At 49.4% G+C, this 142,160-nt stretch overlaps 2 protein-coding genes across 2 annotated transcripts; one reads left to right on the forward strand and one right to left on the reverse strand.

The window, feature by feature from the left end:
- Positions 1-33,248: 33,248 nt before the first annotated feature.
- Positions 33,249-105,981, forward strand: Hk1 (hexokinase 1). Its single transcript, XM_026394647.2, has 18 exons — positions 33,249-33,401; positions 52,489-52,651; positions 64,655-64,803; positions 70,622-70,741; positions 75,164-75,259; positions 75,803-75,902; positions 76,000-76,183; positions 80,782-80,937; positions 83,542-83,775; positions 86,711-87,015; positions 88,353-88,501; positions 88,825-88,944; positions 90,757-90,852; positions 91,514-91,613; positions 100,140-100,323; positions 102,288-102,443; positions 103,239-103,472; positions 105,040-105,981. The coding sequence occupies exons 1-18, from the start codon at positions 33,339-33,341 to the stop codon at positions 105,179-105,181; spliced, it is 2,751 nt and encodes a 916-aa protein (XP_026250432.1). The 5' UTR covers positions 33,249-33,338; the 3' UTR covers positions 105,182-105,981.
- A 1,376-nt stretch (positions 105,982-107,357) lies between these two features.
- On the reverse strand, positions 107,358-119,347 carry Tacr2 (tachykinin receptor 2). Its single transcript, XM_026394662.2, has 5 exons — positions 118,956-119,347; positions 114,650-114,844; positions 110,557-110,710; positions 109,427-109,623; positions 107,358-107,571 (listed from the first exon to the last, which is right to left on the reverse strand). Exons 1-5 carry the CDS (start codon positions 119,345-119,347, stop codon positions 107,358-107,360), a joined length of 1,152 nt encoding a protein of 383 aa, XP_026250447.1.
- Positions 119,348-142,160: the final 22,813 nt, after the last annotated feature.

Raw genomic sequence — 142,160 nt, forward strand, 5'->3', positions numbered from 1 at the left:
GGACTTGGGTCTCCTTCCCACAGTCCCCAGAGCCTACCCCCATGGCTAGCATTGAATAGCTCCTGGCCAGTTCCCTGAATGAATGAATGAATGAATGAATGAATGAATGAATGAATGCTCCAGCAAGCACATGGGTGAATTATTGCTTTCCTTTGACTCTCCCTATTCTTCTGCCTCACCTGAGGGGGTTCGAGCCCTATGCACAGTATAAATGATGACTCAGTGGGCACCAAGCTCTGTCCTAGGCACCAAGGACCCAAAGAAACATGACACCTCTCCTTCCCTGTAAGAACTCACAGGCAGCAAGGAAAGAAGGATGTGTAACTACCTATAACACAATATGGTAAACAGGACCAGGGTGAAGGCACAGTTCCTGACCAGGCCTACATCCTTCAGATCAGGCTCTCACAGCTGAGTGTGTGAGCATCGTGGACTTCCTTTGGTAGTAGCATGAAAGCTATAGATTCTTTTCCAGAATGTTTTTTTGTTTTTTTGTTTTTTTTTGTGGTACTGGGGTTGATCCCAGGGTGCTCTATCGCTAAGCTACATATCCAGCACTTTTTATTTTTTTATTTTCAGACAGGGCCTCATAATTTGCCCAGGCTAGCCTTGAACTTGTGATCCTCCTGCCTCAGCCTCCCAAGCTGCTGGCATCACAGACATGTGCCATGGCCTTGGCTTCTCAGAGTGTTTTTAAATGCATAAAATGCATAGAATTGGGCTGGGGTTGTGGCTCAGTGGTAGAGTGCTCACCTAGCATGCGTCAGGCACTGGGTTTGATCCTCAGCACCACATAAAAATAAAATAAAGATACTGTGTCCACCTAAAACTAAAAAATAAATATTAAAAAAATGCATAGAATTACAAAGGAAATCAACGGTATTGAATTGTATAGTTTAGAAAGTGGAGCTAGGCATGGTGGTGCATGCCTGTGATCCCATAGGCCTGAGAGGCTGGGGCAAGAGGATTAAGAGTTCAAAGACAGCCTCAGCAACTTAGCAAGATCCTATCTCTTTGGTTTTTTAAAATAAAAAATTTTAAAAAACCAAAGAGCTGAGGATGTGGCTCAGTGGTTAAGTGCTCCTGGTACAAAAAAAAAAAAGTGGTGATATAGTTATATATGTGCTTCTTTATTAATGCATTATGTATCAAGATCCAACAAAACCTAATAACAATTATAATTTTGAAGTCTTGGTGAGTGTAAACAGTATTTTGAGACATTTGCAACAACAGTAATGAAACTATTTGTACTTTCTACTGGAAACAAAGTCACAAGTGCTGCTAATATTGATGTGGCTCTGTTTTTCCAGAAGTATTTAGAATTGCATCTTTGCTTTGTCTACACTAGTCTATAATGTTGAATGGATTTTCCCTTTATCTCTTGTAGCATTCTATGTTTTTTCAACCTGAGACCCTTTGTTTTCACTAATTGCAGAAAATGTATGAGGTTTTGCTTTTTTAAAAAAATATATATTTATTTTTTAGTTGTAGTTGGACACAATACCTTTATTTCACTTATTTATTTTTATGTGGTGCTGAGGATCAAATCCAGGGTCTGGCATGTGCAAGGCAAGTGCTCTACCACTGAGCTACCACCCCCGCCCCCGGTTTTGCTTTTCTTCAAATATTTTCAATTTTTAAATTTCTTCTCTTTCTGGCACCTCAATTTTCCAAATGTTGGCATTTCTACTTCTGTTTTCCATAGTGTTTAACTTATCAAAAGATATTATTTCTTTTTCACAGCTGCTTTCTCAGAGATTTCCTCAATTTGATCTTCCAATTCAACAGTTCATTCTTTAGCTGTGTCTATTCTGACAGGTATCTATCTGACATGTCTTTGGCTATTTTCTAAAGAGTGTCTTTCAAAGAACAAAAGTTTTTAATTTTAATGAAGTTGATTTATGATTTTTTTCTTTATGACTATGCTTTTTGTGTCTTATCTAAAAAAATTAAATATGAAACAATGACAACAAAACTCTAAAACCTTTGTCTAATTTTTCATTATCTTATTTTTTATCTACCTATACTATGTGTTTTATATGTAATATTTCTAGTTCTTTTTTCTTCTTTTTGTGGGTTTTCTTTTTTCCTTTTTTATTCTAATATGTTATAGATGACAGCAGAATACAGTACAATTCATATCACACACATAGAGCACTATTTTTCATATCTCTGGTGGTACACAAAGTATATCCACACCATTCATGTCTTCATACATGTACTTAGGATAACGATGTCCAGGGTTTTCTTTTTTGCTTATTTGTTTTTTGGAGACAGGATCTCACTCTGCTGCCCAGGCTGACTTTGGATTCACAGGTTCTCGTGGTCATCTTTTCTCAGCCTCCTTAGTATCTTGAACTGCAGACTCTTGCCACTGCGCCTGACTCTTCTCATTCTCTTTCTGATTTCACATCTTTTTCATGTGTTTGTTTTCTTCCTTATTTCATTATATATGTCTATCTACCTATTTTACATTCTTGGTCTCTCTATTAGATTTCTGATTTAGACAGTGTAGGTTGCCCAGTTGATTGACATTTTCTTTCAGGTAGTTCTTCCTAGGAGTTTTGCCTGTGAACTTATACTCATGCAAGGATCACCCTGTGCTCTGTGTTGGAATGTGGCCTGGGTCAGGGCCACCCCAGCCTGAGTTCAGTGAGAGCTCGGGGAGGCAGAATTTTCGGGCAAAAGTCCAGGGCACCCCATATCCTCCCTCAGGGAAACATTCCTGTCAGCCTGAAGCACCTCTTAGGCAGTGTTTTACCAACTGGTCTTTAACCTCTTAGGAATAAGCAGTGCTCAAAGGAGACACCTCACCTGGTGAGATCTGGAAAGGGGACATCTCACCAGGGGGAGACCTCCCAGTCCAGACAGGGGGGGTCAGTGCCGGAGACTAGTCAAGCTTCACCTGCTCCCCGGCTCATCACCCACACACAACTCAGCCCTGCTTCTCCTCCATGGATACCTTGCTGAGTTCTCAGGTTTCCCTGTCACTAGTGAGGGATCAGGAAACAGCCAGGAAAGAATTGTCGTGGGAGCAGCGGAAGCTGAATTGATCAACTTTTTGTGGTGCTGGGGATGGAACCCAGGGCCTCCCACATGCTAAGCACAGCTCTCCAACTGAGCCACCCCCCACCCCAGCCCAGAAGCAGAATTTAAACTGCTCTTCTAGAGCTGTACCCGCCTCCCCCAATTCTATCCCAACACTTAAAAAGCAAAGCAGAGCAAAACAAAAACGTCTTCTCTAACTCATTAATTCCAACCACAAAGACAGTCATTTCATGAGGTGCAGTTGATACAAGGGGTATGTTGTTTTTGTTGTTAGTGGTAATAAAAATGAGCTTTTACTCTCTATGTGACTTTTTTGTTTTGTTTTGTTTTGGTTTAACAATAATTTTTTTGTTGTTGTTAAGAAAACAGCATGGGTGACTCCTATGATTTAAGTCCTCTTTAGCATTTTTATAGCTCCTGATAAGCCTAAATCAAACTCTATCTACCAGGTTCTCAAGGGCTGATAAAATTGATGTGTTTTAGAGTGATCTACAGAGGGATGAAGGATGGGGCTGGATACAAAATTAAATCTGCTGGTGGGATTAAGGCTGAGGAGGCAGAGAAAACGAGGTTCCTAGGAAAACTGACAGGTTAGCCAGTGTCCCCCGGCAGACCCATCATCTGGGGGCCATTCTGCGCCCAACACTCACTGCTGGCCGGGCAGCCTCTGGCTTGCTCTCCTGGGGTTTTTGTGTGTTTGACCTGTTGGTCTACGAGGCTTTGGGAGCCCAGGCCCCACTCTGTCCCGGGCCTGGTTGAAGAAGACAGCGCTTCAGGTCAAATCAGAAACCCATCTCCCCTCCCAGAGAGCTGGGGCCTGTGGCTGGACCCTGGCCCAGATTCTGGCCTGTGTCTGGTCTGCGTGTGAGGAGGGGAGCGCTTTGGGGTGAAGGTGGAGTGCCCGGGTTGGACGCTAGGCTCTGGACTGCTGGACAGCGCCTGGGCTTCTGTACAAAAGACAATTGAAGTGCAGCTCAGTTCCTGTGATAACCCTGTCCCCGCCCTCCGCTTCCCGGGGCTGGAAGCCTGTGGGAGCACATAGCTGGCATTTTTGCTGGAGATTAGGAAGTCTTTGGCTACCTCTGCGAAGAAGCTTGAATTCAATGGACTGTTGTGGTAGGATGGAGTCTTTTTTTCTTTTTTTTTAAGGGGAAAAAAAAAAAAAAAGAAACTCGAGATTTGGCTCAGGTTGTTCCAAGGCAATGGTACGATGAGCTCTCTCCAGTGTGGGGCAAGAAGCCACTTTGAGGGTGAGAAGCCACTTCATGTGGTCACATCGTTTGGAGAATAGAGAGGCTGCGATCCCAGGAGCCTCGGAGGAGTGAATGTTCACCGCGATGCGCCAAAGACCATCTTCAAGCAAGAAGGGTCAGAGCCCCATTGCATAGTAAGTTTCGTTATGTTTCTTTTTCTTTCTTTCTTTTTTTCTCTTTTGAACCCTGGGGCGCTTTACCCCTGAGCCACATCCCCAGCCCTTTTTTTAAAATATTTTATTAGAGACACGGTCTTGCTGAGTTGCTCAGGGCCTCGCTAAGTGGCTGAGGCTGGCTTTGAACTTGCCATCCTCCTGCCTCAGCCTCCTGAGTTGTTGGGATTACAGGGGTGCACCACCACGACTGGCTCACAGTGAGTTTATTTTGAATTTTTTATTGATCCCATATCACCACTTAAGGAGTGAGGTCATTTATAGATGGTGGTGCCCTAAGAGACTTCAGAGGCCTGGGAGGATGATCTGGTTGGTGGTGGGATGACCAGGCTGAGGGGCAGGGCCCTGTGCTGTGTGTCTTCCTGATCTTTAGGTGGCCTCTCTCTGACATGGGCTAGTTATCTCTCTGCCTTCTTCCTTGTGTTATGAAGGGTGTTGGGATAGCAGGCAAGTCCAACTTTGAAAGAGAACTTAAGCTGTTCTTTTGGACTCTGCCTGTTTTACTTCCTCTGAGTCGTGTCTTTATTTATTTGTAGTTTTTAGTGATACATGGACGCATATCTTTATTTCGTGTATTCATTTTTATGTGGTGCTGAGGATCGAACCCAGTGCCTCATATGTGCGAGGGCAAACGCCCCGCCACTGAGCCACAACCCCAGCCCTAGAGTCGTGTCTTTTATTAGCGTGTTCTTGGGAACAGAAAGTGTCCAGGGCTGACTTTGGTTTCTCGATTTGGAAAACAAATTGGCTAGTGATCAGGTAGACTAAAGAGGTGGGACGGGTGTGGGTGGGGTTTGCCGTATGTGCTGAACAGTCAGCCGAATGGACACAGGAACATACAATTGTTTGGATGTGATGAGGAACCTCAAGATGAAGCAAGAAACATGTTCCCCCAGAAACGAAGTAGGTCTAGAGCTGTGAAGTAGTTAATGCTTATGAAAAGAAATGATCGCTTAAGTATGTGGTCCCCAAATTTCTACCTAGCCAGCCAAGTCATGAATGCAAAACTTAAGACGAACCACGCGGGAGAGGGGCCAGTGATCTGGACAACACTGGAGAGTTGGGTCGTTTGTCCTTCCCCACCAATCTGCAAGGCCAACCCCTGTCAGTTGGCCCAGCAAAGGGCATGTGAACACCAAGTGTCCATCACTTTTGTTGTGTGTGTGTGTGTGTGCGTGGGTGGGGGCAGGTGCCAGGGTTTGAACTCAGGGGCCCTCAGCCACTGAGCCCCATGCCCAGCCCTTTTATTGTATTTTATTTAGAGACAGAGTCTCACTGAGTTGCTGAGCACCTCGCCATTGCTGAGCCTGGCTTTGAACTCGCCATCCTCCTGCCTCAGCCTCCCAAAACACTGGGCTTACAGGCATGCACTCCATTCTTGTTTTAATTAACATCCGGGTTCTTCTTCTAAGCTTTGATGGGCTGGTGACGTGCCTTCATGAAAATCCACCGGGAAGCATGGTGTCATTCTTCTGTAGCCATGAGAAGGACAAGAGGGTTCTGCGAGAACCCAGAGAACTAAGGCTGAGGCCGGGAGGGCTGAGGGAGGCAGATTTCAGCTCCGATTTCGGAAAAGGCTGCTTTGAAGGGGGAGGGACCACCTGTCTGGATCTTGTCTGAGTTCAGTCTGGGCTATGGCCTGAATGTTTATGCTCTTGCCTCTCAGATTCATATATATTGAAACTTGATTCCAGTGTGACTTTTAGAGGTGGGAGCCTTTGGGAGAGGATGACGTCAGGGTCATTACCAAGTGCCCTGGCCTCTCTCCAGGAGGCCCACATAACAGCCAAGGCCTGTGCCCTTGTTTCCAGAGGCTGCATGAGTAGAAGAGATCCCAGAGAGCTTGCTTGGCCTTCCATTATGTGAGGACGCAGCGGAAATTGCCATGTATGAGATACGTGTGCTCAGTGGGGCGCTGAGTGATTCCAGCAACTCAGGAGGCTGAGGCAGGAGGATCCCAAGTTCAAGGCCAGCCTCAGCAATTTATCAAGATCCTAAGCAACTTAATGAGACCCTGTCTCAAAATGAAAGATAAAAAGGGCTGAGAGTGTGGCTAAGTGGTTAGGTTCCCCTGGGTTCAATCCCCCATACAAAAAAAACTGAAAGGGTTGGGGGTGTCGCTCAGGGGTAAAGCACTTGCCTAGCATCACAGGAGGGGGTGGGGGGGAGAGGACTCACAAGACAGCAATTGTGCCTGTGACCTTAGGATTCCCAGCCTCCACCACTGTGAGCAATAAGTTTATGTTGTTTATAAATCATTCCCCATCGATGGTCATTTGTTATAGCAGCCCAAAGGGATTAAGATCGTGAGGGTGGGACTGAAATGGCACCTGCTGGTGTAAAAAGTCCCCTCTGAAATTAAAAGTCCCAAATTGTTTTTTTCCAACTTCTGGTTATTTTCTGCATCTCGGTGGAAGATGAAAAACTGCTCCCAAAGCACAGTAAGGGTTGAAAAACATAAATTGTGACCTTCTCTCCGACTGGCACAGCCTAGCTAAACCTACACATGACTATTTCCTGGCTTCTGTTTCTATAGGTTGCAATCACTTCTATAGGATCAGCTGCTTCTCCCCAGTTTTAGACAAAGTGCATTAAATCCAGTTTTCTGTTTTTCTGGGTGGTATTGGGGGTGAAGCCAGGGCCTCACTTATGCTAGGCAAGTGCTCCACCCCTGAGCTACTCCCTGCTCTTTGTTGGTTTTCTTACGTGGGCAGGTTCCCTGGCTTGTCTGGCAGTAACAATTAGGTTCTTTTTGGTTTTCAAATAATAAAACCGGGTATGGTGGCACATGCCTGTGATCCCAGTGACTTGGGAGACTAAGGCAGAAAGGTTTCAAGTTTGAAGCCAGCCTACCAACTAAGCAACACCCAGTCTCAAAATAAAATAATAAAAAGGCCTGGGGTGTGGCTCAGTGGTAAAGCCCCTCTTGATTCAATCCCCAGTGATGATGATGATGATGATGATAATAATAATAATAATAATAATTACTTCCTGGAGCCCAGTCCCTGGGCAGTTAATCTCTGAATTGTTAAAATCCTTGAACTTTATCCCCTACCCCCCCCATCAAACAACTTATTCTGCTTCTCTTTACAACTACTGACCTGTATTAGATCTTCCAGAATCTCATTCATAAATTCCTCTCTCATGCAGTGAACATAGTGAAAGAGAACAGGATCTATGGTACTTTGAATGAGCAAACCCACGTGTCTGTAGGCGTCTAGAAGGTGGCTTCTTAAAACAGCCTGTCTCCAAAGTTTTCAGTTGACTAGGCCAGAGGCGAGGCATTTCCAACAAGTTCCCAGCTGTCACTGTTGCTGTTGGAGTGGGGACCACACCGTGGGCACCGGTGTCCTAGAGGACAGAGACCACTCTCCCCTAACTTCTAAACCTAGAGGGGGCAGATTAGTAAGTACCAGCACACATTTTCTCCTCCTCTTCCTCTTCTTTGTCCTCTTCATAAATTTTATCGGGGCTCCCTTGGTCCTGCCTCAGAGGCCGCCAAAGAATACTCTGACCCAGACCAATATGTTCCCGTCCCAAAGCCACTTCCTCCAGGAAGCCTTCCAGGGTTAGATTTTTGTGGTTCCCTATTCTCCATGACAGCTATCACAGCTCAAAGTTTGCCCCGGTTTCATGGTGTGTCTGAATTAGTACCTCCCACCTCCAGAGACTGTAAGCTCCAGGAGCACAGGATTGAAGAAAAGTAGGGAAGAGATGGGGTGGCTGAGTCGGGGAGGGTGGTGAGTCACCCCCAGGATTGACACCATAAAAGAGGGTGAAAGGAACAGGAAGCTTTCTGTCCCGGAAGAACAAAGGAAGGGGAGGGAGGAAGAAGGATGTGGGTGGCCTGGGACATTCACTGGAACTTGTGGCTTGTCCTGGTCTGCCCCAGCTCTATCTTAGAGCTTTCCTTCTCTAATTTGTCCACCAACCTGGGCATTTCCTTACAGACTCTGTTTTATTTATTTTGGTACTGGGGAGTGAATCCAGGGGCATTTGACCACTGAGCCACCTCCCCAGCCCTATTTTGTATTTTATTAGAGACAGGGTCTCACTGAGTTGCTGAGGCTGGATTGGGACTGGCCTCCGCCTCCTGAGCCGCGGGGATCCCAGGCGTGGGCCACCATGCTCTACAGATCTTAAAACCTGGGCTGGTTTTATTACTCTGAGCTGCTTAGCAGCTCAAAATCTCAGCTGTAGCATCCAGAAAATAGTCAAGGTTCCAGGGCTGCAGAGACATGAGTTCAAACCCAGTGGGCACAGGAACGGATTTCCTTCTTCAAGCTTCCTTCTGTTCCCAGTCCCCAAAGTGATCTCGGCTTCCCAGCACAGTGCCCGGAGCTCGCGAAGGCTCCCTGCACCAGAGCTGCTACTGTTGTCACCCATCTATCTTCAGGTCATTGTCCTCACCACTGTCACCATTCCCTCCCCCTCTACCCAGGGTTTCTGTGAGGTTCCAGTGGGACTCAGAACTTGATAACCAGAAAGCCCTGTCTGAATGTCAAGGGCACCCAAGTGTCCTGGCCCCTGCCCACGAGGCCCACATAACAGCCAAGGCCTGTGCCCTTGTTTCCACAGGACGCCGGTACAGGCCCTGCCCCTTCCGGTCCTTTGGTAACTCTAGATTTTATGACAAATGCATCTTTTGTCTCTTTCTGTTCTCAGGACTCCAACTAAGCGTCTAAAGAACTGTCACCCAGAGCATTGTTCCCAAGGGAGACCAGAGCCTGCACACCCCCACGCACCCCGGGCCAAGAATCCCGGTCGGGTTACAAGGACAGCCTATGTGGTCCTTTGGGAAAAACGGGAGTGAGCCCAAGTGAGGAGCCGGCCGAGGCGACTCAAGTTAACCCAAGGCAAGTGGCTGGGGCCTGGGCGAGGGCTGAACACCATGGTGGTCTCACTCCCACTGCAGGCCACCTGTTCTGGCCTTTGGCATTAAGTAGTTTCCTGTCCCATGTAAAATAAGATGAAGAAAGAGATGCTCAGGCCTCAGGCTCTGAAAGGGTAGATCCTGGCATTCAAAACCATGGAGAGCTGGGTGTGGTGGCACGTCTGCAATCCCAGTGACTAGAGAGGCCGGAGCAGGAGGATCGCAAGTTTGAGGCCAGCTTGGGCAACAGGTGAGACTCTGTCTCAAAATAAAATTTAAACAATTAAAAATGGGCCAGGGATGGAGCTCCGTGGTGGAGTGCTTGCTGAGAGTGCCTGATTCACTGGGTGCCATCCTCAGTACCACCAAAAAAACAAAATAAAAATCCATGTATTTTACTCCTGAGGCCCAGAGGGGGAAGCACTTTCCCAGAGTTAACACACACAGGAATTTGAAATGGACCTGAACTTGCTACAGTTAACTGGACTAATGCCCTTTTTTGGGGGAGGGCCGGGGACTAGGGCTTGGCTGAGCCACGTCCCTAGCCCCAGCCCTTTTTCTTTTGAGACAGGGTCTCACCGAGTTGTTTAGGGTCTTGCTGAGTTGCTGAGGCTGGCCTGGAGCTCGAAATCCTCCTGCCTCGGCCCCCTGAATCCCTGGGATTACAGGCGTGCGCCTGTAATTTTTTAGTTGTAGATGGACACGATACCTTTATTTTATTTTATTTGTGTTTATGTGGTGCTGAGAATCGAACCCAGGGCCTCACACATGCTAGGCCAGTGCTCTACCACTGAGCCCCCAGCCCCAGTCCCTATACCAATGCCCTTTTTAATATGGTTTTTTAAAGGCAGGTGCTGCGCTGGGTTTCATCACAGCTTGTTTGGTTGTGAAAGCCTGTCTTCCCTGAGTGCCCATCTGTCCTTCTCTATTGACCTCGGTATCTGAATAGATGCTCTGTTATTGAGGGACATTGTGGGACAGTTTTTTAAAACGTGGGAGTCGGAACCAGCCTGATTTCAACTCTGAGGCTTGCTACTTACCACCTGTACGGCCTAGGAAGTCGCTTGACCTCTTTGAGCCTTAGCTTCCACATTTCTAAAATGGGGATAATGGTGCTTAGGAGGGGACTTGTGCCTGAGGAACTTTAGGGCATGCCTGACAGGAAGCACTCTAGGAATGCAATCTGAAATTACCTCCTGGTGGGTCCTTAAGGCCAAGGGAGCATGTTCACTGAATGGTCTGTGGCCATCATTGGAAATGAACAAGAAATTCAGCTGTTAAAAGGCTAACGAATGGTAGATTTCTCTGTTATTAAAATGCTGACATATGCCAGCCCAAGAGCAGGCCTGTAATCCCAATGGCTGAGGCAGGAAGATTTCAAGTTCCAGGCCAGTCTCAGCAATTGAGTGAGGCCCTAAGCAACTTAGTGAGATCCTGTCTCAAAATAAAATATTAAAAAAAATGGCTGGGGATGTGGCTCAGTGGTTAAGCATCCATGGATACAATTCTTGGTACAAAAAAAAAAAGCTGAAATATCAGGATCTGTAAATTCAAGCAAATGACCCAAGAAATGAAGCATCTGAACTGCATAATAACAACACCTCTGCCAGGATGTTTTGGAAGGGTGGCACTTGGTTTGGGCGACACCTGGTTTACACAGATGTTTTAGGTCCAGGGAGAAAGAGTGAGGAGCATGGTTCTAGAGAGAACCTTGCCAGCCCCAGAGAGAGGACGGAGGAGGTCCCAGGGCAATCGGAGCCATGGGAAATGCCTGCTCCCAGCAAGAGGCGGGGTGTGTGCAGAATGGAACATGGGGTACCTACCACTCACAGGGGAAATGCTCCCCTGCCCTTCAACAGGATCTCTAGACCAAGTGCATTGAGTGACCTCCCAAAAAAGTGCCTCGGGTATGTCCCCAAGGTTCCTTCCCTCCTGTCTCCTGGGTAACAGCAGGTCAGAAGCAGAGGAAAAAGAAAGGGGACACTTCTTCTCTGTCATCCCACAGGCCCACAGGGCTTTTAGGACATCAGTACCAATGAGAAAAGGGTAATTCGATTCTCTGTAAAGTGCTTAGAGTTTGAACAGGCTGGGGAATCTCAGAAAGGAAGGTAAGAGTGTGTGCCGAATCCTTGGAAATCGTGGAAATCGTAAGCCTATCTCGCGTAGTTAGGAGAACGTCTTTTCATAAAAACAGAGTTAAATCGTAAGTGGCAAAGCACGCTGGGTATATATGCTCTGCTTTGGACTGGGCCAGCTACTGGGATTTGATTGGCACTGCTGATGGTGCTGGAGGGGCCTCCATCAGAGCTCTGTAGAGGAAGCTGATCTAGAACTAGGGACAGAACCAGGCTTCAGCCTTCCAATTCGTTTGGTCTTGCATGCCATCAGGAAAAGATTTTTGCAGGCACATTTCCCAATTCATGTATTTTAGCTATTTCCAGATTATATCCATTTATGATTGCACTTGGAGGATATGTCTGGGACAGGCAAATCCACAGACACTGAATACAGATGAGTGGTTACACAGGTCAGGGGAGGATTGCTCTAGGGGTGCCTGCTTGAGAGGTAGAAGTGATGAACGTTTTCTAGAATTAGATAGCTATAATGGTTGTTCACCTCTGAGTATACTAATAACGACTGAAGTATACACTTTATATACATTCAGTAATAAATTGAAATAAAGTGCCCTGTGGTTCTACCTATAACATTTTTTTTTTTTTTTTTTTTTTTTTAGTGCTAGGGATTGAACCTAGGGCACTCTATCACTGAGCTACATCCTCAGACCTATGTATTTGTGTGTGTTTATTTATTTATTTATTTATTTAGGTACTGGAGATTGAACCTTTCACCTTGAGCTACAGCTGTAGATTGTTCATTTATTTGTTTTTAAAATTTTGAGCTATGGTCTCACTATGTTCCTGAGGCTGACCTTGAACTTGCAATCTTCCTGCCTCAGCCTTTGAAATTGCTGGAATTACAGATCTGCACCACTGTGCTGGGCTCTATCTATCTATCTATCTATCTATCTATCTATCTATTCTGAGGCAAGGTCTTGTCAAGTTGCTGAGGCTGGAGTTGAATTTTTTATCTTCCTGCCTCAGACTCCCAAGTGGCTGGGATTACAGGTGTGGGGCACAGTGCCAGACAGCTTCTTCTTTGGGGCTGTTATCAACATGTAGTTATCCAGAGAAAAATACAAAGAAGGACATAGGCTAAATTTTTAGTAGATCTTATTTCTATAGGAGTAAATGTGATTTTAATTTTTAAATTACTTGTCTATGTTTTCTTCTTCTTCTTTTTAAATGATAACTATGCATTCCTTTTGCAGTTATAAACAAGATTTGATCCTAAATTTCTCCCTGCCCTGTTGGTTTAAATGAGACAGACCGTGTGGGGGGTGAGACCTACGAAGCTGACCCTTCTGAAATTTTGGCCTCTTGAAGATGCCTCTGCTTGTTTCTATTTCTATTGGGTTTCCTCCCCAGGAAGCAGAGGAGGCTGTGATTGTGATGAAAGGACTCCAGAGAGTTTCTTTTTTTTTTTTTTTTTTTGCTTTAAGTATTTATTTTTATAGTTGTAGTCAGACACAATCCCTTTGTTTCATTTGTTTATTTCTATGTGTTGCTGAGAATCAAACCCAGGGTCCCACGTGTGCTAAAGGAGCCCTCTACCGCTGAGCTCCACTCCCAGCCCAGAGAGTTTCTTCTAGAGTACTATCTCCCTAGAAACATTGTGACATTTTACCTGGGTTTATGGATGCTTCTAGAAACAGGGACCCGTACTCTGTCTCTGGTCCTCAGTATCAGAGTTTTTAGTTTCTCAGTTGGTGAGGACAAGGCTTCGGAGACCCTGACCTGCTCCTTGAACTTGACCTTCCTCCAGGCCTTGGAGACCCTGCTACTGAGAACAGGACAGGAAAGGACCTGGCACAGCGGCTGTGTCCCCACCATGGGCCAGAACTGCCAGCGAGGACAGGTAAGCTCCCCCAGCTCTTCTCTGGCTCCCCAGAGGGTCACGGGTCATAACCTGCTCTGCACCCTCTCTGGTGGGGCCTTGTGTTGGGGTCCATCTCAGAGGAGGGAAAACCCCCGGGACCAAGTGCACAGCAGGAAAGCTTGTGGGGCAGGCGGGAGCCTCTCAGACCCAGCCCCTAGCTCTCAGTGCAGGTTCAAGGCCCACCTGGGCCACGAGGTTCCTGACCACGGGCAGCCCACGTAGCCCTCCTGGTAACGGCTTCTTAGACAGTTATGCTCCTCGAGAACGTTCGCTGAAAATGGGAGCCCGGCTTTCCCTGTCTTCAGAGGACCTCCCTGGCAGAATTTCCCATTGCTGCGTAAGAGCGGAAGTCCATGGTGAGGTCTTTGAGAGAGGTTTGCTTCTCCCCTGAAGGTTGAAGTTTGTCCTATTGTCACCAGCCTCAACATGGTGACAGGACAAACTGTTCCTCTGAGTAGCTGGCTCATTCTCAATTGATCTGTACTGCAGATGGGCCCCATGGAGCAAGGACTATACACTTTTCCTTCCCCAGGTTAGGAAGTCTGAAGTGTGATATAAGCCCCAGGAAGAGCACAGGACTGGTATATTTTTTCTTTCTTTCTTTCTTTTTTTTTTTTTTTTTGGTACTGAAGATTGAACCCCAGGGTCCTTTTTATCACTGAGCCACATTCCCAACCCTTTTAATTTTTTATTTTGAGACATGGTCTCCCTAAGTTGCTGAGGCTGGCCTCAGACTTGCAGTTCTCCTGCCCCAGCCTCCCCAGTTGCTGGGGAGGTGTGAGCTAGTTGGCACTTATTGAGAACCCTCTCAGAACCACCCCTGAGTTTGGTGAAGACTACCCTGGTCAGCCCTTGTGGGGAAAATTTGATTTTCATTAGCCTCAGAAAATAGACAGACAAACTCAAGAAGCTGCTTTGGACCTGAGGTGAGGGGGTTAGGAACAGAGGACAGTTCCCTTCAGTCTTGCAGAATGATTTAAAATGCCCCCTTGAGTGGGGCTCTAGGGTACATGCCCATAATCCCAGCAATTTAGGAGACTGAGGCAGGAGGATGGCAAGCTTAAGGCCAGCCTGAGCAATTTAGTAAGACCTGTCTCAAAATTTAAAATTTAAAAGGCTGGAGCTGTAGTTCAGCCGTAGAGGGCCAGCCTGGGCTATAGAGTGGATACTGTTTCAAAAAATAAAGGATAAATAGCCGGACATGAGCAGTGACACACATCTGTCATCCCGGTGGCTCAGGAGGCTGAGGAAGAAGGATCGTGAGTTCAAAGCCAGCCTCAGCCACTTAGCAAGGGCCTATGCAACTTAGTGAGACCCTGTCTCTAAATAAAATATAAAAAAGGGCTGGGGATGTGGCTCAGTGGTTAAGCACCCCTGGGTTCAATCCAGGTACCACACACGCACATAGATAATAATAATAATAAAAATCTAATCAATTAGTTAATTTTAAAAATGCCCGTCTTTGTCACCTCTGAGAAAGGCTTTGTAAAGTCCAGCCCAAATTCTCCCCGGCTTTAGAGAATTGAATTTCTTGCTGTTTCTCAGGCCCAGGTGGAAGCTCTCGATCTCATTTTATTCTCACTCATGGAAACTAAGGCACCAGCTTTTTTTTTTTTTTTCTTAGTTGTAGTTGTCAGTACCTTTATTTTATTTTTATGTGGTGCTGAGGATCAACCCAGGGCCTCCAATGTGCTCTACCACCAAGCCCCAGCCCCAGCCCAGCACCTGCTCAGCTTACAAGCGGGTGTGGAGGTCACTAAATACACAAATCTAAAGACTCCCCTTGGCCATTGGACCTCTGAAGAAAGAAGTTTTGCCCTCTCAGGGAAAGGAGGCGTGTTTCCAAACCACCATGATTGTTTGGGATGTCACTGCCACCTCTCAGGACCCCCACGGTCCCCTTCCTGTGCCCCTGCCTGGCTTTGCCAGTCGCAGGCAGAAGGCCACTGAGAGTTTAAAGCAGGCGGCCAGCCTTGGAGAGGTGGCACAAAGCAGCCAGTGTCCCAGGCGCCATGTGGCAGTCAGCAGGCTTGGGCACTGGTCCGGAGTCGAGTGTCTATCTGTGGGCCTGGGCAGGTCCAAAGAGGAACGTGGGCTTCTGGGATCTCAGATACGAGGTGGAAATCCAGGCATTGGAAATCGGTTTGATCCCTCAAAGTAGCCCAGGGCAGGCTGGGGTCCTGGTTGCCCCATGCCCCTGCTTTGGTGATCTTGACTGGAGCTGTGCCATTTGTCAAGTGTACAGCTGGCCTCTGTATTCATGGGCTCCATATTCATGGATTCGACCAAGGGTGGATTGAAAATATTCAGAAAAAAGTTTTCATCTTTACTGACGACGTAAGGATGCCATTCTTTCCTGAATTAATACAGTCTAACAACTATTTACAGAGCATCACATTGTGTTAGGTATTGTAAAATCCAAAGTCTGTGGGAGGATGTGCATGTCATAAGCAAATACTATGCCATTTTGTATGAGACTTGAGTGTCTGTGAATTTTGGTATTGTGGGGGAGTCTTAAATCAATCCCCAAGGGGTTCCAAGGACAGCTATGCCCTGTGTGGATCACTTCACTCTATATGGTCTCTGAATGGTCACAAAGGCCCTATGAAGTAGTATCATTCCCACTTAATAGATGAGGAAACTGAGGCTTAGAGAGGTTAAATTACTTGCCTGGGGTTGTGCAACCTGGTTAGTTACAGATCTAGGACAAAAACTCATGTATCTCTGATCCCAAGACCATGTTCTTCCTACTTCCACAGTAGTCATGGTTGAAGGTGAGACATGTTATTCTACCCTATTTTCCCAAGCACAGATGTGTTTGGGTTGTTCCGAGCTGAGCAATGTTGTGCTCTGTGTATTAAATTCTCCCTCTTAGTCTAAAGACAGGTGAAAAATTTCGTGGTCCATTCAGTTTTTCTTCTAAGCGTCTTTGACTATGGCAAGCCCCAGGGCCTTGGTGCGTGTTAGACAGCTGCTCTACCACTGAGCTCCATCCTCAGCCCTTTTTTATTTTTATTTATTTTGAGACAGGGTCTCTCTAAATTGCCCAGGCTGGCCTCGAACTTGCGATCCTCCTGCCTCAGCCTCCCAAGTACCTGGGATTACAGGTGTGTGCCCTAGCGCCCAGCTCAATTTTCATAATTGCTTTTATCCCTCTGATTTTTCTTCCCTGATGCTGCAGAGACAACTGCAGGGATGCATGGAGAGCGTCAGCGGAGTTCTGCAAGATCTCCAAGTTAAGAGCAGAAGCCCTTGAAGCCCCTCATCAGGACTAATATACTTGAATTTGGGCTATATCTGTTCCAGCTTGGAGCTCCCCAGAAAGTCTGTCTCTTAGCTGTCCAGGGATTGGTTGGGACCAAGACCCACATTCCCTTTGCTGGTTGGGGTGAAAGACTTGGGCCGGGCTCAAGCACATCAACTGGTCTCCCCTTCCCTAGACAAGGTTGATTTGGCTTCCGCTGCCTTCAAAGCAGGCATGCTGGCCACATGTTTGTTCCCAAACACTCCTTGCTGGAGATGTGACATGATTCTATCACTGAGCTTTTTTTTTTTTTTTTTTTTTTTTTTTTAATATATTTATTTTAGTTGTTAATGGAACTTTATTTTATTTGTTTATTTTTATGTGGTGCTGGGAATCTAACCCAGTGCCTCACACGTGCTAGGCAAGCGCTCTGCCACTAAGCCACACTCCCAACCTCCATCACTGAGCTTTTTCATTTATCTTTTGGACCCCTCCCTGCCTGGCAGGTTCCTCACGTGGGGGTGTTGATCATCTCTGTGCTCCTCAGAGTCATCTTTGGTACAATGGCAAATGACAGCTTGATCCCCAGCCTCAGCCAGCTGTTCCAGCATGTCCTTTAGGCAGGAGCGCTGGGACCACCTGTCCCTGAGGTTACAGCCTCAGTTCACCTCAGTTGTTAGGTCTAGGCTTCCTTTTCCATGAATTATTCCAGCAACCAGTGAGTCCAGCTCTATATAAACCCACTTGCATTTGAATTTGGGGGATATGGCAGGAGGAAGCTCTCTCTAACCTGTGTCTGCGCTATCGTTTCTGCTTTCGACTCTGAAATCGCCCTTTGTATCAGTTAGCTTTGCTGTGTAAAAAATCACCCTACTACGCAGTGGCTTAAAGGTGCAACACTTTACCCCCAATCCTGAGTTGGCAATTTGGACTGATCTCAGTGGGGATGGCTCTTTTCTGCCCCACTTACTGTCAGCTGGGCTCATGTTGCGTCAGCTTGAGGTCTGTGGCTTCTTTGACATGCTTGGTAATTGACTGATGATGGGCAGATGTGATGAAGCAATGTGGGTCACGGGCCACACACCCTGCAGCAGCCTAGCTGGGCCTCTTTCATGGGGTTGTTGTAAGAGTCCCAAGAATCGCAAGACGGAACAAGCCTCAAAGCACACGAGAATTTTTCAAGCCTTGGCTTGTACCATGTTATTGTCCTGGTGGCCAAAGCAAGTCATTTGGCCAATCCCAGAGTCATCCCAGAGGTTGGGTACAGGAAGGAGACTATTGTGGCATATATATATATATATATATATATATATATATATATATATATATTTTTTTTTTTTTTTTTTTTTTTTTTTTTTTTTGGCAGGGGAGATATTGGGTGTTGAACGCACAGGAACTTTACTACTGAGCCACCTCACCAGTCCTTTTTTTATTTTGGGACAGGGTCTTGCTAAGTTGCCCATGTGAGCCTTGAACTTGCAATCTTCTGCCTCAACCTCCTGAATTGCTGGGATTACAGGTGTGTGCCACCGCACCTGGCTATTGTGGCCATTTTCTACAATGGTTTCTACTGTAGTTCACTGTACCATCTCTAGGCCTTCAGTTACCATCACGAAGAAATTCATGTGGGCTCTTCTCTGGATCCCAGCAGCTTCCACAATTTTGTGAGGCAAGAGAAGTTATGAAGGGGCAGGATGCTGACCCATGTTTCCCCAGATCCCAGCAAGAACTGGTCACTGCTTAACTTCATGCTTATTTGGGAGCATTGTATCCTGCCATCTTGGGGACAGGGTAGGGGCCAATGGTTGGGCAGGAATCAGCCCCCTGTATGCCCATCTCCAGGCCTAGCTAGCAGAAGCTGTACCTGTCTGCACATCTGTCTCCCCTAGTCGACTGGGTGTGGGCTCCCTAAGGGCTGAACCAGTTATTTTTCATCTTTGAATCTCCAGTGCCTAGTGCAGTGCCCGATACATTTGTAAGCACCTGATAAATGCTTGTGTGAATTAAGGCATTAATTAGACATTGCTGAGCTCTGTTGCATTTCATCCAGACAATCATTGATCATGTTAGAATTTGTGTAGACGCTCCAAGGCTGCTGTGATTGTTTTTCTGTCTCGGTGGTGTGCGTGGCTAGTTAGGAGCACAGAATGCAAGTCCCTCAGATGTCTTTGTAACACTCATCCTGTTCTCTCTCTCTTTAAGGCTGTAGCAGTTGAAATGCAAATACGGCCCCCACTTACTGAAGTTAAGGTAAGAAGTCTAAAGGTTCTTTTCATTTCCCTCTGGAATGTTCTCTGTAAAAGATAGATAACAGCATGACAATTGACTTTGGGAATTCTGATAATGGTTGTAGGCCCACTACCCGGACCTGCAGTGGATCCCCCTGAGTGAGGAGTAGCTCTTACCTCCAACTCCACCCCTCCTGGTCACCACCTCCACAGTGCAGGTGCTTTCCCAGGTGGCCTTTGTAACAAGAGCCCTTTCTTAGCTCTTTGTTGGAATCGAAATGCTGAATACAGGGCCCTCCTACCCCAGAGCTGCTGGCCTAGTGATTGTTGGGCAGATTGTGGGGACAATGAAGAAAGGCTTCTCCCCTCTTTGTTTTTCCTTGTGGAGAAGCAGGCAGGCCAGGAACGTGGCACTCATCCCCTCTCTGGGTCAACAAGGACAAGTTCCAGTTCTTTCCTTGACCCAGGCTGACATATCCCACGTGGTAAAAATCAGAGTTTCCCATGCCTCCCTCCCATTCCCCAAGCAGACACCTTACGATGTCTTTAAAATGTCATGCAGCAGCAGCCAGGGTTGGTGGCGCGTGCCTGTGATAGATTCCAGCTCCTTGGAAGGCTGGGGCAGGAGGATCACAAGTTCAAGGCCAGCCTGGGAAATGTAGCAGGACCCCGTCTCAAAACGAAAAATAAAAAGGGCTGGGGATGTAGCTCGGTAGTAGAGCACCCTGTGTCAGATCAGGCGGGGCAGGCAGCGACCAAAAGAGGCAGATTTAAAAGGGCTGCTGAACAGGCTTTATTGAGATATCACTCCCCGGGAACTCGATCAGACCCACAGAGGGGACAGGAGAAGGGTCTGAGGAGAAACCGCGTGGAAGCTCGACCGGACTGGACTTTTATGGGGCTTACAGCAGGAAGGGAAGGGCTTGGGACAGGAAAAGGTGTTCTTAGAGTCCCTTGCCCCCTTGGAGTTGGTCAGGGGAGTTGGCTGAACTCCAGGATTGGCCAGGGGGTCCTGCTGATTGACAGGCGTTTCCGCCGGCACCTGATTGATGTTCTTTTCCGACTGGGGGGGGGGGCTGCTTTGTTCTAAGTTGCCACTAAGTCGCCACCAAGTCGCCATCGACCTAACATAACACCCTGAGTTCAATCTCCTGTTCCATGGAAAATAAAAAAATGAAAATGAAAATAAAATTGCATGTAGTGGAGTGTATCTGAGGTGGCTCCTTCCTGTGAAGGTGATGACGCAGGAGAAAACTGCAGTAACTCTCACTTTCCCCTGCATCTGGGTCCATCACCAGGGTTCCTAGGTGAGGCCCAAGGCTGGGTCTGGATTGGTCACCGCCTCATGCCACCCACTGAGCCACTATACTGTTCTTTTGAAATGAACATGAATCCTCTAAGGATTCATGGCTGAGAAGTGAAGCTCAACATGAAAAGAAAAAATGATTATAACACAGAGCCAGGTGAAGGAGCAATCGAACCTCCTTGGGAGGCAGGGAAGGCTGGATGGAGGTGGTGAGATTTACAGAGGGTCTGAAAACAGGAGGAGACATTGGCCAGGCCAGGAAGGGCAGTCCAAGCAGAGAGCTGCAAATCAGAAGTGGAGCCTGGGCAGGATGGCTGGACATGGGAGGGGCCGAGGCAGTTGGGTGGGGGCATTGGTTGACCAGTTAAGGAACTCTTTTTTGGGGGCCTAACAGATCTTCTAGAATGAGGAATCATGTGGTTAATAAAGGTTTGCGGTTCAGCTGAGTCAAGGGGCATGCTCTGGAGGGGCCAGTGGGACCAGAGTAGGAGGTGTACCAGAGGATCCGTTTAGGAGAGGCAGGAAGTTTGACCATCCACTGTTGCCAACATTAATTTAATTTACTTCATTTATTTATTTTGGTTTTGGGGATTGGACCCGGGGCACTCTACTATGGCACGGCATCTTCAGTCCTTTTTATTTTTTTGTGACAGTCTTATTTTTTTTTTTGCTGGGGATCAAACTGAGAGGCTCACCAGGCTAAGTACCCACCATACCACTGAGCTACACCCCCAGACCCCATGTTCTTGAACTGCATGTAAATGTAATGGGTCCTTTATGCTTTATAGTATACGCTCTTATACCCAGTTTTAATCTTTTTATGTTGCTATACTTATCCATAGTTCCATTCCTCCATGATATTGTATATAGAAAAACCCCAACATATCAAAAAAGAGAAACCCTCCTAAACTAATAAACAAGTTCAGCCAAGTTGCAAGATATGGGATCAATATTTAAAAATAATTATATTTCTATACACTTGAAGTGAACGGGCCAACAATGAAATTAAGAAAACGATTCAATTTACAAACAGCATAAAAAAAACACACAAAAAAACTACAAAACTAAAACCACTTAGGAATAAACAAAAGAAGTGAAAAAATTTCACTCTGAAAAACTACAAAATATTATTGAAAGAAAATAAAGAGACATCCCATATTCATGGATTGGAAAACTTACTATTCTTACTGCGGCGATACTCTCCAAACTGATCAACAGATTTGATTCAGTCCCTGTCAAGAGCCCATCTGCTTCTTTGCTCCTGAAATTCCTATATAATTGGAAGGGAGTCAAACTATCCAGAATACTCTTGAATGGAAACAAAGTTAGAGAACCCACATTTCCTAATTTTAAAATGTGTGAAACTAATCAAGACGGTGTGGTACTGGCTTAAGAATAGACACGGATCAATGGATTAGAACTGAGACTCTAAAAATAAATCTTTCATTTATGTTTCAAAAGTTTTTTTTTTTTTTGTACCAGGGATTGAATCCAGGGGTGCTTAACCCCTGAGCCACATCTCTCGTCCTCGTTTATTTTTTATTTTGAGAAAGGGTTTAACTGATCTGCTTAGGGCCTTGCTAATTTGCTGAGGCTGGCTTTGATTTTGCAATCCTCCTGCCTCAGCCTCCTGAGCCTCTGGGATTACAGGCATGCACCACAGTACCCAGCTTCAAAAGATTTTTTTTTTTTAAATAAGCATGTGAAAATGTTTCAATGGGACCAAGTAGAGTCTTCATCAATGATCCTGGGAAGATTGAGTAGCCACACGTAAAAGACTGAAGCTGACTCCCTACTGAATCCTAGATGAAGAGCTAAAATTATGAAATTCTTCAAGAAAAATGTAGGTGTTGACCTTTGTGACCTTGAATTTGGCTGTGGTTTCTTAATCTCTTATTAACTATTGAGGGTGGAACCCGGGCCCCTTCCAAATTCACAATGTTGAAGTCTTAGCCCCTTGTACTTGAGAATGTAATGGCATTTGGACAGAAGTTCTTAACAGAGGAAATTAAGTTAAAATGAGGTCTTCAGGTGAACCCTAGTCCAATTTGACTGGTTTCCTCATCAGAAGAGGAGATTTGGGGACTCCTGGCTCTCTTCCCCTTCTCTTCAAAAAAGTCTGTTGCTGTTGATTTTGCAGTAAACCTGCTGCTGCTTGCTTGCTTAAAAAAAAAAAAAAAAGGAAATTTGAACAGAGAGACCTCATCTATATAGGTACCTGCAGAGAAAAGACCATGGGAAGAAGGCAGCCATTAATAGCCAAGAAGATAGGTGTCAGAATCTGCCCACACTTTGATCGTGGACTTCTAGCATCTAGAACTGTGATTCAGTACATCTCTGTTATTTAAGCCACCCAGTCTGTTGGATTTTGTTATAGAAGCCCTAGAAAATTAATACAACACCACAAGAACACAAAGAGTGAACACAGCCAAATGTCCATCTGTCCAATACGAATGGATAAGTAAATAGTGTTATGTCAACACAATGGAATATTATTTGGCATTAAAAAAGAGTGAAGTTCCAATACATATTACTATCTGAATAAACCTTAAAAATATCATGCTAAGTAAAAGAAGTCAGTTACAAAAGATCACATATCATATGAGTCTTTCTATTTCTATGAAATATCCAGAATAGGCAAATCTATAGAGACAGAAAGTGAGTTAGGGTTGGCCTAGGTCTAGGGAGTATAAGAGTTTGGGAGGTGATAGTTAACATGTACATTTTGGAGATGAAAATGTTCTAAAATTGATGGTTGTGGTAATATCACAACTCTATGTCTGCATAAAAAATTGAATTGTACACTTTAAATGAGTGAATTAGCCGTGTGGTGGTTCATACCTATAGTCCTGGCTACTCCGGAGGCCAAGGCAGGAAAATGCTTGAGTCCGAGAGTTTAAGAACAGTCTGGACAACATAATGATTCCCTTAAAAAAAAAAGTAAATTATGTGATATGTGAATTACATCTCAATAAAAATATTACAGTTCCCCAAAGCATTCCTTTTTTATAGCTGAGAACTATTTCATTGTATGGATATACCCCAGTTTGCATATCTACCAACCTGTTCATGGCCATTTAGATCATATCTAGTTCTGAACTATTACTAATAAAGCTGCTATGAACATGTGCACAAATCTTTGAATTAATAAATTGTGGTACATCTGTACAATATAATATTACTTACCAAAAAAAAAAAAATGAACTTCAGCTATGACATGGATGAATCCTAAAAAAGATCTCATTATTTCGGGTAAATAGATAAGTGGAATCGCTGGATATGTAGTAAGATGTGCATTTTTAACCTTATTAGAAACAGCCAGTCTCAAACTTGTTATATTGTTTTATACTCCTGTCTCTCTCACTTGTTTTCATGTTTATATTTTAGCTGTTTTATAACATATATATTAATAAAATAGTATGCCCTGATAGTTACAAATAAATATTCTTCTTATTATTTTTATTATTATTATTTTGGTACCAGGGATTGAACCCAGGGGTACTTAACCACTGAGCCACCTCCCCAGTCCTTTTTATTTTTTATTTTGACACAGGGTCTAAGTTGCTGAAGTTGGCTTTGAACTTGCGATCCCCCTGCCTAGCCTCCTGAGCTGCTGGGGATAAATATGCGTATCATTGAGTGGTACGATTTCAATATTTGACGTATGATTAAAACATTTCACTGACAAGATTCCTAAAAATAAGTTCCATAGCTGGGCTAAGGGAGAACGATTGATTTCCTAGGGCTGCCATAACAAATGAGCACAAACCTGGTGGCTGGAAACAACGGAAATTTCTTGTTGCACAGTCTGGAGGCCAGAAGTTCAAGATCAAGGTGGCAGCAGGGCTGGGCTCCCTCTGCAGGCTCTAGGGGAAAATCCTTTTTTTCCTTTTCTGCTTCTGATGGTTCCAGTAGTTCCTGGCTGGGGCTGCTGAGCTCATTTTTTTTTCCGCATATCTTCTTTTTCTCCCCGTGTCTTTTGTCTACCTTTTATCAGTACACTTATCATTGGTTTTAGGACCCAGCCTGGTGATCCAAAATTACCATGCGTGCGTGCGTGTATGTGTGTGTGTATGTATGTGTGTGTGTTTGTGTGTGTGTGTGTCCCCGTGAGTGCTAACAGGTGCTCTCCCCCAGGGCCACACCCCCAGGCTGACTTTGCTAGGTAGAACCAACAGGATTCAGTAACAGATTAGACGTGGACTTTGAGAGGAAGGAGCTGGGGGACGATGCTCAGGTATCCAGTCTGGGTGCCTGGCACATAGTGCTGCCTGGACGCTCAGGTTTTTTGTGGCATCCTTCCTCATTTTATTCTAGTTTCTACTCAAATGTCACATCCTCAGAGAGGCCCTCCCTGTCGATTCTGTCTGAATGATACCTTTACCCTGTATTCGTTCCACTTGTATATCAGCTAGGATAGATCTGGCTGGCAGAAACAGAAAACCCCAAAAGAGCAAGTGAAGAAACACATGGGAAGTTATTTTTCTCTTGAATTTCAGAAATCTGGAGGTTTGGGGGTTTCCTGGGACACCATGGTGACAGGGGCGCAGGATCCTTCTTCTTTATCTCGTTGCTTTATGCGGTGTGGCTGCCTTTCCCAAGGTTATGTCGTAATCTCATGGGGTTGCTGGCTCTGGGGCCCCTGGGTTTGTACTTCGGCTGGGAGGAAGGAGGAATGACGAGAGGGAGGCTGCACTGTAGCTGGGTCTGAAGGCAGGCTTCCAGAAGATACCATGAGGCACACTCACTTTCATCTTTGGCCAGAACTTGGCTACGCGCCCATATCTAGCTGCAGGGGAGGCTGGAAATGTGGTCCTCATTCTGGGAAACTTATTCTGAATTCAGCTAAAAATAGGTGCATTTTTTAGTTAGGTTAAAGTGGAAATGGACATTATGGGACCTAACTGTATCGGCTACACCCTGCTTTGGTCTTCCTCCCGGTGTCTGGCCTAATGTATATTTAATTAGTGATCTGCTCACCGCCTCTCTCCCCACCAGAGTGTGGGCTAGCCCTCTCTGCTCTTCACGCCCACCATTCCAGGCGCTAGGGAAGCGCAGGGCAGGGGCTTCACAAGCTCTCTTCCTGTCGGGGAGAAGAGAGTTGGGGTTCAGAGACATTTGGAAATTGGGTCAAGAATTTGGGAGAGGGATGGAGGTGGAAGAGCTCTTGGTTCTTTGGGAAGGACACATTGAGAAGACAGTGGCAGAGCAGGGACACTCAGCCACCTCAGCAGAATCAGTTGAAGCCAGTTGTCTCCTCCCAACTCTGCCTAGAGGGGCAATGGCTTCCGGAGCCCATGTGTAGCCCCCCGCCATGCAGATCTGCCTCCCTGCTTGGTTTGAGAATGCCCTTTACAAGAGAGCTGCAGATCCAGGATCCACTGGCCAGCCTTTACAAATCTAGCTAAACCGTGACCCTGTCCCCTAGGTGACAGGCTCTCCATGCTGGTCCCCGGACCCATCTATGACTGAGGTTTCACCAAGCCTCAGTAAAATGAGAAAAATAAGGACAATATTGTGTAATAAATACTTCACCTTGTTGGAAAGCAGCGTGGTCTGGAGCCAGATTGCCTTGGCTCCAATTGCAGATATTCTACTTAGTAGCCGTGTGACCTTGGGGAAGTCATTTAACCTCCCTGGCTCTCATTTGTCAAATCTGACACTGCTAGTGTCTACCTCATTGGGTTGTTTTAAGGCTTGAGGTCATTGGCTCTTCTGTTACTGTAATGAAATACCTGAAAAAAACATCTTTTAAAAAAGATTTTTGTTCTTTTTAGATATATATATGTGAATAGAGTATATTCTGATATATGCATACGTGGAATATAACTTCCCATTCTTAAGGTTGTATGTGATGTGGAGTTACACTGATCATGTATTCACATGTAACATAGGAAAGTTATGTCTGATTCATTCTACTGTCTTCCATTCCCATCCCCCTCCCTTCCCTCATTCCTCTTTGTCTAATGCAATGAACTTCTATTCTACCCACTTACTATATGTTAGTATTTGCATATCAGAGAGAACATTTGGCCTTTGTTTTTTGGGGATTGGCTTACTTCACTTGGTCCTTCACTATTTACTGGCAAATACCATAATTTCATTCTTCTTTATGGCTGAGTAATATTCCATTTTGCATATGTACCACATTTTCTTTATCCATGAGAAAAACATTTTAAAGGAGGAAAGATTTATTTTGGCTCATGGTTTCAGGGGTTTCAGGCCTTAGTCACTCTACCTTTGTCAAAGCAGAACAACAGAGTGGGGATCATGTCGGGCGGGGGCAGAGTTGCTCACTCATGGTAACCAAGAAGCAGAAAGTGAGGGTGGATGAGGAGAGCATGCTTGGGACAAGATACACCCTTCCAGGACACAACCCCAGTGACCTACACCTTACAGTTTCCACCACCTCCCAAGAGTCCATTCACCCACGAACCCAGTGGCTTAATCCATCAATGAGATCAGAGCCTTCCTGATCCAGTCACTTCCCACAAGCTCCGAAAACTGTTCCAAACACTGCTGCATTGGGGACCAAGCTTTCAACACAGGAGCCTGTGGGGGACATTTCATATACAAACCATAACAAGGCTTGAACAAATTACTATAAGTGAAGAATTTATTGAACCTAGAGCCATGCACATGCTAAGCACATGCTCTACCACTGAGCTGCACTTCCAACCCCAAAGAAGAACTTAGAACAACACCTGGTATGTAGTACAGCCTACCCAAGTACTAGCCGTTATCATAACACCCAAAGTATTTAATTTTAAAAGCAATCATTTTTACTCCTCTGAGTTATAACGTCTTTTCCTCTTAAGAAAATTATGGAGGGTAGGATATGGAAATGATAACTTTAAAAAGAGTCCTTCCCTGGCGCAGTGGTGCACTCCTGTAATCCCAGCAGCTCTGGAGGCTGAGGCAGGAGGATGGTGAGTTCAAAGCCAGCCTCAGCAAAAGCGAGGTGCTAGGCAACTCAGTGAGACCCTATCTCTAAATAAAATACAAAATAGGGCTGGGGATGTGGCTCAGTAGCTGAGTACCCCTGAGTTCAATTCTCAGTCTCCCCAGCCCCCCGCCAAAAAAATCCTTTTTTTTTTTTTTTTTATGGTGCTGGGGATTGTGCATGTGAGGCAAGTGCTCTACCAACTGAGCTATATCCTCAGCCCTCCGAAAAACAATCCTTTCTGAGCAAAATAAAACGTCAACTCCTAATTCTTTGGGTGCTGGCCTGTGAACTCCCACGGTCTAGGAACCCTGCTTAGGGACAGGTGAGGATCCGGGGGGTGAGCACTAACCAGTGCTTACTATTTGGGTGCTAATTCCAAGAACAGGAGGCCTTTGTGGGTGTGGAGGTGTTGTGTCCCAGGAGACTCAGGGTGGCCAGCGGGGTGACTGGAGATCGCTCTGGTCCAAGGAGATATGGGCTTTCTTTGGGGCAAGAGCCAGCCTGAGATAAGGAGCAGGTCTGAGCCCAGAAAGGCCTTGGCAGTCTGGTTAACTCTTCCTGTGCCAGGTCCCAGTTCTCTGGGCCTAGAAGGTTTGTCAGGGTCACAGCAGTGGAATGAGGATGAGATGTTTGGAAGGTGATAGAGTGGGACTGGGCCTGCCTCTGAGTTCCCCTGAGGGGCTTTTATCTCTAAAGGGGAGTGGAAGCCTCCTTGGGACAGAAGCTGAGAAAGTTATCTGGGGGTCAGGGCCTGTTTCCAGCCTGGCCAATGGGTCAGGGTGGAGAAAGGGGCAGCAGCTGTGGGTCTTTCTGACACTGGAGAGGGCTGGTGACTGGGGAGAAGAGCCAGAGAGGTGCCTAGGGCCCAAGATCTGGGTGCAAAATTTCAATTTTATGCCCTATTTGCCTCTCTTAATGTGTGTGTGTGTGTGTGTGTGTGTGTGTGTGTGTGTTGTAGATGGACACAATCTTTATTTATTTTTATCTGGTGCTGAGGATCTAATCCAGGGGCTCCTATGTGCAAGGCCGGTGGTCTACCACTGAGCTACAGCCCCAGCCCTCCCCTCTTTCTTAATCGTAACCCCTGCCCTATATACCTGAGGCCTTTCGCCTGGAAGTTCCAGGAGCTGAGCATGGGAATGTCTCACAGGGCCGGCCAGCAGGGTGAATCAGTGAAGCAGGTGGCTCGGGTGTGCTAGCGCCGGCTGCTGCCCTGTCTGAAGCGGGCTGTGGCTCTCAGCTCCAGCTCAATGTTGCTACACAATTGCTGGCCCAGGTCCTGTGTGGCTGGACCTGAGATGCCAGACACCTGGGTTTTAAAGTAAAATCTTCTAATTTTTCCTTGTAGACCCATACGTATAAAGTATAGATGGGCCAAATAAGATAGTGCGGGCCACACTTTTAAACCTGGCGTTTGCCAGTTTCTTAGCCCTTCTACAATGTTGGAGGGCAGACTTTTAGGCGAATGAAAGCAGGAAGGAGGCAGCCTGACAGTGTGATACTGCAACTCAAGCCACTCTGGGGGCTGGTGGCCTGGGCCTCCACGCCCGCCCCCTGTAGAGAGCAGAATAGCTACAAAGCAGATAATCAGAAGTTGAACGAACTTCCACCCACTGTGCTAGGGACCTGCAGAGCCACCAAGACTTGGGGGAGGCATCTTCAGCTTCATCCTAGGGAGGTTGCTAAGAGCAGTACAGGTCAATTCATTTTAGAATCTTCTTTCAGCCGCGCCTGGTGATGCATGCCTGTAATTCCAGTGGCTCTGGAGACTGAGGCAAGGTCAGCCTCAGCAACTCAGCCAGACCCTGTCTCTAAATAAAATACAAAAAAGGACTGGGGATGTGGCTCAGTGGTTAAGTGCCCTGGGTTCAATCCTTAGTGCCTAAAAAAAAGGGGGGGGGTTGGGATTGTGGCTCAGCTGTAGAACTCTCGCCTAGCAGGGGTGGGACTGGGGTTCGATCCTCAGCATCACATAAAAATAAAAGGCATTGTGTTGTGTCCATCTACACCTAAAAAATAAATGTTAAAAAAAGTTTTTAAAAAACTGATCTTAAAAAAAAAAAAAAAAACACCAAAAAACTTCTTCCATATGTTAGTCCCAAAGTCAGGGACTAAGTCACCATTTCTCAATCCTGAATCTCACAAGAAACTTGATAAACTGGTATTTGAATATCATAGCCACCCAGATCAATCCAGTCATTTTCTCTGGCTTTAGTATTTTCTTGGGCATCCACGTTTGGAAAAGGTCTGCAGGTGACTCTAGTGCAGCCAGGCAGAAAACCCCTGATCTAACTCCCAGAAATGCTGGGTCAGGTCCCTGTAGGATGTACTGTACATGATAGTCCTACAGGGCCAGGATTCCAAGATGTGGAGTGGTGTAGGCCCGGGCCTTCATTTTTCTTGTTCTCTCGTCGAGACCTTAAACAAGCTTGCTACCTTCCATACCTCATTGATTGATTAAGTGTGGATAATGATATTTGCCCTTCTAACCTCACCAGGCTGTTATCAGGAGAAATGAGGCAATAAATGCGAAACTGCTCTGTAAACTGTCAACCCTGTGCAAACATTCCTGCTGTTCCAGTGTGCTCCCAGGTGCTGGGGGTCCAACTCTGATCTGCTGGAGGTCATTTCTGGAGTAACATTCCTGGTGCTATGGGCCAGATGGGAAGCAGTAGAGACATTCTTCAAGTGCAGCTTGCAATGTCTTCCAGGCAGGTGTATTTCCTGGGGTAGCAGCTGGGACCATTTGAGCCTTCCCCCAGCTTGTACCAGGGGAACCATAGTAAATGAACTGAGAGTTCATGGGACTTGAGGGAAAGGAGGAGGCCCTCTGGAGGGAGAGGGAACTACAGACTCCCTTTACGTTGAGGTCTTCCTATGGGTCCAGGGAGTGAGAGTGGAAAGTTGGGTTTAAGAGCTGGGTAATGGCAAACAGAAGAGACGTGCATGAGGTGACCACTGGTTTGATAAAGAGGGGACACAGCACTGGAAGTGGTCTGATTGGGGTCGATAAGACCAGCCCCCCAGAAGACAGTCACCCCTATCAGGCAGGCGGTCATGACTCAGTGTTGTTTATCTGGGGCTCAGGCTGCCTGGTGCAGGGGAGGACAGACAGCACTGGCTAGGCAGCAGAACTGGGTTTGAGTCCTGGCTCCAAACGCTACCACAATCTGACACTGGGCAAGATGGCCCACCAGCTGTGTCTCAGGCTACTTGTCTGCAAAGAAGAGCTTTGGTCTCTATTTGGATGGACTCTGAACACAGCCCGAGTGTGCCCTATGGAGGCGGGGAGGCCTGGGAGGCTGAGGTGAGTTAGGGGAGGATTTCTGGGGAAGGTGGGTTAGCTGGACCTTAGGGAGGAGACTCCTCCTCAGGCACAGGTGAGTGGAGAAGGCAGGGTGAGGAGGGAAATATGAGTAGAGGCACAAATGGAATGGGCGCCGTGAGTGCCAAGGACAGTGGGAAGTGGTCTTGCTATATGGCAAAGGGTGAAGGAAGAGATAAGTGGGCAAGAGTGGAGTCAGATTACTGAAGGCCTCAGATGTTTAAATTGGCTCCATCAGGAAGCAGGGGGCCAGGGAGGGCTTGTGGGCAGGGGCATGGTGTCATTAGGCTCCTTTTTAGCAGGATTAATGTGGTCTGGAGCTTGGAATGGCTTGGATGGCGGGAAGCCAGGAATCAGGGAGGACAGCTAGAAGGCTCTTGTCATATTTCTGGCCAGGAAGAGGAGGAATGGGGGTTGGGAGGCAGCTGCGGGTCAGGCCTAGAGATGTATCTTAGGAAATATTTCTAGGCCTTGGGGGCCTGCTGCATGCAGGGGCTGGGGAGCTGTTAGTCACCTTGGGAAGCAGCTTCTTCTCTGAAGGTCAGGGAAGATAAAGCAGAGGCACCTTCCTGTCTTCCCTGGAGGGGAAGATGTTCTGTGAGCAGAACATCTTGCAGGTAGCCTGGCTGTGTGCAGGATCAACTGCTCCCCAACTCTGTCTAAGGGTTGTAAGGGTGCCAGAGAAATGATGCCAGCTGGGCACTGGGTGAGGGTAATACTCTATCACCATCCTTGGCTCATTTCAAGCGGTTGAGTAGTGCCAGCACAGGGCGAGGTAAGGGAGCCAGAGCAATGAGCAAAATATAATCTTCCATCCTCAAAGAGCTCCCAGCCTTGAGAGCTTTGTGCAATTGGCAAGACTCAAATCAAATGGCAGCGCAGAGCCACCATCTTGTTCTCACCTACTCCACATAATTTATGGCCACATTGGTAGTTACGTTGATATGTGCTAGAAAATCCCTGCTCCTGGTGTATAATTATACAGGGACAGAATGAGGCTCAGTGGCACTTACAGTTAATTCGCAGAGGGGAAGTTTCTCTTTGGAAACTAATTCAAATATAAAATGGCTGGGCCCTTAGTCTGGAAAGGGGAGAGACGCCCTGAAGCTTCAACCTCATCAGTTTCCCAGTTCTCTTATAAAACCCACCAGTTATTAAGTATTAGGTGCCTGTATTTGTTTATAGTATTTCCCAACAACCAAGGGCATTAGTAAGCACCTCAATCTTATGGATGAGGAAAGGTCCAGAGAGGTGACTGAGGATGCCTTTCTGCACGGGTCATAAGGCAGGAAGTGGAGTTCACTCTGGATAGAGCCAGTGCTCTCCAGGGCTGTATGTAAGCTCCTCCTTCTCAGTGGGTGATGGCAGCTGTTAGGTCACTGGCTTCCTGAGGAAGGCTGCTCTGGACCTAGGTCATCTTCTTCCTGAAGCAACTGTAACTTTGCTAGACCTGGCCAGGGGATAGGGACTCCCAGCATCCAGGGCTGAGGTAGCCAAATGGACTCTGGCCATTTCAGGGGTACCACATGGTGCAGCTTTAGTCTTAGGAATTGGAGTATTTGGGCAGACAGGGTGCATACAAGGGGGTGGGAGGTGGATAGTAAACCTCAGGAATGAGTGCCATCTTGGAAGACGCATAGACCCAAATTCTAATCCTTCATCTACAACTTCATGGCTGTTAAAGTCCAGCAAGATTGAGGTTTCCTTGAGTCTTAGTTCCCTTACCTGTTGAATTAGGATAATGTTTGAGCTCATCACATGTCATCCTGTAAGACACTCAAGCTTCTAGTGGCCTCTGGCACACAAAAGTACTTCTTCTGAGATTCTTAGGGTTGCTATTATCCTTGTAGCAGCATAAATATCTCTGTTTCTGCCCCTCACCCCAACCCTGTACCCTTCACCTTGAAGCTGAAAGGTTTACTAGGGATCCTCTCAATTCCACCTAACATCCTGGGGAAGTATAAAAAGACAGCACCTGGAAGGGGCTCCTGAACTGTACCCCGACCCCGTGGGCCTGGATGCCTAAGAGCAAGAGGAGGCTGGAAGGATGGGGACAGGCCAGGGCCTGTGGCCCAAGTCCCGCCCAGCCGGAGTGCGCACTCCAGGGAGCCCGTGACTCAGGGGCGGGAGCTTTGGTGCGACTCTCAGGGTTTAGCAATGCAAACCCGCAGCCGGAGAAGTAAGCCGGCCGGGCCCGGGTGGGGCGATGTACTGTCACCGAGGACCAAGATAGGGCGCCACGCTCGGCCTCTTGACACGCGAGAGCGGGCCGGCGCGGGGACCCGGGTGCCAAGACCGCGAGGCCTCCTGGCTCTCGCTTCCGCTTGCTTTCCACGCCCACTTCTATAAGCCCCCTCCGGGTCCCTCCGGATCCGCAGGAATCTTGGGGGCGAGACCTCATTTCTGAGGAAGGGGGACTGCACACTGCCCTCCAGGCTGCCCAGTCCCGCAGCAAGCCTTCCGGGGCCTTTAGTCCCCGCCGGCCGCGCCCCGCGCCTCGCCGCCGGTCCGCCCCGGCACGGCACCGCCACGCGTGACGGTGCGCTCGGGAGAGCTCCTCCCGTCCGGCGCCGGCTCCCTACGTGGGGAACGTGCAGGGTGATGCCCGAGCGGGGGGATTTCGCGGTGCTGCCCGCCCCCTTTCCGGCGCGGGAGGGAGCGGACGCCGCGCCCCCCATCCCGACCGGGACGCCCCCGCCCGGCGCTGCAGAGGCTGGCGGCAGCCAATGGGCGCGGAGGAGGTGGGCCGGCCGGCGGCTGTCACCCTCCCGGAGACGCGAGCGCTGAGACTGGGAGCGCGCCAGCCGACGCCGCGCCCCGGGCCGAGGGGGAGGAGCCGCGGGAGGAGGAGGAGCCGCCGCGCCGCCGCCGGAGGACCACTGCTCACCCCGGCTGCGGAGGACCCACCGGCCGCACGCCTGCCGCCCCGCGCCCCAGACCGCCAGCATGATCGCCGCGCAGCTCCTGGCCTATTACTTCACCGAGCTGAAAGATGACCAAGTCAAAAAGGTGAGCCCCCGCCCGCGCCGCCGCCGGCGCCCTGGCCTCAGCCTTGCATTCCGGCATCCGCTCGCCGCCGCCTCCATCCTCCCGCGCCCGGCCTCCCCCAGGCCAGCAGACGGTTGGACTCCAGAGCGCGGGGGGATGGCCTCGCCCTGGAATTCTCCCCGACATTGTCAGCATCCGTGTGTGTGTGTGTGTGTGTGTGTGTGTGTGTGTGTTGAGAAGAGGGGCGGTGGGCTGAAGACCCTCGAGACTGGGCTGCGTGCTGCAGTGTCCTTGAATCGGGCCGTGGATGTCAGATGGGTCCCCGGGCCCATTCGAAGAGCTGGTTGGGTGGGGACCAGCGGGCCGGTCCGCAGGGCCTGTTTGAAAGGGTCCGGGCGCCGTGGGCGTAGGGAGGCGTGATCTCGCAGAGATGCTGGGGAGGTGAGCGAGCAGCTGGCCGGGGTGCTGGCTGGAGGCCAGGCATCCCATATTTGGGGTTCCCAGAGGAGGGGGTCCGGTGCCTCAGAGAAACTGTCATCAGGCTCCCCTAGCTATAGCAGCTGCTCCTTCATCTGAGGACAGGGTGACCCGCCTGGTTTTCCGGAACCGGGAGGGGTGCGGAGGCCACCGGAAACTTTGCTCATAGGCCTCAGGTCTGGAGCCGCACGTCTGAATGGAATTTTTTATTCCTCTTAAGCTGTAATTTCCAGCCAGCTCACATAAGAGACTGGCCACTTCAATTGGAGGCCTTGACCTGTGTGCGCCTGTGGCCTGTGTTCCTGCACAGGGATGCGTCTCCCTACCCTACGGGGTTGTTGCCTTTAAGTCTGTTGAGTGTAAAATACTGTCTGTCTGCTGGCGAGTCTTAAAGCTATATCATCCCTTTGCCAGCTTCACTATGGGAATTTACAAAAACAGTCCAAATTGTAGTGGAAAACACCCATTTTATCAGTGCCAGTCTGGCACAGGTGGTTACTGCTGGGGTTAGGTGGGACAGACTGGCAAAGTCAACCTGACTTTGAAGTTCAGACAGGCCATACTACCTACAGGTCAGAGGCAGAAGTGACAGACCTTGATTTTCTGCCCTGCAAGCCACAGTCATCCCTGTTCACCAATGACTCTCTCATCTGGCACCCTAGGAAACAGGCCTACTGAGGGCAGAGACCTCATCAAGGTCATTCAACCAGTTAGAGGTAGAGCCAGGGCGGGGCTCCTGCCTCCCTCCTCCCAGATAATTTGATTGGGGTTCCTCCTGGAAGACAGCTGGAGGGGAGGTACTGAGAGACAGGGCCCCTGGAAATACCACTGGGATCCTAGATCTGGTACTGCTGGGTGGGGACCAGGAGTGGGGTAGTTAGCTGATAGGCTTGGAAATCTGCCATGAACCAGGGGTTGTCAAACTGTGGGACTCATGCTCATATCCCTGGAGCACCCTGGAGAGTCCTTCTGGCTTGACCTCAGGGAGCCATGCAAACCGCTGCATTTGACAAGTTTTCTTTAAAGGTGTTGTGCATCACTGATGCTCTTCCCACTGGAGAGGGAGACAGACCTCCCACCATGACAAGTCACTGGGGTGGAGGCTCAAATGACCTTGGAAGCTAAACCTCCAGTCGCCACACCCACCACCACCTGTGTGACTGCTGGCTGCACTGCTTGCCGATGATGGCCTCCAGCAACTGAGTTGGGCTGAGGTTCGGACTGCACTCAGTGGGCTATCTCATCAGACATGCAGTGTCTAGGGAGCCCTCCACTACCACGAGTGGCCTGATTGACTTCTGTCTATGCATATTCTGTCACTCAGGCCCCTGTCAGTGTCTGACTATGTGACTTCTGATTCAACTGTTTCTTCACTAAATTCCTCCTCACTCTAAGATTGTGACCCTGATACCCTTTCCTCCTCTAGCCCCAGAACTTGCTGCAGGAGGATCCTGAGGCCAGAACTTCCACCAGGCAACATTGTTTGCTAAGGAGATTCTTAAAAAACAAGTTGGCTTTCTTGCGGTCTCACCTAGGACTTTTTAAGCTGTTTTTTTTTTTAATGGGGGAACATGTAGGTTCTTGCAGGGCATCAGCTCCACCTGCCTGGTATGTTGTTGTGAACTGCCATGGGTGGGTGTGGTCCCTGGGAAGCTTCTTGAGCCTTCTGAGGATGAGCATAGTGGACACTTGCTCCAGTGACCAATGGGTGTTACCCACTGCCTTATGTGCTGATCTGCCCTCCTGGGGCTCAGGACATATTAGAGACCTGCCATTCCCACCCACCACTCACCAGTGTGAAAGCCTGGCTGGGGGTGCAGAACTCCAAGCCCTCCACTTCTTGTGGGGCTGGGCCACGTGAAGGGGACCCAGTGAGGACTGCTTTCATCTTGTGGGCGGCCATGATGATTCAGCCATCCAGCCTCCAGGGCTCTGGATACAGACCTGGTATTCCTCATTAACCTGCCAGAGCATCTTCTTGCTGTCTGGCCTGGAGATGGGAGAATGGATTGTGCTGGGCGAGGTTTTCAGGTTTTCTCAGAATATACAAGTGATAATGAAAGAGTATCATCTCTCTCCTCATTGCCTGTGAGGCATATTGGTAATTCAGCCTCACAAAACACATCCGAGACCGAAACAGTCGAAGCATCTGTTGAACTGATAGGACTTGCAGCCCTATTTTCCGAGCACATCTGCACAGTATTGGTGAATGGTGCTGTGAAGAGGGTGTCCTAGCATTAGGCTGAATGAAGCATAAAACACATATTTTTCTTTCATTCTTTTAATGCTTTTAGGAGGAAAAGGTGGCTCATGTGTGCTTGTGAACGATTCCATTCATTAGAATGCCAGACATCTGCTCGTTCTGCAGCTAGAGGCCAGGTCCTTTGACCTCTAAGTGACTTTTAACATGCCTCTCATCCCGCCAGCTTCCTCTCCTGGGTGTAGCCAGTAAGGATCTGGAGGAGGGTGAAGGATTGCATAGTGTGCTATTTGTTTAGAAAAGGAAGATGGATCCAGGAAGGTGAGAACTTGGCCTCTAAAGAAAGAACTGACTTCCTTTCCTTCAGGCCTGGCAAATTGGTAATAAATACTAGTGGAGTTTTCTCTGGGTGGGTTCCCCATAGTTCTAAGTAATCTCCATTAGGAGGTGAACAAACAGTTGTGATTTGTCTAGTGGCCAAACCCAGGAGTCCTTGAGTGCTTGGCCCAGGAAGGTGGGATACAGTATGCTTAGCAATTGAAGGGTGACCAATGGTCCATTTCCTTAGAGCCTCAGCATTCAGTTGTAAAGGCAAGCATAAAACAAAACACAAAACTCCTGTTCCTTATTGCTCAAGGGTAAGAGAGGAGAGAGAGTCATAAAATCATGGAAACTCTCATATACCTGTCAATGAGTGTCAGGCAGCCAGTGAAAGGTTCCCGTGGTGAATCTTCATTTCATAATCCCTGTTCCTCCACCTTGGGTCTTCCTAAGGTTCCCCCCCCAAGAGAAGCCCTATCCCTTTCTCTGGTTTGATGATTTGGGAATGTGTGAGGAAATAAACTGGGCGAGCAGGGTGGCTGTGAGGTGCGTCCACGTCTGACCATGCTGCGCGCTGCTCTCCCACGCTCCTGCTGTTCTCTGGGGGAAGCATGGGCAGCTTTTCCCCCAAAATACTGATTGGGCGTGACTGGGACTGTGTGTGTGTCTGCAGTCAGGGATTCCTGCTGATAGAATTAGCCACTGGAGCCAGCTCTGAGCATGCCTGAGGAAGCCCCAGGGGAGATTGGATGCAGAGAGGAGTCAGTGGTGGCTAGACTGCTGGCACCTCCTCATGGATTTGAGACCCCTTAGGATCAGATCTGATCCCAGGAATAATTGCAATTATTGTTTTGAAACATGGTTGAGTCCTTTATTATGTGCAGAGTTCTGTGCTAGCCTGGGGTGACTGCCATAAATGAGGTGAAAGTGGAGCATGAGTAATTATTTGCCATCTTAAGGTGTGTGCAAAGCACAGACTGCTACAGTCTGCTGTGGGAGCAGCTAGTGAGCTGGTGGTCAGACCCAGGGTAGGAAGTCACTAACTTAAGAACTACTTCAAGCCAGGCCTGATGTGTTAGCCTGGGGAGGCATGGACATTGGTTGGGGAAGCAGAACAGGTACCCACTGTCTCCGGCCTAATAAACCACAACAGTGGGATCTTACGATGCCACTTAATGTATGTTGGGTTATCTTGGCCATATCTAACCTTAAAGAAAATCAGGTAAAAATTTTATTGATAGGTTTTTTTTTGTTTGTTTTGTTTTGTTTTGGGGGGTACTGAGGATTTAAAACAGGATCACTTAATCACTGAGCCACATCCCCAGCCCATTTTATATATATATATATATATATATATATATATATATATATATATATATATATATAATGTTATTATTTTTTTAAAAATTTGTTTTTTAGTTATAGTTGGACACAATACCTTTATTTTATATATGTGGTTCTGGGGATCGAACCAGGGCCCTGCACATGCTAGGCGAACGCTCTACCACTGAGCCACAACCCCAGCCCCAATGTTATTATTTTTTTATACCTTTATTTTATTTATTTTATGTGATGCTGAGGATTAAACCCAGTGCCTCACACATGCCAGGCAAGAGCTCTACCACTGAGCTGTAATCCCAGCTCCCCACCCACTTTTATTTTAATTTTGAGACAGGGTCTCATTAAATTACCTAGGGCCTTGCTAAGTTGCTGAGGCTGACTTTGAACTTGTGATCCTCCTGCCTCAGCCACATCCCGGCAATAGATAGATTTTTATTTCTGGAAGTAACATTGACTTCTGGTAAACAACACAAATGCAGATACTATATTTAGAAACTTTGTAAAGTGGCATTAAATGGATGGTAACTAAAATGTGGTTTTATTTTCTCTTTTTATTTTATTTATTTTTTTTTTTGTGGTGCTGGGGATTGAACCCAGAGCCTTGTGCTGAGCTATATCCCCAGCCTTTATTTTCTCTTTTTAATGGTTTGTTATCTCTAAGCATCCTGAAATACTTTTTATGTGTCATGTCAGGTATCGAGTATACATATAAATAAGATTATATTACAAATGTTTGAAGTATACAGATGTACTAGCAGACAGACTGTCAGGGCAGGAGGTGCTATTCCTGCTCTTGGTAGGGCTGCTCCCTCCCCTGGGCGCCCTTGTCACCTGCCTTGAGTGCTACAGGCAGTAGGCAGAGGGCAGAGATTTTATTCCCCACTTAGAAACAGGGAATGGAGGCCCACCCAGAGGAGATAAGCACTTTTCCAAGGTCAAAAGAAAATCAGGATCAGGAATGGGATCCAGAGGGCTCTTCTTGCTCCCTCTGTTTCCTATGGGAGAAAAACTCATCTTGTTGACTTTAATAGTTTGCCTTGGAAACTGAATTTTCATTTTCTTCCTCTAGAAATAAAATAAGTTAATTTTTTATTATGAAATATTTGAGGCACATTAAAATATATATATATATACACACACACATACATATACATATAATATATACATATATATACACGCACTGGGGATGAACCCAGGGGTCCTTAACCACTGAGCCATACCCCCAGCCTTTTTTTTTTTTTTAAACATGCTTTTAGACACAGGGTCTCATTGAGTTGCTTAGGGTCTCACTAAGTTGCTGAGGCTGGCTTTGAACTGTGATCCTCCTGCTTCAGCCTCCTTGAGGTTAATGAGACAAATGTATAACCACTATTCATTTTTTTTTTTTAAGAGAGAGAGAGAGAGAGAGAGAGGATTTTTTTAATATTTATTTTTTAGTTCTCGGCGGACACAACATCTTTGTTGGTATGTGGTGCTGAGGATCGAACCCGGCCGCTCGCATGCCAGGGGAGCGCGCTACCACTTGAGCCACATCCCCAGCCCCCACTATTCATTTTGAGATTTTTTTTTTTTTTTTTTTTGGTACCATGGATTGAACCCAGGGTTGCTTAACCACAGAGCCATATCCCTAGCCTTCTAAATTTAATTTAATTTTAAGACAGGGTCTCACTAAGTTGCTTAGGGCCTCACTTGCTAAGTTGCTTAGGCTGGTCTTGAACTTGTGATCCTCTTGCCTCAACCTCTAGGACTGCTGGGATTACAGGCATGTACCACCATGCCCTGCTCACTTTCAGAATTTGACACAATTATAGTTACATTACACATTATATTACATTATGCCCCTTCCATGCCCACCTCTGATCCCATTCTCTTTTCTTTTTTTTTTTTTTTTTTTAAATATTTATTTTTAGTTCTCGGCGGACACAACATCTTTGTTGGCATGTGGTGCTGAGGATCGAACCCGGGTCGCACGCATGCCAGGCGAGCGCGCTACCGCTTGAGCCACATCCCCAGCCCAAACTTTTCTTTTTTTTTTGGAACTGGGGGTCGAACCCAGGGCTTTTCGAATGCAAGGCAGACGCTTTGCCACTGAGCTACATCCCAGCCCCCATTCTCTTTTCTGTCTAGAGGTGACCTCTGGACTGAGTTTGTTTATCATTTCCATGCTTGTTTTTATACTTTCAATGCATATGCATGTATCTGTGAACAGTATATAGTATTGCTTTATATGGGCTTCACCTTTTTCTTTTTGGTTATTGATTTTTTAAATTTTTTTTTATTTTAATTTGTTATATGACAGCAGAATGCATTATAATTCATATTACACATATAGAGCACAATATTTCATATCTCTGGTTGTATAAAAAGTATATTCACACCAATTCATGTCTTCATACATGTATTTAGGGTAATGATATCCATCTCATTCCACCATCTTTTTTACCCCACACCCCCTCCCTTCCCCTCCTTTGCCCTATCTAGAGTTCATCTAATCCTCCGATGTTCCCTCTCCCAACTCCACTATGAATCAGCCTCCTTATAGCAAAGAAAACATTTAGCATTTGTTTTTTTGGGATTGGCTAACTTCATTTAGCATTATCTTCTCCAACTCCATCCATTTATCTGTAATGCCATAATTTTATTCCTTTTATTGCTGAGTAATATTCCATTGTGTATATATACCACATTTTCTTTATCCATTATTCTTTCTGAAGGGAGTCTAGGTTGGTTCCATGTTTAGCTATTGTGAATTTGTGCTGCTATAAACATTCATTGGCTGTGTCCCTGTAGTGTGCTGTTTTTAAGTTCTTTGGGTATAGTCCGAGGAGTGGGATACCTGGGTGAAATGGTTGGGCTTAACCTTTTTAAATGATGCTATCCTGAATGTGTTCAAGCATTTTTTTTTTTTTTTTGTACCTAGTATTGAACCCAGGAGCATTAACCACTAAACCACATCCCCAGCCCTTTTTTGTATTTTATTTTGAGGCAGGATCTCGCTGAGTTGCTTAGGTCCTTGCTAAATTGCTAAGACTGCCCTTGAACTCATGATCCTCCTGCTTCAGCCTCCTAAGCTGCTGGGATCATAGGCGTGTGCCACCACTTCTGGCTGCATCTTGTATTGCTTAGTGTCATGTAAAAGTATTACAATTGGTGATATACTGTATGTCTCCTTTTCCCAACTTACTTTCAATCTCTATTTTTGAGACTTTTTCATGTTCCATCCTCATTAACTCTTATTAATTTAAACTGCTGTGTGCTCTTACATTGTGTACATACTCCACAGTTAATTTATGCATTCTTCTTCTTCTTTTTCTTTCTTTTTTTTTTTTTTTTGGTGGTGTTAGGGATTGAACCCAGGGCCTTGTGCATGTGAGGCAGGCACTCTACCAACTGAGCTATGTATCTTGTCCTTATGCACTCTTCTTCTTCTTCTTCTTTTTTTTTTTTTTTTTTTTTTTTTAGAGAGAGAGAGAATTTTAATATTTATTTCTTAGTTTTTGGTGGACACAACATCTTTGTTGGTATGTGGCGCTGAGGATTGAACCCAGGCTGCACGCATGCCAGGCGAGCGCGCTACCGCTTGAGCCACATCCCCAGCCCCTGCATTCTTCTTTTGATGGGAACTTGGGTTTCTAATTTTTCAGAATAACTTTATCTCTGAACTTTCTTTGAAACGACTCCTTTGGCACTGGCGCACATTTCTCTAGGCTCTAAGCTGCATGCTGTAAGCTGCATGTCTACCTTGGACCGGAGTTACTAGGTCCTGGGGTATGTGCACCTTGCCATCTGTAAGACTTTGCCAAATTGTCATCCTTGGTGGCCATACCTTATCACGCTGCCATCAGAGGTGTTTGTAGGTTGCCACTGTGCATGCCAACCTTTTGTAAGGTCAAATCTTCACAGATTTGTAAGTTTTCAAGTCTGTTTCCTTCCTTAGTAATTTCCATTCACATCGCAGGCATTGGAGCTCAGTTTAAAATTAGCCCATTTCCTAATTCACCTTATCAAACGGCTCTTGTTGCAGAGTTTTTCAGAGTGAAGTTGACAGCTCTCATTGTGAGCCTTGTGCTTGACTGCTGGCTGCAGCTGAACCATTTGTACAGTTTTGGCTGGGGGTAGCTGCCAAGGAGGGCTGGGAACAGCTTTCTGTAGCCCCTTGCATTCTAGGGTGGGGCCTTTAGACTTTTCTGGAATTAAATGCACTCATACACTTTTGCTTCTGCGCTCTCTGTCTTCCTGGGTGGATCGATCCTAGGCAGAGAGGGCTTATCTGTCCCTTAAATGTGCCCAGCTCTGTTCAGAGAAAACCTAAGCCAACAGCCTTTCTCAGGCTATCTTCCGTAAAAGGAGAGGGTGGCTGCACCCCCCACCCCCTCCCTGTGGCCGAGAAAACTGAAACGTGAAGTCTGCACTTTGCAAACAGAAGCTGAGCTGTCCTTGTGCAGACAGAAAACACCCTCGAAGATTCACCTGGAATCCATGCCCATTCCCATTTGGAGCTCCAGGTGCCGAGACCTGCCGGGGATCTAACAGGCAGTGGGGATTGCATGCCTACTATGTGCCTTTCCTTTTTCTTATTGGGGCTCTTGTTTAATCATTAGTAATAATGAGTAATAATCGAGGCCAACCTGTAAGATCTGTCATATTTACTGCCATGTATCCTGCTAAAGGCATTATGAGCATTAGCTTGTCTAATCCCTACAGGGTATTGAACTCAGGGTCACTTAACCACTGAGCCACATCCGCAGCCCAGTTTTGTGTTGTATTAGAGACAGTGTTTCACTGAGTTGCTAAGCACCTCACCATTGCTGAAGCTGGCTTTGAATTCATGATCCTCCTGATTCAGCCTCCTGAGCTGCTGGGATTATAGGCGTGTGCCTCTACTCTCGGCTCCGCAGTACTTTTTCATACTTTATTTTAGGGCCTCGGTAAGTTGCTGAGGCTGGCTTTGAACTTGCGATCCTGCCTCAGCTTCCTGAGCTGCTAGGATGACAGGCACGTGCAACTGGCTTCTACTTTATTTTCAATGGGTCTGTAAGTCACATGAAACGAAATTTCCCATCTTAAAGTGTGCGGTCAAGTGGTTTCTAACACATTTGCAAGTTTGTGCAACCGTCTAGTTCCATAATGTTTTCATCACCCCCCCAAAAACGAATTCTGTACCCATTAGTAGTCTTCCCCATTCCTCCCTCCCCCAGCTCCTGGCATCCACTGATCTGCTTTCTTTTTTTGTGCGTTGCCTCTTCTGGACGTTTTGTATAAATGGAATCGTACAAAATGTGGCCTTTCGTGTCTGGTTCCTTTCCCTGGGCCCACAGTGTTCAAGGTACAGCCACCTGTGTGTGTGTCGGTGCCTCAGTACTCCACCGTGGCCACATGGCACATTTCATTTGTCCTGTCATGGTCCATTGATGGACGTGTGGATTGTTTCGTCCCTCAGCTTTCCAAGTCCTGCTACGGTGAACATTTGTGTGTGTGTTTTTCATGTGGACGTGCGTCCCTGTCTCCTGAGTAGATGTGTGGGAGTGGAATTCCCAGAGAGTCCTGCATTTAACCCTCATGACGAAAGCATCATCTCCATTTAGAACTGAGGAAACCCAGGCCCCCAAGGGGTGGCGTGCCCTGTTGTTGATCACAGTTCACAGTGACAGCGACCAGAGTGCTCCTGCCACCCCCCCCCCCATTCAGAAACCCGCATTCTTTCCATCATGTTACACTCAACTCTTGCAGTTTAGGGAGATATCCAAAGGGGGAAAGACTGGGTGGGGACAGGCAGAGCTGGCTCAAGGTCATGCAGGAGCCCTGCTCCTTCCCAGCACCAGCTCAGTCCCTCCGCCCTGTGGCTATGTGGGTGGTCCTCTCCACTTGGGAAGGTGGGATATTTTAGGTCATTTACAGTGAAATGGAAGGGATTTGCTGTTTTTCAGATTTCTTCTTGTGCCCTTTTCCTTTGTCCCCTTTCTCTTATCCTTGCTTACATTTGAAAGAGGACCCCCAGAGAGGACAATGCTTAACCCAACCCCCACTGTCAGCCTCACTGGCCATGCTGTAAATAATTAGTGGCCTCACCCATTGGTTGACACGTGGGGCCTGCCTTGGCTGGAGACCTCATCTCTCTGATGGATCCTGGTGCCTTCCAGGACCCTGTCTGAGTGGGTATGGTAAGTGGAGGAGACCCAGGCCACTGCTGTGACGGACACCACGTCACCTTTGCTCAGGTCTGTTCCATTTACAAAATGCTTGATTTAGTAAGATGTTTGATCTGGTGGAATCCTTCCAGTGACCTTGGATGTAGGTATTTTTTTTTCCTGCCTCTTACACAGGGGACAGGTGAGGCTTAGAAAGTGGTGTTGACGTGATCTCGGTGGTCAGACCGCAGTGGGCCTCCTTGATACCAGTGGGCAGCTGTCACTGTGCATGGAGAGCTAGAACTATGGTCCAGGGCTTCAGAGTCTCAAAGCCATTGATGGGATTTATGGCACGATACCCCAAAATAGGACCCGCTGGCATTCAGAAAGACAGCAGAAGCCAGAAAGTCACTACCACCTTGCCCCGTCCTTGTCCCCCCGACGCAGGTCATAAAACCCAGGAAGGATTTTCTTTTTTCTGACTTTCCCCTGAAGTCTTAAGACACAGCTATTTTTAAGATCTGGAGGAAAGGGGCCCCTCCCCCCACCTCTGAAGAAACAGGGACACCAGACAGAATGTGAACAGGCCGTGTTGCTAATCACCCCCAGTTTATTACCAACGGATGAGACCCCCTTTGAGCAGTTATATTCCTCCACAGTGGTCCTTTTATCTTCACCAAACCTGGCATAAAAACTGCACCGGTTCACCTGTTTCTTGGGGTCTTCCTGTCCTTATTAAGGATCCTATGTTACATAAAACTTTATTGTGTGCTTTTCTCTTGTTAGTCTGTCTTTTGTTCTAATGACCTCAGCCATGAGCTAACATGGGAAGGAGAGATGTCTCTTTCCCCCTGCACCATATTCTGCATTACAGTGACTTCGCAGGAGAAACCGTCACCCAAGGCCACCACAGTGGAGATGTATCTGAAATGCCAGAACCGTGCTGGCCAGCGCAGTGGCCACCTGCCCCATGTGGCTGTTGATCATTTGAAATGTGCCAAGTCCGATTTGACATGCACTGTTGAGTGTGAAATTCACGCAGGTTTTCCAGAACTCAGTGTGACCAAAAGAATATATAATAGCCATTGATGATTTTTAAGTATTGATTGCATGTTGAATCGTATTTTGGCTGCTAGGAAATTAAAAATTACCCTATGTGCTTCATTTATATTCTGTTGGACAGGACTCTGCTAGACAGTGAATTTGATATAGACACTCTCAATTTTTTATTCTATTTATTTATTTTTGCAGTTCTGGGGATCGAACTCAGCCTCGTTTGTGCTGGGCAAGTGCTCTACTACCAAGCTACTTCGCTAGCCCAGCACCCTGCATTTACAGCAGTGGGTTCCTAAGGGTCTTTGGTCCTTAGTTTCCTCATCTGTAAGGAGGCTGGAATCCATGATCTTAAAAGGACCCCTCCAGCTTGAGGAGGTGTTGTTAGGTGGTCATCAAACTCTGTGGGCCTCTGTTTCCTTATCTGTCAAATGGGATAATGATTACTACATGGTTATCTACCCACTTATCCAATTAGAGAATGGACATGGAAGTGCTTAGAAAGTGTACAGAGCTGTGCCGGGTGTTGCTGTCACTCACTCAGAACATACCTGAAGGCACCTTGAGCAGCCAGGTGGGGGATGGCAGCTCTCTGGATAACCAGAGCCCTGAGCCTGGGCAAGGGTCCTGGGTGCCATTGTGCCTCTGCTTCTGTGTGTGAGAGCTCACAGGCCCTCTGCATGTCCATGCTCCCTGGTCGAATGGGCAGATCAGATGCCACCCTGGAAGCATGTTGCCTGCATTCTGAGGAACCCAAAGTGCTCTGGAGCTGGTGTGTCCGCCACATGTGAAGGCAGGAGGAAATACCCATGTTTGACACTTGCCCAGGGTCATGGAGGCAGTGCAGCTGAACGAGGCCCACGGGCTTTGAACTTGGGCCTGGTCCACCCCCACTGCTGTAGTACCTGGGACCCTCAGCGCGAGGGTCTGGTTTTCTCATCGTGAAGGTAGGCCTGTCCGCACATCTAATGTCCTTCTCCTTTTGCTGGGAGGGCCTGGGATATTGGAATTGTGAATCTGGAGGCTGGCCTCCTCCCAAGCTTGTACACGGGAGGCTGAGAATGAAGCCTGCGGTTCCTGCCCTGCCACATTCCAGGGCTGCTGCTTCCCCCTTGACGCATGGCAGCCTCCAGTATTTTTAGCTGGTTCAATGTGACAGCTTTGTTCTCCTCCTGAGCTGGGGCATGGCCACTCTCACCTGCCTGGAAGCTCATATTAATGGGTGCCAAGGTCACCTGGAGGACCTTGGGGCTGACCTCGGGGCCTTATTGGCAAGAGGAGTCTGAGAAATAAGGCAAGGAACACGGTCGGCTTAGGCCTGTGCTGCCCAGTGGCTCTGTACTCGGGACAGTTCTGCTTAACTGTGAAGGCTGAGGTTCCTCTTATGTAAAACGAGGTCACTCATGGCCAGCTTAGAAGCTGTGCAGGTTTGCACCAGGGCAGGGGGACATGCCCAGTGTGGGCCTGGCCACATTCTCATTCCTAGAGCCACAGTGTCCTCACTGGGAATGGGGATCTTGCGTTTCCCCCAAGGGTTTGTGTGTGAACAGTTGCATGAACAGGCCGGAGTTGGGGGGCTAGTCCACAATCTTTGAAAGGGAACAGTCGAGCTGCACGGGCAGTATGATATAGGTATGCCTCACCTGGGAGAGGAGCCGTGAGAGGAGCCACCTTGGCATGGCAGGTGAGTGCCTAAGGTCTTTTTTTTTTGCTTTGGTGCTGTTTGTCCTGGGTCTGTCACTGAGGCGCCTCTGCAGTGGAATTTATTTCCCCAAGAACGCTTCCTTAGGGGACCTGCAGATAATTCAGCAGCCTCCTACCAGCTCAGATATGGACATGAGAATCCTGATTATCTTTAGGGCCCCTCCTGTCCTTCTGGGCCTCCGCCAGCAAGGGGGATGCTTTGAGGGGAAGGAAGGGGTTCCAGGAAGGCGCCGGACTTGCCGTACCCCAGAGAGGGCCTGGTGTTGGGGGTAAGGGCTGGGCCGTTTGGGGAAGAGGAGTCCTTAGGCCTTATCTGAGCCAGCAAGCCCTCTGAGACCTTCCTGGGCTAGGCGTCCCCGAGGTCTCCCTCCCGCCCAGCAGAGGAGCCACCCAGCTCAGCCAAGGAGCACCACGTGGCACCCTCCTCAGGACTTGGGGGCACTCAAAGGGCTCAGGAGGCGTGGCCCCTGCACCCAACACTCGTGGTTTAGCAGACGCCCGAGCCATGCATGTGTCCCTGCAGCACCCAAGAAAGACACACACCACAGTGTGTCCACTGGGGCCCACCGACTCCTCCATGGTGGGCACCTAAGGCCGAGGGGATGCTGAGGAGAGGAGCGCACGGTGTGGGGCCGGGTGGATTATGGCAGCTGCTCTGCAGAAGGTGAGTGTGGAGGGGCTTTGAGAGGAAGGAAGGTCAGGGAGGCCGTGGGAGGGTGGCTCTGTGAGGAGAGACCCTGAGGGTGAGGAATCAGTGTTGGGGCCCTGGGCGCACACCAACTCCTGGGCGGCACATCAACTCCTGGGAGTTGCTGGTTGCTGCCCAGGATACCGCCCCTGTGGCCATCTTTTCCCTGCTCAGAGACTGGCGACCAAGAGCAAGACAGAAACTAGTGTCCCTGGCTGCCACCACAGCAGTGAGGTGAGCCAGGGTAACTGGAGGAGCCCCGTGCAGGCAGGAAGAAGAGTCCAGAGGCCCCGGGCGACACCATCCACAGTGGAGGGCCTGCGGGTCGGGGCTCAGCTTCCTTTCCAAGGTTGTCTGAAGGGGGACAGGATCAGGCAGGCAGCCTGATCCCAACTGGAGGCTGAACGAGCCCTCCCGTGTGCCTTCTGTGTGGCACCGGAGCCTGGAGCTGTGGCACTAATGCCTCTCACGTGCCTGTGTCTCGCTGCTCCAGGAAGCCCCCAGCCTGCTTCTCCCTGGCTTGGAGGAAGGAGCACAGGATCAGGAATTGGGGACCTTGGTGTCTACCCCAGTTCTCTCACCAACCAGCAGGTCACCTCTGCCAACTGAGCAACCTCTCTGACCTCCTTGGAAGTGACAGTGCCTGCCTTGCTTCTCCAGATAGGACGGGAAGGACCGGTAGGTGGAAGTGCTGTGCAGAGTAGAGGCCTCTCTAGATCAGGTCCCGGACACACCCACAGACCCTGAGAAGACCGAGGTGCTGCCCGGATGGCACAGCTAGAAGCCAAATGCAAGTGTCTGCATTGTCCCATCTCTGTCCTGACAGCCAGGCAGGCGGCGTCTTGAGGAAATCTTAAATGTGACTCTTAGTGCAAGCCTTAGAGGCAGTTGCAGAGGAAGTAGGAAGGTGGAGTTAAGGAGCAGGTGTTTGTGATGTGATTCCAGTTTTGTAAAACAGAATTTAAAAACTCGTGTGTGTATGTGTGAGTGTTTAGCTGGGAAACTGGTCCCGCCACAAAGCTCTTTTGGCAGGGACGTATACCTGGGGGGACTTGGGGGGAAATTCATCCTTCTCTCTTTTATGCATCGATGTGCATTTGAATATTAAAATAAGTATATTACCTTAATTGTTTATTAAAAAAACAAGAAATCAGTGCAAATGTTTCAGAGGAATTTTGCCAGAATCTTCCACTTGCCATGTTTCAGGCACCTAACTATAGTTTTCTCTTCTACAGAAATGGGTCAATAGCATTTGTAATAGATGCATTTTAAAGGCATTTATGTAAAAGACATTGGGGACATATGATTATGTGGCCCAGGGGTGAGTAAGAAAATGGTATCAATGCTTATTTTGCTCTAGGCACATTACTAAGGTCCTCCCCATATCCCTCGTAGGTAGAGTTATTATTATCTCTATCTTAAAAGTGAGGAAGGTAAGACTCAGAGAGGTTGAGTAACTAACTTGTCTCAAATCACACAGCTGATAAGTGGCAGGTCCTGGATTTGAACCCAGCTATTTTTGTCTATCCCTCCCCACCCCCCACCCCTCTCACCATTCTTTCCAACACGAGGGAAAGAGTGGAAATGCTCAAGGAGAAGCCCCAGAGAGGGGTTACAAGACCTGGAATCTGGACCCTGCTGCTACTTAAAAACCATGTGACTGTGCATGACTCATGGATTTCAGTTTCCTCTCTGAAATGGCGATAATGCCTTTCTCACCGATCCTAGTGACAGGAGTAAAGGAACTAGCACATTCAGATACCTGCTTCTTGTCTGGCACTTGGCATCTGTGAGCTCTTTTCATCTCTTTCTATGAAGTTCAAACGGGGTAGAGCGTGTGACAGTCTAGAGGGGAGCCACAGGGGCTCTGCGCGTCAGAGTGGTTATGAATGGTAGTAGGACCTGCTCTCGCCTGGCTCAGTCTCCTTGGAGAGGGAAGTGAATCTGATGTTGAAACATCCGCTCTGCCCACGAGCCAACAGCCTGTTTAACCCTTCTCTGGCTCCCCGGCTTCCTTTGCAAGTGAATGTTTTGCTCAGAAAGTTCATGGGAGTCAGGCGTGGTGGCGCACACCTGTAATTCCAGTGGCTCAGGAGGCTGAGGCAGGAGGATGCTGAGTTTAAAGCCAGCTTCAGGGGCTGGGGATATAGCTCAGTTGGTAGAGGGCTTGCCTAGCATGCACCAGGCCCTGGGTTCAATCCCCAGCACCACATAAGAAATATATCTGCACCTGGGGTGGACTCAGCAACACATTATGCACTTAAAAAAAATACAAAATAGAGCTGGGGATAAGACCCCGTGGTTAAACACCCCAACGCTCAATGCCTAGTCCCATAAGTTTATTTGAGAACTTGTGCTGAGCAGCTTCAGTTCTGCCTGTTGCTCTGCCTCCTTGACCCTCACACAACAATGGCCGAGAAGGAGTGAAATTTTCCATGGCCGTGCCCCTTTCCTGGAGGTGACAATGCCTGGTTGCCAGGGGTTACTGGCACGCCTGCCACCACCAGCCAGCTCGCCTGGGCATGTCCAGTCTTGAATTTGTTTCTTGTGCACATTCTCTAGGGACAGGAGCTGGGGCTGGGGTTGGCACCGCAGTGTGTGTGAGTGGAGCCCAGGGCGGCCCGGGGGGTTCTTGGCTGGACGGCTCTGGGCCAGGGACCTGGCAGAGAGAACACAGCCCCTTTGCCGATGCCTCCTCTGCCTGAGAGCCCGGGAGCTGCTGAGAGCTTTAAGGCCTCTTAGTCCACAAGAAATTCTATGTATACATATTTTTTTGTACCTGGGATTGAACCCAGAGGGACTTCACCACTGAGCCACATCCCAGCCCTTTTTGTATTTTACTTAGAGTCAGGATCTCGCTGAGTTGCTTAGGGCCTTGCTAAGTTGCTGAGGCTGACTTTGAACTCGTGATCCTCCTGCCTCAGGGAGCTGCTGGTATTACTGAACTTGGTATGAGCGACATTCTAAGGGGAGGGACAGAATGGTGGAGATGTGAGCGAGTGTGTATGTGGGGGGGTGGGGGGCAGAGGAAAAGAAAACATCTGGAGATCTGTAGAGACAATAGAAATAGGAAAACTGCAAGGGCCGTGGACAAAGCCCCCAAGCCCTTGGCCCCTTCCCACTGGGGTTCTTACAGAGCCCTGGAGCAAATGTGCTGGAGGGATCCCTTGACTCCTCCCTCCCTCCCTCCACCCACCACCCATTCCCATGTGCATGGGGGTGGGTGTTCAGTGTGGAGCTGGTGCTCCCGGGAGTTTTCTGCAGTGTGCCTTGACTTGTACTGATGCTTCTGGGCCATATAACAGGGCACGCATCTGCCGAGTCCTGCACCAGGAGTTGCCTGGCTTGAGGGGCTTGTGATGATGCATGCACCTGAGCAGGTGGGGCTTCCTGCCGCCATGACAGCTGGGGTCCCATTCTGCTTTTTCCCTGGGGCTTCTAGGCCCTCGTAGGGTGGGACTTAGCTGTCTCACAATGTCAGCGTTCCTCTGTGTGCTGAACTGCACCTTGAGTGGGGAGGCAGGTGGCTGTGGAGCTAAGGAGAGCTCTGCCTTTTCTAGAAACTTCTCCCTGTCTGGCTAGAAAACCCCAAATCTCTTCTTAGGTCAACTCTTTGCAGAGTAGGAACGGGACCTCGCTGCCCTAGCTGTGTGCTTTGAACCAATTCCTTAGCGTTTTGAGCCTCGGTTTCTGCATCTATAAAATGGGGCTTAGGAACTTCTGCCTGACAGAGTCATTTTGATGTGAAAGCACTTGACAAATAAACATAATTATACAGTATTGTTCCTGCAGCCAGTGTGTGAGTTCCCCTTCTGGGCCAGGCAGTTGGGGGTGGGGATTACAAAGGGCTGTTCCTGGGGAGCTCACAGGGTGTCAGAGGAGATGGGCGTGGCCACGATCCCACAGTCCTGAGGTAGCCCCAGGAGTGTGGGATAGCGCCCGCAGCCTTGAGTGGCAGTATGTCTTTTTTCAGGGTCTTGCTCCTGCTCAGCCGTTGTCCATCTGGAGACCCCTCCATCTCTCAGGAGCACCATCTTGTCATTGGGTTCTCATTAAAGACGTGCCCGGGCTCGCCCTGCTGGGGATCTAGTCTGAATTTGTTTATACGGCTCTTCAGGCCCTGCCAGATTTAGCTCTTAACAGTTTGACCAGTGACCTCCGTCCATGTCTGCTTGATCCGTGTTGAATAGCAGGCACCCAGTAAGCGCTTCTCTGGGGAGTGCTAGGGAGCCCAGGACCTTGTGCATGCCAAGCAGGCACTCCCCCACCTTGCCACACCCAGCCCCCTCCCATTAAACACTTCCCAAGAGAGTAAGTGGGAAGATACTATGAAGGAAGCACAGCCAGTGACAGCCCAGGGCCCTGAGGTTAAGAGGAGAATGGGGGACCCAGGAAGAGGAGCAGGTTGGGTCAGCCCTGTGGAAGGGTGTAGGGGTGTCTACTTGGAGGTATGGGCCTGTTGGCCCCAGCACATGGGCATGGGGGCTGTCTCCATATATTCTGAGAGTGGGGTTAAGGTCTTTGGCTCTGGACCCGTCACCCCATGTTCTCGGAAGGCCCTAGTCCCTTGGCTACCAGTTTTCTTTCTAGATGTCATGCCCAAGGAAACCCACCAGTACGAGTGTCTCCTGATAATGATAGTCGCTGTGTTCCAAGTGCCTCCGTGTCTCATTTGATCTTACCAAACCCTATGAGTTAGGCTCTATTTATTATCTCAGGTTTTCAGTGGAAGAAACGGAAATTCACACAACTTTTAAGTAAGAGAGTTGGGACTTGAATCCAGGTGGCTGACTCTGAAACCCTTGTTCTTGACCTCTGTGGCACTGCTGTCCTTGAGGAGCCAGCCACCTCTCACAGTGGGAAGAGACTCGACTGTTCCTTATGTGGGAGGAGACTTGCCTCCGTGGTGTCCTGGGGGACTGACGGGCAGTTTCTATGTCATATTCAAGGGCTGGAAAAGACGGTGGAATTGTCTAGTTCATTTTGCGGTGAGGAACTGGGGCCTGGAACGTTTGCAGGCCTGCTCTGGGAGGTACGGTTGATGGCAGCTGAGTGGCCTCGTGTTGTGTGACGTGGAGGAGCTGGATGGTCTCGGGTCCACAGGTTCCTCACCCTGCCCTGTCCTCCAGCGAGGCTGGAGCTGATAGGACCTTCCACAGCCGCAGCCTCACTCTCCTTCCCTCTCTCCTCCCCCAGATTGATAAGTATCTCTATACCATGCGGCTCTCCGATGAAACTCTGATAGATATCATGACACGCTTCAGGAAGGAAATGAAGAATGGCCTCTCCCGGGATTTTAATCCAACTGCCACGGTCAAGATGTTGCCAACCTTTGTAAGGTCCATTCCTGATGGTTCAGGTGAGTCTCTCACCCGGAGAATTGGCTCTGAGGGCTGAAGGTTCTCTGGAACCGTCCTGCCACCTCTATGAGTTCATTCATTCATTCATTCATTCACTCATTCACCTGCCCATCCACTGGTCAACCCAGCCATCGATTGACTGACTGATTGGTTGACCCAGCCATCTGTCTGTCTGTCCTCCTATGTCTACTGAGCATTTACCATGTGCCAGGCACTGGGGTCACCACGTTGGACAAGGCGGACCTTCCCTCGTTGGTCTGTTGGTGTGGTGGCTTGTGATGCTTTGAAAATGTCGTGTTTTGGATTTGGTGGAAAGCTCTGTGGGTGGCTTTTATGTCTCCAGAAAAAACAAAGGTTCGTTTTAGGAGAATCTCTCCATCAGGGCACCAAGCCCACCTCCCTCCCTGTGGAGCCCCAGATAAGGAGCAGTCCTAGTGGCCAGGTGGTTCTCGGACCCAAGGGGGGATTCGAGTTTGCCTTTGAACTCATCCCCTAGATGCTGAATCCAGGCAGCCTCAATGTAGAGAAACGAAGAAGGGATACAGAATTGAAAACCAAAGTTATCCTCTTAGTCTGCGTCCCTGTGGCTCATGCTGCTGAGGGGTGCCCTGAGGATTGTCAGTGCCCCTTCCCAGAGGATGGCATCAGCCCCTCCCTCGGCTCTGGTCTGCTCTGTGGATTGTCTGTCCAGCCAGTTCTCAGTGGTTGGTTTGCAGAGGTGGGTTCTAAGCCTTGGCACTTCAAGAAACCCCGTTGGTGCACTAGGCTGGAGTCCACCTGCTGCATGTCATGGGGAGGGAGGTCACGAGGAAGTCAGGTTCCTCTGGTGAGTGCACACCTGGGAGTGCGTGACCTTCACGCCCCACTCTTGTTCCTGCTCTGGGGGCTTTTGTTTAAAGCAGCTTGTGTGCAGCCTGCAAAACAGATGCGAAAGCGCAGGTGTTGCTGTCAGGGGCTGGAGTGGGGGAGTCCTGCTCTGCTGACAGCTGCCTGTGGAGCTCCCGGGGCAGTGTGGGACATGGGAGGGGTGCATGCCGTTTGCCGTGTGGCTGTGGATGGGCTTTACCTCGTGCACACTCATTGCCATTGATACCTGTGACCTTTCTTTAGCTGTTCAGTAACAGACTCCACCTCTGTCCTTTTGTTTACTTGGAGGTATTGGTTACTAGCAGTTTAGCTTTTTAAGAAATCCTGAGTGGGTTCTGGTCAGCAGTGTGACCTGAGTCTGGTGTGCCCTGGGTGTGTTCTCATGCCTGGGTCTAGGGGAGTTTAGACCCTTCTAGATTAGTTGCATGTTTTCTCAGCCCTGGATGGGAATACAGGAGCCTTCTCAGGACTAATGGATTGGCTGAGAGAAGAGGTGGAGGAGGGGAGCGCTGTGGGCCGCCCCAGGGGAGCTCCTGCTTGGGCTTGGCTTGGGAGATCTCCAAAGGATACCTGATCCCGGCATGCACCTGGTCCTTTGTGAGCAACACATGGAAAGAGGAGGAGCAGGTGCCTTCCCACCAGCTTGGCTCCCAGGGCTCTGAGTCAGTAGGGTGCCTTCTCCCTTATTCTTCCCATCAACCATTTCCAGGGTCGAGGGTCTCCAACTGTGCTAGTAATCTAACCATTTGCCCCCTTTGTTGTCCCTCAAAACAAGGCCCAGAACTAATACTCTTTTGGGAAATATATCTTCTAGTTCCTCCTAAAGCTTCATAGTAGAGCCAGCGTGGTGGTACACACCTGTAACCCCAGTGGCTGAGAAGAAGCTGAAACAGGAGGATCATGAGTTCAAAGCCAGCCTTAGCAACTTAGTATGGCCCTAAGCAACTTGGTGAGACCCTGACTCTAAGCAAAATACAAAAAAGGGGCTTAGGATGTGGCCTAGTGGTTAAGTGCCCCTGAGTTCCGTCTCTGGTACCAACAAAACAAAACAAAACAAAACAAACAGTAGATATAACCTACTAAAGGGCCTGAGAGCCCTGCAGGGCAGAATCCTTTAACTTAACATCTGCTGTCACAGTTCATCTATTTTGAAACACTCATTCTTTTGTTAAGTTTTACTATCTCTGAAATCAGGAATATTTTGTTTAATTATTGCACCTCTAGTTGTTATTGGCAACAGTTTTTCTCTGTTAATGTTACCTCAAATAAAGGTATTACTCACAATCAGTGACTTAAATATGATGAGCGTGTGGTTGTCAGCCCATACTGGGGACACTGTCAGAAGGCTGTGGAATTGGAGCCAGTGGCCTGGGCCCTTCTTTTGAGCCTCTGTCTCCTCCAGTTCTGATGGGTGCTGTTTAGGCCTCTCAGGAGCACCGACTAGTATGGAGAGCAAGAGAAGGGGCAACACCAAAGCTCTGAACCCGAGGGACCAACCCAAGTCCTCTGTGCACAGCAGGATGGGTTCCTGGAGCTGGTACTGAGGACGCCAGCCACTGGACTAGGCCCACACCAGTGACCTCTCCTTAACTTGGTCACATCTGCAAAGCCTCCATTTCCACAGATAGGGACTTGTTAGGACTCCAGCAGGGCTTTTTAGGGGAACAATGCAATTTAAAACAGACCCTATAGCCCTTCTCCTATAGGGTCTGCTCCTGATGTTCATGGATGGGCTCAGTTCATAGGTCCTGGGGCCCACACTCGGCTTGGAATGGTCCCTGTAGCCACCAAGACATTGCTACTAATGCGAAGGTCTCAGATACCTGACCCCAGTGTGATCCCTGCCCCTTGGTGAAGGAAGGGGCATCCCCCACGCTTTGCCCTGACTCAGGGTTCATCCTTCAAGAGCCTAGAGGTCTCCTGGAGTGATCAGAAGGCAGGTCTCTTTACTGGGATGCGGTGTGCTGGTCACTGCTTCCACTGTAGTAATTAGTCAGCAACAGAAATAGTGATAATCCCAAACCTCAGAAGGACAGATAGAGCTCATTGGTGGAAAAATTCTCCAGCCTGTGAGGTGAAGTTGGGATTTCCAAGGCGCAGGAGGAAACCAACCTTTCCCCTCCCACTGACCTTGACCCTGGTGGAGTGGACTCAGTTTTGGAATGTTAGGGATGCCTCAGAAGGATGTGTGAAAACCTCCGATCTATACATTCTGATATGTATCAGCCCATTTAAAATCAACTCTCCCGCTTTGGCCATTATGGACAATCATTTTTTTCTCGGTACACTTTTCCAGCTGTGCCTCATTCATGAAACCTCCCTTGTTATCTCCTCTTATTTATCACTAGGACTGTTGTAGCAAGCTAACTTAGGGTGCATAAAGTTGGGCATTTCTTTGTTTCTCGTTTATGGTTTCCAGCATGTTCTTTACCAAAGGAGAAGCAAGCAGATATTTACTGGAAGTTTTGGGATGTCCCATTATCTTTTTTTTTATATGCAAACTGAATGATTTATATTGTGGTCATAGTTATTTTGGGGCCCTGAATATAAATAGTCCTGTGTTCCAGCCAAAGGAAGAAAAAGACTTCCCTTTTCTTCCTGTGGTGTTAGGTTGTCTCAGTTTTTCTGCCTGGAAAGATGGTTGGCATATCCCAAAAGGTGCCTCCATCTGAAATCTGCACACCTAGTAGTGTTCTGGTGTTCTTTTTTTTTTTTTTTTTTTTTTGGTACTGGGGATTGAACTCAGAGGCATTTACTGTTTAGCCGCATCCCCAGCCCTATTTTGTATTTTATTGGAGACGGGGTCTCACTTAACACCTCACTTTGCTGAGGCTGGCTTTGAATTTGCAGTCCTCCTGTCTCAGCCTCCTGAGCCTCTGGGTTTACAGGCGTGCACCACTGTGCCTGGCTTCTGGTGTTTTTTTAAAAAAAATTTTTTTCGTTATAGATGGACACAATACTTTTATTTTATTTTATTTATTTTTATGTAGTGCTGAGAATCGAACCCAGTGCCTCACACATGAGAGGCAAGTGCCCCAGCTCCAGCCCCAGCCCCTCTGTGGGGTTTTTGTTGAAGGTGTGGAATTCTTGCCAGGGGCCGGATTGCAGGTAGCAGGGAATGCCGCTGGAGCTCCTTGGCAGCGCAGGGCAAAGGTAGGCACATCATGAAGGTAGATTTCTGTTTACCCTGTATTCCAGAGCAGGCCCGCACTCGAGAGACATCTGTCCCTGTGTTTGTTTTTCATTATTTGGTGGTAATAATGGCTATCATTAGAAAGGAGAGAGTTGCCAGGGCCCTTCAGAATGTTCTGTTTAATGAGCCTTCTCTTGAAGAACTGTTGTCCTGGCTCAGTGGGAAGGGGAAATGTGGGGAGAAGCTGCAGACAGGAGGCCCCAGGAGCCAGGAAGGCGTTTTTGAGACCTCAGATTTGAAGTGGAAGTTGGAGGAATGTCCACTGCTATAGAAAGAGGTTGAACTTGTCGTTAAAGGGGAAGAAGTAAATATTACAGAAATATAAAATGTGGATCAGTCTCTGGTGCTGCCACTCGCTGTCTGTCTGATCTTGGGGAAGCCACTTCCCTTCTCTGAGTCTCCATTTCCTCATCTGTAAAATGGGCCTGAGGGTTCCTGCTGTCTCATGACCAAGTGAAAATGCTCTGGAAACCGTTATGCACTGTGAGAATTATAGGGGGTCTCATCATCAATGTGGCTTATAACTGGCTTTGTAAGAATTCTTGGGGGCCTTTCCTGATCAGTGTGGATAGTCAAGAACCCCACTCCTTGGTCCTAGATGTGTGAGCCAGTCCCTGGAGGAAGGGTGCGGGATTTTTAGCAGCTCCCTGGCCTCTCTGTGATGTTATGGGAGAAGCCTGTCTTACCTGCACCAGAGCACCCCGCCTCTGAGCTAGCCACAGGAAGTGGGGTGAGCTTCCAGGCTGCAGTGTTGGTTCCTCTGTAATGGGGTGACTGTCCCCCTTGGCTGTGAATTGGGATCCAACCTGAAATAAAAGGGATGATATGTTCCCTTTGTTATAGAGGGGAGAGTGGGTATTTGGGGAGAACACCTTCTCTGAAAAAGGAATATTGGACTCGGGAGCCTTCTGGTTGTTGCTGAAAGAATTTAAATCAGTTTAGGTAAAAATGGGGAAATTCTAGGTTCCCACAGTGAAGTCTAGTGTCTGTTGGCTTCTGGGTCCGGGAGCTCCGGTGTCTCTCCCTCTGGCAGCCCCTTTCCTTGTATCGACTTTACTCCTGATACCTTCCCCTTACAGTGGCAGAGGTGATCCCTGAAGCCCTAGGCTGATATCTCTCTCTCTTTTTAAATTTTTTAAAATGGACACAATACCTTTAATTAATTAATTAATGTACGTGGTGCTGAGAATCGAATCCAGTGCCTCACACATGCTAGGCGAGAGCTCTGCCACTGAGCCACAGCTGACACCTCTTACACCCTAGCTAGTGATTCTAGCCAGAGAGCTCCCCTAGCACCCCTGATGGCTCCGAATGCCCCTGGGTGACTCTTGATGCCCCTGGTTTACACGCTGGTCCTCTTGCAGAGGCAACAGGTGATCAGCCCCACCCCCAACCCCAGGAAGCGGCTAGATATTCAACCGAGTTTACCAAAAATCTTGTGGACCTTTCCAAGGTCATTCCTTGGGTCCTCTAGGAGGCAGCCGTCCACCTGCGATTGCCTTCTTTTTGTGGGGCTGGGTACTCAGGAAAGGAAGGCTAGAGGTCACATTGCCTTTCCCTCCAAGTCGCTTCTCATCCAACTGAGGAAGATAAGGCAGACACATAAAAAATAATAAGCATCGCGCAGGCCTGGCCATAAACAAGGCATTGAGCCTGTTTGGTTGGAGTTTCCTTATCCATAAAACCCGGGAGGTGAGTTAATATTTGTCCAGTGTTTCCTAAGCTATAAAAATGACTTTCAGAAGAGCTGCAGCCACCCTTCTTTAGCCATCACAGAGCGTGTCTCAACTGGGGACACTGCTCAGGGAGGGGTCAGGAGCTGAGAGACCCCTCCTGACTGCCTTCTGAGGCTGTGTACCCAGGCCCCTCTGAAGCCCGCCTCGCCGCTTGCTAGTGTGTGGAGCATCTGGTTTGTAGCTTTGTCCTGGTATCTTACAGCCACCCTTTCTATTCTGTCCCCAACTCCCTGGGACCCCGCTGACCTGGGCTTGTTTAGAAAGGCTGAGCAGACCATAGACACGTGGGCCAGCCCCGTGTACCCGCCTTGCCTGGGCTCCTCCCTGGTCTCCAGCCAGCTGAGCTCAGTTTTTACTTATTCTGCTGGGAAAACTTTAGGCCTGGGAATCTCTAGAGGTTCCTGGAGGAGAGGCTGAAAACTCTTAGTGCTGTGTCACCCTGGGCACTGATGAGTCAGCAGGGCTTCCCAGCCCCAGCACCTGGACCTTGAGTGACAGGAAGCCTGCTTTGTCTAATTTATCCAAAAATGAGAGCAGGCTGGTGACCGAGGCTTCCCAGGCTATTCTGAAGTTCTGATGGGGCTGGGGACGCAGCTCAGTGGTGGAGCCCTGGCCTAACCTATGCAGGGCCCTGGGTTCCTTTAAAAAAATCGAGGTTATGATGAAAAGCCAGTGTAAAACACGAAACAGAACTCACTTAAATATAACAGTCAATGGTGAATGAGTTAATTAAATAAAAATGTTAAAATGAAAAGGTCCCATAATGCCATCCTGGCAGAGGATTCACTTTGGTGAATTCCCTCAGCCTGAGCGGTTTCTGGTTGTTTACCCGACTGAGCTTTTTCATTATCTTCATTAAAGAGCAAAGCAAAACCAAATGAAAAGCCTCAAGGAACTGTGGCTGTTGAGAAGCCCCAGCAAAGAATCGTAACCATTACTGCTGTGCAGAAATCTCACTCTGGTCCTGTGCTTGGAGATCTTTGTCCTGGCGCTCTGTCGAGGAGGCAGAATTCGTGGTTATGAATTTGGGCTTTATTCACATGCTGACATTGCCACTCACTGGTTGTGTGCTTGGGCAAGTTACCTAATCCCTCCCTGCCTTTCCTTGCTTATCTGTAGAATGGGCATCATTCTCCCATTCATGAGGCTGGGAGGATGAAAATAAAATGATGCATATAAACTATTTAGTGATGGGAGAGAAAGGCCCCCAAAGTGAAAACTGATGGTAAAATAAAGTGTTTTGCATGTGGTGGCGCGACTGTAATCTCAGTGGCTCTAGAGGCTGAGGCAGGAGGATCGGGAGTTCAAAGCCAGCCTCAACAACAACAACAACAAAAAACAAGTCACTAAGCAACTCAGTGACACCCTGTCTGTAAATGAAATACAGAATATGGCTGGGGATGTGGCTTGGTGGTTGAATGTCCCTGAGTTCAATCCCCGGTTTGGGGGGTAACTGAGGATTGAACTCAAGGGCACTCAACCACATCCCCAAATCCCTCCTCACCACGCCGGCAGATGAAGAGTTTTTTTTTTTTTATATATTCTAGTGACTCACCTGCTTGATAGGAGCCACTTTGTACTGAATTCAGATTTTTAATCTGATGGTATTATAAGGTCCATGAGGTTAGGATTCTAATGGGAAACCTAGGAAAAACCTTAAACTGATTTGAATAACTGGGGATTTGGAGTTTACACTGGGGGTGTGGCTCAGTGGTAAAACATCCCTTGGTTCAACCCCCAGTACTGCAAACCAAACCAAACAAACCCTGTCATGTTAAAGCCAGACGGAGGATCACATACTATATGATCCCATTTATACGAGACGTCAGAATAGGGAACTTTATTAGTGCTTGCTGCGGGACGGGGAGTGACTGCTAATGAACACAGGGCTTCTTTTGCAATGATGAAAATTTTCTAAACTTTGTAGTGATGATTGCATACCTTTGTAAATATACTGAAAATCACTACATTTTAAAATGGATGAATTGTTTGATACAGGAATTATATTTGAATAAAGCTGTTTTTAAAAAACCAACTAATAGCATAACTGCTTCTTGCTTCATGAATCACAAGCCAGATGTGCCTTTAATGAGGAACAGGCCACTGATCCCTGTGGTCAGGCAACTAGCAGAATGTCCTGGGGGCTGGGAGTGGTGGTGCATGCCTGTCATCCCAGTGGCTTAACAGGCTGAGGCAGGAGGATCGCAAGTTCAAAGCCAGCCTCAACAATTTAGCGGGCCCTAAACAACTCAGGGAAACCCTGTCTCTAAATAAAATATAAAAAAGGACTGGGGATGGGGCTCAGTAATTAAGTGCCACCAAGTTCAATCCCCAGTGCGAAAGAAAGAAAGAAAGAAAAGCAAGCTGTTCGGTACCAAGGGCAAAGGCTGAGAATTCTTAATTACAGTCCTTCCATGTGTAACTTGAGAGGGAGCCAGTGAAATTAGTGCAGGAGTCCTTCATCCCTTCACACCTTCATTGTTGAGCTTTTACTATGTCAGAGCTCACAGCTTAGGTCAAATACAGAGTATGTCAGCGGGATAAAAGAGAATACTTTTTTTTTTTTTTTTTTTTAACAGAAAGCAACCATTACTTAAAAAAAAAAAAAAGCCCAAAGAACCCTGGATATCCAAAAATAATCTCAAAAATGAACAAAGTTGGAGAACTTTCACTTCCAATTTCAAAATTTACTGCAAACAACAGTAATCAGAAGTGAGGGGCACTGGTAGGGTGCAGACACAGCGATGGATGGGACCAAAATGAGAGTGCGGAGCCCAACTCCGACCTTTACCATCAATCGTTTTTTGGCAAGGGTGCCAAGACCATTCAATGAGGGAAACAACACTTGGCATGGAGACACGAATGTCCACAAACAAAAGAGCCAGGTTGGACCCTAACTCACACTATATACAAAAGATTAACTCAGAATGGATTAAAGGCCTAAATGAAAGCTGAAACTATAACACTCTCAAAAGGAAATACAGGTATGAATTTTTGTGACCTTGGATTTGACCATGGAGTTAGATACAGACCCCAAGAGCATGAACAACAAAAGAAAAAGTAAATAAATTGTACTTTATCAAAATTAAAAACTTAGTGCATTAAGATGCTATCGAGGGGCTGGGGTGGTGGCTCAGTGGTAGAACACTTGTCTAGCATGTGTGAGGTACTGGGTTTAATCCTCAGCACCACATATAAATAAATAAAATAAAGGTCCATTGACAACTAAAAAATATCAAAAAAAAAAAAAAAAAAAAAAAAAAGCTCTCAAGAGCCAGATTTGGTGGCACACACCTGTAATCCTAGTGACTTGGGAGGCTAAGGCAAGAGGATCCTGAGTTCAAAACTAGCCTCAGCAACTTATTGAGGCCCTGAGACCCTGTTCCAAAAAAAGGGATGGGGGGATGGGGATGTGACTCAGTACTCAAGCACCCCTGGGTTCAATTCCTGATACTGGGGGAAAAAAATGCTGTCAAGAAAGTGAGAAAACAATCTACAGAAGGGGAGAGAACATTTTTAGGTCATAACTAGAATATTTAAAGAACTCACAGCTCAAAGTTAAACAGACAATGCAATTGTGAAAACAGGCAAAGGGAAAAATAAATAAATAAAAATGGATAAAGGATCTGAACAGATACATCTTTAAAGATATACCCATGGCCAATAAGCACGTGAAGAGGTGCTTAATATCCTTAGTTCATCTGAGAAATGTAAAACAAACAAACAAACAACAAACAACAAAAGTCACGAGTGTCGCTGAAGATGGAGAGAAATTGGAAATGCCTTACATCACAGATGGGAATGAAAATGCAGCTGCTTTTGAAAACAGTGACCATTTTTCAAAAAGGTAAACATGAGCTGTCATTTGACACAGCAATTCTGCTGTGAATACATGTTCACACAAAACTCACGTACGCCAGTGTTCATAGCAGCTTTATTCATGAGAGGCAAAAGGTGTAAGGTGCCCCGTGTCCTTCGGTGGATGAATGGATAAATAACATGTGCTACATCCAGACGGCGGGGCATTATTTGACCACAAAAGGGAATGAAATACGAATACATACAGCAACAAGATGAGCTTCAAAAACATTTTGCTCTTAGTGAAACCCTGTCTCAAAATTAAAAAAACAACAACAAGAACAACAACAACAAAAAACCATGGAAAAGGCGGGTCTGGGGATGTGGCTCGGTGATTAAGTGCCCCTGGGTTCAATCCCTGGTACCAACAAAACAAAACACCCCCCCCCCCCACACACACACACATCCCTGAGGTCCAGAAAACCAACCAACCAAACATTTTACTAAGGGAAAGACACCAGTCATGAAAGGCCACAGACTCTAAGATTCTGTCCTTGTGAAATGTCCACAGTAGGAAAGCCTGTGGAGACAGAAAGCAGATTGGTGGGAGATGAGGACGTTTGGAAGTGATAAAGGGTACTGAGTTTCTTTTTGAGTTGAAGAAAATGCTCCTAAAACTAATTGTGGTGATGGTTGCACGACTCTGAAACTACTAAAAGCCACTGAATTGCACACTGTAGGTGCGTGAATTATGCGGCCTGGGAATTACATTTTAATAATGCTGTTATATAAAATATGATAATAATGGTCCTTCTCTGGGTAAGTGAGATGCTTCAAAGCAGTCTGGTATTGACTGTCGTGGGACTGAGGCTCTTTTTTGTTTGTGTGTGTGTGTGTGTGTGTGTGTGTGTGTGTGTGGTATTGCTGGGGATCCATCAAACCCAGGGCCTCCTGCATGCTGGGCAATTACTGTACCACTGAGCCACACTCCAGCCCAATTTTTAGAGTTTTGTAGACAAAGAATGACAAATCTATGAAGGGGTGACAGAGCCAGTAGATGTCTGGTCTTGGGGTGGGAGACTTAAAATTTGGGGATGTTACTAAGCAGAGGCATCCAAGCTGGGCACGGTAATACCCGCCTGTAATCCCAGCAACTCCAGAGGCTGTGGCGGGAGGATTGAAAGTTCAAAGCCAGCTTCAGCAACTTAGCGGGGCCCCAGGCAATTTAATAAGACCCTGTCTCTAAATACAATGTAAAAAAAGGGCTTGGGATGTGACTCAGTGGTTAAGCGCCCCTGGGTTCAGTCCCCAATATCAAAAAGAAAAGAAAAAAACCAAGACATACATGTGGGTGGGGGTTGAGGCAGAAGCCAGTGGACAGTGGGTGGCTTCAGTTTGTTTGGTTGGAAACTCTGAGGCCCATCTCTGGTGATGAAGGCTGTTTAGGGGGCTCAGTAGAGGAAGGACATTCACCCCCACCCACACCCTGAAATCTTCACGGCCTGCTTCATGTAGAAGACAGAGATGACCCTTTCCGAAGTGTTAGGTCTGCGTGATTCCCGCCCACGGTGATGCTGACAGGGCCGTTTCCGTGGGGAAGTCAGTGGCAGGCCTGGTGTCAGGTCAGTTGTCCGACCTGGGTATGGGGAGGCCGGAGCGGCTGGAGGCACCTTGAAGACCTGACACCAAGTGGAAGAAGCCAGGCACAAAAAGACAGATAGTGTGTGATTCCCCCTGAGAGGAAACATCTAGAATAAGCAAATTTTAGAGAGAGCAGCAGAGAGATTACCAAAGACAGGGGATGGGGGGCGGCCAAGAGGGAGTTGTCGCCTCATGGTGATAGAGTTTTGGTTCAGCGATGAGAATGGTTTGGAAATAGTGGTCCTTGCTCAATATCAGGAATGTACTTAGGAGCTCCAAACTGTAGACTTGAGAAGGGGTCACATTGTTGCCAGTTTTGTGTACATTTTACCACAAAAGAACCACCCTGTGCAGTGATCCCTCTGACCCACATGGCAGGAATCCGTGGCGCGGGATGGACCTCAGGTGTAGGGTTTTCTCTGCATTGAAATGCTGTGTGAGTCTCACCTGTGGATCGCAGGGCTGTTTTTGACATCAGAGAAGATGTCAGGGAAGAAGGAATGAACCTTGTCCTAAGTCAGTACTTCATTCCTGTGGTCAGTGCTCCAAGCCCTTTCTGGCTCAGGAGCTGGACTGCAGAGGGCTTCTGTCACTCTGTTCTGCTCCGGAAGCAGGTCGGATGGGCTCAGCAGGGTTCCTGCTTCCTCCAGAAAGCACTGTGCATTGGCATTCCGGGGAGGCAGACAGGGCCGGGGCCAAGAAGGGGGCATGATGTGTGGCCTTCTGATGCTCGGATCTGACGAGACCCTTGTTTTCTCCCTCAACAGAAAAAGGAGATTTCATCGCCCTGGATCTTGGTGGGTCTTCCTTTCGAATTCTGCGGGTGCAAGTGAATCATGAGAAAAAACAGAACGTTCACATGGAGTCCGAGGCTTATGACACCCCGGAGAACATCGTGCACGGCAGTGGAAGCCAGGTGGGTCCCCGCGATCTTAGGTCAGCCCCACTGGGCCGGTATCCCCTGGGGCACCTCCAGGTACCAGACTTCCAAGCACGGGTGTCCCGAGCCTCTGACGGGGGTCTCTGGAAGGAATCTGTGGTGGTGTCCGTGGTAAGGACTCTTGGGTGAGGGACGTGGCAGCCAGCATGGGCTGGACTTTGCTGCGAGAAACATCCACTAACTGGGCCAACTGGGGTCGGGGGTGGGTGCTCAGACTTTCACAGGGTAGAGGGTGTCACAGGGAGGCCCTGCAGCTCTGTGGGGTACATGCTCTCATCCTGGGTGGGTTCCCCAGCAGTGTTAGCAAGCCCTGGGCTGGAAACACTCCTTCTTTGAGGTCATTGACCTCCTCCCCTTCTCACCAAATCCAGACCCTGGTAGGCTATGGCAGTGACCATGTTGGGCAGGAATAGAGTTCACAGCGCAGGGGACTGAAGGGTCTCGTTCCTGGTTGAGTAGCATTGTGTACAACCTTGGCATGGCCAAGAAAGAGGCAGGGCTTGCTTTGGAATTCACGGTCCCCTCCTCTGACACTTGTACCTGAGGCCCACTTCCTCCTGGGCCCCGGGCAGGCTGCTTCCTGTGGCTGAGGGCCATTGGCATGTCCAAGAAGGGTCACCACCCTCTCCCCACCCTGCCCCATCTAGTTGCTGTGAGTAATGGGTCCCTGGCTCTCCAGAGCCCCGTGACCAGGGTTCAAGAACTCCCCTCGGGTTTTCAGGCATCTCTGGGTCTGCTGAGCCCGCCCCGCGGGGCGCTCTGCTGCTCCCCCCGGGGTCGACCTGCTCTCTGGGCGGTGCCCCCTCCTGGTCGGGGCTGCGGTGTGTTCACAGGAAGGTCATGACTAGGTTCTCCAGAGAATCCATTGGTTCTGGATGGGCTTGGAGACGAGATACAGGAGCCTTCTCCTCTGGACTCCACTTTATTCCTAAGGACCTGGAACCAGCCACCCAGCCTTTCTTTGTCCAGGAAACAAGGGCTCATCCGGCCTCTAACTTGCTCCCGGGGTTGGGGTTCAGAGCTTTTCAGACCCCATCACAGTGGGCATTGAAGGGGACACTATCACCAGAGCCCCTATGGCCAGCCGCTGACCCCTGCCTGAAGGTTCCCCACAGTCCCTCCTGTCCCGGACCCTTCATGCCGGGGTGCAGGTGGCTGCTTGCCCATTAGCCTCTGCACTGATCCTCTTGCGGGTGGCCTTTGGTTACAGGCACTGGCCTGTCACCCTTTGTTCCCAAGACTCTTGGCTTGAACCACCTAAGCCTGGTGCCCCCACCACTGAGACTGTCACTCTGCAGACATTCCTGTGGGCTTGGACCTGGCCTCTCAGGAGCAGGGTTTGTTCATTCAGGGGTCCCACACATTCACTCTCACTTTTTTGTGTGTGGGGGCACCAGGGATTGAGCTCAGGGTCACTTGGCCACTGAGCCACATCCCCAGCGCTATTTTGTATTTTGTTTAGAGACAGGGTCTCACTGAGTTGCTTGGTGCCTTGCTTTTGCAAAGGCTGGCTTTGAACTCGCAATCCTCCTGCCTCAACCTCCGGAGCCTTGGGGATTACAGGCCTACGGCCCCCACCCCACCCCGGGCTAGTAACTTCCTTCTTTACCATTGTCTCCCTCTTCCAGTCTCTGTCCCCAACTTCCCTCTTAGTTGCAGGATAACTTTGTTTCCTGCCATCTCTATTTCTTCCTTTGCCTCTCTGATGATGGAATAATTTTGTATCATTACAACAGATACTTAATAGTGCTCGTTATATGCAAGTCCCTGATACAAGCACTTGATATGTATTAACTCATTTAATCATCACAATAGCCTCATGAGGCAGGTATTGTTATCATTCCCGTTTTACAGATGGGAAATAGAGGCTTAGCTGTTTATAACTAGCCACTGGGATCTGAACTTGGGTGGTTTGATTTCTAGAAGTTATAGTAGCAGCAACTTGGAGCTCCTAGGCAGGGCTTTGTGTTTTATCTTTGTTTGTTTATTTACTTAAAAAAAAATTTTTTTTTTGATACAAGGGATTGAACTCAGGAACACTCGACCACTGAGCCCCATCCCCAGCCCTATTTTGTATTTTATTTAGAGACAGGGTTTCATTGACTTGCTTAGCGCCTTGCTTTTGCTGAGGCTGGCTTTGAACTTGTAATCCTCCTGCCTCAGCCTCCCGAGCCGCTGGGATTACTTACGAGCATGCACCACCACGCCTGGCTATTTTGAGTGTTTTTAAATTGATTTTTAAATCTTTTATTTGAAATGTTATTAAACTTCCAGAGAAGTTCTCAGACAAGCACAGGGAGCTCCTTTGGACCCTGTTCAACCGGATTCTCCAGTTGTCAGTTTTTCCTATTATCCTTGTCTCCCCCCAAACACAAACACACTGAGTCTAAAAGACTTAGTGTAATTTTAAGCTTTAACAACTTCATAAGCACAAATTCAACATTTTTTTAAGAGAGAGAGTATTTTTTAATATTTATTTTTTAGTTTTCGGCGGACACAACATCTTTGTATGTGGTGCTGAGGATCGAACCCCGGCCGCATGCATGCCAGGAGAGTGCGCTGCCACTTGAGCCACATCCCCAGCCCCAAATTCAACATTCTTAAAACATGACTTAGGGCCCGGTATGGTAGCTGTGATCCTAGAGATTGGGAGGCTGAGGCAGGAGGATTGCAGGTTTGAGGACAGCTTCAACAACTTAGCAAGGCCCTGCCAGGCACTATGGTGCACTCCTGTAATCCCAATGGCTCTGAAGGCTGAGGCAGGAGGATGGTGAGTTCAAAGCCAGCCTCAGCAACGGTGAGGCGCTAAGCAATTCATTGAGACCCTGTCTCTAAATAAAATACAAAATAGGGCTGGGGATGTGGCTCAGTGGTCAAGTGTCCCTGGGTTCAATCCCTGGTACTACTCCACCCCCCGTAAAAGCAAGGCCCTAAGCAATTTAGCAAGACTCTGTCCCAAAATAAAAAAATAAAAAGGGCTGTGGATGTGACTCAGTGGTTAAGTGCCTCTGGGTTCAACCCCCAGTGCACAGTATCAAAAAAAATAAACAAACAGTTTGGGGGAATTTTGGATAATAAATATTAATTTTTTAATTGTAACCAGTTTGCCATCTTCAGTCAGAGAGACTGAGTCTCTGAGTCTCTGTGTGCATTTTGAGAATAATAAGCATTTTGTCAGGAAAGAAAAAGACGGAAGCTTCTTTAGGTGCTAAAATGTCTTGTGCTGAGGGGGGCCTCCCTGCTCCTGGTTGATGGCGGGCTCTGGGCAGCCCTGGGCTGGCTTCCTGCCTCCTTGGGCAAGCTCATGGCCCTGGTTTGTGGAAATTCCACAGAAATGGCCTTTTCTTCTCAGTGGAGCGCTCTGGGGATGGGCTTTGGCTTGGATCCCGGAGCTGGGGACGCACCCGGCCATGTGAGCCCGTTTCAGGGTCTGCGGGCTCGCGGCTCCCGCCCCTTCCCAGGCAGCCCCTGTCCCCTCCTGCTGTCCAGCTTGCAGCAGGGGAGTCCGGAGGCGCGTCTGAGTGCAGATGGCTTGGGGACTGACTTAGTGATGGGTTTATATCAATCTGAAATATAGGTCACCGGAAGCTTAGCCCTGGCTCTCCAGGGAGGGCGGTCATGTGTCCCTTCAGAGATGCTGGCTGCAGCCTGAAAAATAGTGGCTTGGGATGGCGGCTCCTAAATCGTGATGGATCGGGTTCCTCTTACCCTGAGCTTCGGCCACGAGCCGCGCAGACGAGACCAACTGGGTTTAAACGGCTGCCTGCAACACGAAGCTGAGAAAGTGGTGGAAAATCACACAACAGAGGGGTTTTTCAATGGGGGCGCGTGGCTCTGCGACCCCGAGGGTCCTGCTTGCAGGCTGGAAGGCGAGAGAGCGCCAGAACCCACGATGCATTTATTTACAGGGGAATTAACAAAGGATTTTCAACAGAATGTTCTTCACCAGAGAAGGCAGGGGTGGGCTGGCCAAGCCCCCATAGGTAACACCCGGTCCAGAGTCGGGGGGGAAGCAGACTTCTTGGCCAGCGAAGGTGGGGGCCACCTGCCTTGTGCAGCCCAGACGGTCCACAGTGCCAGACCGACACCCCCGTGGCTCAAGGCGGAGAGAGGATGCTCAGTACAGCTCATGGGTGGCCCCCACACCTAGGTCTGACTTTGGAGCTGCGTCAGGCATCTGGGGAACATGGGAATGGCAATAATGACCCCTGGCTCCCTTTCAGGTACACTCCTCCAAAGAAACCCTTCAGGCAGGTGGCCTTGTCTGAGAGCTTGGGCTGGAGCTACTTTGTGTGACTGAGTGGTTTGGCCTTTTCAGTGCTGCCTTCTTCTGAGCACCAAGAGGCCTGGTGGCTGTGATAGTCCCATTTATAAAAAAAGTCTGGTGTCATAACAGTTATGTGAAAAAGACAGGGAGGTTACTAAGACTGGCACACATAGTCACAGGTTGGATTAATAGAAGCATAGCACTAAAGAAATGGGAGGTTCTGTTTCTACTAAGCTTTCCTCTGGTTGGAACACATATAGAAATCTATCTTCAGTTCTGGTTACAAATGAGGGGAGTTATTTGAAGATCCAAAAAGTTTAGAGATGACAAGTCTCTTGTCATTGGCCGTTTGCCTGCAGAAGCTAGAGAATCATTGTCCTGGGCTCTTCCTAGTGGATTCCTCAGGTGTGTATGCACCTAATAATCATAGGTAACGTGCTCTAGAGCAGGCCAGCTTCGATTGCAAGCCAGTAAATAAGTTGTGGCCTACTCACACCGTGCAGTGTTGTGTAGCAATTCATATGAAGAGTCCACAGAGACGCACCCAGCGTGGTTGACTGTCACACGTGTAGAGTGAGAAAACATAGACACCAAGCAGCTCGTTTCCATTTATGTGCAGTAGACGGGGAGCACAACCAGTCAAGGGTGTTAGAAATGAGGGTGGCAGGGGAAGTGACCAGGCAGACATGAGGTTGGTATCTGGGTCTTGTCAATGTTTTTCTCTGTACTGGGGATTAAACCCAGGGGCACTTAACCACTGGGCCACATCTTCAGCCCCCTTTTAAATTTTATTTAGAGACAGCATCTCAATAAGTTGCTTAGGGCCTCACTAGGTTGCTGAGGCTGACTTTGAACTTTCGATCCTCCCATCTCAGCCTCCCAAGCTGCTGGGATCATAGGCGTGCACCACCATGCCCAGCTAATTTTTTTTTTTTTTTAAGTGAAAAGTATTTGTCTGGTGCTCAGGATGAACCCAGGGTCTCCTGCTCGTTAAGCACTGGACGACTCAACTACATGCATCCCCGGCCCTTTGTAGTGGTTCCCGATGTGGGTGCTGGTGGCTGCAGTCTGTGAGAATCCAGTGAAGGCCACACGTAGGGTGGGTGCACTTTTTGTTCTGCATGTCGTCTTGAAGCCTGTCTGTCACGGCAGTGGGCCCAGGCTGTGGAGTTGCCATGCGGTTTCTGGAATTCACAGAGAAATCAGCATGGGAAGGGGCCAGAAGGCCACTCCCGCCAGGTGGTGACAGCAACCCATAGACAGTGTGTTATGGAGGGATAAGCCGATTTTCTCAGCACCCAGATGACATGGGTCAGTGACTGCTGAGAGGCCTGTTCCCTCTGAGAGTTTGAGACACTTCCTAAGAGTTGTGCTAGACATGGGCCACTCTTTCTGAGTGGCTTTTGTGGGGACAGGACCCTCCGGTAGATGTGGTTCTTTCAGTGTGTAAGGGATGGAACCCGTTCCGTTTCTCCCTCAGAATGCTCCGTCCCTCGTCCCTATTGACTGCTCTTTGTGTCCTTCTAGCTTTTCGATCATGTTGCCGAGTGCCTGGGGGACTTCATGGAGAAAAAGAAGATTAAGGACAAGAACTTACCCGTGGGATTCACGTTTTCTTTCCCTTGCCGGCAATCCAAGATAGACGAGGTAAGGCAGATGCCCAGAGTGGGAAAGCTGATGAGCTCCCCCTTTTTTTTTAAAAAAAAATTTATTTATTTATTCATTCTGATTTGTTATACAGGACAGCGGAATGCATTTCAGTTCATAGTACACACACAGAGCACGGTTTTTCATGTCTCTGGTTGTTCACAAATTAGAGTCCCACCATTCGTGTCCTCATACATGTACTTAGGGTGATGATGTCCATCCATTCCACCATCTTTCCTACCCCCATGCCCCCTCCCGTCCCCTCCCTACCCTTTGTCCTATCTAAAGTTTCTTCCCATGCTACCCCCCACCCCATCCCCATTATGGATCAGCATCCTCATATCAGAGAAAACATTTGGCCTTTGGTTTTTTGGGGATTGGCTTACTTCACTTAGCATGATATTCTCCAGCTCCATCCATTTACCTGCAAATGCCATGATTTTATTCTCTTAATGCTGAGTAAAATTCCATTGTGTATATATGCCATAGTTTCTTTATCCATTCATCTATGGAAGGGCATCTAGGTTGGTTCTACAGTTTAGCTATTGTGAATTGTGCTGCTATAAACATTGATGTGACTGTGTCCCTGTAGTATGCTGCTTTTAAGTCCTTGGGTATAGTCCGAGGAGAGGAATAGCTGGGTCAAATGGTGGTTCCATTCCAAGTTTTCCAAGGATTCTCCATACTGCTTTCCATATTGGCTGCACCAATTTGCAGTCCCACCAGCAATATACGAGTGCACCTTTTCCCCCACATCCTGGCCCACACTTATTTTTGTTTGTATTCTTGATAGTTGCCATTCTGACTGGAATGAGATAAAATCTTAGAGTTGTTTTGATTTGCCTTTCTCTGATTGCTAGAGATGTTGAACATTTTTTTCATACATTTGTTGATTGATTGTACATCATCTTCTGAGAAGTGTCTGTTCAGTTCCCTGACCCATTGATTGATTGGGTTATTTGTTTTTTTTGGTGTTAAGATTTTTGAGTTCTTTATGTATCCTAGAGGTTAGTGCTCTATCTGACGTTGCTAACGAGCCCTTTTTCTCTGCTAACGTCCGCCCATGGATCACAGCGCAACCTGTGTATCTGGTACCTTTAGAAACATTTTCAGAAATTAATGTGAGGTCACCATGTAATTTTTTTTTAAATCACTTTAGTTGCTGATGTGTTTTTTGGACACAAATCATGGTATTTATGGCCGCCAGGGAAAGTGAACTATTTATTAAACTTGAGCTAGTGAAAGGAAATACATCAATGGAGAGAGGAGGGAAAGTCCTCGGTCAGAATGGCACAGTGTGGTGGCATTGATCTGGCGGCCCCCTGGTCACTGAGTCTGGGCCTGTCCCTCAGATACTGCTGGGCAGTGGCTCCAGCCCCAGAGAAGCCCTGGGTTCCCCTGTCGGCCTGTCGCACCTGCCTTCCTGTTCGTATCTTATTTATCTGTTCATCAAGGAAGCACTCGGACCCACCGTGTGATGTCTTTTACCTCAGAGAACTGCAAGGATACGAAATAAATAGATACAGCCTTGTGTCTTTCCTGTGTGCAGAAACAGACCCCCCCAGCCCCCCAGCCCCATAAATAAACTCCTAACAATAGGACTTCTTGTCCAGGGCCTAGCAGGCTCTGTTTAAATACGCATCCCACAGCTGACACACATGGTCTTCAAACACCTCTGTGAGTTCAGTGCTTATGAGTCCCATTTTACAGATGAGAAAACTGAGGCTGATAGGACTTAAGAGCCTTCCCAAGGTCCCCCAGGCCAGGAGGTAGCAGAGCCTGTGCTCACCGCTAGTCCACATTGCCGCAGTGCGGTAACCTTTGGGCCTGGGGCACCTTCTGCCATGGCAGGCAGTATCCTGGAGCCCTGAGTCAGCAGGGTGAGCACCCACTTCATGGGAGCCCTGGCTCTTAGGTCTGTGGCATCAGCAGGAAGGCATGTGAGGTCCAGCAGGCCAAGCCCTCAGTTCAGGTGGAGAATGGAGGTCCTTGCAGAGTCACAGGGCCCCTTAGTGGCAGAGCCTGGGCCAGGGATCCAGGCCCCACCTTCTCTCAGTACCTCTGAGATGCCGCTGGGTCCTCTTTCACCCAGTCAGCGCTACCGTGGTCACATCTGGTGTCTGGCACTATTGCCCCTCCAAGCTGTGCAAAGCAATTTGGCCTCCAGAGTGTGTCTCCCAACCTTCCCTGAAGCCTGTGGCTGGGACAGCAGTTGCCCCGTGTCGATGGGAGACACATAGCAAACCTCCAGCAGGTGCCAGAGTCGGCAGGTAGCTGCAGACCACACAGGATGTAGGATTTTTCCTGTACGTATACACTGTAATGAAGTTTAATTTATAAATTAGTCACAGGAAAAGATTAACAACCATAACTAATAACAAAACGGAACCATCTTAACAAAATACTGGAATAAAAGTCATGTGAAGGTACAGTGTCCCTCAAAATGTCAAATGGCACTGTGAAGTCTGACAAGTGATCTGATAACCAGTGTGGCTACTAAGTGACTGTGGGTACTGGCCAGGCCTGGGAGAGAGTGGTCAGCAGACCTGCCTGTTCCCCAGAAGGCACAGGGACTAAAATGCAGCTGGGGTCTGGCTACAAAGCCGACTTCCAGTTAGGCTTGCTTGCTGTGTGACCATCCTCATGGGCACGAGAGCCTTCAGGGTGGACCACATTTGCTTGGAAAGGGCCACTGAGTGGCCAGGCTGCCTTCCAGGGAACACGCAGGTCACAGACACGACAGGAGCCTGCGACCTCTAAGACTGTCCAAATCTAGATCAGCTGCCTTAATTTGATAAGCAAAGTGAGTTCAGAGGAGTAGAGGGAACAGCCCTCAAGAAAATGGGCAGGAGGTTGGAGGTAGAAGCTGGTCTCCTGATCCCACCCCCTTGGTCTTCCACAGCACCAAGTTCTCTGAAGCTTTTGAGGGGTAAAGGTCAGGGGAAGAAAACAGGTCCAGAGGTTTCTGCAGTTCCCAGCTTAGCTATAGTTATAGTTGCTCCCGAGCAAAGAAACACAAACTCACCCGTCGGCTCTCCATCCCTATAGTTATTTTTCTTTTTAGTGTCTTGAATTTTTAAAAAACATCCAAAAGCAGCATGCAGAGCTATTAAAATAATATAAAATTTTGATGCAAAAAGAATTCCTACCCCTTCACATTCCCAAGTGAATAAATCATTGGCTGTCTATTCTCGATGTTTCTCCATTAATATGCAAACAGAAATGGATTCGTAATATATTAATAGTGGAGACCCTGCTTATAAATGGAACCTTAGGTTCCAAAGAGGTGCACGTCACACTAGTCAACACTGTCCTTTCAATATCTAGGACTGGCTCGCATAAGCCAGTCTCTTGGCATTTTGTTTCTCTTTCCCATTTAGCTGTGGCCTTTTTTCCCTGGAGCCACGAAGCCACGTCCTGAATGGAAAGTCAGGGAGGCGACAGGTCCTCCTGGGGTTTCTCTTGCCCTCTCTATATTTGGTGGTACAGGGGATTGAACCCAGGGCCCTGCACATGCTAGGCAGGCGCTCTGCCACTAAGCTACATCTCCAGCCCTTTTTGATTTTGAGAGAGGGTCTCACTAAATTGCTGAGGGTCTCACTAAGTTGCCCAGGCTGGCCTGGAACTTGTGATGGTCCTGCCTTAGTTTCCCAAGTAGCTGGGATTGAAGGCATGCGCCACTAGCCCACAGGGGCACTTAACCACAGAACCACCTCCCCAGTCCTTTTTTTTTTTTTTTGTATTTTATTTAGGGCAGGGTCTCACTGAGTTGCTTAGGGCCTCACTAAGTTGCTGAGGCTGGCTTTGAACTCGCGATCCTCCTGCCTCAGCCTCCTGAATCACTAGTGCCACCACTCCTGGCTCGGCTCTTTCCGGCTTTATTGTTTTTTGTTTGTTTGTTTGTTTTTTGTTTTTTTTCTTGGTAATGGGGATTGAACTCAGGGGCACTTGACCACTGAGCCCCCTCCCCAGCCCTATTTTGTGTTTAGAGACAGGGTCTCACTGAGTTGCTCAGTGCCTTGCTTTTGCTGAGGCTGGCTTTGAACCCGCGATCCTCCTGCCTCAGCCTCCTGAGCCACTGACTACAGGCCACTGTGCCTGGCCTCCTGCTTTCTTTTTAAGTGGGGTCTGGCTACAAAGCCGACTTCCAGTTAGGCTTGCTTGGTGTGTGGCACTGCAGTACCTGCTGGCCACTTGTTTTATTCTGGTGTGAGCTGGAGACTGTGGGCCCGTTTCTTTCCTCCTCTGTGGTTGCCCTGAGAGAACTCCATCCTGGGGGTAAACAGGAGAGGAGCAGAACGGACTCTCACCCAGGTGAGCTCGAGAAGGCCACTGGACCCCTGCTGTCCTTGGAGCAGCCCCCAGCGGCCTGGGGCGTGCCAGGCTCCCGACTCTCTCCCCATGGTCCACTCTCCTTTGCAGGCCATCCTGATCACCTGGACCAAGCGGTTTAAAGCCAGTGGCGTGGAGGGGGCCGATGTCGTCAAGCTGCTGAACAAAGCCATCAAAAAGCGAGGGGTAATTTCTCTCAGGCTGCACAGAGGGGAGGAGGGGAGCCGGGTCCTAAAGCCGACTAGAGCCCTCTCTGGGGGGCCGTGGTGCCTGAACCCGAGCAGGGCCAGGTGAGGGCCCAGGAGTGTTTAGGGCCAGACTCTCAAAGATACCAGGGCTGGGGCCAGGACATCACCTCCCAGGGGAGTGTGGGCTGAGGGAGCCACCGCCTAGCCTGCGGGCTGGAGCAGAGACCGAGGAGCTGACCTTCTCGTAGGCACGGGATCTCCTGCTTCCTGCAGTGGTTTGTGGAGGAACGTGACTCAGTGAGTAAAATCCACTCCCCAAAGGATCCTAAGCCAGATAATTAAGGGGACCGTGCAGTTTCCGTAAGGTAATCACAGTTCTCTAATCCAATTAGTTTGAGTCCTGGCAGCAACATAGCCAGCACCACCCCCCAGAGCTGGGGAGATTCTGAGAACCGTGCGTTCTCGCCAAGCTCTCTGGGGGGGGGGGTGATCCCTGCCCCCATGTGGGTGTGGACACCAACACCCCGCTATCCTTCCCCAGGACTATGACGCGAACATTGTGGCTGTGGTGAACGACACGGTGGGGACCATGATGACCTGTGGCTATGACGACCAGCAGTGTGAAGTCGGCCTGATCATTGGTAACGAGCCCCGGTTGCTCAGCCCAGCTTTTAGCTGATGATTTGAGGCTCCGCCTTCCAGCTCCCCTGTGACTGCAGCTCCCACGTTGTCTCCCAGGCACGGGCACCAACGCTTGCTACATGGAGGAACTGAGGCACATTGATCTGGTGGAAGGAGACGAGGGGAGGATGTGCATCAACACTGAATGGGGAGCCTTTGGGGACGATGGATCACTGGAAGACATCCGGACTGAATTTGACAGAGAGTTAGACCGAGGGTCCCTCAACCCTGGAAAACAGCTGTGAGTTTTTGACATTCTCCTCTAGCTCCCTACATGACCTTAGGGACACTTAACAAAACCCCGGGGGTGGGGTGGAAGATGGAAGGGTGCAAAGCCAGGTGATCCCAGATGCAAAAGCCCATCAGATGTGCATGATTTTTGGCTCCTCATTTGGATAGAGGCGCAGCTGTGGAGTCAGTAGCTTTCAAAGCAGTTCTTAGATATTATTCTCTTTGTTTAGTTACATGATACTTGTGTCCTTGTGAAATATTTTGAAAATTAAAAGCACAGAAGCGTCAGTATAAAGATACGGTTGAACGTCATTCCTACATGCTGCAGTTGCTGGTCTGCTGCTCAGGAGGAGGGGACCTCATCATACGTGGGGCCTCGGTCGAGCAAGGGAGAGGAGGGAGCGTGCATGTGTCAATATTGTCAGCACATATTCACGGAGCACTTTGTGCTGAGCTCTGTGCTAGACTCCAGGGATCCAAAACAGTGCCTTTCCTCCCAGGACTTACCATCCTGATGGGAAGGTGGGTCACATCGAGCCACACAAGTCACGCAGACCTTAGGAGAAACCCGTGTCAAGCACAGGAGGGAGGATCAGAGTCCATACGACATCCAACTTCTAGGCGGGTGGATTTTGGCCTGGCGAGTTCTTGGCATCATTCAGGCTCCAGTGGATGGCGCCTTCTCTGAGCCACTCTTTTCCTGAAGTGCCTGCGTACATTTCTCTGTGATGCAAGCACGCCGCCAGCCCTCTGAGTTGGCCCAGCCTCTGGCAGCCTTGTCCTGGGCTTGGGTTCTGTCAGCCTGCAGAGAGGTGCTCGCAGACCCTGTGCACCTGACGGCCAGACAGAAACAGGGGTTGACTGAAACCCGTCACCTGACAGATCTCCATGCGCCCAGCTGAACAATTGGTCTTTCCACCCGAATTAATGGAATTGCATAATCATGGGTGGCAGCCCTCCCCCCACCGTGGGGGAGGGGGAGTGGAGGAACCAGGTTCTCAGTGAGAGGCTGTCCAGATTCTTAGACCCAGAGATGAGCTTCTGCTTTGCAGGTATCAGCTTGGGGATAAGGGACTCTAGTTCCAAAGCTTTGACAGGCAACAATTTTTGGGGGTTCCCTCCCCCAACCATGAACTTGACTCCTAGTCCTAAAACCTGATCCCAGCTGACATGAAGTTATTGCCAGTGCCTGTGGACGCTTCTCCAAAGAGCCTGGATGTGCCTGATTACAGGGTGCCTTGGGCACCTCTGAGTGGTCTGTGACGTACGGCATCTGTATCCTGATGTAACCCTAACGTCCCCCAGTCTCCACAGTCTCAATCACATGTGACCTCAGGGGCTTCAGATAAGGGCTTATGTGCTGTAGCTTCCATCAGCCACTTACTCAGATGTCTCCCTTCTCAGCAGTGTGGACAGGCAGGTCACTGTGGTTGCTGAGCAGATGTGGTCTAGGCCCTTGTCTGTATCCTTGGCCCAGTGTGGGAACCCTGCCTGGCTTGCCTGTGAACCTGGATTTCGCTGCCATATTGTTTTTTTTTTGGGGGGGGGGATACTGGAGATTGAACCTGGGAGCACTTAACCACTGAGCCACATCTCCACCTCTTTTTTGTATTTCATTTAGAGACAGGGTCTCACTTAGTTGCTGAGGCTGGCTCTCGATCCTCCTGCCTCAGCCTCCTGAGCCACTGGGATGACAGGCGTGCGTGACTGTGCCCGCCTCCCTTCTTTCATCTTCAACCCTCTCCTTCCCTCCAGATTCCTTGGGTTTCTTGTTCTGTTGTCTGTGTTGCCTGGAATCCCCAATCCCATCTCCCTCTGATTCCTATCGTCTCCTTCAGGGTGCGAGGAGAGCCTTTGCCCCACACAGCAGCCGGCGCCTTGGCCACAGCGGCCGACTCGGGCTGGAGAGGGAGCCCTGTGGCCTGGGTGGTGGTGGAATAACTGCACAGGTTCCCGGCCCCACGCCTTCTTTTTCTTCTTGTTCTGCTCCGTAGAATCTCTGCCTGGCCATGGGCCTTTCCCTCCTTTTCCTTCCCCAGGCTGACCGCTGGGGCCAGTTGCTGTGCACGTCCTCGCTTCTGACCCCGACCCCATCTCAGCCCTGCCTGGGCCCACCAGCAGGCATGGTGCTGCTCCTCGATGCTGGGCCCTGGCCATCGGGGTCTGAGTGCTGAGAGGCAGATTTCACGTGGGCAGAAGGGACACATGGCCAGGGAGAGCCGCTGGCTCCATCAGCCTTTGGCTTGTGCAGAAAGGGGCTCTTGGGAGGTGCCATGGTTTGTTCTAAAGACTGAGAAAGGACAGACCTGGCCCTGGCTCCACCTGGAATAGGGTCATCAGTGCTGCATTTGTGAAGGACCATTGGGTGGGACGGGAGCAGATCTTTGTGGGTGTCTCCAGAAGGCAGAGGAAGAAGCGGTGATGGGGTGCCAGGAGCCTGGCATTAGCTCATCCTGAGGGGGAAACTTGTCCTTTTGTCACACTGCCCAGTGGTGGTCGGGCTACCTAGGAAGTGACTGGAGGAAGACAAGCAGAAGCTGGGTGAGGGATGAGGCTAGGTAGCCCTGCCATGGCAGTACTAGCTAACATTGAACGGCACTGTCCATGAGACAGACAGACAGACTGCACAGGGTTAGAGCAGAGCTTCTGGTGTTCCGTTTACCTGGGTTCAACATTTGGGTTTGCCACTGTTAGCTCTGTCCATGGGCTATGTTTATAACCTTTGCCTCTCAGTTTTTGCATCTGTGAAGTGGGTATAATGCCAGTGTCTACTTTGTAGGATGGTCATGAGGATAAAATAAGTTAATATATTTAAAGAGCTGAGAAAAGTACCAGAAACATAGGAAGGTCGTAAGAATTCATTATTGGACACCATAGTATTTGACCTATATTAACCCATATCCTCTGTATAATCTGGTAAGAGGCCCTGTTTCTGTCCCCAGTACAGAAGTGAGGAGACTGAGGTCCAGAGCCATGAGGAGCCCAGTGGAAATGTAGCAGGGCTGAGCCTGGGTAGTGAGGCTCTGCCTGGTCCTTCCAGCTTGGTTCTTCATGGGGGCTGGTTCCCACAGGTGCCTGGGGTGGCAGCTGGGCAGCTAGGACCCAGAAGGATGCTCCTTCCAGGGCCATGGCTGGGCGGTCCTGTCTGGTCCTGCAGGAGCAGGAACAATGGGGACTCTGTCTCTGAAGAGGCTCTGTGCTTGCTGACAAACTGCTGCGGGCTCAGGTCCTCACAGCATCTGGGCTGCCATGCCCGGCTCTGACTGGAACAGATTGTTTTGCTGTGTCACTGTCAGCTCTGGGGATGCCAGCCCCGAGAGGGGAGGCCGCGCTCTCACGGGGGCCTGCCTCTTTGATCCGCCCTCCTCAGGGTTTCCTCCTGGCCCCTGGTCAGTCAGGATCAGGGCTGAATCTGGCTCAGATACAACATGGAGCCCCGGTTCCCTGGGTCTGGCCTGGGCCTGTCTCAGTTGTGTGTTGGCTTCAGTCTGAGGCTCCTCGGGGCCAGGGCTCCCTGCAGCGCTGAGCAGGGGGGAGAGGCTGCTGCAGTAACAGGGCTACACCTCACGCCCCCCCCAGGAGAGGGAGTGGCTCGCTTGATTCAGCTGGAGCAGGACATGGAGCTCACTGGCTTTCCGCCTCTCAGACCCCATCCCTGCAGCTTAGGGTGAGGTCTGTTGGGGCAGTTGGGGGTGACTTTCTCCAAGCGCAGAGGGTACCAAGGAGAGGTGATCAGCAAATGTCCCAGCAGCAGCCCAATGAGGTGAATGCTTCCTTGACACCCCCTTCCCACGGGAGGGCCCCTGATAGAGCCATGGAGGTCAAAGCCCTCTGAAAAGCACAGCAGGCCTGGGTGTGGTGGCACACCGTGATCCCAGTGGCTGGGGTGGAGGGGATGAGGCAGGAGGATTGTGAGTTCAAAGCCAGCCTCAGCAACTTAGTGAGGCCTTAAGCAACTCAGCCAGACCCTGTCTCTAAATAAAAAAAAATATAAAGGGTTGGGGATGTGGCTCAGGGATTAAGCGCCCCTGAGTTCAATGCCTAGTACCAAAAAATTAAAAATAAAAAGCATAGCAGGCCTATAATCTCAGGGATTGTCTCTAGGGAGGCTGAGGCAGGAGGATCACAAGTTTGAGGCCATTTTCAGAAACTTAGTGAGATGCTGTCTCAAAATGAAAAATAGAAAGGTCTGGGCGTGTGGCTCCGTGGCAGCGCACTCCTGCATTCATCCCCAGTGCCTCAAAACAAAGCAACAGAACACGGCTGACAGTTTGTGAGGGATGATCGAAGTCCACCTGCTTGTCTGGAGCCTTCTCATTTGTCATTGCCAATCTACGACTTAGCATTCCCCTGCCTCCACGCTGCCTTCCCCGCCTCCTCCTGCTGGTCTCTTCTCCTTGGCACAGGCATGGGGGTGACTCGCCCCTTCTGGAGTCTCCGTCCTGGTCCCCTCTTTGTTGAATCAGACGAGCGTGGTTTTGCCTCCCAGGGAGACTGGGAGCTTGTGAGTGGTGACACTCCTTTTGTGTCTGTCCCCTTCCTCACATGCTGCCCCAGGGTTGGGTGTGGAGGAAGGACTGACGGTGCCCAGTGTGCTCTCTCCTGCAGGTTTGAGAAGATGGTCAGTGGCATGTACTTGGGGGAGTTGGTCCGACTGATCCTGGTCAAGATGGCCAAGGAGGGCCTCTTGTTTGAAGGGCGGATCACCCCGGAGCTGCTCACCAGGGGCAAGTTTAACACCAGTGACGTGTCTGCCATCGAAAAGTAGGTGCCACGCGGAGGCTTTCTGGGGATAGAGGGGACAGAGAAGGGAGATAGGGCCCTTCCCATCGTGGCCGGTCCATGGTTAAAGAAGCACCTAGTTATCAGCCAATGCTTCCTGGGGGGGTTTTCCCTTCCAGTTAGGAAAGCGACCCCCCCCAACCCGCCTCCCCCTTCTCTCCTCCCCCTCTCACATACATGCAGTCTCAAGGCAAGATTAGAGCTGAGGAAGCTCCTGACTCCTGTGTTGAGTGACAGTTGACCAAGCCCGGGCCTGGGTTCCTGGAGCTCCCTGTAGATATGTCCTGACCTCCTTCAGACTGTGTTCCAGGGGACCCTAGAGACCTCAAGATGATACTTGGATGATTTCAGTAGGTTTGAGAAACGTAGTACATTTATCTTCCTTTTAGAGATTTACAATATTTATTAGCCTGTTAAAAAAAAAAAAAAGAACCTAGTTCCCTTTGGTGAACTCATTCATTTAGTTAGCGTTCCATCCCTGTGACCAAAACATCTGACAAGAACAACTCAGAGGAGGGAAAGTTTATTCGGGGCTCATGGTTTGGGGTCTCGTCCTCAGACAGTCAACTCCAGGGCTCTGGGCCCAAGTGAGGCGGCACGTCCCGGGGAGGGGCCCAGCAGAGGAAAGCCACCCAGCTCGTGGTGGGGTCAGGAAGCAGAGAGAGATGGGGGGAGAGAGACAGAGAGAAGGGGCCTCGGGGAAGGTGCATCCTCCAGGGGCGCCCCCAGTGACCCGCCTTCTGTAGCCACGCCCCACCTCCTGCAGTGACCACCCACTCCATGCAGTCAAACTCAGGTGGACTGATCGGATTGCAGCTCCGTGACGAATCATTTTACCTCTGAATATTCCTGCATTCACAGGAGCTCTGGGGGGACACGTCCTATCTCAGCCATCATACTCATTATTCCCTAAACTGCTTTTGTGCCTCAAATCCCTCCCCACCCCCACACACATTCAGGGAACATTTTGTTAACAGCCAGAAATGTGCCCTGAAACAAGTTTGAGAAACAGTCGTTTAACAGATGAGATTGGGTAGATTGACAAGGGACAACCTCTTCGCTGGCCTTTGGCATCCCCAAAGAAACCCGGAGTCCACTGTCTTCACTCTTAGTCCCCGGCCTTCACTCTGTGAGGGACGTGGGTAGACTTGATCCCGGTGCTCTTGTGGCTGGCTTCCGTGGGCCCCTAGGTTCAGGAGGTGCCATGTGGCTTCCTGGGGCCACTTACATAAAGACGAGGCCAGCGTGCTGCCTTCCTCAGTGCCAGGAGTGCTGGTGCGTCCCCACAGGAAGGAGTCATTTTCCTCGCCCCCTGTGTGGTCCTCAGAACTCCCACACACATCAGCTTCTGTGTGGTTGGAGCAGAAGCAGGTTTTCTGGGCATCAGTAAATCTGTGCCCTGGAATTTGTCCTAGTGTCGTCCTTCTTCAGGAGCCATTGGTGCAGGGGTACATCAGGCAGGGAGCCTTGCTCCTGAGTTTCCAGCCATCTCTCTTTGCAGGTCTCCTGGGCCTGAGAACGGAGGGGACTGGAGGAGGGTCCAGTAGGAGCAGGGCAGCGGCTTGACTCAGTCCTGTGTGAAGTCAGGAAATACCTGCCTTCCTCTTGGTCTGCTTCTGCTCTTGGCTCTTCACTTAGCAAGGATCATAAAATACACTTGACCTAGCCCCAGAAAGCCTGTCTACATTTTAATGAAGGCTTTCTCCACAAAACACCCTATAAGCAGGGATGTTAGATGCTTTCTTTCGAAAAATCAATACAATGTCACTAGTTCCGACTCACCATTGGGCTGGAGTTAAGACTCCAACTGAAAAGCATTTTTAAAAGAAGTTAAAGGCATAAGAATCGAAACAGGAATAAAATTTTCATCATTTACCAGTGATAAATGTCTTTGTGGAGAATTCTCCCCAAAGTCTGTAGGGAAGAGAATAATATCTGGAGATAGTATTAGAAAAGTCCATTATGTTTGTCTATTCACAATAATTAAAGTGTGTCTATATGTTTTTGAAATAAACTTCTCATTTTGGAATAACTTTAGATTTGGGGAAAATCTGCAAAGGTAGCACCAGGGCTCCTTCCTGCACATTCCTCTTCCGTGTCCTCCATGTTAACCTGTTAGGTCACTGTGTCGTTAAAGGGCGGTGTACGTGTGTGTGTAATTTTCAGAGACCAGGTACAATAACAGCAAAACTGTAAAGCCCCCCTGAATGAATCTCACAAAAACTACACAAGACATGCACGTGGGAGATTAAAATTTTGACAGAAAAAACCCCAGGAAGGGTAAGAAGCAGCTCACAAACCCCATGAGCAGCCTTGTCCCCCAGGCCTCCCCTGGTCCTGGGCTTGGGCAGAAGAAGCTGTGGCCCTCCCTGCTCATGCGCTCCCCACCAGAACCCAGCCGAACAGTTGTCCCTGCCACCAGCAGGTGTGTGTTGGGGAGTTGCTTCCTCCCTGGGCTCTTGGAGGTGTTGGACCTCCGGGTCCCACGGTTTGCACACCCGGTGAGTCGGGGTCAGCCTGGAGACCCCGTGCTCTGCGCTGCCTGGCTGGTCCCTCACTCACCAGCTCTGGGCTCCAACCTCACAGGAATAAGGAAGGCCTCCACAATGCCAAAGAGATCCTCACCCGCCTGGGCGTGGAGCCATCTGACGACGACTGTGTCTCGGTCCAGCACGTGTGCACCATCGTGTCCTTCCGCTCTGCCAACCTGGTGGCTGCCACACTGGGTGCCATCTTGAACCGCCTGCGTGATAACAAGGGGACCCCCAGGCTGCGGACCACGGTCGGTGTGGACGGCTCTCTGTACAAGACGCACCCACAGTGAGTCTGCCTTTGCTGTACTTGTCTCTCAGAGTTTTGCAGCCAATGAAAGGGTTTTTTTTTGTTTTTTTGTTTTGTTTTGTTTTGCAGACAAGACATGTCTGATTCTGGGCAAAGAGGCTAAATTTGCCCTTTGGCCCTCGGTGGATTCTCTCTGGTGTTACCTCAAACGCCATTGGTATCTTTCCTTATCTCTAGCTGCAGGGGCGCTGGGCGGAATGTGTCTGTAGCTCATCTGCATTTCATCAGGAGGAACTTCATCCTTCTTGTAGTTTAGGTTGTAGGTACACCTCCCATATTCTTGTTTCAGAAACTCCTGTTAAAATTCCCCAGCTCCTTGGCCATTCCTTTTTTAAGTGAGGGAACTTGTCACTTGAGACCAGAGAGATAGTAAGTAAGTGGTCCCCACTGATACTTGCTGCTTTCTTGTCTGTTGGCTGCCTTGGCCCGTCTCCGCTCCCCGGCCAACCTTAGCTTCCAGAGCCTACTAGGCCACTAAGGACATGACTTGAGCCAGGCGTGGTGGTGCACGCTTATAATCCCAACGACTCGGGAGGCCGAGGCAGAAGGATCTCAAGTTTAAAGCCAGGCCTCAGCAATTTAGCAAGACTCTAAACAATTTAATGAAACTCGGTCTCAAAAAATAATAAATAAATAAATGAATAAAAGGGCTGGGGATATGGCTCAGTGGTTAAGCACCCCTGGGTTCCATCCCTGGTAGCAAAGACAAATTTTAATTATATGTTTGGTAAGTTTTAAGAACGGACTGCCTGTGGCATGGGTTTTGTATGCAGGACCTCAGGTAGTTTCCCACTGTGCATGTATTTCACATAAAGTGATACTGTATCAGATACTGTGCCTTCACACGGTGCTGGTGAGCCTTGGCCCTGAACTCCTGGGCTCCGGTGATTCTCCTGCCTCGGCTTCTTGAGTTCCCGGGATTAGAGGCACACACCAGCGTACCAGCTTTTTCTTTGGAATTTCTTGGCTAATTTTTGGACAAGAGACCAGGCATGGTGGCACTTGCCTGTAATCCCAGCAGCTTGGGAGGCTGAGGCAGGAGGATCACAAGTTCAAAGTCAGCCTCAGCAATTTAGTGAGGCCCTAAGCAACTTAGCGAGACCCTGTCTCAAAATAAAAAATAAAAGGGTTTGGGGATGTGGTTCAATGTTAAGTGCCCCTGGGTTTAATTCCCAGTACCCCCCACCCCATCCCTGAAAAAAATTTTCTGGACAAGAAAGCCTAACGATTTGCAACATCACATTATTTTTACTGTGATAAAAGGTATACAACATCAAATATATCATTTAATCATCTTGAAACATGCGGCATGTTTCATGAGTTCATTCTTTTTTTTTTAAAGAGAGAGAGAGAGAGAGAGAAATTTTTAATATTTTTCAGTTTTCGGTGGACACATCTTTATTTTATTTGTATGTGGTGCTGAGGATCGAACCCAGAGCCCAGCGCATGCCAGGCCAGCGCGCTACCGCTTGAGCCACATCCCCAGCCCATGAATTCATTCTTATTGTGCAACGATCACCATGAGCTATATCTAGAAACGTTTTTCCATCTGCAACTTCACATTTTAAACAATGACTTTAATTCAGTTTTTGCACTGTTTCTCATTTAAGAAGTAATATTTACTCAGGATGGAAATTTGAGATAGTTTAAAAAGTTGCAAAAAGAATAGAAGCCCTTCTTCTTCTCATCCGTTGGAGTCCACATGTTAATATTTTGGGAAACCTTTTTTCCTCTTCCCCTTGACAGCAGCCTCCACACTGCAGAGCACAAGTTCTGTGTCTTATGCCATCCTGTCCTCAAGATCTTTTCCAGCCACTAAGAATGTCCAGGATTTGGGAGTGGGGATGGAGGGAAAGAAAGAACCCATGTGAAAATAAAAAAAAAACAAGAGTAATTATTTATTGAGTCCTTCCTCAGTGCCAGTGATTCATGTAAGCATGTTGATTACCTTATTCAGTTTCCAACAGGACACTGTCACACAGACACTGATCCGCATTTACTCCAAGGTCAAGTTACTAGCTCAAGGTTACTTATGCGAACATGGTAGTGCTCACCCTTGTTTTCAGATCTGACTTTGAAGCACAGTGCTTTGAGTAGCAAGGTGGTCTCCTTGACATGGTGGAGGACAACATCTCTGGACTTTGAATTTTTTGTATTCATTACTTATAAAATAATGAGGATCTTTTTATGGGTAATTGTGGGCAATTTTGTTTTTCTTTTTTTGCACAGATGATTAAACCCAGGATATAGCACGTGTTAGGCAAGTGCTGACCTATAGTCCTGATCCTTTTTATTTTTCATTTTGAGACAGGGTCTGGCCAAGTTGCTGAGGCTGGTCTTCAACTTGTGATCCTCCTGCCTCAGCCTCCCAAGTAGCTGAGATTAGAGATATATACCACCAAACCTGGCTATTTTTCCATTTTCCTTGTCTGCATTTGCTTTTTTTTTCTACAGTGGTTGTGTAGGACTTGTAATGAAAAAAAAAAAAAAACAAGTGTAGAAATGGAACTAGAGTGTGGTGAAAGAAAGGGGTACCAAGCTGGGCACAGTGATGTACCCTGTAATCCCAGAGGCTCAGGAGGCTGAGACAGGAGATTAGCGAGTTCAAAGCCAGCCTCAGCAATTTAACAAGGTACTAAGCAACTCAGTGAGACCCTGTCTCTAAATAAAATACAAAATAGGGCTGTGGATGTGGCTCAGTGGTTAAGCGTCCCTGAGTTCCATCCCTGACCCCACTCCATAAAAAAAGAAAGAAAAAGAAAGGGGTACCAGAGGACTGGGGATAGAGCTCAGTTGGTAGAGTGCTTGCCTCACATGCACAAGACCTTGGGTTCAATCCCCAGCACCGCAAGAGGCCCCTGACCGGTGGCTCAGTCCAGCCATGGCGGCGCGCCCACTCCACTTTCTTCCCCAGGTATTCTCGGCGTTTCCACAAGACCCTGAGGCGCCTGGTGCCCGACTCCGATGTTCGTTTCCTCCTCTCGGAGAGCGGCAGTGGCAAGGGGGCCGCCATGGTGACCGCCGTGGCCTACCGCTTGGCTGAGCAGCACCGGCAGATAGAGGAGACCCTCGCCCACTTTCGCCTCACCAAGGAGATGCTGCTGGAGGTGAAGAGGAGGATGCGGACCGAGATGGAGATGGGGCTGAGGAAGCAGACAAATGACAAGGCTGTGGTCAAGATGCTCCCCTCCTTTGTCCGGAGCACCCCAGATGGGACCGGTGAGGGCCTGTTGGGACTGCCAGGTCCTCCTGCTCATGACAGTGACCCCGTCACTGCAGAGCTGGGAGGGGGTGGATCCTCCAGTGGATGCGTTTGCACTAGTGATGCCGGATCTGGCAGGAGAGGGAAGCTCCTTCTCCATGTTTACCACTGACTTGTCCCGTGTGTGGCTCAGGGCCGCTAAATCCCTCTGGCCCAGCCTCCTGGTCCAGCACTGTCTCTAAAGCCGTGTTAGAATTAGGGAGCTGGTTTCACCGAAGAAGGAAGCTGGGTGGGCCCTGAGTTGTTCTAGGTTGGCTCACAAACATGGCAAAGCGTCAGAAGAATCAACACACAGTGCTGCCTTCTTCAATCCCGGCAGGGTGTGTGTGAGGGAGGCAGGGGCCCTGGGCTTGTCACATCTAGGCAGATGGAAGAACACCATCCTGTGCCCAATGCCACCTCCATGATTCTTGTTGGAGCTGAGCTTTGTGCAGAATCTGAAAGCTTTGGGGTGGATCCTCGGAATAATGCGTGTTAGTGATATGAATATCTTCTGTGTAAGTTACTTATTTGCACTAATGATGCATGATTGGCCAGAGCAGGACACTTAGTGGCATAAACGAGCAAGCATTTATTGTTGCTCACGAGTCTCTGTGTCAGCGGGATGGTTCTGCTTCTCTGGTCCAGGCTTGGCTGATCTCTGCTGGACTCGTTCCTGAGCTGCAGTCAGCTGGACGGTCAGCTGGGAGGGTGACCTGCTGGGGTGCAGGGTGCTTGGCTACATGGGTCACCCTCTAGCAGGCTACTTACTGGGCTTGGGCTCTTCAGTGGCAGCAGCAGGATCCACCTGGAGACAGAAAATGACTTCAAAGCCTCTTGGAGGCTGAGGTCAGGACCTGGCTCAGCAGTGCTTCTGTCATATTCGTTGGACCCACGATCCAAGGGGAGGAGAAACAGACCCCCGTGTTTTGGTGGGAAGGATAGTGGCTACTTCTGCAAGCACTCCACACGTTGACATGAATTATTCATTTTTGTATGAAGTTCCCTAAAATCAGGGCATCGTTGCGAGTCTTTTTAATAGGGTTTGTGAAGTTTGTTTGTTATTGTGACAGGCAGTTTGCTCCTGGGGCCTTTTGTCCTTGCAGTGTGACTCGGTGGCTGTGGGCAGTGATTTAGTACCCACCCCTCCTCAGAGCCCACGCTGTGTACTGGTCGGGTGGTTCCAGCTTCGAGCCCCGCCCCCCCGTGTGCAGCCTGGAGACGCTCCTCTTGCAATTCTGGAGTCTAGGGCTTGCCAGCTGCCCAGAGGCACATAGCAGTTTGTGGCATTCTTTGTGTTCTTTACTCTTAACAGAGCATGGTGACTTCTTGGCCCTGGATCTTGGAGGAACGAATTTCCGTGTCCTGCTGGTGAAAATTCGTAGTGGGAAAAAGAGAACGGTGGAAATGCACAATAAAATCTATGCCATTCCCCTTGAGATCATGCAGGGCACTGGGGAAGAGGTGAGTCAGATCTGCTTTTTCATGTCCGTAGTGTGTGCACGGCACACACAGGCCTGGAGGTACCCGTGGTCTCGTGAGGACCAACACCTGCCAGGGATGCCCCCAGCTGTGCATTTCTTCCCTTGTGGCCCAAAAGCACTGGGTATTTTCAGCCTTGCCTGGTCCACAGTGCTCTGGTGGCTGGTAGATCCTGGAGAAAGGGGCTTACTCTGCATGTGCCTCTGTGCGCATGCGTGTGTGTGCACGTGCCTATGTGCCTCTGTGTGTGTGCTGAAAGTATGAAACCAGAGAGAGCCTGGGCGATCCCTTCTTGTCCCCTACAGCTGTTTGACCACATTGTCTCCTGCATCTCTGACTTCCTGGACTACATGGGGATCAAAGGCCCCCGGATGCCTCTGGGCTTCACCTTCTCATTTCCTTGCAAGCAGACGAGTCTGGATGCGGTGAGTCTCTTCCTTTGGAACAATGATGGCACCTGCACGGCCACAGTGGGCTGGCCCTGGAGGCCTTCTCCAGGCTCGTTGTCACCCCTATGTGTCTGCTTCTGGCTTCCGTGGCCCGGAGAGTATACCCAGGCTTTATTCTACCCACCCCAGAGCATCCTGAGCCCTCCTCTCCTCTGGCATTATCGACAGCAGTCTCCTCTTCTGGGAAGCCTTTGGGGCCTCCAGGCACCAAGAACCTCCTCACCCTCTTCTGTGTTCCCTGGGGTGTCACCTGGATGGTGGCTTAATACATGCTCATTTGTTAGATGAGACGAAACAGGGCCCAGGAGGGGCTGAGGACGGGCTGAGGACTAAGCTCTGAGCACGGAGCCAAGGGTTCCTGTTCCTGTCCTCAGGGAGCTCACTGCACCGAGGGATCTGCCTTTCCGCTTGCATCCAGCACCTGCGCTTGCATCCAGCACCTGTGCAAGGCGGGGCTGGGGTGGCGTGGCTGGGTGCATGCAGGCACAGGGAGTGGTTGCGCCCTCACCCAGGCAGGACTGAGCCTGTTTCTTGGAAGAGTTGTTATTCTCTTTTATCCAAACAAGTCGGGCATTGCAAATGGGGGCGTGGCCAGGGAGGGGGCTTCGGGCCAGGGTTTGAGGCATGATTGGCAGTGCTGGGAGAGCCAGGGAGGGTGACGTAATGCCGTCCTGCACTGTGACTTTGGCGATGGCTCCTCCTAATTTAGAGCTGAGCAGTTTGATCTATGTAAATGTGTGTTGTTGTTTTTGCAGTTTTTAAAGCCTTAATGATTTTTCTCCAAGCAGTTTGCTTCTACTGTCACCTTATATTCCTCATAGTGACTTTGCCTCTGGCTTTTTTCCCCCCAGCAAGTGTGCAACTTCCACCCAATGAAGCTGAGGTTTACTTGAGCTAGTACAGGAGTTATTAAAATTATGCCTTCTTTCAGTTAGGTAGTCAGTAAATTCCTCAGGGGAGCTAGTGGGTCATGCCATGGCAGCACCAGGCTAAGAACCTGTGTAAGAATTGTCCAGTATGGCCATTTCTTTTTTTTTTTTTTCCTTTCTGTGTGATACTGGGGATTGAACCCAGGGCCTGGTGTTCTACACCCCCAACCCCAGTATTGCCATTTTCCTAGGGACTTGGACATAGCCATTAACTCTATGTGCTTCATGGGCTGGGGATGTGGCTCAAGTGGTAGCGCGCTCACCTGGCATGCGTGTGGCCTGGGTTCGATTCTCAGCACCACATACAAACAAAGATGTTGTGTCTGCCAATAACTAAAAAACAAATAAATATTAAAATTCTCAAAAAAAAAAAAAAAACACAAAACTCTATGTGCTTCAGTTTCTCCAGCTGCAAAGAGGGCATTTTTAAAGCTGCCAGCTGCCGAGCACCATGGTGTATGCTCTAATCCAGCAGCTCAGGAGGCTGGGACAGGAGGATCAGGAGTTCAAAGTCAGCCTCGGCAGCTTAGTGAGGCCCTGAGCAATTTAGTGAGACCCTGTCTCTAAATAAAATACAAAAAGGGAGCTGGGGATGTGGCTCAGTGGTTAAGCGCCCCTGAGTTCAATCCCTGGTACCAAAAAAAATTTAAAAAGCAGACAGCTGTGTGTGCAGTAGGTGGGGGTGGGGAGCCTGCAGGGGAAGGGACATTCTCTTGGCTTGGCACTCAGATGCTTGGACATTGTCTGGGTGGGAGTCCTCAGCAGATGTTGACTTGGGAGGGAGGAGGGTGTGAAACTTTGTCTTCTGCCCTGAAGGGTAAATGGCCTAACTCTCCTCCTGGTGCCTCTCACATTTCAGGGAATCCTGATCACCTGGACAAAGGGTTTTAAGGCAACTGACTGTGTGGGTCACAACGTAGCCACTTTACTAAGGGATGCGATAAAAAGGAGAGAGGTAACTATCAAAAGAACGTTTTAAAAACTCTTTTGGGGGGAGGGGGGTGGATATAAAAACTGCTTGCTTATTGTAAACAATTTGAACAATACAGAAGTTTACGATGTGGGTGATATAAGATCCCCATTTCCTCACCCAACTGCTGCATTGAAACCAGGGTTATAAGTTTTGTGTTGTTAAGAGAGTGGTATTTTTTAAAAAATATTTTTTAGTTGTCCATGAACCTTTATTTTATTTATTGACCTGTGGTGCTGAGAATCTGAACCCAGTGCCTCACACAGGCTAGGCAACGCTCTGCCACTGAGCCACACCCGAGCCCAGAGAGGTATTTTTTTAAAGAAAGGTGAAATCATGACTGTCATAAAGAGCTGTCCACAGTGGAGCTTGGCCTGCACTGTCACTAGGACGTGGTGTTCTATTGAACTCAGTGTCCCCGAGTACAAGGCACATTAGGCACAGTCGCCCTGTTGGCCTGACGGATTTAGACAGAGTCATCCATGATCATGTCAGAACTCAGGACGTAGTCACAGGATTGCCCCTGCCTCCTGACGGCACCCATTCTAGAACAAAGCCCTAGCAGTTGACTGGTTACTATGCAGCAGTGAACAAGCAGGATGGGAGCCACCCCTGCCCTAAAGCAGTGTCCCTTTTCTTTTCAAAGGAATTCGACCTGGATGTGGTGGCTATGGTCAACGACACGGTGGGCACCATGATGACGTGTGCTTATGAGGAACCCAGCTGTGAGGTTGGACTTATTGTAGGTGGGTGCTCTGGGAAGCATCAATTCTTGGTCAAGGGAGAACTGGGTTTTTCTTCTCTCTGGCACCTGGACTCAGTAGCTTGGTCCTCGGTTTGGGACAATCTGTCTGTACTGTCCCTTTACCACCTTTAGAGTTCAGTGCTAGACGAAGACCTCAGAGTTCTCTGGAGGGTTATCCCTCCCCAGGACCCCCATGGTGCTGCACATGGATTGTGATAGACCGTTAAGAACGGGGCTTTCCAGAAGAGAGAGTGCAAAGGCCCTGTGGCCTGGGTGGGCAGGGTGGGGTACCTGGCGCTGTCCTGGCTGGCAGGGCAACACTGTTGGGCTGTACGGAGGGGCTCCCAGGAGGTGCAGCAGTGGGAGTCAGACTGGAAAGGAAGCAAAAATCACTTTTTCTCCTGACAATGCTTCCAGCTGGAAAAGGCCAGAGTGGCCTCAGGTGCCATTTTACCCTCAGCAGCCACTGTTAGTGAGGGTCCTTGTCACTAAAGAAGGTTACAGAATGGTTACCTATGGGTTCTGCAGCCTTTTCCCTTGTATTCACACCTGGCAGGGGCCTGGGCCTCAGGAGCTTAGATTTGGGCTGTGAGGAGACCATTTGTCTAGTGGATCTGTTCCTAGTGTGAGAGGGCACTGGGCAGAGGCCCCTCACAGCCAGCATCTGCAGACTCAACTCGGACAGGGAGGAACGTCTCCCTGCCTTGGGTTCCATTTGCAGAATATCTGGAGTGACCCCATCAGGCCACTCTCCTGTGCCAGGAGGACCTTTTGGCTTCTGTTGAAGTTCAAAAAGCAGCCCCAGAAAAGGCAGGCAAGGGCCTGGCTCAGGGGCTTTATCCCTTCTTTCTTGAGCAAAGCTCCCTCCACCCAGCCCTTCCCTTCCTTCTGCCTGGGGACGGGCTCAGGTAGAACATGCAAAGCTAGGGTGACACAGCACATTCTCCTCTTGCAGGCTGGTCCTCACTTCCTACCTGGGAGCCAGGCCTGTCTAGTTCAGGACAGCTTGGCACCAGCCGTTTTCTTTCCTCCATCAATTGATTGCTCAGAACCCCCGTGGGCAAGTACGTCTCCTCCCCTTCCATTTCTTGGGCTTCTCTGCTTTCTGTTTTATATGTTTTAATGAGAAGCTAAGAAAAAGAACAAACAAACATAGGAATCCAGTAACATCAAGAGTCTGCAGATGCCACTCAAGTTTCTTCAGTGGGGATAAAGGTGACCTGGCACTTCTGGTTGGCCGGGGGCATATCTGAGTTCACCTAGGTCCCACCTGGGTCATAGGATCCCTACCACTTAGGAGGGGCTGGTTAGAAATGCAGAGCCCTGGGCCCCACCCCAGGCCTCCCAAGTCAGATCCGCATCCTCACAGGCTCCCAGGTGATTCCAGTGCCTATTGAGATACCTTTGGGAAGGACTCCTGGGTTGGTTGGTTTTTAAATTTTCAGTCCAATGACTGTTACCCAAAGCTTGGTCCTTGTTCCCAATGCCAATCCAACAATGAGGACATGATTTTAAGAAAAAAAAAGGACTCCTGTCCCAAAGGCCGGGAGTCTACCCATCATGGGGAACAGGGTGCCCCAAAGTCTGAATTACTTTGTTCCTGTGGTGGGTGTGTGCTTACGGACAGATAACTGCCTAGGATGTGGAAGAAAGGTAATCTGGTTTTCCCCCGAAATTAGGGAGCAGGAGAGAGAGAAGAAGAGAAAGAAACATGTGCATTGTAAAAATAAGTTGCAGTGTCAGGACAGCAAGGGCTGATTCAGAGCAGGAAGTGGAGCAGTGTTCCATTTCCCCATTGTCCATTTCCATATTCCATTTCTAGGGAAAAAGGGTGATGACATCTCTAAGCTGCCTCTTGGTGAGAGAGGGTAAAGTTGGGGGAAGTGACCCAAATTCTTATCAGTTAGAGCATGGACAATTAAGGGTATTCAGCATCTGGGCAGTCCAGAGGGCCATGGTGGCAGTTGATAGACAACTGGACAAGGCATATGTAGGGCAGAGATGATGCTAAGGCACCGATAAACAAGACAGCAAAGCATTACTTTAACAAATAGCACAAAAGCAATTGGTATTTCAGCCAGTCTCTGAAAACCATGAAGACAGTAACTCGTAATCATATCAGTGGAAAAACAGATCAAATTATCTATGTAGGAAATTCGAAGATTTGTAGGGTCTAGGAGATCAGGCTCAAATTGACCCAGGATAAACCTGGGACTCTAGAGTCCTTTGTGATCATTATTTTTAATGAGTTCAATCTCACACTAAGACCCTTCCCTTATAGTTTTCAGCTTTACTTTTGGCAGGGCTGATACAAATATACATCTCCAGTAGGAGTCAAAGATGTTACTAAGTGTCTTCAGTCTGAGATAATCTCTGGTGGTAATATCTCATCTTATGCACAGAGATTTGACCAGCCCCAATAGGAGTGTGCTTTGGCTGTACTCTCCTGCTAAGTGTTTAAGACCAGGTTGGTTAAAACTGATCTTTTTTCTATCCACTGTTAAGAATCAGCTGAGATTCCTCAGAGATCACTCTTGGGAATGTGTGTGAAGCCTCTTGGCTCCTTTAACTTTTCTCTGCCAGGGATGCCACTTGCCAGGATGAGTCAGGGTCCTGCCGACCACCGGTGGCTTCTCTTGGAAGCCTCAGAGACATTTCCCCCAATGACCCTCCTCTTTGCAGAATGTGCACTGGTTGGCTTCTTTTCTCTAGGGTCCTCTTGATCTCCCTGATGGGCAGATTGAGTGATTCACCAGAGTTGCAGGTCCCATTGTTCTCTGGGTCCTGATTTACCTCAGAGGGCAAGTGCCAAAATATTGGCTGCTTTTTCCTTGGCCCTTTTACTTCCTTGACTTTGGTCTCCAAGTTTTTGGTTTTAAACACCCAGCAGGCTAGTTTCACCAGTCTTAAAGTGGGAGTAACAGGTTATAACTTCAATGTCTATAATTTTATAGTTACCCCTTTGATTTAATTGGAGTTCGTATTAGTACTGGAGGTCAGTATAGTATCCTATCTTGCCTGATGGCTTATTGTCTCAAATACAGGTGGTTCTGTTAGAAGCAATATTTCTGCAAAATACTAACAGGCAACAATTATAAAATTTTCCAAGTAAAATATAAAACAAACACTAATGTAGCTTTGATTTCTGATTAGCCTCTGCAAAAACTCATATTTATCAACTCAATTACATACAAGTTTTACTTTAAAATTTTTTTTTTTTTTTTTTTTTTGGCTACTAGGGATTGAATTCAAGGGCACTCAACCACTGAGCCACATCCCCAACCTTATTTTGTATTTTATTTAGAGACAGGGTTTCAGTCAGTTGCTTAGTACCTCACTAAATTGCTGAAGCTGGCTTTGAATTCACGATCCTCTTGCCTCAGCCTCCTAAGTCAATGGGATTACAAGCGTGCACCACCAGGCTCGGCACAAGTTTTACTTTTTAAAAACTCTTTTTACAAATCTAAACACCTTTAAAATTTTACCCAAACCTTTAATTAAATTTTGTATTACATTCCCTGTTTACTTTGAATTCACAGTAATCTTTACAACAACAAAAATCCATTTTTTGAACACAACTTTAAATAAGCTTAATTCTAGCCTACTTCAGAACCATCCCAAAATGGAGAAGAACGAGAAGCAGAGCCTTAACTCAAGCCAGGCTGGCCCCTTGACAAATCTTGAAAAGTGTTTTCTGAATCTGCTCTTTGCCCCTTTAAAAAATATCTTTCTACAAAGTTCTCATGTGTTATTTCCCAAGTCTATCCGAATCAGTTAACATAACACATTACCGCTGAAACATAAACAGAGGCGGAGAGAGCTCTCAACTTCCCTTTGGGGGAAGAGATGACAGAATGTTTTCATATTCCACATTGTCAACCTTTGAATAAATCCGACTCTCCTTATTACCTTCCAAAAGTACATTTAAATTCCCATCCCAGTGTAACACAAAAATTTTATAAATAATTTATTAACAACAGGTTACCTTTAGCCAGTTATAAAATATTCAATGACACAAATACCAACCAAATTTGTTATTTCTTTATAAATCTGAAGGAGATATTGTACAGACAATTTTAGTTTGGAGAATATCAACTTGGTAAAGTGCTCTCCTAAGCTTTAAATTTAACTAAGTTTAACTTTTAATAAAATTTAGAATCTACAATATATGGGAAAGAAAATAATCACAGGTCTGTGTGGGTTAGCAGTATTAGCAAAAATCAAAGGATAGGCGTAAATCTCTTTATATATTTAGGAAACAGAACTAAGGATCAGAAATTGACTTAGTCAAAGCAAACAGATATAAGACAGCTCTTCAAATGGCAGTGTGTCCCTTCTATGTCAGATACAAAGTATAAAAGAGAACACTTATTGGTTACCTTGCTGTAGACTTACATACACTTCATTTTATAACATAAAATGAAACATTATTCATTTATATGAATATGAATGATATTCATTTCATTACTTAACATGTAGACAAGTCTCATACAAACATAGTTCTCAGATGTATACATATACCTAGTCCCATATACTTAGGGTGTCAACTATATTGTTATAACCTAAAATAACAGTTGTTTATGTAACCAGGTATAACGTAATCATTTAAAAGACTTTAAAACAGGTACAGACCCTAATTCCTTTAAGATTTAGTTTCCCTAAGTAACAACACCTAACAGATACAAGAAATTATCTTGACAGATGAGAGCAGATCAGTATTGCAGACCTTGCTTCTTATCCGTTTGAGATTTACCTTCCGCACTGACTTAGACATTCACAACTTGTTTCTGTTCTTGGGTTTGTCCTGTTTTTCTTTTTGGACTTTAGCATAAGAATATTACTTTACCAGACAAAATACTTTTTTATCCCGAAACATTTCCTTTACCTTTGACTTTTTCATACTAAAAGATATTTCCACACCTCTGACTTTCTTAACGTCTCTTTTTTTAGTTTCAGACCCTTTCTTAAATTCATATTCTGAAACAGTCCTTATTAATGTTATCTGTGACTTAATTCACACAACAGATTTCATCCCAGGAGAGGGTTGGACCATCTGCCCTATACAAAGACTGTGCCTAAATATTATTCCCCCCAGGTGGCATCCAGAGAGTTGGAGCACAGGAGAGTTTTGACTCTGACCTGTGTCCCTTATTAGGATCATAGTGCCGTCAACGTTAAGTGAGTTCCCCAGTCAGTTGTACCCGGAACCTCCTTTTAGGCCCTGTTCTTACGCGAGGCCTATTGATATCAGTGGAGGAGGCCCTTCCCACCCTTTTCTTTAGCCTTCCTTGAAGATCCCTGGGCAAAACACAGTTGGGGTTTTTTTGATGTTGTTTTTTTTTTCTTTTCTTTTCTGCATGCAGTTGTGTACCAGTCTCCCCGGGCATTTAGTTTGATGGGATACAGTTATAGCAAGAATTGCTCTGCCCCAGTGACGGATATCCCCTGGCCAAATGGGGTGTCCTGTCAGATCTGAAAAGGGGAGGCTCCTCCTTGTCCCTAGGTCATAAACAGTGCTGGAACCTACTGCCACATCCTTTGTGGCCAGCAGCCTCCGCCCCCGTGGGCAGAAGGGGCTGGAAGGCAGGGCAGAGGCCAGGCTGTCTGTGGCCCCTCTTCTACAGCCCAGGCAGCTTTCCTGGGATTTTCCCCCCCAGCCCAGGGCTGGTGTCCCCGACCCACATGGAGATGACCTGGGGCTGAGAAACGGTGCAGGGAGTGCCGGAATTGGGTTTAAAGGATTTAAGTCTTCTTAAACCTTTTCTCCTGTGTCCTGCTGTCCTTGCACACCAGAGGAAGTGCTTTCGGGATCCAAATTAGTTCCTGACCGTTCAGGCTCCTTATCGTGCAACTGCATAAATGCCTGTGCACACCGAATCTCTTGCCTATCCTTTACCCACTGACAGACCAACTCCAACTGCAAGATAGTATAATAATCCAGAAAACCATTCAAAGGCCAGATTGTGTTACAGTAAAGCATCTTTCTCTTAGACAGGCTTATACCTATCAGTGACCAATTCAACCAAGATTTCTCTTCTCAGGAGACTGCAGGTAAGATCTGTGCAGTATGGCCCATGTCTTAAAGGGCCAGTAACATACAAAAACATAGAGCCAGACAAAAGAGGATCACCCTAGCCATGGCTGACAGACGGGAACCTTTAAAACAGATAGGCTGGGGCTGGGGATGTGGCTCAAGTGGTAGGGCGCTCGCCTGGCATGCGTGCGGCCCGGGTTTGATCCTCAGCACCACATACCAACAAAGATGTTGTGTCCGCCGTAACTGAAAAATAAATGTTAAAAAATTCTCTCTCTCTCTCTCTCTCTCTCTCTTTAAAAAAATAAAATAAAACAGGCCTGCACATAAAAATTTCTTCCACTTACTTTACCTCTGACAGACCAACTCCATCTGCAAGGTCATAGAGAAATTCAGAAAGCTGTTAAAAAGCTATTCAAACAATTAGATTGTTACAGTAAAATATTATCTTTTTCCTAGGCAGGTTTATACCTATAGGTGGCCCTCTCTTCCACTTACTTTACCTCTGACAGACCAACTCCAATTGCAAGATTGTACAAAAAAGAAACAGACAACCAGAAAGGATTCCCCAAACCATACCTGACACACAGGAACCTTTAAACCAGACATACCAGCCAACATCTTTACCAAGAGACTTCCTGTAGGACCAGCACAGTATTGCCCATGTCTTCAAAGTGGCAGTAACAGATTCAAAGAAAAACACAGACAATTAGAAGGAATTCCCAAAACCAAGGCCAACAAACAGATAAGAAGCTAGAACAGACCAGAAGGGAGTAGATATCCCTAGGTTCTCAAGTCCCGCTTAACCATGACTCCTGTACCAGTGGCACCACAGATGTCCCTACCAAGAGGAAACAGATGTGTGGAATCAAGGATCTGGTGTGTACGCTGGGGGACTGAACAGAGGGCCAAGGGTGCTGCGACTACTTGAGTTCACTTTCCTTTTTCTCAAAGTGGACCAAGATGAAACAACCTGAGAGAAGGCAGGAGTTCTCCAAAGCAAAATGAGCTTTGGCAGCTGCTGGCATAGTCCTTCAGTCCCTTGCTCTAGTCACCAGCTCCTCTGGTTCGACCCGAGCCATATTACCTGTCTCCTCACCCTCCTTGCACTTGGTGCTCAACCAGTTCTCCAGCCGCCTTGCATCCTCAGAATGGACATGGGGTTGCTTGGAGAGCTGGGCCTGCCCAGAAGGCTGGAGTGGGGGCTGCCTTCCCCAGATTTGTTACCGAAAGCTCAGTCCTCATCCCCAGTGCCAATCCAATAACAAGGGCACAGTTTTAAGAAAAAGGAAAGAGAAGATTTATTGCTTTACTAGCAAGGAGAAGCACAGGGGACTCCTGTCCCAGAGGCTGCTGATTCTGCCCATCTGGTTTTTAAAGAGGTGACTCAAAGGCTACATTCCATGGTTCTGTGTCCAGAGCTGTAATTCACTTGTTAGTTAGATCTTCTAGCACCATCTCCAAGTCTGAATTATTTCATTCCTATAGTGGGTGTGTACTCAGGGACAGGGAACTCTGCCTAGGATGGGGAAACAAGGTAATTCTGTTTCCCTTGAGATTAGGGGGCGGGGATTAGGGAGGAGCCCGGAGAGAGGTAGAGAAAGAAAGATGTCCATTTAAAAAATAAGTTGCAGTGACAGAGCAGCAAGGCCTAATTCAAAGCATAAAGTGGACCCTCTGACATGACCATGAGCCTGGGTATGTATCATGGCAATTAAAACTGCTATGAATGTGTCCTCTCAATTTCTTTACTTGGCTCCTTGTGGACTGGCACAGAAAACCATCTGTGGTCCCACCCCAGTTTTGCATGGCCACTCCGAGTAACCCTGCTCTAGGGAGTTGAGGAGTGGAACCCAGAAGCCCCTGAGCCCTGGAAACCGAATGTCCGATGGCATGAGTGCATTTGTGGGAACACTCAGAGCTGTTCCTTCATCTCTGCGTCATCATCAGATTTTTCAGAAAGGTACCAAAAAGTAAAGAACCATTGCGTTAGAAAGTTGGGCTGCCTTCTGAAGTGTGTGGAGAGCTTGAGCAGGCAGAGCCCATCCTGCCAGGAAAGAGGAGTAGACACCTCAGGTGTGGGAGTCAGCCGGCCCCCGGGTGTCACATGTGTACGTAGATGTGTGTATGTATGTGTACACACATTTTTTTCTTCAAGCTACCACCTAAACTTGCACCTTTGGAGATACATTCCTTTGTTGGAAGACCATCTTCTATTCACATAAATATCTCCTTGTCTGTGCAGGTCAACACGTGAGGCTCTCAACTTAAAGTGGGTTAGCAGACGTTTTCTAGGTGGTTTAACTCAGATACTCCATTTGTGTCTTGTATCTTTTCCTGGAAAACATTGGGAAAGCAAAGGTATTGCTGTGTCCATCTCAAAAACGTACCCCTTATCTGTGGACTCCCAGGTTCCAGGCCTCAGGCCAGTCGCGAGACCCTCCACTGGTCTTGGGTGGCATCGCCATTCATTCCCACCCTTGTGTGTTACAGGGACTGGCTGTAATGCCTGCTACATGGAGGAAATGAAGAATGTCGAGATGTTGGAGGGGACTGAAGGGCGAATGTGCATCAACATGGAGTGGGGTGCCTTTGGCGACAACGGGAGTCTGGATGATATTAGAACAGAGTATGACAGATTGGTGGATGAATACTCTCTAAATGCTGGGAAACAAAGGTAACTGCCAGGTGGAGGTGGTCCCTAAGGGCCGGGTGGGGAGGGGCTGGCGATATTCCACGGCAGTGGAAGAGGTTTCTAGTAGAAGTAAGTTCTGGACAGAAGCTTGGAGTCTGGTCCCTTTGATACTCCTGACCTTGACATTTGGCCTATGGACAGCAGAGGACCTGGGAGGATGAGCCCCTGATAGTACAAGATGGTCCCAGAGTAGGCCCAGAGGATAGATGACAGCTGACACACCACTGCCTCATGACCTGTGTAGGCCTGCACGAGTTTGGCTTTCCCCTGCATTTCTCCCCCTTCAAAAAAATATATGGGGGTGGAGCAGTGGGTCTGGGTTGAGGCAGAGGCCCTTCCGGGTTCTTCCTTCTGGAACCCTGTGAGTCTCCATCGCCACCTAGTGGCCATGTGGAGCTTGCAGCTCAGGTTTCAGGGACCTGGTCTGAAATGGCAGAGAGTCTGCTTGGAAATGAGATGAATGACCTTTTGTCTCAAGCCCCCAAGAACCAGTCTGTTCAAGTTGTGTCCCCGGAAGCGGAAAGAAGGGTTGGATAGCACCTTCCAACATAAGTTGGTCCCCTGCCGCTCTCAAGGTTTTGCCTTTCCTGAATACTGCCTAGGTGTGATTCACTTAGAGTTTTATTTGTTTGTTTGTTTCCTCTAGTGCTGGGGATTGAATCCAGGAACATTCTGTCACCGAGCTATATCCCCAGTCCATTTTACTTTATATTTTTTATTTGATCTTGAGACAGAGACTCACTAAGTTGCCCAAGCTGGCCTTGAGCTTGTCATCCTCCTGCCTCAGCCTCCCAAGTAGCTGGAATTACAGGTGTCTCCATCACACCACCACACCTGGATCATTTAGTGTTTTTTTTAAAAATCAGCTTATATTCTTAAATTTAATGGTGAAGCAGAGAAAGGTAAAACCAGTATTGCCCTAAGTAAATGCTAATCGTGGAATGAAGGTAGGGAAGAACTGTTATTCAGGTCTAGCTAGTTCTCATGCTCTGCTAAAGCCTCTAAACCAAGACCGCCTTTGTTGAAAGGTGATCAGCAAGTGTTAGCAGGGCTCAAAGACACTTCAGCAGTAAGCTGAGATTGTCCCCTTGATGCAGTGAGAAGGGCTGGATGGGGGCCGTGGTGATACCCACACTCTCTGCCATTCTCTGCTGTTCCACATTTTTTCTGTGGACCACATGAAATCTTCCCAAGTATTCTGGAATATCCAGCTTCTCAGCTTGGGGATCCTGGGCCTGGGTGTGTGCCATGGAGGCATCTAAATCCCTGGTCATTTCTTGAGGCCCTTGAACCTGGAAAGGGCAGGAAATTAAAAGTCCCAAGAACAGGGTGACCTCGAGTATTGTGGCCACTGAATTCTCCCACCTGTGTGGCTTATCACGCTGCTGTGTGCTTGACCAGCACTGTGCCATTTGCAAAACCTTTAGAAAACTGAGGGATTTTTCCCTCCGTGGTCCTCTTGTCCCTTTAAGGCTCCGTCCAGTCACGTGCTTGTTCTGCAGCTTTGTACTGAGCACCAAGCTGAGGGCTTGGCATGGTGCCGCGCTGTGCCCTGGGGACTCAGAGCTGAGCAATATGCACACTCCCTGTCCCTCCTAGGCGGTGGGCCTGTGTCATTGTGGAGAAGGAGAAGGGCGAGGTGCAGGGGAGCCTGGCATAGGCAGGTAGAGCCAGTCTGGGGGGCATGACAGGCCTCTCCTCCAGGACATGGCATCTGGCTGAGATTCACTCAGGCAAGCACAGGAGGTCAGCAGGGAGGGTGCCCACCGAGCAGCGAGGCATGAATGCTGCGGGGTGGTGTCTGATGTGGAGAAGGGTGGAGGGTTCCTTGGTCCTTCCTGGTCTTTGCCTCAGCTGGGGAGCACAGGGCAGGTGTGCGACCCAGAAAGACCGTGAGAGCAAGGGCTCCTGGGAAGGACACTGCAGCCCCCTTCCTCCTGTGGCAGGTATGAGAAGATGATTAGTGGTATGTACCTGGGTGAAATTGTCCGCAACATCTTGATCGACTTCACCAAGAAGGGATTCCTCTTCCGAGGGCAGATCTCTGAGCCGCTGAAGACCAGGGGCATCTTTGAGACCAAATTTCTCTCTCAGATTGAGAGGTGAGTGGGGATGGTTTTCTACCACCATTTGACCGTGAGATGGAGAGACTCCATTTCTCCCAGCCTCGGGCTCCTCATCTTTCAAGTGGGAATAATCCGACATTTAGTGGCTAGTGGAGGACTAAACGATGTCATGTGTGGAGTACATGTCACAGAGTGAATCCTTTAAAAAGAGACTGACTGGCCTATCATCACCATCATTGTCATTGTCATCTCTAGCAATTTAATACAAATAAGACAAATATACCAGGAGAAGGAAAAAAAAGTTGGGGAACACATCAGGTAGTCATGGCCAATACACAAACAGGGAACAGTCCTCCTCCTGCTTACTAGAGAAGAATGCAAAGGAAACCGGGTGGCAGTGACCTTAGGAAATGGTCAGAAGGTTTGAAAGTACCCTTTTCTTCTGAGGACACTTGTGGCCGAATATCGTACTGGCTGGAGAGTGAGCTGACATAACTTTCTGAAAGACATCTGCCCATGGGTATCAAAAGCCCTTGGACCCAGAAATACATCCTAAAGGGGAAAAAAAAAATCAGAGTCACACACAAGATTTATAAACAAGAAATTTCATCAAAACGTTCCTTTATCATTGCAGACAGTTGCAAATAGCTTTCTCCAGACCAGCGCACACTTGGCGCACACTTGGAGGGGAGCACTCTGGCCACCATTCCCAGTCCTGTTCTCAGATAGGACTGTGGGGAGTTGCTCATCAGTCTCACCCGGGAATAAAAGTCGGTCCCCGGCTGCAGGCCCTGCTTCATCCAGTCCCCTGGCTTTTTCTGTTCGCTGCAGTGACCGGTTAGCGCTGCTCCAGGTCCGGGCCATCCTCCAGCAGCTGGGTCTGAACAGCACGTGCGACGACAGTATCCTGGTCAAGACAGTGTGCGGGGTGGTGTCCAAGAGGGCTGCGCAGCTGTGCGGGGCGGGCATGGCGGCCGTGGTGGACAAGATCCGGGAGAACAGAGGGCTGGACCATCTGAACGTGACGGTGGGCGTGGATGGGACACTCTACAAGCTGCATCCGCAGTGAGTGGGGCTTGGGGGGGGAGCGGGGGATGGCGGAGGGCGCTGGAGGGCGAGTTCCTGAGTCCCCTGGAGGATGACAGGTTTCAGGGTGTGGTTCCCGTCTGGGAAACTCCTCACTGGGCAGGGCTGCCTGCCACTGTGAGTGTGGGGACAGGGCAGGGGTGGGGGGCGGGGGATGAGCACCTCTAGGGTTTGCGGTCCCGGGGAAGGGAAGAAGGTGCTTACTTGACCCCCTCACACAGTGGCTGGCGGGCGTGACCCCCTCCCTGCTCTCCCAGGCTCGCTGAGGAGTGGGCAGGGTGGCCTTGCCTGCTCAGCCTGGCTAGGGTCGGCTTGGCTGGGAAGCTGTGCTTGGTGAGTCCAAAGAGGAAATGGAAGAGGGAGGAGGGCCCATTGTCTGGTTCACTTGCCAAATCAAACTGGGAAGGGCAGGTGCAGTGCTGGCCCTGGACTCTGGGACAGGGAGGGGCCCAAAGTGACCTACTTTGGGTGAAGTGTCTGACACCTCATGCCAGAGAAGGACCTGCTCTTTGATCCACTGCGTGTTCCAAAGCTTGGCTCTTAGGAATAGAGTGGCCATGCCTAAACTGGGGGTGCCTCGATCAGTGCGAGTAACACTGCTCCTAGTATCTCGGGACCCTCGGCCACCTGGGCCTTAGGGGCACCCTATTCTAAAACACCTCACTCAACACCCCGGTGAGATTACCCGCTTACCTCAGGCCTGTGGCTGGGGTGAAGCCATCTGCCGAGCTCCATCCTCACCTGTCTCTCCGCCTTCTTAGCTGCCCTCACCGTCACCAGAGGCAGCACCCGGGGAGTGGTCTGGGCTTAGTGGCTGTGTACACTTGGATTTGACCTTGGCTTCACCTTTCAGAGGCCATGCTCCATTGCTTAATCTCTGACAGTTCCTATCTCCGTCCCATCTTCCTGGTGGCGTAATAGCCACTGACAGGGCTGGAAGTCCCGTCTATGAAGTATGGGGCACCTAGGAGGTACTCAATAAATGGGACTTCCCCTGAGAACCCCGTTGTCCCCAACATCCTCAGCCTGTCCTGTCTTTCATGTTCAGCACAAAACATAAATGCCTAGAGTCACTCACTTAGAGACTGTCCCTTCCTGGGGTGCTGCCTCTCTTGGCTGCAGGTGCTGGGTGGATGGCCGCTGGGACAGGGACGTCTGTTCCCAGGTAGCCTCCTGAACTAGCCAGCACTTGGCCAGCGGGGGCTTGCCCGAGCGGTCCCTGCCGGGCCTCAGCCTCCTTTTGGGCCTTCAGGTTCCCCAGGAGCCCCAGGCTCTGGGATGGGGGTTCCCTATGCCCTCGGCCTCATAAAATGTCAGGAGTCGCTCCTTTGGGGATGCTCAGTTGTGCCTCCTTCTGGAAGTCGTGGTAACAGGATTGGCGGTGTCGCGCTCTCCTCCGTCAGCTGTGGCTACTTTAATCCGCCCCCGCCCTCCTGATTTGGGGTGCTTTCCTGATTTCAGGAGGACCAGTGTCCCTTCGTCTCCTTTCCCACCGCTTACATTTTCCTGATTTGATTTGATTTGATTTTGTTTTTGTCTTGACCAGCTTCTCCAGAATCATGCACCAGACGGTGAAGGAACTGTCACCAAAGTGTAACGTGTCCTTCCTCCTGTCTGAAGACGGCAGTGGCAAGGGGGCCGCTCTCATCACAGCCGTGGGTGTGAGGCTCCGGGGAGAAATGAGCTAAGGGCACAGGCCCCGCCCGCTGCCCGTCCAGCACTTGTCTCTCAAAGCCACGACCCCCCTGCTCCTCTCAGCGAGCCGCGCTGGGAGCCCTCAGCGCCAGAGCCGCCCCCCGCAGCGGGGAAGGAAAGCAATCCAACAAACGGCGCCTGTCGTCGGGTACAACCTAGAGCGTGTGCTGTTGACATCTCTCACCTGGACCCTCACCTGCCCCGCCACTCTGCATGATTTGATCTCCACCTGGTCGTGCATCCCCTCGTGTGAAGTGTAGCCGCACCCATTCCTCCCGCGGGCGCCCATCCATTTCAGATGAAAAGTCGCCCCATCAGACGGGCCCTGTGGCCTCCAAAGCCCGTCCTCGGGGTCGCCTCCCCTGCGTGAAGTGGATTATCACCAGCAGTCACTGCCGGACTCTTCCCCCGGGCCCGGGGCCCAGCTTGAAGGGCGAGTGTGGACGCCGCGTGACCGCTATCTCCCGTCCCCGCCACCCACTGTGGCAACCTGGCGGTCCCATTGGGGGATGTGTCGATGCCACTAGGCGTGTGTGTGTGTGTGTGTGTGTCCATGGAACGGGTCCTCACCGCACTGTGACAGTCTTGCATTCTGTTGATCTCGTGGGGGGGGGAGGTGGGAAGTCCCGTGGGAAAGTGTCTTGTCTCCATTTGGGTAAAAGGAACCGACCCACAAGCAGCGCCATCACTGGAATTTCCCATCGCTTTTGTGAGCCATGTTGTATGACCTAGTAAACTTTGTACCAATTCAAAAAGCTGAGTGATGCTTGGTGGCTGGGGAGAGGGGAGGAGACCTGGGGGGTGTGGCAAAAGCCAGATGCTGGGGGATATTTGTGACTGTCTGGGTGGGCCAAGAGTCTAAAATAAAGATCACGGTCTTTGGCGCCCAGCCTGGGTCTGGCATGAGGAATTCTGTCGTGTCCCTGCAAACCATCACAGAAGTGGCCCTCTCCCCTGGTCTCCGGCATCTGCTCTGTCAATGCCTCAAGTCCTGGCATCCCACACCCCTTCCGCAGGGCTGGCAAAAGGGAGGACTCTGGTCTCCCGTCCTCCACACCTGTTAGAACAAAGGAAAGGGGTACTTGGCCTCCAGGGGCTGTGGGGTCCTTCCCTCTGCCCCCTGCTCAGATGCACCTGGAGTCTGGAGGCAGCCAGGGAGGCAGGGTGCTGTGCTCCCTCCTTGAATCCCATCTGTAGGAAATTGGCCCTTTTCTGACCCTTCTACCCCCATCTATCCTCAGGGGGTTGTTGTCAGGCCCCAGGGCTGCCATCCATCATAGATCCCTCCCACACCCTTGGGTGGATTTCACGCCAAAGCATCCAGGGTGCTGAGATGTCCCATCTGCAACTAGGAGTCCGAGTGGCTGCCCAGGACCGCCTGCAGGCTCACACGGCTTGGTGAGATCAGAGTCCTTTATTTGGGGCACCAAAGGAGCCAGTGTCTGCCACAGTGATCCCTGGGGAGCACACAGGTGACTTAGACTCTGGGTGTACATTGCAGTGTGATCTGGCTCTCCAGAGGGCACTGGGCGTGGGCAGTGAGTCAGCAGGTGGGAGAGGTGCCCTGTGGGCCAGGCCTAATGCCTCTGGACAGTTGATGTCTGCCGCAGAGCGATGGTGGGGGCTGACCTGTAGGTGGTGCTCATGTGAAGCAGCTGGTGTGGGAATGAGAAGAACCAGGGCTGCCTTTCACCTGGCACTGATTCTATGACTTTCCCGGGCAGGTGATTTTGCCACTGGGCAGAGGAAGAGGCTGAGGGTCAGAGTGACTTGCCCAAAGCAACTCAGCAGAGGTCCCATTGGATTTAACCACCCTCTACTCTGGGCTGTATCTGAGTTCTTTTGATTCTGAGACAGAGAAGCCAGCCCTGGGTCCACTTACAGCTCATGGCTTTGCAAAAATAAGAAGACTTCTTCCCTGTGTCGTGGGCCTCGTAACAAATCAGGGTCATGGTCATGTGCTGCCCCAGATGAGTTTTGTTTCCTTACCCAACGTTTATAAACACTTGGGTGAGCCACATTTAACAGGTCTAGAAGTTTCACATGCAAATTTGGATTTCCAGCTTTTCTTGAAAGATGTACCGACAGTGGGCTCCCATCACATCCCCACATGACAGTTGTCCCAGGGGGTGACACCTGGCCCTGGATCCAGGCACGAGGCTTCAGAGTTCAGCAGGCTTCCCCTCTTGGGGACCTCCACCCAGCCTTCCCCCTGGGAACTTCAGAAGGGGCCACGTCCCCGGCCATGAGCAAAATCTCTTTCGTGTGACACCTCTTGACCCTCATGGAAAGGGATGGAGTGGGAGTCAGCTCTAGTTTATCTTCCTCGGTTGGAGTGACCCACGGGCAGCACCGGAAAGCAAGGCGGAATCCAGAGCGGAACCTGGGGAACGGAGGGTCAGCTTTAGCCAGGGAGTTAGGGTACAGGGGCTGTCGCGTGACTTCTCCCAGCTCCGGGTGACTGTCTGGGGGAAAGTTGCTGCCTCTGAAGGGCCCACCATTCCCATCGCTCAGGGGTTCTTGAGAGATGCATTTTTTTTGGAGGGGGGCACTAGGGATGGAACCCAGGAACACCTTACACTGAACTACACCCCCAGCTCTTTTACACTTTATTTTGAGGCAGAAACTGGCTGAGTTTCCCAGCCTGGCTTTGAACCCTCACTCTTCCTGCCTCAGCCTCCCAAGTTGCTGGGATTATAGGTGTGCAGTACCACCCCTGACAAGAGATGCATTCTTCAATGGATTTGATTTTAGGACACAGCCATAAGTATTCTGGAGTTTAATCTAGTGACCGAAGTGGGTGAGGAAGCTGACTTAGATGATTTGTTATTACAAATGAAAAGAAACAATGATTTAAAAGAATCATGGATTTTCTTGCTTGTCTTATATAAACTGTCTTCTAAAGTAGTATTCAAAGAAAGGTTTAAGAAATTGGGGCTCTGGCCATGCTGATGGACTAGGGGTGCCCTTCCCTGTGGGCTCCTATGAAGAAAAAAGTTGGGGTCCATAAGCTTAAAAAATGACTCTCCCCCACAGCAGCACTGAAGTGCCAAGCTTAAAGTGGAGCTCGGAGGAAGCAGATTGGTGAGTGGAAATGGGTTGGCAGAAAGAATACTGGAGGCTTAGGGCAGAAATAAGGAGAACCCCGTGCAAGCTGTGCGAGAGCGCGGAACTGCACCGTCCCTTCCTGAGCTGCAGGGCTCCCTGTCCTGGAAGAGCCGGCCTCGCTGGGGATCCTCTTCGTGCAGCTCCATGGTGTGGCCTGACAAGTGCCTATTTGCAAGCCTGGTGGCCTCTAACTTACACCCACATCCAACCCAGCTCCCAACCGTCCTCCCCTGCCCTCCCCCTGCCCTCCCCCTGCAGTCTTCCCCAGCTCAGCTCCTGATAGCTCTCAACTTCTGACCACCCAGGCCAAGAACTTGTTGAGAGTCATCTTTGACTTCTTCTCACTGGTGACCTCCTGTCCCTCAAACTCCATTGGCAGCCTGGCGCTCTGGCGCACATCTAAGATCCCAGCAGCTCGGGAGGATCACAAGTTCAAAGTCAGCCTCAGCAATTTAACAAGGTACCAAGCAACTCACTGAGACCCTGTCTCTAAATAAAATACAAAAGAGGGCTGGGGATGTGGCTGGTTGAGTATCCCGGAGTTCAATCCCTGGTACCCACCACCCCCCAAAAAATTCCATTGGCAATATCCAGACCCTGACCACATCTCACCCCAGTTGAAGCCATCTTTAGCTGGATCAATGCCAAAGCCTCCCTGAAGCCTTTCCCTTGGCCCCTCCCCTTTGGTATAGTTCCAGTGCAGTGCTAGACTGAGTCTTCCAAAATGTCGGAGCATGTGTCTCCCCTGCTCAGAGTCCTGTGGTTCCCCATGTTCAAGTACAAGCCCAAGTCCTGACCTTGACCCCAGGGCCGTCCTTCAGTTGTTCCTTCTGCCTGGAACACTTGTCGAGTCTGCAGGACTGACTTGATCCTTCCCATTTGCCAGATGCAAAAAGCATCGGGGGCCTCAAAGTCCTTGAGCACCTGGGAGCTCAGGTCTGCGTGTGTGATGGGGCAAGGCTCTGGGGAGGAGTTGGAACTCTATCTAGGGGGACCTGGAGGGTGACATCCCACCTAGATGGGAGGGGAGGGGCTCAGGCAGGGACAAGGTGGAGGTTCATTTGTGCAGGGGACCCGAAGGGGCTGTCCCTGGCCTGGGATCAGAAAGGACCTGGTTCTATGGCACTCACCTGTGGTTGAGGCTGCAGTAGATGATGGGGTTGTACATGGTGGAGCTCATGGCCAGCCAGAAGAGCGCCAGGTACACCTGCTGGATGAACTTATGGCAGTAGATGTCCTCCCGGAAGTTGCCCAGGATGAAGTAGAGGTGGTAGGGCAGCCAGCAGATGGCAAATGTCACCACCACCAGCACCATGGTCTTCACAAACTGCTCCAGAAGAGCATCAGGTCACTCCTCAGCCCCTGAGTCCCAAGCGCTAACCCTCCTAGGGCATGGGGGGAGGCCCTCCGTGATCAGACAGACCTCTCTCTTCTGCCTCCACCTGGAGCTGCTGCCCAGATCTCCTGAACCCCCACCTCAGGGTCTGCACTCTTCTGCTCAACTGCTGTCCTGCCTTTAAAGCCATACTCCTAGAAGCCAGCCCAACGAGGTGACCTCAGGGGCCTCTCCTGCTTGGAGAGGAGGAGCTCACTCCTAAGCCCACCCTTGATGGGGGCTGTACCAGCTCTGAGGTCCCAGGCTCCTGTTTCCCTGGGATCTGTGTCTGTCACTGAGCTCCACCCAGAGTCCTCCACCTCTGCCTGGGGACCAGGTCCCTTGCCACCAACCCCCAACACCTGGCCTCTGCAGGCACACCCCAAGAGGGATGAGGCCAGCTAGGGGTGGCAGATGGAGACCAACACCTCGCAGGTTGCGGGGAGAAGGGGCACCATGGCAGCTCTCTAACCAGAAGCCACACTGCCATCCAGTTTCTAGATCTCCAGGTCTGCAGGTTCAGCCTTTAGGGACTCTCTGAGAGCCCAAGGCACCTCCCTGTGTACTTCCGGGGCTTGTCTGAAAATCAACATTCCAATTATTCAACATGCTGACATGTTAGCATTCTGTTATTCTGAGATTCTTGGAGGGATCTGAAATTCTGTGGGCTTCAGGACTTCCTGATCCCCCAACCTTCCAGAAGTTCCTTCCAGTTTGTATTTGTCCAAAGACCAAAGGCCAATCCACCTGCCAGGGACAAAGGATGCTCTCTCCCTCCCTAGACGTGCCATGGCAGGGTCCTAGGCCCTCATTGGCTGGTTCTGAGGGTTCTGAGATGGCCAGGGTGACTCCTAGAGGTGGCCACATCCCGCCCCTGGGGCCTACCTTCTTCTTGGCCTGCAGGTGGCGCAGGTTGGCACCGTGGACCTGGTGTCGTGGGACAGCGCGCCTCCAGAGTGTGAGGCCAATGATGCTGTAGGCAATGAACATCACCAGGAGGGGCAGGAGGTAGATGAGGGCGATCACCACCAGGTGGTACCTGGAGTGGAAGCCAGGAGTTTGGACAGTCAGTGGCCGGTAGTGACTCCCATGTCTGCCGGTGCTCATTGGGGGGACTCTGTGGCCCTCACCCTGCACCACCTGTTGCCCCCCAACCCTGGTTTGATTTAAAGAAAAATAAATGCAACCTTGGCTTGTGCCAAAAGAGGGCTTCTCCTGCAAAAGGGTCACCAGCATTAGCCTCACAAGCTTCATGTGACAGACAAGTGCTTACCAAAAAAAAGGAAATAGAAGCAAAAAAAAGTTAACAATCTGTTTAAAATGTAAAACACTATTAGGCTGGAAGGAGAAAGCCAAATCACTTGTCTCACTCCCATCACTATTTACACTTTGGGCGGGGCGTGGTGGTGCACACCTATAATCCTAGCCACTTGGGAAGCTGAGGCAGGAGGACCGCAAGTTCAAGGTCAGCCTCAGCAACTTAGCGAGGCCTTAAGCAACTTAACCAGATCTTGTCTCAAAACAAAAAAATAAAAAGAGCAGGGGATGTGGCTCAGGAATTGAGTGCCCCTTGGGTTCAATCCCCAGCATTAAAATAAAACAAAATTAAAAAACACCAACTTGGTATAGTTTCTTCCTGAAGTGCATGTGTAGGTCTGTATGTGTATGTCCATGTGCGTGGGGGTGCGTTTATGCACGTGTCCATATTTGTTAGAGAGACCATGTATCTACCCTACGTCCAAGTGGATGTAGAGGACGGCTGGCGTTAAGAAGGTGCCACCCTATCCCCGCATCCCTATCAAGTCACACACCATCGCATCATCTGCTTCCTGCTCACCAGCCTTCTTTTGGGCACAATGCTTGTGTCAGCAAACACCCCTGGGCCCACCTTTGAGCAAGTGGCCCAGAACACCATTGCATGGCTACCCACCCAGTCCCCAGAAAGACACCCAGATTGTGCTGACTTTTCATTTCCTTTGGGAAAGAAGACAGTGTCAAGGAGCTGTGTGTCCCTGCAGGCTGAGGGCTGACCCCCAGGCAGGGCTGCAGAGGGGCTTCTTGGAGCATCCCAAGCCTTAGACACCCCCCCCATCCTGCCAAGTGCCTTTTCCCTTTCTAACTAGAAAAGCTGAGAGGATCCCAAGCCCCGCCTCCACCCAGCATGTGCCAGCCGTGCAGGGACCCATGTAGGAGGCTCCACCAGCCTGAGGGAGGGAGAAGGTGGCTCCGACAAATCTCTTGTAAAGCATCGTGTTTAGAATTTCACTTGCTTTCCTTGGACAAACGTGTCAATCACAAAAGGTATGGGGACACCTAGGTGCCCTGATTCCCTGGTAGGACCTGGGTGTAAGAGCCCCATCACTGAGCAGGTAGGAAGGGAGAAGGAGCAGCCTGGGCCGGGTTTCTGTCCCCCTACAGAGTGTCTAAGCGAGAAGGACCCTGAGAACCAACAGGGCCACCTTGCCTCAGTGTCCAGATGGGGGACACAGAGTCTCAGAGAAATGCAGGAAGTATGTTTCATAGGAATCAAGACTTCATCAAGACCCAAACCATCTCCGTTTCACCGAGGCTGTAGGAGTCAGAATGGGGCTCTAATCGAAAGCATGATCTTGGCAAGTCAGGTTTCTCCCTCAGCCTCAGTTTCCTCATCTGTCAAGTGAGCAGGTAACCTCTGTCCTTCTCATGTGTGAGCAACATTCTATTCTTTTCCAGGGACATAGTTCAGGATAGGAATTCACCCTGGGCTAGGTCCCCATGCAGAAGGGAGCACTGAGGAGTGTTGAGGATACCTTCTAGAATCTGCCCAAACCAGGGAATCTGTTCTTCTTGAATCTGAATTTTAGGGGTAAATGTGTATTTCCTGGAGCCAGCACCTGTACCTTCATCTGATTCCTACACTCACCCAGGTGTGAGCCTGTGAGGATAGAGCCCCAATCTCAATTTACATCAGAGGCTGCCCCCAACACACTTATTCTCACACAGAATCAGGTTTCCTGAAATCCCCATCAAAATTCCAGTAACACCAAAGTACCCCTTTCCCAGCCCACCCCTGTGCTCTTCTTACTTTTCCCTGTTGCCTGGATCGGGGCTGGAATTCACCATGCACAGAGGGTGGGAGCAGGGTCCCTTCAGTTCTTACTGGCTCCCCTTTCAAGGAGAAAGTCCCCATTAAAATGGAGAAATACTGCCCCCAGTGGCCAGTTCCAAAATACTCTGCTCTCTACCCCTCTCCTTCCCCTCCATGGATGCAAACTTCAGGGACCAGTGGGGTGCAGGGCAGAGGCAGAGAGACCCTGGACAGGGCCTGCCCTCAAGGCCAGCAGTCCCCAGTAGCAACCTTATTGTTGGGATGGTGTCTTCTGTGGCATGGAATGACCCTCTTCTGGAAGGTGCTCAGGAGAGATGGGGCCCAGGGAGGGGTGGGTATTGGAGAAGGAGTGTTAAAGGAGACGGGATGGGGACTGTGTTGCCATGGTTACCAGGAAGCCATCAGCTAAGAGTGCACACATCTGCAAGCCTGGGGCAGCTGGGACTTCACTGGACTAGATATGCTACCTCCGGGTGTGCCTTTGTTTGTCCCCTCTATAATCTACCACGTACTGGGCATGAGTTCTGTGCCAGGCACAGTGCTAAGGGCTTCGAGGACATGATCTCCTATTACTAATCCCCATTTTAGAGAGAAGACAAAGGCTCAGAGAGGTTAAGTGTCTAGAGAGTCGTCTAGCCAGGAGGGAAGAAATAGGCCAAGACACAGGCCTGGCTACTAACTCCAAAGTCTCCGTCGATTCCTCTCCTCTACTAACCAATGGTGCCAGGCTTGGGGATCCACAGAGCCACATTGTGAGAACCCTGGGAAACAGGCCCAGAACTGGCAAAGGACCTAGCCAGGGTCACGCAGCAGCCGGGTCATGCTTGGGTTTTTCTTCCCTCCCCTCCTCCCCTCCCCCAGCCCAGGATGCCCACCTCGGCATGAAGCAGGCACCAGGCAGCCACGTGACGTGTCGAGCTGCACTTGCCATATGCATACACACATTGTACTTATTTCAGGACACACACATCTTAGGTGGCAGGGTGGCCTGTTTGAGTCCTTGTCTCACCACGTCCTAGTTGTGTGGTCTTGGGCATGTTATTTGGGTTTTCAGTGCCTCTGTTTCGAGGCAACTGGGAGAAACCCTGACTCAAAATAAAAAAAGACTGGGGATGTAGTTCAGTGATAAAGTGCCCCCACTCAAGCTGCAGTATGGAAAAAAAAAGGTGCTTAGAACAGGCCTGGCAGTTCATGTTCCTTTTGGTACAGATGGCGCCCAACATGTGTATTTTTTTTGGAGGGGGGTATCGGGGACTGAACTCGGGGGCACCTGACCACTGAGCCACATCCCAGCTCTATTATTTAGAGACAGGGTCTCGCTGAGTTTCTTAGCGCCTCGCCCTTTGCTGAGGCTGGCTTTGAACTCGTGATCCTTCTGCCCTGGCCTCCTGAGCCGCTGGGATTACAGGCATGTGCCACTGCACCCAGCTCTGCCATGTGTTTTGATTAAATGCTTCTCTTGACTTTATGATGATGCTGAGGTTATAGTCATTTGCTAGAAATGGAACTATGAAGTTTGAACTCAGATTTTTTTCCTGGGCTAGAGATTTGTGACATGATCTCTCTCAGAATTCTGAACAGTAACAGTGAGATGCAGCACCCAGTTAATTCTGTAATGACGAGGAGTGACAGGTGACACTCTACAAGGTGCTTTGTGGCTGACCTAGGATATGCAGGAGGTTAGGTGCACAAGATATCTTCAACTTAGGCCGGGTTTAGAGGGGAGTGAGCCCATTGCTGAGGATCCTTAGTATAAACATGTGCTCACATAATCCCGTTCGGACTCCCAGATCCCGTGCACGCCCACGAGCACACACTACACACACGGCCGGGAATGCATACACGAGCACGTGCCTTATGTCTCTGTACCCTCACCCCGGGAGACCTTACTGGAGAAGTGACTTGTCCCTGCTGTCTTCAGGCCAGGCCACCACGCACTTGGTGGCGCCCTGGTCCACGGTGATGGTGGAATAGAAGCACTGGGGGAAGGCGAGGGCCAGGGCCACCAGCCAGATGCCCGCGATAACTGCCTTGGTGCTGGGGGCGGAGAGCCGTGGCTGAAAGGGATGGACGATGGCCATGTACCTGTGGGCAGAGCACAGATCGAGTGGTGAGATCCCTCCTGTCCCACCTGTCCCCTTCTCCATTCCTCTGCCCAGGTCCACACGCTGCTGACCATGTCCACGGGTGTTGGAGTTATGCCAGTTCTGCAGAGAGTGGAGCTGGGGACTCTCACAGCCACATGGAGATGTCCTGCGTAGGCGCCATCCTGTTCCGTAACCACTAACCACGTGTGGCCAGGAGTACCATACGCATGGCCAGCGTGACTGGGGAACTGAATTTTAAATTTTAATTTAAGGGATTGGGGATGTGGCTCAAGCGGTAGCGCGCTCGCCTGGCATGCGTGCGGCCCGGGTTCGATCCTCAGCACCACATACCAACGAAGATGTTGTGTCCGCCGAGAACTAAAAAAATAAATAAATATTAAAATTCTCTTCTCTCTCTCTCATTCTCTCTCTCTCTTTAAAAAAAAATTAATTTAAATTTAAAGAGCCACATATTGGACAGCACAGGCCCAAACCTTTAAACTTGGCCCTCGAGGCCTCTGCACGTGGCCAACGCACTGGCCAGCCTCCTCCCACTGCCTCCTGAGCCTCCCGGGCTCACTCTGGCCATGAGCCAGCCCTGCAGGGTCTCTCTTGGGCCTTTCCTTCCATCTCAGGCTGCAGCTCCTCCTTCCTCTCTGTGTTCATCAAAGTTCCCAGGAGATGCCACCTGCAGACCTGCTCAACTCGGGTCTCTCTCTGGGGGACTGTGTTTGGCAGCCCTGTGCCTGGTGGGGTGCAGGGCCCACCACCCACTGGTCTTAGATGGGGATTATTTATTTCCACATTAGGTGACAGGCTTGGAAATGTGGAGAGACAGCCAGCTTGGGAAAGGCAGAGCTGGATTTCAGCCCTGGTTGGTCCAGCTGTGTGCTCCTGGGTTGTGAAGTCCCCTGTTCCCAGGACCTGTACAACACTGTAGGAGGGTCCTGGGGCCTGGTGAGCAGAAGCCTCGTGAGTCTAGAGCCCTGATCAAGGAGGGTGAGCTGCACGTCTCTCCAAGTCAAAGGATCCAAAGGGCACCGTTCAACACAGGCATGGCTGTCCGCCCCGAGTCCCCCAATATGCAGTGTGACCTAAGGTCTTGGTTTCCCCCTCACTAGAAGGAGGAGGTGAGACTAGATTAGTGGGTCTCTTTGTGTCCTGGGCCTGTTGCTGTCCAGTGGAGCCCATGGACCCCTCCTTAGAATAAGATTTGGGGGTGGGGTAGTGGGGATGGAACACAGGAGCACTTCACTGAGCCACATCCCCAGCCCTTTTAAAAACGTTTTTATTTTTATTTTTTAATGTTGAGACAGGGTCTCCCTAAGTTGTTGAGGATGGCCCCAGACTTGGATCCTCCTGCCTCCTCCCAAGTTGCTGGGATCACAGGTGTGTGACCCTGCGCCTCGCTAGAATGAGATTTTCTTTTAAAATATTTATTTTTTAGGTTTAAGTGGACACACAATATCCTTATTTTACATTGATGTGGTGCTGAGGATCGAACCCAGTGTCTCGCGACTGCTAGGTGAGCACTCTACCACTGAGCCACCACCCCAGCCCTAGAATGAGACTTTTTAAATGAATAAATTATAATACTCATGATTACAAAGAGCATCAGTCATACTGAAGTACAGTTATCAAAACATAAAATAAATTTGGGAAGTTGTAATATATGCACTTTTTTATCAACACACTAAACAACAAGATCTAGCTGCAGATCTGGAACCTATGGTAATTTTGAAGTAGTGATTGTGTAACCACACAAGAATCTATGACTCTCTCTCTCTCTCTCTCTCTCTCTCTCTCTCTCTCTCTCTCTCTCTCCTTTTTGTGTGGTTCTGAGGATCAAACCCAGGGCCTTGCACATGCCAGGCGAGTGCTCTACCACTGAGCTACACCCCCAGCCCACAAGTATCTATGATTTCTGTTGGTGACAAAGCCCCGGGTGCTGCTGCGGTCCCGGGGAAGTGTGCTTGCTGCCTACCTTTGTGCTTGTGTCGTTTTTGTCCCCACATGAGTTCAGGAACCTTGTGGTTTCTGCCTGTGGTCTGCGGTCATGGGTTAGGTTCTCCTGGACCAGATGATGTTAGTGTCCTCCCTCCTTGTCCCGTGACACGGACCTCCCCTGACTACCACAGGAGCTCGGGCTTTGAGCACGTGATTATTCCTATTTATTCATTTCCTTTACATTGAGCAGAAATGGCCTTGGTACCTGGTGACCCCTGGCTCTTTCTCCCCTGGATGAGTCCAAGCCTTGGGACAAGGCAAGGACAATGGACTGTGGCCTCCAATTCTACGTAGCCCCTACCCAGCAGGGCAGTCCCCACCCGGTGTCCCGGGCGTCACGGGAGCTCTGACTGCTCCGCGAGCTTTCCACCTTCTGCCTGGAACGGTCACCCCCAGAGGTCACTCATTCCCTCCTCCTGGTGGCTCAGATCCACCCTCACAGGTCCATCCTGATGCCCGTTTAACATGACAACCTGCCCCACCTCCCATCTGATCTCTGATATTTTTTCAAAGCCTCATGACCTCAAAACACAGCACGGAATTCATGGATTCAGGTGCTTATGATTCAAACTCTTGCCAGGGGAGGCTCATTTACCCGTTTTTTTTTTTTTTTTCCTTCTCCCAAACACCCAGAATAACATCTGTACTTAGCAAGCACGGGACATGTATTTGCTAAATAAATGAAGATGCAGGGAAATGAATGAAGGCGTTTCCACCGTGAACTGATCTGAGCTGCCCGCCTCCGTCACCTGGATTATTATTCAACAGCTTCCTGCCTGGTCTCCTGGCTCCCCCCCTGCTCTCCACAGCACCCCTGCCCCCTACAGCACCCCCTGCCCCCCACAGCACCCCCTGCCCCCTACAGCCCCCTGCCCCCCACAGCATCCCCTGCCCCCCACAGCATCCCCTGCCCCCACAGCACCCCTGCCCTCCACAGTGCCCCTGCCCTCCACAGTGCCCCTGCCATCCACAGCCCCCCCTGCCCCCCACAGCCCATCTCCATCCTTTAAGATGAAAGCCCTGTGAGGTCAGGAGTTTCAGATTTCTTCCCACCAGCGTGTGTCCCCCCCCTCATGTTCAGAACAGTGCCTGACCCAGGAGGCACTCAGGGATACCTGGGGGGTGTCAGGGTGCTTTGGTGGTGGGTGCTGTCAGGGGACGAGGGACAGTTCCTCCACCAGCAGCCCAGAGGGCTGGGCTCCCCGTGCCTGGCTCTGCCCCTGACTGGCTGGCGGACCTCCGTCTCGGGTTCCCTGGGTGTTGAGTTAGACATGGGGTTTAGATGGAGAGTCCTCAAATTTTTCATTTTTAACTGGTGGAAAAAAAAAATGTCCCAAATGTTTTACTATTTCCCAAAGTGAAACAGCTACAGCTGAGCCACCAGCGGCTGCAGGGGAAGGCTGCTGGGGCATTTGGGGTGGGTTTGTGGGGAGGCTCACACCAGCCGAGCCATCCTGATGAGGACTCCGTGTCTCTGAGGGTCCCGGGCCCCACCCTGCCTCCCCCACACTCCCCATCTTTCCTGTTGGACGTCAGCCCACACCTCACTCCCCCAGGCACCCGAGTCCTCCTCTCCATCCCAGCCCAACCCTGCCTGCCCCAAATGCTTTCAAAGAACACCAGACAGTCCCCTAGCCACCTCCTCCACCCCTGCCCAGGACCCCTCCTCGGGAAGTCACAGTCTGCAGAGCAGCTCAGGGAAACAACGTTCCTGTTGTAACAAGATAATGACCGCATGCAACACTAAGGTTTTTTCCGTCACTTAATCTACCTGAAATAAGAAAACGATATGAACAATTTCCTTGTAGTGGTGCAAAGACCTCACAACAAAGATCAGCCCCAGTGAGGAGCCGTCCAAAGGTCCCTACAGCCTTGAACAGCCATCCAGAGCACAGTCCTTCCCGAGTCTAACCTTTACTCCACCTGCTGCAGTCCCGCAGTGCCCCTGTCTCCCAGATCCATAGCTTTGAATCACGACAGGTTTGGGAAATGGTTCCCTGAGTCCCCCCTCCCCAATTTGCTGTGGGACCATGAGCCACTCCGTCTGAGCCTCAGCAAAGCCAGACGCTCCCCACCCCCGCCTCCCTGCCACCCCCTCTTGCCTGTCAGCGGCGATGGCTGTCATGGAGTAGATGCTGACGAACGTGACTGTGATGGGGAAGAGGTTCTGGAAGTAGCAGAAGACGCGGCCGAAGTACCAGATGTTGTGGCTGGCATAGACGAAGTTGAAGGTGGCATTGAAGGTGGCCATGCACAGGTCAGCCAGGGCCAGGTTGACGATGAAGTAGTTGGTGACCGTGCGCATCCTCTGGTGGGCCAGGATGATCCAGATGACAGTGGCGTTGCCCGTCACGGCCACCAGCACCAGGGCCAGGTAGGCTGTGGCCCACAGAGCCAGCTGCCAGCCGGGCATGGAGAAGGCGGTGACGTCTGTGGCGTTGCTCTCGAGGCCAGATGAGATGTTGGCGTCACCCAGGAGAGCGCAGGCCCCCATGGCTGGGTCTGGGTCTGGGTCCAAGCTCTGGGTCCAGGGGGCCTGGCTCCACAGCTCCTCCTGGATTTGCTACAGAACACAAATCGGCTTTGGTGTGTCGCTATATGGGGGCAAAGAGGGGCGGAGAGAGGACCAGATGCCAAGTGAGCCACACCAGCCTGGGGGCCACGCCTACATCTCCAAGATGAGTCCGGCTGAGCGAACGCCCAGCCAAGCTATTATCACGTCAGATTCCTGCACCCGGGCCAGACTCTCTCATGTCTCAGGGACATCTAGAATTTAAATCCTGTTGCCAGAGCAGGAGACATCCTTGTAAAATATCAGGTCAACCTCTTCACTGACCGACTGAGGCTAAGGGAGGATGTGACCTCGGAGGTCATAAGTCAGAACTTGAATCCAGGCCTCTCCTAAGGCTCCTCAAGAAAAATTCCAGATGAGAGTCTGCACAGGGGGGTAGATCCCCCAGCCTACGGGGCAGCGGGCCACCTCTCCAGGCCTTGGGGTGCAGGCGGCCTGGGGGCTCACAACCCAGGGGCCAGCCCGTGGCCGCTACTCCCCAGCTGCTCTTCCCAGGGCCTTGGCAGAGGCTCTGCCTGCTCTTGAGGCCCTCATCCCACCCCCTGCTTGGCGGGGCCTTGTCTCTTGAAAGATTTAAGACGGCCTGCAAGGCGGGCAGCGGCCTCCCTGGAAAACAGCCGGGAGGGGCTGGCATGGAGGGCACGGTCCTCAGAGGTGTTTACACTCCGCCTGGGACAGGAGCTTCATCTAGAGAGTGATCGGAGTACATATTTGGGAGCCAGAGTGAGTCTGAGCCTGGCTCTGCGACTCTGGGCGAGTCTCTTCATCTTTCTAAAAAGGAAGTCTTTGTGGGATGGGCAGAGATGCCCAGGGGTGTCAGGGTGCTCTGGGGTGGGTGCTGTTGGGTGATTCTGCCCTGCACCAGCCGCCCAGAAGGCTGAGTTCCCTGTGACTGGCTGGCAGACCTCAGGCCATCCTGCTCACCTCCAGCCTCAGTTTCCCTGGATGTAGAGTTAGAGCTGGGCTTCGCTGAACAGTTCTCAAACTTTTCATTTTTAACTGGAGGAAAAAAAAAATTCCCAAATGAAACCTGCAGGGAACCTCCGGGGTAAAACAGCTACAGCTGAGCCGTGAGAGGCTGCCGGTGGAGGTTGACCTGGCAGTTGGGGTCACTCTGTGGGGGGCGATAGGGGAACTAGCTACCTCATCTGAAGAATATAGAAAAGAAAAAAAAGTGCGCACCTCACTGTATATTTGTAAATTTCCAATGAGATATTGTGTGTAAAGTCCATTTAGCCCAAAGATGGTACATCTAAAGCATGACATGGATTTATGACCTCAAGGGAAGTCCCCAGGAGCCCAGGCCTCTACAGCAGGGAGAAAAGAGAACCTGGAGCGTTTCCAACCAGATCCCAGGGGAAGTGATGCTGCTGCTCCGGGCCTCGCTCCCCCTGCCCTGCTTCTCCCCCTGTGTTTTCCAGCCCGCGGCCTCCCGCCTCCCTGGTGGAGCTGGGAAAGACCTCGAAAGCTCTCCAGTGTTCAGAGACCAGGCTGCCCCTGGAATCCAACACAGAAACAGCGCTAGGCCGCTCATCATGAAACTTAGACCTCTGCTGAAACTGGAAGAGATTCTTTCTAGATTTTTCTGATTGTGAACTTCTGGGTAAATGTATCAACACTCAACCCTAAAATCATGCCTCTTGTTGGTGTCCTTGCTGTGCTGATGTGTGAGCCGTCCTGGGTCTAGGGGGATCCCGCCCTTGTCCTTGGGGTAGAGGCTGCTTCCTGGTCCCTGCTCCTTCCTGGGGGTGTGTGCTGGAGAACTCTGGGACTCTTGCCTCCTGGCCTCCTGAGAGCCAGCTCCAGACAGAACTGGCTGGATCATGGGGCCTGCCCTGTTCCCTCTCTGGAGTGGGCCACTATCATTTATTTGGACTTTGGTCCCCTGCTGAAGGGTCTCTGACTTGTGTCTCCTTTGGTGGATGCAGCAGCTGTCTCCACTCCACTCTGGGGCTTGTTTCTGTCTTGCCTGGGCCCTCGACGGCCCGTGTGCAGGGATGCGAATGCAATCACGAGACAACCTTCTCTCTGCCGTCCTGGCCTCCTGCTCTCAGGCAGCCAGAATTTGTTGAGCTTTGAGTGCAAACAGTGCAGGGCTGGGTTGCCTGAGAGCATGTCACAAGTCCCAGAAACCCAGAATAGAACACGCCGGCCCCAATGTCTCGCCACCTCCACTGTGTATGTAACGGGGATTATGTTTTACAGCTACTAAATCTGAGTTTTTATTTCCCCCTTAAATCATAGGCTCTTGTAACCTTCCAACTATGTGCTATAGGACTTGCAGCCTTGTAGATGGAGAGGGTGGGGCCTCCCAGGACAGATGGGGTTTCTGCCAGAAAGCTCTTCCGGCTGGCTTTTTTTTTTTTTTGTTCCAGAGATTGAACTTTCAACCCAGGGGTGCTTAACCACGGAGCCACATTCCCAGCCTTTTTTATATTTCATTTAGAGATAGGGTCTCACCGAGTTGCTTAGGGCCTCACTGAGTGGCTGAGGCTGGCTTTGAACTGCAAATCCTCCTGCCTCAGCCTCCGGAGCTGCTGGGATTCCAGCTGAGCTCCACTGCAGCCGGCTCAGTGCTGGCCTTCTGAGCCAACAGATGGCCAATGGTCTCGAAGGCCAGCCTTTGTTAAAAGAGAAGAAAATATTCCAAGATCCTCTATCCTACGGACACATCAAGAACGAAGGGCTTGCCCATGGAGGTTGTGCAGGGCACATCCCATGGGGGACATGGAGGAGAAAGCCTGTCCATGCACTCAGGCTGGGACTGGGGCTGACAATGCAGATTGGGTACTTTCAGGAAGCAGTTCGATTCAGAGTCCAGTGTGCAGGACGCTGATGTGGGAGATCCCTTGGGATCAGCATCTGGAAGGCAGGGGCCTGTAGGAGTGGATGGCGGAGGGTGCTGAGCTGGGTGCAGGTCCCAGAGCAGCTGGGACAACTTCCAAGTGGCCAGGAACTAGAAAAGCCTTTGAGATCTGCCCTGTGGGGCAAAAGTGGCCAGGGCTTTCCATTTCCACGTGGATCGCTGGATGGGGGCCACCCCAAGAAGAAGTGTGACAGTTGACAAGGCCTAACGAGGGTGACAGCTAAATACTATCCCCAACAACACAGGCAGCAGCTTGCCAGGGCATCTGGGCAACACAGCAGGGTCCCCCACAGATGAACAGCCTTTTGGACAGGGGTGTGTGCTTCTGAGGGCGCCTTGCTGGTTTGTTATTGTGACCTCCAGGCTAGAGCCCTGGCGACTAGAGTTAGGAGAATGTCTTAGGCGGTTTTCCATTATGACAAAACACCCAAGGCCGGGTAACGCATTAAAAAAAAGAGATTTATTGAGCTCAATTAAAGTCCAGCAGCATGGTGCCAGCTCTGGCAAGGGCCCTCCTAACTAAATCAGATCATGGTGGGTGGTAAGGTGGCAGGAGTGTATGTGAGAGGCAGTGAACACTGGGTGACACTGAAGGCCAGAGAGACCAGAAGAGGCTGGTCTTGCTGTTTTATGAGAACTACATTATTCCTTTCAAGGGCCACGCCCCCAATGACCTAACCAACTCCCACGAGGTCCCGCCTATTAAAGGTCCCACCACTTCAGGCCTGGCACGGTGGCACACGACTGTAATCCCAGCTACTCAGGAGGCTGAGGCAGGAAGATCACAAGTTTGAAACAAACTTGAGCAACTTAGAAAAATCCTTCCTCAAAAAAGAAGAGTCTCGGGGCTGGGGATGTGACTCAAGCGGTATAGCGCTCGCCTGGCATGCATGCAGCCCGGGTTTGATCCTCAGCACCACATACAAACAAAGATGTTGTGTCTGCCGAAAACTAAAAAATAAATATCAAAATTCTCTCTCTCTCTCTCTCTCTCTCTCTCTCTCTCTCTCTCTCTCTCTCTCTCTCGTCAATATCACTGGAGACCAGGCTGCCAACACAGGCGCTCTATGAGCACACACTGGAACCATACCCAAACTCTAGCAGAAAGGATTATTTTTCATAGAGTTTGGAGGGAAGAAAATGTAGGAGTAGATGTAAGTTATGAGGGAAGTGAGTGGAGAATAAAAGCGGGGCAGGAGGTGGATGAAGTGCTCCTTCCACGGGAGCCTTTGGAGGAGGCCCACTGAGTCTGGCCTGGGACTGCTTTGCAGCCTGGCTTCCGTGAGTCCTATGCAGCATTGGGGACATTAGTTCTGGATAGCACTGAGGGTCACCTATTGACCATGGGGTCTTGCCGGGTGGTGACAGTTTGGATCTGGAACGATCCCAGGGCTCACGTGGTGAGGGCTTGCTCCTCAGTGCAGCAGTGTTGCAGTGGGGCTCTGGGAAGTGACTGGCTCATGGGGGCTCTGACCGCAGCAGTGGACTGTCATCGGCCTCATGATTGGATGGATTATTGGGAGGTGGTGGAAACGAGGGGAGGGGAGGCCTCGTTGAAGGAAGGAGGTCAAGGGGGCAGCCCTAAAAAGATACATTGTATCCCTGCCTCTCCTCTTTTCCTTCCTTCCTTCCTTCCTTCCTTCCTTCCTTCCTTCCTTCCTTCCTTCCTTCTTCCTCTCCCCCTCTCCCCCTCCCCCTCCCCCCTCTCCCCTCTCCCCCTCTCCCCTCCTCCCTCTCTCCCCCTCTCCCCTCCTCCCTCTCTCCCCCCTCCCCTCCTCCCTCTCTCCCCCTCTCCCCCTCCCCCTCCCCCCTCCTCCCCCTCCCCCCTCTCCCCCCTCCCTCTCTCACTCCCTCTCCCCCTCTCTCTTTCCTGGCCGCCAGAGATGAGCCACTTTTCTCCACCACACCTCCCCCCATGATGTTCCTCCTCCCTTCAGGCCTAAAGCAATGGAACCGGCCAACCATGGACCAAACCTTCTGAAACCATGAGCCCAAATAACCCTCTCCTCCTGAGGTTGACTTTCTCGGGTCTTTGGTCAGTGACGGAAAGCTGACTCACACAGAGGCAAAAACGAGCATCAGGACCCTGTGCTGAGCTTCGACTCAGCTTCATAGGCCAGGATATTCACTCTGAGGCTATCTCTGTCCTTCCTACATTGCGGTTAAATGCACTCTCTTCCATGAAATGAAGGTGATGGCAGGTGGGAGGAGGTCACTTGGTTTTGATTTTTTCCCTCAAATTCCTTACACTGTGGACAAAGAGTCAAGGCCTATGTGGGTTCCCTCAATTAGCTTTTTTTTTTCTTTTGATATTTTTTGGGTCCTTAACATTCCAGGACCCAGAGCCCCAACTTGGCTCTTCATTTAGAGAAGAGCTATGAATGCCCCCTCCCCAAAGGGACAGTTTGCCTAAGTGCTGTCCCCAGGGAGGCAGGCCCCATACCATGGATTATGTTCCTTAGTCCTCCCTCTGAAGTCCTACCAAAGTCCCCTCTGTCACACTGAAGGAGCCTCCTCTGGGTCCAGATTATCTTGTGGTACCCAGTGTCTAGAAGGGCAACCTGTGACATCTGATGTCCTATAAATGTTGGTTAAATGAAAATAATTAATAAAATTTAAAATAAGGTGCAGGATGGGGAATTTCAGGTACACAGCATGTGTTCTCTGTCCATACACACACGTATAGGTATAGACACGGACACAGGCATGAAAGCCTTAAACTAACGGGACTAGCCCTAATGGCTGGTTTTAGTCAACTTTGAGTGGGCAGAGCTGTGTAATGCCTGGTTCACTGGCACATAATAGGTGCTCAATAAATGTAAGGTGAATACACGAATAACAAATGATGAGCAAAGTTTAAAATATCGACCTGCCCATGGTGAGGGAATCATCTTTCTTATTTTCCCAGGATCTAGAGCTTGATATCAAAGAACACCTCTGGATCAGTGGGCAGGGTACTGGAGGAGGAGGCCAGGGTCTCTGTAACACGTGTGGATTTATTACTCACGGATGGCTCCGGACTTTATCTATAAGCCACAAGATCCCAGGCTGGTTCCTTTAGGACAGGAGCTCTGTGCCCACTGACCTGGGCATCGGTGGCCCTGCATTGGGGACCTAAGCTGGGAGACAGAGAACCAGCCTCTGCCAAGTGCACTGGCTGCTGCTGACATCTTCTTTAAACACCGAGAGTGCGTCGGGCAGCCCTCGCCCTGCAAGCCTGAGTTTATCTGGCTGGAGAAGACAGGCCGGGTGTTTACATCTGCCGGGCCTGGTGTACACAGAGCTCAGAGGCTTTCAACACAAAACGCCTTCATTCCTCAACATGGGGCTCCTGCAAAATCTGCCCTTCTATGGCAAGTGGAGGAGGAAGTGGGGGAAGCGCCCCGACGCCCACTCGCTGGGTGGGTAGCGGGGTCATGGCAGAAGCAGCCTGGGTGTTGCAGGCAGAGGGGCCTCTGTCCACTGGTGACATGGGGATCCTCTAGCTTCAGGGGAGGGTGGGAGAGGCCTCTGGGGGCTGCAGGCAGCGGGGACTGGGCTGGTATGAAGTGGCTCCTGGAGGTCACAGAGGAGGGGACATGGGAATGACAGGTCAGGACAGCCTGGCTGGAGTAGTGGGGTCCTGCCAGAAAGGAACGGGAGATGGAGCGAGAAGAAATCTCAGTTCCAAATGCAGGGGAGGGACAGGGGACAGGAAAGGTCCCGTTTTCTTATTCAGCAAAGTCAGCTTCATCTCCTCTGAGTCTCCGTCTTGTTGAGCTGAGCTGGTGGGAAGACCCAGCCTGTCCCCCTGGGGCCCACTGGCCACTGCCTGGGGGTGTCCATACTGCCAAGGCCCAAGGGTCAGGTCTTCATTGGTTTCTTCAAGGGGACACCTCAGGTCCCTGTCTTCAGGGTTCTAGACGTTGGGGGACTGTTTCTGAGACATGCCTGGGGCCCAGGAATTTGGGGCTCAGCTGGGAAGTGGGCCCTGAGGCCCGTGTTTCCAGAACCTGACCCTTTCCCCAACACCATGACCGTTGGTCCAGGGCCCTGAAGGAACAGGGACTGCACACCCTCTTCTCCTGGCCCCGTGGTCTTCTCTCCTTGCCCTCTCTAGGAAGGCCCACGGCCATAAAAAGCTTAGCCTTCCTCCAAACTCACCACCCTTCATGTTCTTGGTTTTTTATTTGTTTGCTTTTTTGTGTGTGTGACTGGAGGTCTTTACCACTGAGCTACATCCCAGCCCTTTTAGCAATTTTTCAAATCTTGAGACAGGGTCTCACTAAGTTGCTGAGGATCTTGCTAAGTTGCTGAGGCTGGCCTCAAACTTGCAATCCTCCTGCCTCAGCCTCACGAATCCTTGGGGTTCCAGGTGGGGGCCACTACCCAGCCCTTCCTGTTTTTTCACAGGATTCTGATAGCACCCTCAACACTGGCAACCCTCCCCCCACCCCACCCTCCTGCAAAAGAAAAAAAAAAAAAGCATTCAAAACATTTCTTCCTGGGTGTGGAGAACTTTAATCTTAGAACCTTCTTAAGAACTAAAAAAAAAAAAAAAAAAAAAATTTGCATTCCTTTCTTCAAGGGTGGCAAAGCAAGGCAGGAAAAACTGAAGCTAAGTGCATGTGATAGCAATCGGAATATCCACCTCCTGTCTCAGGCTGGAGAGGAGAGCAAGGCTGGTTGGCGGGGAGGGGGGGGCACTTTGAACGCTCCTTCTGTGACTCTGTTGGAAGTCACTATACTACTCCTTCCAGACCCCCTCAAATAGCACTTTCAGCGCTTAACCACTGAGCCACACCCCCAGCCCTTTTTATTTTTAAATTGGAAACATGGTCTCACTAAGTTGCTGAGGCTGGCCTAGAACTTGCGATCCTCCTGCCTCAGCCTCCCGAGGAGTAGCTGTGATATAGTTTTTCATTGGCACAAATTATGCCTGGATCCATGGGCCCTCCTCTCGACTCCCATCTGGTCCAGGTCAGTATATCAATAGATTTTCCAGATAGCTTCCTTAGAGCCAGCCTTTATGTTACTTTCTCCCCTTCATTCCATCCTCATGGCTGCCACAAGGATCTTTCCAAGACATAAATCTGAACTGGCCCTTTTCTTCTTTATTAGTTCCCATCAGTTATACATGATAGTAGGGAGCTCTCTGATTCATCGTACACAAATGGAGCGGAATTTCTCACTTTTCTGGTTGTACATGAAGTAGTCACACCATTCGTGCAATCATACATGTACCCAGGGTAATGAAGACTGTCTCATTCCACCATTGTTCCTACCTCCTCCCCACCTTCCCTACCCCCCTTCCCTTTGCCCCATCAACTTGTCTCATGCCCCCCCCCCATTATGGATCTGCATCCACTTATCAGAGAAAACATTTGGCCCCTGGTTTTGGGGGATTGGCTTATTTCGCTTAGCATGATATTCTCCAGCTCCATCAATTTATCTGCAAATGCCATAATTTTATTCTCTTTTAATGCTGAGTAATATTCCATGGTATATATATACCACAATTTCTTTATCCATTCATCCATTGAAAGGCATCCAGGTTGGTTCCACAGTTTAGCCATTGTGAATTGTGCTGCTGTAAACACTGATGTGGCTGTGTCCCTGTAGTATGCTTTTTTAAAGCCCTTTGGGTATAGACAGAGGAGAAGGATAGCTGGGTCAAATGGTGGTTCCATTCCAAGTTTTCTAAGGAGTATCCAAACTGCTTTCTAGAGTGGTCACACCAATTTATAGTCTCATCAGCAATGTATGAGTGTGCCTGTTCCCCCACGTCCTCGCTAACACTTACTGTTTCTTGTATTCTTGATAATTGTCATTCTGACTGGAGTGAGATGAAATCTTAGAGTAGTTTTGATTTGCATTTCTCTAATTGCTAGAGATGTTGAACATTTTTTCATACATTTGTTGATCGCTTGCATATCTTCTTCTGAGAAGTGTCTGTTCAGCTCCTTAGCCCACTTATTGATTGGGTTTTTTGGTTTTTTTGGTGTGAAGTTTTTTGAGTTCTTTATATATCCTGGTGATTAGTGTTCTACCTGATGTGCGTGTGGCAAAAATTTGCGCCCCATATGTAGGCTCTGTCTTCACCTTATTGATTGCTTCTTTCGCTGAGAAGAAGCTTTTTAGTTTGAGTCCATCCCATTTATTGATTCTTGATTTTATTTCTTGCGCTTTAGGCGTTTTGTTAAGGATGTCAGGGCCTAATCTGACATGATGAAGATTTGGGCCTGCTTTTTCTTCTATTAGGCATAGGGTCTCTGTTTTAATTACTAGGTCCTTGATCCACTTTGAGCTGAGTTTTGTGCATGGTAATAGATAGGGGTTTAGTTTCATTTTGCTGCATATGGATTTCCAGTTTTCCCAGCACCATTTGTTGAAGAGCCTATCTTTTCTCCACAGTATGTTTTTGGTGCCTTTGTCTAACTGTATTTATGTGGGTGTATCTCTGTGTCTTTTATTCTGGTCTACATCTCTATTTTGGTACCAATACCATGCTGGTTTTGTTACTATGGCTTTGTGGTATAATTTAAGGTCTGATATTGTGATGCCTCCTGCTTTACTTTTCTTGCTAAGGATTGCTTTGGCTATTCTGGGTCTTTTATTTTTTTCCAAATGAATTCCATGATTGCTTTTCCTATTTCTATAAGGAATGACATTGGGATTGTAATTGGAATCACGTTGAATCTGTATAGTGCTTTGGGTAGTATGGCCATTTTGACAATATTGATTCTGCCTATCTAAGAGCATGGACATTTTCCATGTTCTAAGATCTTCTTCAATTTCTTTCTTTAGTGTTCTGTAGTTTTAATTGTAGAGGTCTTTCACTTCTTTTGTTAAATTTATTCCCAAGTACATTTTTTTGAGGCTGTTGTGAATGGGGTAGTTTTCCTAATTTCTCTTTCACTGATGTTTAGAAATGCCTTCGATTGATGGATATTGATCTTATATCCTGTTACTTTGCTGAATTCGTTTATTAATTCTAGAAGCTTTCTGGCAGAGTTTTTTTGATCCTCTAGGTATGGAATCATGTCATGACCTGGCACCTCTGCTAAAGTCCTCATTGCTCTCAGGGCTAGGAGGAAAATTGTCCCAGTCTTTTACAGCTGTGACTGCTAAGTGTCCCTCTGGAGCCACTTTCCCTTTCCCTTTCCCTTTCCCTTTCCTTTCCTTTCCTTTCCTTTCCTTTCCTTTCCTTTCCTTCCTTCCTTCCTTCCTTCCTTCCTTCCTTCCTTCCTTCCTTCCTTTCTTTTGTTTTTAATAGAACCTCTCTGACCAGCTAAAGACTACATTTCCCAGACTCCATGGGAAAGTGGTTCACATGACTAAGATCTGGCCAATGGGATGTGGGCAGAATGATGCACACAGCTTTCAACTCTCATCTTTAGAAAGGGAAGGGATCATCCATCATCCACGCTCCTGGCCTCCTCCTGGCTGGGCAGTGGCAACAGCAGGAGCAGCCATCTTGAATCCACAGGGGGAAGCCACACTGAGAATGGCAGAGCCTGGACAGAACACAGAAAAGAGGGCCGTTATGCAAAAAAGAAAAAGGAAACAAGCCATCCAAACTTCTCTCTTATTCAAGGCCCTGTGTTTTGAGGTATCTTTATCAGAGCATCTAACCAGATAATCACTGCCTTTAAGAACTTCCCTGATGTAAGCTGAGTTGACTATCTTTGTTTTACATTCCAATAACATTCCTGAGCTTCCCTTTCTGTTAATATCCTGACCCATCACACTTAGTCCTACTATGCTAAGAAATCTACAAAGCCAGGAATCAAGTGTGTCTTGATTGTGGCTGGGTCCTCCCTGCCACCCCTGTGACCCCGGCTGTGATTGGCAGCTGGTATATGCTCAATGCTCTTTGCTCTTTAAACAAGTGAATGGTCGGACAAATGAACAAGCACTTTGAGACAACTTGGACGTGATCGTAGGAATGCTTTTTCTGTGAGTAACAAAGTCTGGAAGCAGGAGATTGCATGAGAAACAGCTCAGTGATAACAAAAGCTCTTTGGGAATTTTTATATTTCTTGGATTTCCTCTCATGGCTACAAAGTGGCTATAACAACTCCAAGTATCATGTCCATTTATGCAGCACCCGCATCCTAGGAAGGGAGCAAGGAGGAACAGAACTCTGCTTCTGTTTCTCTCTGTTAGGCAGAACATTCTTCCCCAGGATGCCCCTAGTAGATGTCCCTTACAGCCCGTTGGCCAGCACTATCTAACTGCAAGAGAAGCTGGGGAGGGACCTTCTTCCTTTCAGGACCCGGCTGGATTTTGTCCCTGGGGCTTATGGGAGGAAGCCAGCTTTAAGAACCCTTGGCCCTCCTTGCCCAGATGGTATCATTACGGAAACCCCAAGGACAATGGGGTCAGATGCTATAGTCACAAACAAATGTCCATGAAATATGCTAGATGTGTGCTGGAGAACAGCACTTTCCATCTCTTGAAATTCTCTCCTTGGTTCTGCCCATGAGTTCACCTGTTTCAGCCCAGTCAGTGACATCATCTCTGTGGTTACAGCAGCAGCTATATACTGAGTGCCAACCAGTGCCTGGTGATCGAATGAGTTACGTAACCCGTTTGTGCTGCATTTTTATTTATATATATCAGCCATTGAACCCAGTGCTTAACTACTGAGCCACATCCCCAGCCCTTTTTAAATTTAATTTAATTTTGACACAGGGTCTTGCTAAATTGCTGAGGCTGGCTTTGAACTTGTGATCCTCCTGCCTCAAGCTCCAGAGCCACTGGGATTACAAACAGAGTCAACAGGCCCAGCTTGTGCTGCCTTTTGCCTGTCAAATGGGACTTCCGTACGATCTAGGATTGCTATGAGGAATAAATTGGTGCATGGATGTAAAATGGCTAGGGTAGTGCCTGGCACATAGGACTAAAGCCATATTTACTATTGCTGATTTATTATATCCCCATTTCACGGATAGGAATATGTGTTCAGCAAAGTTAAGTATGTTGTCCAAGGTCACACAGTTGGGAGGATACAACAGACAAAGCCTAGGTGGTGACTACACCTTTTCTTCTCTTCCCATGAGTTTCTCTGTGAGTGGAAGTTTCTCCTGAATGTCCCAGGGATGTGTTAACATAGACAATATTTATGCATCAATTTATTAATCCTTTTAGTTCCCAGTGGAACACCACCTCCTCCTGGAAGCCTCCCAGGCACTCTCTGCCCCTCCCTGGCTCTTGTAGGACCTTCCAGAGAACTTAGGAGCTGCCTCTTGTCTCTCCTGTGAGGGACAGAGAATGCCCATCTTGCCCTCCTGTGCTCATTCAAAGGCCTCTGGAGCCTCTCAGCCTGTTCAGGACATCGAAGCTCCAACAGCTGAGCAGTTGGTGGTGCTGTGGCTGGAGCTCAGACGTCCAGACTCCTCAGGGCTTCCTCCTCGACCTGGGAGCATTTGGCAGAGACACTGGCTCATCCAGAGCACACCCTTACACAGTATGCCAGGCTTGGGCTCACGGGGATACCCTGGCCTGAGCGTTAAGGGGAAATCACGTCTTTCTCAAATTCCTGACCCTCCTCTCCGCCCCTGCTATTTCCTGGGCCCAGGGGCCCTCATCCCCTGCGGAGGGTGCAGTCAACGGGGCCTGTAGTACACAGATGCGGACACTAGAGGGCGGCCTCACCGCTTCAATCCTGTGGCTGCCTAAGCTGCCCGGGGCCTCTCAACGTCTTCCCACCTGGGCTCAACCAGGGGTGATGGTGGTGACAATGGTGATGGTGGTGGTGGCGGCGGCGGCAGCCAAGGCTACTAATTATGGAGCCAAGCCACCACTAAACACACAACAGCTGCAATCCACACGTCTTCCCATGCGTACCCCATTTTCCTCCTGTGTTCTAAATCCCAGAGAGTGGACCCCATGCCCCCAGTTACCCAAGCCTCAAACCTGGGCATCGGCCTCAGTTTTGTCCTCCCTCACCGTGTCCACACCATCCCCTGCCTCTGCGCCAGTCTACACCCTGGATCCTAGCCCATCAACTCCTCTCCGTTCCCCGGCTGGTCTTTCCCCCTCCACTCCCCATTCGGTCTACCCAGGCTGTCCCCTCGTGCCCTGACGGAGACCCGTGCATCCCAGACTGGGCTGCGCGTAGGAACCGCCTGGAGAAACCGGAAAACTCCAGCTGCCCGCCTGGTGCTCCAGACCCATGAGGTCAGGTGGCGGGGGTGGGACCAGGCAGCAGGACTTTTTGAAGATCCCCAGGTGGTTCCCGCTGGCAGCTACGTTTAGGCACCCCTCTGCCCCTGGTGGGAGACCATCATCCACGCCTTTTCGCCCGGGCGACTGCCGCTCATCCGGCAGGACTGAACATCGCCGGGCACTCAGGGCCACCAACCCACTGCGTCCCTCGCGTTGGTCCACACCTGCCCCGCCCCCGTCTCCATCAAGCCGGGCTCCGCTCTGGGCGTGAAAACCTGGGAGCAGACCTGCGCGGACACCTTTGAATTTTGCGCCAAGTTTTTGTTTTTTGTAGCCTCTCCGTTTTCAGGTGGGATGATAAAGAGGTGCATTTTCTCTTTATACGTGGGCGTAGGTATGAAGAAACCTGTCCTTCCTACTCTCAGAACCAGTTTGCTGGTTTCTGCTCGAAATTCCCAAGCTGTGGCTCATACCAGCTCAGCTACCTGGAGACGATGGAAACACCCCATGGTTTATGGAGGAACAAAACCCAAACCACAAATATTAATCAGGAAGGGAGAGCAGGGAGCAGAGGGGCTGCGTTAATCTGCGCGGACGTCCTGCCTGCGCCGCGGTGGGGGTGGAAGGGGACACGGGCTGCAGCAGGTTCTGTCCCCTCCTATTGTGGTCATTCAAGCCAGTGCCTCCTCTGACAAAGGAAGAACTCACACGTTAAGACTAGATCACCCAAGACTAAATAAGTAGTAGAGAGAAAATTCAAATTCGAGTTTATCTGATGATCCATATTCTCTCTGATATGAGTCGAGGTCCCAGAGCGCCCCTTTCCCTCCACTCTCCAAAACGGTTTAAATTTAATTTTTATCACAGCAATATAATTATATGGTTTAAAAAGTTGCCACCCCAGCACCACACACACACACACACACAAGTCAAATAATGCCATTCACACTCTGTATTGTAACTGAAATACTTACTCCTTCTTTATGTTTTACACTTAAACCTTATTTTGTGCAATGTGTGCCATGTGTTTTCTTCCTTTACTTTTTGGTCAAATTCTGGTATACCTGCTGGGAGGTGTCTAGCCACATCGATTAAATCTTTGGTTCTTTATTAATATATAAGTATCAAATAACCACTTCTCCTCTATGAAGACATTGTATTTATCCTCTTTTTGCATGATAAATAAAATTTTTAGAAACTCTTGTCTTCTTCACCCTCTTCTGTCAAAGGCCTGGGTTTTGCTGAGATTGCGTAGCTTCTTTAGTCCCAGGGTCGAGTCTTTTTGTTTTATGGATATTTTATTCCAAGAGCTTGCATGTGTGTGTGTGTGTGTGTGTGTGTGTGTGTGTATTTACACATATAAATTATATGTAAAATTTATATATAGTACTTATACATAAACACATGCATGTCTACCTATCTATATCTTACTCTAAGTTTTGTTGCCATCACTATTCAACCCTCAGGGCTGCAAGGCCCCAGCATATGGTCTACTGGTCCCAGATAGAGAACATGGAGGACTCAACAGAGAGGTCATTTTATCACTTAACCTCTATCCTCTCACAGTCACCCTTGGCAAAACAGCTAAAATCTCTTCCTTTAATGTAAATCCCAGGTACAATACACTTTTATTACTGGTAGTCCTCATGTCCTTCCCATCTCTAGACTTGTTTATCCTACAAATTTGCTACTTTGTATCCTTCAACTAGTCTTCCCATTCCTTTCCCTCCTTGGCCACTGTTTTGTCTTCTATCTCTGTATGTTTGGATTTTATTTGAAGAGATCATGCTGTGTTGTTTTTCTGTGCCTGACTGATTTCAATAAGCATAACATTGTCCAGGCTCATCCATGCCCTGTGTGGCAAGATCTCATTCTTTTTTAGGGCTGGATAATCTTCCATCATGTATACATATCAGTTTCTTTATCTGCTCATCTTTTGACAGACACTTAGGCTGTTGTGAATAAAGCTGCAAGTCAGTGTGGCTAACTTTATAAGATGTCATTTCATTTCATTTGGGTATATGCCCAGGACAGGGAGTGTTGGGTCACAAGGTGGCATCTATTCAGAGTTAACTCTATGAGTTGCCACACTATTTCTCTTTGTTCCTCTGTTTTGAGATCTCTGCTCTGATTTAAATTTTCATTTGGTTAGAGTACTTTCTGGGTTCTGGGTGTTCTACCGGTGTGTGTGAGCACATGCATAGCGTTCCCTCCGAAACTTCACGTAACTAAGAAAAAAAAAAAACAATGTCCTTCAAATGAATGAGATCTTGACAGGATGTGGATTCTTGGATCATGGCTATTTCTTCTCAATAATCCATTGATGCTACTTCCCTATCTTTCAGATTTAAGGGTTAAAAATGCAAATTCTAGGGGTTGGGGTTGTGGCTCAGTGGTAGAGCGGTCGCCTAGCACGTGTGAGGCACTGGGTTCAATCCTCAGCACCACATAAAGATAAATAAAATTATGTCCATCTAAAACTAAAAATATTTTTTAAAATGCAAAAATCTAATGCTTGCTTGTTATTCATTTCTTTAAGGAATCTGTTCTTCCTGCTGGAAGATTGTAGATTTTTCTTTAATCTCCATTATCTTGAGAATTTAGGATTTACCAATATATACCATGGGTATATAAAAGTCTATATGTCTGTCTTTCTTTCTTCCTCCTCTCCCCTCCCCCTCCCCTCCCCCCTCCTTCCTCCTCCTCCTCCTCCTCCTCCTTCTTCTTCTTCTTGTCTCTCTCTCTCTCTCTCTCTCTCTCTCTCTCTCTCTCTCTCTCTCTCTCTCTCTTTTCCAGGGACTGAACCCACTGACACTTAGCCACTGAGCCACATCCCCAGTCCTTTTTATTTATTTATTTATTTTTTATTTTGAGACAGGTCTCACTAGGCTGCTTATATCCTCGTGAATTGCTGAGGCTGGCTTCGAATCTGCAATCCTCCTGCCTCAGCTTCCCGAGTCACTGGGATTACAGGCATACATCACCATGCCCTACAAAAGTATGGGTTTTATTTAAATATGCTTGGTACTCAGTGAGTCCTTTCAATTTGAAAACTCACAGTTTTCTTCACTACAGGTAAATTTTTTCTATCACATCTTTAATGGTTACTTCTCACACTATTTAGAAATGTTTGCAGATACAAGTAACGGAAAGTTTGAGTAAAGAATGATGTGAACCAATAGGTTCTCACTTACTTCAAACAAGAATCATAGAAGTTGTCAGGTGTTGGCTTTGGTGGAACTTTCTGCAAGTTTTTGGCTCCGTGTCCAGAACTGTGTCACGCAGCAGGGGAAGCTGGAAGTGAATGTATTTCTCGGCCTCTTGCCTTGTCTTGGAGTCAGAGATGTGGGGGGGGGGGGAGCAGGGAAGGGCTGAGTTAGTTGGCCAGCACTGTAGCTCGGATCAGTCCTCAACACCTCTCCTGACGGCTGCCTCTCTCTCTCCTCACACTCTCTCTTCCAGGCCACTGATTGAATCCTCAGCCTCACTGTCCTCTGTTGAACAGATACTTGAAAACTATGCTTTTTAGTCTTCAAGAATCTTTCTGTGCGCTCCTCTCACACCTTCTGGAGGGTTCCACAACCTTCCACTGCTCTTCCTGCTAGTCCACCTGTTCCTCCACTGACCTTGAGTGCTCTTGAACTTTGGTTTTCCCCATCCCCCACCCCCCACCCCATACTGGAGGATCCTTTTCTGTCTGTCTCTTGGGTCTGCAGCAAGGGCAGTTCTGACAAGCAGTCTCTCCTCACCTCTGTCCATTCCAGGTGCGCCCAGAGGCTCGCTGGCTGGCTCAGGGCGTTGACCCACAGTGCAGTCCTCCTCTGGCCCAGGAGCGCTCGCCTCTCTTCCCACTGGTCCTTCAGCTGTGGCTCAGGAGAGCGAAGCCCAAACCTGCCCTTGCCCTTGGAGAGGGAGGGGCTCTCCTCAGCTGCCCCATCTGGGCTTTATGTCACCCAGAGTGAACCAGCAGTGGGGACAGGGGTAAGGCACATGTGCAATCCATGCTCAGTGTGGAAATTTCAGGATTCACTTGAGCCAGATTTATAAAGGTTTAGCTTTTCCTTCATGATGGCTATTTTCTGAACAAACAGATGTTGTGAATCCAGGTGTGCCTCCCCTGTTTGCTGACAGAGACCTAGTAGAGTCTCTGGAGGCATTCTGTCAGCAGTTTGATTGAATTAGACTAGTGGGGTCTGGACCAGAGTCAAGGCAAAATGGAGGGTATTGAAAATCTAAGAAAGCATCTTACACTAAGGGTGAGTTTGTTTCCTGCACGTTTTGCTCAGTTTTTATTATTATTATCATTATGATTTTTTTGGTGTGTGTGTGTGTTTTAAAGGTTTGATCTTATTTACTTGTTACTCTTACAAATTCTTATTTTTGACTGGACTCAGAGGACAGCCTGTGTCTCTTGGCAATCTGGTCCTGGCATTTTTCTTTGGCTTCTTTTATTCTCTTGGCCAAAAATTTGAATATTCTGCAGCCTCTTCCTTATTCTTCTCAGTAAGCTGTTCTTCAGAGCAATACTCAGGCGCCTGTGTCGCAGTTCACACGGGGTAACAAGATGCTCAATCCTCAGAGCTTTGGCCTGGGTTCTTACCTTCCTTGTTTAAGGGTTTCCTGACAAGATATTAGCAGGCATCATCTTTCTTAGGGAGACTGAGAAATTTGCAGCTTCTATGAGCTCTTCTGGGTCCCGGTTGATGAGGTACAGTAGCATCCGTAAGTCCAGGGATATCTTTCTCTCCTTTTTTTAATAACAACCAAGTTGAGAACACTCAGGTGGGCATCCACAGTGCAACCTCGAACAGATTGGCGCCTTCTCTCTCCGGTTCACCTTGGTCTGTAACAGGAATGCCCCTGGCTCAGTAGCAGGCGAACACGGCCAGATAACCTGCTTAATGGGGAAACCTTGTCTGTCGTTCCCACCACTGATTCAGACCACGTAACCATTCTTCACCCAGAGCATCAGTAGCAACTTCTATGGCCATCCGCTTCTCCAAAAAAGTACAAGCTTTGCGTTGACTGTCCACTTCAGCCAGTTTCTGGCAGCCAGTGGCTGGGAAGGAGGTATCAGCTTCATCTTGGTGCAGCTGATGGCCACAAGGCACCACGAAAAAGAGCCAGTTTTGTGTTTTGTATGTACCGTCATGCACTGCGTCCTGATGTTTTGGTCAATGACAAGCCACATACGGAAGGTGCTCCCGCTTGAAGATGTCACCCGCTGATGTCATAGGCGACATAGTTCATGTAAGCACACTCCACGATGTTCGCATAATGACAGAAATTGCCAGAGACCACGATTCTCAGAATAGACCCCCATCGTTAAGTGACGCCTGACTGTACTCTGGGCTATAACATATTTCTGATAATGTATAAGCAAGACAGGTGTGGTGACGTACACCTGTGGTCCCAGCTCCTTGAGAGGCTGAGACAGGAGGATTACTTGGGCCCAGGAATTCAAAGCCAGCCTGAGTAACATAGGGAGGCCCTATCTTTAAAAAAAATGGTCTGAGCAATGCTAAGTTAGAGGATATTCTAGAGCAGTTGATTTGGCTTCACAGGAAGAATAAAATTGCAGGAAGATTAGGATCTTTACTAGAAGAATTCTATGACTCCCTCCATCCTGAGATGACTTTAATGGGCAGGTCCTCTCAGAGCATTTGTGATACACTAACTGCTAAGTAGCAGGCTAGCTGGATGCTCACAGCGAATCTCTCCCCAGCACCCCAATTCCACCCTCTAAGACATCTAGACCAGGCCGGGGTGTCTGCAGTCCTTATGAAGTGCTGCAGGACATTTGCTGGCCCAGGGAGTGGGAAAATAGTTTGGAGGGAAGTTTGAGCCTGTGGGAGGTAGAAACTGGCCCTGCGTGGATTCTCAAGGGCTGGGTGACCCTGGGCACACTCTTGTCTTCTTTTCCTCACAAAGCTCTGTGTGACCTATGAGGAAGGACAAAAGAGCAATGAAGTCAACGTCAATGTTGCCAACAGGGATTTATATTTTGCTCACAGAGGGACTTTCTTTCTGGACAAAGCCGAGAGGGATTTGGGTGTGTAAGACAGAAAGTAGGTTCTGTAGCTGAGCTGAGCTCAGGAACAGGAAAGAGGAAGTTGGAATGCCCACTTGGGAAATACAGGAAGTAGAAAGGAACCTCAAAGTCCGGGAGCAGACGACGGACCCCTCCTGGGGACCCAGCCAGGTTTCTGTGGAATGCCCAGGCCACTGGATGGCTGACAGAAGCCAGGGAAGGCCACCCTGCAGTCTGATGTGGGGCTGCCAGCAGGGTCAGCCTGCATTGGCCCAGGGGACAGCTGACTCGTGGCGTCCCTGTTTAGTGACCATCTACCTGTTCCCAGAACCTAGGGTGTCATCTGGGGTCAGATGGTCCTTTTCCCCTCATTGTTTCAACCATCCAGCAGGGAAGGGGGCACTACCCAAATAAACCTAGGCGTGGTCAGGGTTCTAGTAAGTGGGGTGAAAGTATTCGGTCAACAGTGAAGTCACACTTTGTGGGGGTCCTAGGGCCACCAGCCCACAGAAGAACACTGTGGCTCATCACCTTCCTGGCCCCCCCAGGAGATCCATGTTTTCTGAATGTAAAAGCCTTGCATCCCTCCTGCCGGCCTCCTGCATAGGGAGCAGGGTCAGACCTCACTCCTTACCCCAGCACCTGTCCTTGGCCCCTGCTATTATTGGAAGGTTTGGCCCCAGAGGTCAGGTGTTGGTTCCTAATCCCCACGTTCATATGCTGATGGGGTTTGGAAGTGGTGCCTCCAGAGATAATTAGGATTAGATGAGGTCCTGAGGATTGATCCCCCAGTGGCAACAGTGGCTTCATCAGGAGAAGAAAGTCCCCCTGTGTGATGCCCTGTGCCATGTTATGATACCCATAAGGCCCTCACCAGATGCTCAGCAGATGCCTGCACCAAGTTCTAGCGTTTCCAGCCTCCAGAATCATGAGTCAACTAAACTCCAGTTCTTTATAAAATGGTGGGTCTCGGGTATTTTATTAGAGCAACAGAAAGCAGACCCCTGGCTGCCCTGGAAGCCCAGCCAGCTCCTTCGAGGCTCCCCTTCCCCAGCAGCACCCAGCTTTTCCTGAAGCAGCTGCCCTAATCTCCCAAGTGACAGGTGGAATGACCAGGGTACCCAGCTGCTCCCCGTGTGAGTCACACAGGCCTGGCCCAAGATCCCGTCCAGCCGAGCTCCTGGGTGGCTTTCCTCGGACGCCTAACTGCACCCCAATAAAGCAACCCCAGCTGGTGGCTGGTTCTGAGACCCCTCCTCTGTCAAAGCTGGGAGACCAGCCTGGATCCCCTCAGCTAGAGGAGCCCCTCTTCTCTGGGCAGAGAGGATCCGGTGGAATTTTCTCAGCCTGTCAGTCATCGGCATTGGCCTCTTACAAGAATCCATTACTTAATTGGAAAATGTGCAAAGAACAAAAACAGGAAATTTACAGAACTACGAATGATCAGTCATCATGGTAAAATACACCCAGCCTCACCAGCCATCAGGAAAATTGAAACACAAGAATAGTTTTCTTTTTACAAAGCATCTTAAAGGCTGGTTGTAACGTGGTGGTAGAGGGCTTGCCTCGCATGTGTGAGGCCCCAGGCTCCATCCCCAGCACTACCACCACCACAGATGATCATGATGATGATGATGATTTTGGTACTGGGGATTAAACTCAGGAGTGCTTAACCATTGAGCCACGTCCCCAGCCCTTTCTTATATTTTATTTAGGGACAGGGTTTCACTGAGTTGCTTAGGGCCTCTCTAGGTTGCTGAGGCTGGCTTTGAACTTGTGATCCTCCTGCCTCAGCCTCCTGAGCCACTGGGATGACAGGCGTGCACCATGATGCCTGGCCAGCAAAATATTATCGTGTTCAATAGCACAAATGAAGAAAAGGACGGCACATGAATATGCAAATGTGGACACAGGCCACTCCTCTTTTGGCTACAGTTTCTCTCTCTGTCCATGTGGTGTTGGACACGGCGACTTCTGAAGGTCCTCCCAGCCCTGGACTCCTGGCATCCCTCTGTCACACGGGGCCTGGAGGAGGTATATTGTTGTGGTGAACCGAGCTCCTGCCCCAGCCTAGGTACGTTGGTTCTTGTGCACCCACCCTTGGGACTGAACAGAGGAGTATGAGCCATTGGCAGATTTGACTCCCTGTTTTTAGTACCCACTTTATTCTGGGCATAGTGCTTGGTGACTTCATCTGGTCACCTTGCAGGGAGTCATTTGGTTTAGGACAACACTGGTGTCCTGAGAGGGTGACCAACATCCCTTGTCCTCTCTCAGAGTCAGCTTGGATGTGGTAAATCGGTCACGTGATCTCCCTTTTGACTCTGTTTTCACAGCCTGTGTGTTTGTTGCCTTGTGTGTTGTTGGGTGGGGGGGGGGGCTGGACCCTCCCTGAGCTGTCCCATTGGTCTGGCCCCTGACTTAGGGAATCCAGTGGAATCAGGGTCTCCCCTTCACTGGACAGCCTTCTGGTAGCTGGAAGCTAGCTCACCCACGTTTCCTGCACTTTCCTTCCTGTTTCTCTCCTTTTCCTCGGAGGGCGTAGCTCCAGGCCCTGTCACCCAGGCTACCCCGCTCTGAACATCTGTGAGATGGGGGCAGGATGGAAAGAACCAGGGTGACCACATTGGCTTGGTTTTGCCCAGGATTTTCCCAGTCACGGCACCTCAAGTCCTGCATCCGGGAAACCCCTCAGTCCCAGGCAAGCTGTTCTGGTGTGCTAGGGTCTGTCCTGATTTAGAAATGTAAAGTCCCCAATGGCTGGAGCCACCCTCGGTCTGGGTGATCACCCTAGAAGACATCTTTCCCGGGCATCCATCTCATAGATCCAGAGGGTGAGAGGTGGAGAAGGAAGAGAGCCGGCACCTTCAGGGGTCCAGGGGTTGGATCCCAGAAAGGCTTCTCCCCCTGGTGGCCCTGAGGAAGGCCTGGCCAGCCTCTGTGCACCTGAAGTCTGGGCTCACACTCACAGTCGGGGAGTCTGGGAGGACTTCCGGGGAGGTTGCTGAGCGGCTGCACCTCACACCATCTTCAGGAACATGTAGCCGCAGGCCCCCGTCATTTCACTGAAGAGACTTGCTGAGGAGTGGAAAAGTCCCACAGCACCTGGGGCCCAGGCTGGGAAACTGAGCCTCAGGGTGAGGCCTGGACATCTCTCGGTTTTCCATTTGAGCAGAACCCTCCCCCAGCTTCTCAAACAGCTCCCCTTCCATAGAGGTGTGACCTCACCCCACACAAGGAGGGGCGGGAAGGGGAAGTTATGATCCTGTGGAACTGACTGCCAGGTGGCCTGTTCTCCCCTCTCCCCCACCACAGGATGAAACGGCCTTATGCTCTAATGCGCAATGATCCCCTAGGCAGCCCCCAACTCACGAACCCATCTATCACCAAGGGACGGTGGGCCTTCAGAGCCCACCCCCTCCCAACCAAGCTCACAGGCCCAGCTGACTCAGTCACCTCCTGATCCCGTTGCCAGCCCTCGGAGCTCTGCCTGGAGTGACCATCTTTTGTAAGATCCACCCACTTGCCAAACCCTCCAGTTTGTTTTTCTGTGTTCAGCCTGTGCCACTGTCCCCAGGACTCCCTAGAAGCCCCTTTCTGAAGGCCCACAACACTTCCTCTATCCGCTCCACCCACCTGCTGGTACCACCTCTGCTCACTGCATCCCCTCCTGGAGATGGAGGCCA

This window comes from Urocitellus parryii, chromosome 5 (genome assembly GCF_045843805.1).
Source record: "Urocitellus parryii isolate mUroPar1 chromosome 5, mUroPar1.hap1, whole genome shotgun sequence".
Lineage (NCBI taxonomy): Eukaryota > Metazoa > Chordata > Mammalia > Rodentia > Sciuridae > Urocitellus > Urocitellus parryii.

Bases quoted from the DNA above. Each gene is read 5' to 3' on its own strand.
- Tacr2 (XM_026394662.2), bottom strand. From the start codon at position 119,347: ATGGGGGCCTGCGCTCTCCTGGGTGACGCCAACATCTCATCTGGCCTC. The intron at 109,624-110,556 runs GTAGGCCCCAGG...CTTCTGGAGCAG, and splicing joins ACCTGCAGGCCAAGAAGAAG to TTTGTGAAGACCATGGTGCT. The intron at 107,572-109,426 runs GTGAGTGCCATA...TCCGTTCCCCAG, and splicing joins TACTGCAGCCTCAACCACAG to GTTCCGCTCTGGATTCCGCC.
- Hk1 (XM_026394647.2), top strand. From the start codon at position 33,339: ATGATCGCCGCGCAGCTCCTGGCCTATTACTTCACCGAGCTGAAAGAT. The intron at 52,652-64,654 runs GTGAGTCTCTCA...CTCCCTCAACAG, and splicing joins GTCCATTCCTGATGGTTCAG to AAAAAGGAGATTTCATCGCC. The intron at 91,614-100,139 runs GTGGGTGCTCTG...TGTGTGTTACAG, and splicing joins TGAGGTTGGACTTATTGTAG to GGACTGGCTGTAATGCCTGC.